The sequence below is a fragment of the Erpetoichthys calabaricus genome, chromosome 5, assembly GCF_900747795.2.
Source record: "Erpetoichthys calabaricus chromosome 5, fErpCal1.3, whole genome shotgun sequence".
Lineage (NCBI taxonomy): Eukaryota > Metazoa > Chordata > Cladistia > Polypteriformes > Polypteridae > Erpetoichthys > Erpetoichthys calabaricus.
The window spans coordinates 216,747,693-216,891,871 of NC_041398.2; the positions used below are offsets into that span (position 1 = coordinate 216,747,693).

General features: G+C 37.6%; 1 protein-coding gene across 2 annotated transcripts; it reads left to right on the forward strand.

Annotated features, from left to right (window-relative positions):
* Positions 1 to 46,334: 46,334 nt before the first annotated feature.
* On the forward strand, positions 46,335 to 91,518 carry onecut2 (one cut homeobox 2). Of its 2 annotated transcripts, XM_028802530.2 has the most exons (3): positions 46,336 to 47,664; positions 57,265 to 57,312; positions 89,996 to 91,518. In XM_028802530.2, exons 1-3 carry the CDS (start codon positions 46,536 to 46,538, stop codon positions 90,280 to 90,282), a joined length of 1,464 nt encoding a protein of 487 aa, XP_028658363.1. In that variant the 5' UTR covers positions 46,336 to 46,535; the 3' UTR covers positions 90,283 to 91,518. The 2 variants fall into 2 exon arrangements, with proteins under 2 accessions (XP_028658364.1, XP_028658363.1); XM_028802531.2 differs by lacking the exon at positions 57,265 to 57,312 and having other exon boundaries at positions 46,335 to 47,664.
* Positions 91,519 to 144,179: the final 52,661 nt, after the last annotated feature.

Sequence of the window (144,179 nt, forward strand, 5' to 3'; positions counted from 1 at the left end):
GTCTGGCATAGAATTACTCTCTTTCAGGCCCTTTAGCTGCCTCCCATGAGCACATGTGTGACAACGGACAATCACTTTCAGGTGAGAATTTCTGTCATTTCTTTGAACTTCCATCGTGGGCCAACATGCATGGGGTATTTTTCTCCATTCATTGCTCCTCCTTGAAAGTAAGCTTTGATTTCAATAGCAACTCCCTCCATTAAGAATCGGTTTTAACCCCCATTTCCCCATTGGATCTAACAGGCCTTCTGCTTTATTAGCCCTTTGACGTAAAATTTCTGATTATCAATAACTGTTCAGTTAGCTATGTACATTTTTCTTCACTCATTTGGATCATAAATCATTCCTTGTGTATGAGACTTTTTCATAAGCATCCTACGGTTTCACTATAATGACAAGTCCTGCTTCAGGGTTCTAGTGACTCTTTTTAATTTTTTAATAAGATAATCAATTAGGAATGCATTTATGAAGTAACTCCTGCATTAGCTGTCGAGGACAGGTAATATAATAGATTTACAAATATTAGTTATCCTGCGGTGGGTTGGCACCCTGCCTGGGATTGTTTCCTGCCTTGTGCCCTGTGTTGGCTGGGATTGGCTCCAGCAGACCCCCGTGACCCTGTGTTCAGATTCAGCGGGTTGGAAAATGGATGGATGGATGGATGGATGGATATTAGTTATCTCTTGCCCTGTGTGTAGCTTGAGTGCCTTTCCTCTGTATTTTGTGCTTGGAACCACTGCAGTGTTGTTTGTTTCTCCAGCTTAATTGGAGTTTTTTTTCTGTCCTTCCAGTCATATGACCTTATCATTGGATTCATGTTTAGAGACTTAGAATACAATATTATATATTAAACTACAATGTGAGTCAAAAATTATGTTAACACTAATGGTACTGCTATGTATATACTTATATACAATTTTTATGGACAATTTCTGTGCCACATAAGGTACATGTGTTGAACATGACAGCAAACAGGTTGAGATTTTCCTGTAAATCATCTTGCACATATGAAGTATGTTTTCTGGATAAATTGTTTCCATCATTCAAATGTTAACATAATTTTGACTCACCCTGTATATACTACTGTGACTGCTGTGCACAACCATGAAAAAGTCATCTTTGAAAACAGCAAACAAATGCTTATCTACAAACTTATTCCACCACCTCGCCCACCTACATTTGACAAAATGACCTACTTAAGTAACAGAACAATCCGGTGGATGTCACTAGGGAAGTTTGGAGAAGCTTTTTTTCAGTCTACATAAAACTTAAAGTTAATTTGAGAGTTTAAGTTAAGAAAGACATTGGTGTATAGAGAGCAGCCTCAGTGTAATTAACCCTATTTAATTTCTAATTAACTACACTTTAAGAGTCATTAAAATAGACAAATTGAAGGAATAAATGTCCTTCCGTCAGACAGAACTACTATATAGTGTCGCAGGTGGCTGGGGGGGGCGACCCGGCCGGGACGCCCTGGAGGACCGGAAGAGGGGTTACGCCTTCCCCAGACCACGTGGGGGCGACCGCTCTGGCGGCTATGGGGACCATGGGTACAGAGCATGGAAGCTCATCCCTGTAGGGGCCCGTGGTCACCGCCAGGGGGCACCTGAATGCCTTGGGATCCCTGGACCTCAGGACTTCCGCCACACCCGGAAGTGCTGGGGGGAAGAGGATCGGGGACACCCGAAGTGCTTCTGGGTACGCAGGCGGCACTTCTGCCACACTGGGGAGTGCTGGTGGAAGATTGCCGGGAAGCACCTGGGGCACATCCGGGTAAAGATAAAAGGGGCCGCCTCCCTTCATAAGGGTCAGGTGGAAGAAGGATGAGGTCTGGGAGGAGGCAAGGAGGCGGTCTGAAGAGAGAGAAGGCATTGTGTGTTGGCCAGGACTTTGGGGACCTGGGGACTTGGCAGCACTTGATTGTAAATATGCACTTTGAAAAGAAACGTGTGTGGGGTGATTTAAACGTGTCTGCCTGTCTGTGTCCGGGTCATGTTCCACAATAGTTTGAAGTAGAGTGACACAATGACAGGTTATGGAAAGAACACTTGCTACATAGCACAATAATGGTCAATACAGACAGATCTGTTAGAAGGGTTAGGGTTACAGACAGATCTGTTAGAAGGGCTTAAGCATTGTTTCCAAAGATAGGCAAGCCAACCTGAATATCGTTTGTGTCCTTTCACATTAGTTAAAAATGCACTAGGATAGGACATATACAGAATAATGTCATTGTCTGCTCTAACTGCTTGTGAGGTCCAAGATTGGAGCACTGAAAAAACCTGTAGAGGAGCAGCAAAGAACTTCAGATTGTTCTGTACCAGAGGTCAAAGTGAAGAAACAGATCCAGGTAAGTCATGCCCCATGAAGTTTCTACAGCAGAACAAATTTTACATCCACTCAGGTGGTACCAGGACTAGTTAGAAAAGAAAATAAGTCTGAGGCATTCACTTTCAGTCCAGAAACCAGGATAAACTTCATCATCCTTGTCCCTGGAAAATACCACAATACAGTTTGGGGCAGGTGACAGAAAAGGGAAAAAAGACTGAGATGTAAGCCATCTGAGAAGAACGTTTGGTGTTTCATAAAGGAAACCCTCTTCATTAAATGGCTTTGTCTTATGAAAACTGTTGTAGAACCCCAAATAAAGGCATCTGCATACTTGGGGAAAGAAAGACATGTGTTTAAGTGATTGTTCTGGCTCTTTGATATGTTCTGCTTGGTCACATTATATTCAGTATATAATCAAGATTTCTTGATATTACAAAAATATGCATAATTCCATTACAACATTTCCGTTCCTAACGCAAAATACATTTTCAGAGTCCCTTATTCCATCGACCATACTGTAAGTGCCCACCTGTTCATTACAAATACAAATATTCATGAATGGTTGCATTACTACTGGAATTGCATTAAAGTATTTCTTAATAGGCATGGTGGTGTAGCCAGTAGAATTATTGTTTTACAGTGCTCCGGCCCCAAGTGTTAATTGTCCAATATTTTCATCATAATTTACTTCCCATAAATACCTAAGAAAGGAGATCAGACAATTCAGTCCATCAACCTTGCTTGTTCAGCTAATAGCTAAACTGTCCTAATATCTCATCCGGTTGCTTCTTAAAAGGTTGTCAAGGATTCTGCTTCAGCTACATGACTCAGTAGTTAGTTCCAGATTCCCACAACTCTTTGCATAAAGAAGTGCTTCCTGGCTTTAGTCCTAAACGCACTTCCCATTAATGCCCTTTACCACTTACTTTATCAATGTCTTTGAGAGTACCTCCTGTATTGGGAGCCCATTACAGGCAGAATAACATGCTTAGAATACAGCAGATCTAGAACTTTGTATCCAAATTAACAAAGAGAGAGAGGTTGGGAGCATCACTGACACAGAGTGTTGCCTCACCCATCACATGACAAATGACCTCAGAATCCCAAATTAGGACTCAGGAGCAGTTAGGCAACGGGTGACACCTTAGCAGCACAATGGAACAGTGTGAGGGTTTTGACAGTGGCTGGAGTGCCAGTCCTGCCACCAACCCCCAAGTTTTCCTTGCAAGTTGGAAGACCTGCTTGCAGGGCTGGAAGCAGGTTAACATCATACCCAGGATGGGTACAAATACAAATTAAACAGCAGATAAATTTAATTTGGTGGATTTTAATGAAAACTGCAAAAAAACCCATAATTTTATGTATGAGAGAATGTTGCAGACAAATATACAGTAATTTATTTCTCTATAATTATTAAGCTAGTACAGATTTATGTTCCCAAGTTAATTAATTACACAACAACATTCAAAAGTCTCTCATCAGTGAAATTACGGTCTCTACATACCTACACCATTTCTCTCTTTCTCACTTGCTCCACTGTAAGGATACAGTAGTATCCATAGAGCTAAAAGATACTCTTGTTAGTGTGAATATGAGGAGTGATAGGGTGATGAGGGTCAAGATGGGCCTTGGTGAGACTGTAGTTAATGATTAGGGTGGTACAAGAGGGAGAAAAGGTGATTGTTGATGGTGATCTAAATGGGCATGTGAGAAAGAGAGATGATAGAGACACGATACATTGAGGGTGGGGATTAGGGGAGAGAAATGGGGAAGAGGTGAGGATAATACTTTTTGCTATAGCATCTGATTTGGTAATAGTTAACACATTTTTTCAAAAGAAGGTATATCAGCTTGTGACTTACAGTAGCGGAGGAAGGAAAAGACTTCTGAAGATCTCATTTGAAAGAAATAAGGAATTGTAATGAGGAAAGTGTGCAGCATACAGTGGTGGCGATGGGAGATCAGAATCAGCAGGAGAATAAAACCAGAGCTAGCAGCACCAAAGATAAAATGGTGGAGTTTGAAAAAGGAACAGCTTAGGAACAGGTTTAGGGAGAAAGTTTTAAGTGAAGTGCAGTCATTTGAGAGTGCGGAGGTGGGAGAAGAATTGCAAAGTTGTATGCTGAGAAGGTGAAAAGGTGTTGGGTAGGATGAGAGGAAGAAGCCCACCTGGGGACAAAGAGACAAGTTGGTGGAACAGAGAGGTACAGGATGTGATAAAGGCTATGATGGTGGCAAAAAAAGACATGGTATCAATCAGGGAGGGAAGAAGACAGAACTGTACAGACAGACAATCAAGAAGGCAAGGAGGGCAGTGACAAGAGCAGGCACAAGTTTTGGAGGAGGTGTAAGAAAAATTAGAGACGAAAGAGGGAGAGAGAAGGATTTTTAGAAGAGCGAAGACTAGGAACAAGCCTGGAAAGGATTTAAGTCAGATAAAGCAGATGAAAGATGAGCAAGGTGTGGTACGTTTATCTTATCACCACTTATAAAAAAGCATAATACACTTAAGTGAGTTGTTCTCCATACATCTTTTAACTTCACTCTGCTCTGTCATTGTACATACAACATTATAACCTTCACAGGTAATGTTCTTCTCTGCCTTACTAAAGTTCCATTGGGCACAAATATAATTATTGCAGAATACAATCTTATTTGTCATGAAGAAATTTGCACTTGCATTTTGTGATGTTCCAGTGTTTTTAGATTGAGAAATATAATTGTTTATATGTACGGTCTTCTTCCTGTTATTTACTAACCTCCCCTAAAAATCGAAGAGAAGAGCACCGCCTGAGGTATCAACAGTTCCTCAGCTGTTTTCCACAGAGCTCAGATATCCGAACAAACTGTGTTATGACATAACACTTAAAAAATTATAAGTTTGAAGTTATTTCTTCACAATCGTGGTCTATATGAATTTGCCTCATGAAGCTGTAATCTAAAATGAAGCAAGCTAAAAAAAATACCTTGTCTGTTCTTGCCATTTACGTGAAAACAAAAGCATTAAACTTAGCAAATACATTAATTTTTCAAACTAAGAGTGTTAAAGTATTGGCTTATTACTTGAGATTGCCCACATTCGTACAAAAAAGTATATCTATGTGATTTTAGGAAGGAAAAAAAGCAACATTTTTGTGAGATTTGGCCATTTTGCACTTAGCCTCACTACTCGTCCTCCTCTGCAGCAACCTTTCAGCCTCAGGAGTGCAGTTTACTCCAACGATTTTTTTTCACCTAAAACGTCGCCTCCAAATGCCGTTACTTAAATTATTGCATTATTAAATGTTGATACCCATGTGTGAATTTCTGTGTTTGTTGTGTAGAAAATGTGACAATAACCATTGAAAAATGTCACACAATCACAGTCTTTGTGCTTCAATGCTTCAATACACAACAAGTGATATAACCAGTAATAAGGAGGTGGATGTAGTTTACTTCACAGAACATGAAGGACTAAAATTTATCGATAATTGACAAGTATCACTAACTCATCTCCAGTATTTAGTGCTAAACCAGGTAATCTCCCACAGTTAAACACACTGACTGATACCAATCAATGTATAAATATAGAGGGAGAACATACAAACTCCATGCAGACCCTGGCACTGAGAGGCAAGAATGACAGCTCTGTGCTACCATTCTGCTTTTGTTAACACATTTGTACTAACATCACCAATCTTCTACCAGATTAAAACTAAATGTATGCCTATAATGCCTGCTCAGTTCTTGTCATTTGATTGAGCACTATCCTCATGGTCGGCCTTTCTCTCACTAGCTGTCACTGGACTCTCAAAGCTAACAGTGGTAACACTGGTATAATGTTACCAGTGAGAGCAGGGTATATTTCATTTTATGAATGGCATGAATAAGCTTCCATATGATTCAGTATGTGTGCCAGCATTAGGTGCGCCCAGAGTAAATGTCAAAAGTCCTGCCATGGCAGCCACCGTGAGCAAAGAAGTGAACAGTGTGGACCCCCTGGGGTGTACCAGCCACCCTACCCGACAGAGACAGACGCGAGACACAAGTCCTGTCCAGCACACACGTTTTTTATATACAGAGGGGAGCCACTTTCTCACTCCCCAGAGCACAGCACAATGCACCACAATACAAGTCTCAGTCCAGTCCTTTTCTTCTTGACTCTTCTTCCTTTCAGTTCTTCCACCTCCACTCCCTCTTTGGCAAGCTTCATCCCCCTAATCCCAACTATGGTTCCCCTAATGGAGTGTGGCAGCCCCTTTTTATGTCCAGATCTTCTTCCAGCAGCACTTCCAGGTATGGCAGAAGTGCTGTAACCCAGGGCTCAGAATCTGTCCAGCCTCCCCCTGGCAGAGGCCATGGGCCCCAGCAGGGTTGAGCTTCTAAATTTCAAACCCGTGTCCCCACTGTGAGCTAGGGGGTTGCCCTCTTGTGTTCTGGGGGAGGTATTGCCCTGAATATGCCCTGTTCCCCCAGTCCTTCCATCACAGGGGCATCCTGGATGGGCGAGGCCCCTGGCCATCCACCACAACAGATAACGTATTCTTATTTCAAGAAGAATAATACCAAGAATCTGTGATTAAATAATAATTTCTAGTTTTCTTTTGTTGTCACAAAGATGCTTCACAAACGTGAAAGTCATGTTTTCCTAAATCCACTTGAAAGTGAATGCATTTTGGTACGTTTTAAGGCTTTTGTTTTCACATTTGGACGATGGGCATCTTTATCCCCATTGTAAACTACAAGAATAGACAAAGCATTTTGTAAAATTTATTAAAAAATACCATCACCTTAAAACAATTTTAAGTGTCCAATTAATAAATATCTTGATTGTGAAGAAGTAACTTCAATTGAAGAATATAAACTCATTTCAAGGTTTCCAGCATCAACCTGTAGATTACAAATGTTTATTTTTTATAGCACCTTTCTCTTTCAAAATTCCTTTCAGGTATGAGAGCACCATTATTTACATGCATATTTTCTTTCATTTGGAGCACAGACACAGTAAGCAAATCATCCAGAGTGAGACAGGGATAGCACCTAATGTTTTTGGTTTACAGACCAATGGCTTTGCAGCTAGGCCACTAAAAATTAAGATAAGTAACCTGCTCAAAGTCAGACAGTAAGCCGCGGGTGAGATTTGATCCTTGTGATTTCATGTTCTGCTCTTCATCAAAAACACAACACTTACTCTTTTTCCCCCTGGAGTCTACAGTCCAGATTTCAAGTCTGTAAATCAATAATTAACCACTGTAACACAAAACGTGTTTCTTTGCCTTTTATCTAGCAGTCATTAAAGAGATTTGGGTCAAGATTCTGGGCTCTGAGATGTTTTTTTGTAACCATTTCCAGACAACTGTTTTTTTGTGTTTTGCACTCATTTAGATTTATTAATTTTGTTAATTTTCACTAAGCACTGGTGCTTCACCCAGGGTTGATTTCTACTTTGCAAATAATACTTTCAGGATAGGCTCTGGCCTCCCTCCGCTCTGACCTGAATTAATTGGGTTGGACATTGGATGGTTGGGTGAAATTTTTCCCTAAGCCACTTGTCTATGATCTAAAATTTTAATGTACAATAAAATCTTCCTAGTTGTAATAACAAGAAACAGCTCAACCTAAACAGACCATGGCACTATCCTGAAAAAAGTCACTAAATTATTATCCAGATGTCCACACGACCATCATCTAAATCTTCCACGTGAAGCCTGAAATCTATGAGGACTGATTGAGATCATTGATGTTAGGTAGAATGCCCAGTGGAGCTGGGTGGTCTTGTGGCTTCAGAACCCCTGCAGATTTTGTTGGGGTTTTTTTCCAGCCCTCTGGAGTTTTTTTTTCTATTATTTTATTTTTTCTGTCCTCCTGGCCATCAGACTTCACTTTATTCTTTGTTACTTAGTATTGCCTAATCTTATTTTTATATTTTTCTTTTTTCTTTCTTCCTTTTGTAAAGCACTTTGAGCTACATCATTTGTATAAAAACGTGCTATGTAAATAAATGTTATCGTGGGGCCCACAAGCATTTGTTTTGCTCGCCACACTCTACACTGTCTACCAGTTGGACTACAAGCACTAGTAGTCTCAGTGAGCAAAAAGAACAATAAACAAAAGAAAATGTAAGGAAAAAGAACAGGAAAACTGAAAGGGAAAACATGGTCCAAAGCATCAATGTGCAAAATGCTCAGACAAAGGCTATTGCTTTGAAATATCAAGAATAAACATGGCAAAGATGGAAACGTGCTGTCAGTCCTAACTGTGTCCTGAGGCCTGCCTGTAGAATAGAACGCCTTTTATTGTCACTGCACAGATGTACAATGACATTTTGGAGTGTCCCCTGAATAGTACATACAATATAATAAAAACAGAATCTACAACACATTCCACATATGCTCTACATTTTAAACTATACACATACATTAATATAAACCAATAAAACATTAAAGGTGGAAACATATAACTAGTAAATAGTGGAGTATTTCCATTTTACAATAGTAAATAGTGGAGTAGTTCCATTTTACCATGATTGCAAAGAGTCTCCGAGATGTTGCACTCTGTCCCATTGATACTATGGCCGACAGTGAAGGACACAAGATCAAAAGCACTTCTCCAACTTCTCAGGTAGAAGCTTTCCAGTAGTCAGGAAAGAACAAATCATGGAACAAATAATGCCTTCCAGAAGGCAGCAGAGTGGCGTGGATGAGATGGGTCCCTATTGATTTTTCTGGCCCTTCGTAAACATTGTGTTCTGTATATGTCCTCTAGTGAAGGGAACTGGGTGTCGGTAACTTTTTGTGCTGATGTGATGCCTCTCTGAGTCTGTTCCTGTTAGCCATAGAATAGCCAGCATACCATACTAGGATGCCACATGTGAGTATGCATTCCACAGAGCAGGACGCCAACAGCTGCTTGCACAGGCTACCCTTCCTCAGCATCCTTAAGTGAGAAGTCAAGCAAAATGACACCATTTATTGGCTAACTGAAAAGATTACAATATGCAACTCAGGCCCCTTCTGCATATTGTAATCTTTTTAATTAGCCAATTAAAGGTGTCATTTTGCTTGACTTATCACTACATCCGTAATGACTAACACGGTACAACACTCTAGTACTTCAGCATCATTAAAAAATGCATTCACATTACATTTACATTTATTTATTTGGCTGATGCTTTTATCCAAAGCGACTTACAACATTTGAGATATAATTGCTTACATTTCTTTTGTTTTTCCAATTGGAGCACTGGCGGGTGAAGTGACTTACTCAGGGTCACACAGTGTCAGTAATGGGAGAAGAAGGCCATTTCTGTGTGTTCTTCACCAGAGATATTGTGTTAAGAGACCATGGTGAGGTCCTTGGAGATATATGTGTGCCAAGGAATTTAAAGCTAGGCACTTGCTCCACTATGTCCCCTCTGATGTAGAGAGGAGCAGCTTCCTTTTCTGCCTCCTTTGTTTTGGAGGTATTGAGTGTCAAGTTGTTAATCAAGCTCCATTCAGACAGTCTGCTGACCTTATCCTTATAGGCAATTGTATTGAGAATGGGCACCGGGACCTCTGTATGGCAAAGCAGATGGGCACCCCGACATTGTGAGGTGTGATGTTATGTTGGACAACCTTCTTGGAGCCCATGTAAGTAAAAGGAGATTTCCAGGCAAACAAAATAACATCAACAAAAGAAAAAATGTTAACTGCAAAATCAGTTGTTTAATCTATATTATTGTTTGTAAGCACATGTTTTATTCTGTAAAATGTCACAAAAAACAGTCCATTTCCCAATAAGGCATTAAATGAGTAAACGTGACCTTCCATGAAAACCTGGTCAAAAACATGGTCACAATAGACATAACAAAAATAATCTGAAAACTAATGGGATTGCTTTATAATGATAGTTAAAAGATTTCCAGACTCTTATAATTAATATTTAAAGATAATCCATCCATCCATCCATCCATTATCCAACCCACTATATCCTAACTACAGGGTCACGGGGGTCTGCTGGAGCCAATCCCAGCCAACACAAGGAGCAAGGCAGGAAACAAACCCTGGGCAGGGTGCCAGCCCACTGCAGTTAAAGATAATCAATATATGACATTTTTGATGATAATTACTATGTCTGTTGGAGGCTATTCGATGTTAGGCACATGGAACAAAATACTTTGACAATACTACAATTATTTCAACAATTTTTCCAAAGATTTTTTCTTTCATACCAAATATACGACATTTCTAAAAGTTTGTTATGACAATGACATAAATGATCACATCCCTTATCATAATTAGGGAGACTGCACAATATGCTCACACCCTGTAAAAGAGTGCAGCAGATCAAAGAAATCCGGCAGAACCGAAGCACAGGTGTCTGGTGAAGAAATTCACGTATTGTGTTTGAAAAGCTACTGTGCCAGATATTGCTACTTGCTTCCATGTTTCCATTTTTAAAAGGAAAAAACATCATAAAACTTTTCTTTTGAAGAAAAATGTTAAAATTACATATACTGTACTACAGTAAATGAATGTATTTTTTTCAGCATTGCAAACACACTGTTTGTGTATTGTCTAATGTATAATTTGGAAATACTGCTAATCCATACAGCATAACTACTGCATTCCACCTTTCATGCTTATGTGCTGTAAAAAGAAAGAAAGAAAGAAAGAAAGAAAGAAAGAAAGAAAGAAAGAAAGAAAGAAAGAAAGAAAAATCAAAGCCACATATGCACTGCTAATGAAATGCGACCTCTGTTGTGAGCTTTCTTCTGTTGACCGTAATGTTTTATTTTATATACTAGGGGGTTATCCCCTGCTTGCTTCGCTCGCCAACCCACATGGCCAGCCACTTTGTGTCTCTGCTGCTCGTGTTGTGAAGAGGGGGGCTGAACGCACCCCAAGGAGACGCTGTCGCTCCTCTGAAACCCCCTCCTAAACGGTGATACAATGGAAAACAAATACAGGTTTTTTTTTACCTCATCTTTGCTCAATCAGCTGCTACCATGCCACAAGATCTGCATCTCATGCGGCGCTTCAAACATTTAAAAGCCTGTACAGCAGCTGTCTTTGTCATCTACTCTTTGTCTTTTATTTCTGGCCCCGGCTAACTGTTACAAAGTCTCGTCTCGCGAGAAGTGAGTTCTTGATATTTTTTAGTTTATAATTAAAAAACGGAATAAGAATCTGAACAATCTAAGAACATCACATCAAAGTTTGATAAATTCTGAAAAGAATGGTACCGAACATATATACAGTATGTAGGTGTTAAAATTAGCCCAATTTAAAGTGTGCCAAAAAACGTGACATAAAAACGTCACATAAAATTGTTGCACAAAATCGTTGCACTGTTAGGCTTAAGATTTTATATACATACTGTATAAAGTAGATTTACTTTTTTGGTTCATACCACAATTACTTTCCTTTATGCCTTTCCTATTCTTTCAGCATTGAATAATTAAGGTTGCTGTGCTTTGCTCTGTTGAATGATCCATCTTGGCTGCGGACAAAATTAGAAAAGATGCCAGCTTTTATGTAAGGTTTATTCTCCACCTTTATATCAACATGGGATTTTATTTCTCACCATAACACATGAGTGCCACCCTTTAACCTGCCCAATATTAATCTGGCTAACCCTTGCAGCATATTATGCTGCAATCAAAAGAATTTCCTAAAAACGATAAGAAAAAAAAAATTGTTGCTGTCAGTCTGTCTACTACTCAGTGAAATCTCTAAGGCCAGCCTTTTGATAGCTCAGACCTAAGCAGGGCCTAAAACAAGCAGTGGGCTGAAGGAAGAAAACATTCCCTAGTGCTCTAAGAGACTAGTCAATAACTACAGAACATGTCTGGTTACAGAAATTGCAGCTCATAATGGGGAACCAATTCCATGCAATTCATTTTTTACATAACGCATTGACTATTATGTATATTTCAGTAACAAATACATTTAAATATTGGATTATTTGTTCATAATTAGTGTGGAAAAATCAGCCCAGCTACAAACAGACAGACCACTTCTTCTTTTTCTTATTTCGGCTGCTCCCGTTAGGGGTCGCCACAGTGGATCATCTTCTTCCATATCTTTCTGTCCTCTGCATCATGTTCTGTTACACCCATCACCTGCATCTCCTCTCTCACCACATCCATAAACCTCTTCTTAGGCCTTCCTCTTTTCCTCTTCCATGGCAGCTCTATCCTTAGCATCCTTCTCCCAATATACTCAGCATCTCTCCTCTGCACATGTCCAAACCAACACAATCTCACCTCTCTGACTTTGTCTCCCAACCGTCCAACTCGAGTTGACCCTCTAATGTACTCATTTCTAATCCTATCCATCACAGAAGAGTAATTATTTTGCTCTTCCTTCTTCCCAGCACACAATGCACAATCTCAAACAAACCAATAAACTCAGTCCTGTCTTTCTTTTGCTTCTCTCCTTACTCTTCTGCTGCCTCCACTCCTCTCCTCACAAGCTCTGTCCTCTGCCTTCCAACTCTGGCTCCTCGAATTGAGTGAGGCGGCCCTTTTAATAATGCACCCGGATGTGCTCCAGGTGCTCCCTGATGACCTTCCTGGTGTGACAGATTGTTGCATGGCCAGCCAGAAGCATTCCGAGTGTACCTCGCTCCTGTTATGGCAGCCGGAAGTGCTGCAGTACATGGCTCTGTAACCATCTGGGCGACCCCTGGCGGTGGCCACAGGCCCCAACAGGGTTGAGCTTCTAAGTTCCAGTCCCGTGGCCCTGATGCAAACCAAGGTGGCTGCCTTCTCGTATCATAGGGGAGGTATTGTCCTTCTCCCAGTCCTTCCATCCATCAGGCATCCTAGCTGGGCAGGAGCCCCAGCCGTCCACCACAACAGTCCCTTTCAATAGGTGTGGGTAAAGATTTGAGAAATCCTCAATAAAAGCGACCCAATAATTAAAAAATGATGCAAATACTTTTTTACAATACTGTATAAACTTTATATATAATATAAATAAATGTTCACAGATGCAACCACCACTAGATAATTGGGAACACCAAATGGAGCAGAGAACCTTCCTGTTGCTCCTCCCCAGAGAAGATTACACTCCTTCCACAGCAGAAAGCTCCAGTTTAGCATTGCAGTGATCCTTCTTCACAGAAACCTTTAAAAACAAAAATTTGAACAGAAAATTAACCAGGTAACCATTGGAGGGACAGATTCTACAGATTATGAGAGAGACAGACGGGGGCAGGAGTGGACCTTTGAATTGTACTGCGTTGTGTAAAATTATTCTCCTCAGGAAGTCTCTTCTCAGGAGTAATGAAAAGGAAAGCCAAACTAACAATAAAAGCGACTCAGAAGGTTACCAACACTTCTTTTTGTGCATCAGTAGTTTCTTTGTTGCCACATTTACAAAAGTGTTTGTCAAAGTCGCCTTCATCCAGAAGAGTCTCATAATAAATTAAGAGTTTTCATTCCATGAACACCATAATCCCAAAAAGTATAAAGAGGAATTAAGCAAATATGCATGTTAATAAATCAATCAAGACATGGTATTCTGGCATTAAGAGATTTTTTTTTTTATTTTCCCATACAAAATAGCTCACTTTATAGAAGTCTGTAAGAGGGTAGAAGTGCCATTCTCCACTTCAAAGCATCAGAGTGTTAATCCTGCGGCATTCGTTGTCAAAGACGCAGTGTTTAGTTTAATTTATTAGTATGAATGGTTTACATCACTCTTTAAATTGCGGATGGCACCTGCACTGTTTAACTTAACCACAGATTGAATGCATTAACAACTATTGATATGTCAGTTGCCAAATTTTTCATACACTGCATATGAAGCACTATGGTATGTGCAGTACAGCCACTTGTTGTTCTCTTCATTTTCTGAATTAATATCTAGCACACCTGTCACATGACATTTTGAGATAAGGAAGGAAATAGGAGTTCTCAAAGATTCTCAACTAGCTAACTGTTCTGTGTTAAAATATAACTTTCCTTATCTTTGGTAGGCCATTCTGTTCCTGATATTGATGGCTGCATTTTCAAACCCATTTAATGCAATTCAGAGAGCTGTGGACACCTTATCTTATATTGGAAGTAAGGAAAGAATGAGACCTGGGCAGGACAGCAGTCCATTGCAGGACCCACTGATACACCCTCACAGGGTTACATTAATACCACCAAATAAAATAACACAAAAAATATGTGTGGATGTCGGGGGAAACAGGAGCACTTGGGTGGGGGGGGGACATACAAGATATGGGAACTGTGCAAACTCTTCAAGGGCAACAGCCAGGCAGAGTATTACAGCATAACAGGTTTTGACAAAAACAGAAAATGCACACAGAATTCAATGCACATTAAGAATAGAAAAGAAAATGTAATATTTAATTAAAATAAATATTTTTATTAAACACAGATGAGAATTAGTATGGCAGATTTCCATAAATAAGTTGACCCATTATAATGAAGTTTAATAAACATTTATAATAGCATACATATGGCCTCAGTTCTAAATTGCCTTACATTAACCCAGAGATCTGATCACCTGTCACTTATTGAATGAGTCCTGCGCCTATATAAATGGGAATCGTAGGCCAGTCAATATCAAATTATTCACTCAAATCCAGCAGCAACCAGAAAAATATGACAGAACAGTAAAAGATCCACTTCATATCAGTGGTGTGCAGACTACAACACTGAGCACAACAGATCAGGTCTAACCTCTCTGCAAAGATCTGTTTTAAGCCTGGCAATGACTGAACCATTCAAATGAAACAAAAAAATGCACAGAACAGGTCGTTGTTACAATCAATTGCCTTCAGATTATGGAAAATCTTTTTAGGTTGAACCTTTTTCACTAATATATAGAAATTCCATATAAATTAATTGAGCAATTCTTAAAACAAAGAGCAACATTACTGAAACATAATTCACAGTTGCTAATTTAATACTATCAAAATTTGATATCTAACTGTCGGGTTATGAACAGAGATTACATTTTGAGTTGGACAAATGTGTTTAATTGAGCAGTTTTGAAACAAACAATTTTCTTAAACCAATGAATGTTGATTTCATATTTTCAAATTACATGACAGAATGACTCATTAAGATTGCATAATTGCAACATACTGTACATTAAGTAAATCAATCAAAAATACAAAACTTTCACTTATAGGACATTTAATTCCAGATACTAAGTTATTTCAACTCAATTCAGTTCACTTTATTTCTGTATAGTGCTCTTCACTGAGTGCAGGTACAGAGGGCTGTGACAAGTTCTCACTGAAACTGCAAGTAAAAATTTTACACATTACTCAATACACAATTAGTATACATAAGTTTAAACAGACAGGAGAACAAAGTAGAAATGAATTAACATTAATAGAACCCACAGTTATGTGTCCATTAATTAATTGCTAAACTATGGCCTAATCAAACATGTATTTAGAACCACTAACACCAACATATCAAGCCAGACATTACATTAGTTGATTAATTTTTTACATAGCATAAAACAACATTAACATATACAGTATATATGCTGTATATATATATATATATATATATATATATACATATACTGTATATACAATAATACATACATACATACACACACACACAATGGCAAGTTCTGTTATATATATATATAACAGAACTTGCCATTTTCAAAACATAGTGCTGTGTACTTTAAATGAACTTAATTCTTAAAAAAGGATTTTACTCTGCTGACCTGGCTCTCTTTCTCATGGATGGGGGTCGATTTGTTTCGAACCTAGTTTTGTTAACTTAACTTGCTTGTATGGAATGTTATTTGATTTTAATAAAATTAATTAAATGTTAAAAAAAGGATTCCCTTATGTTTCAGTTCCATATTTCAAATTACAATTGTAGGAAAAACAAATTTATACATTTAGGAACAATTGCCATTGAAGTTATTAATTTGCTTATTTGATTTCAGCTAAAACAATTTTAAATAACAGGCATCATTGTATTACAGATGTGAAACAGTGAGCAGGAGATCACTACTTGTTAATTATTCATTTTCTCTTAATGAGTAATGTGAAAGCCTCCTAGGATTTACTTCTGCAAGATTTGAGAAGTTGTAGTAGCATTATGAAATATCTCATTTCTTTTAAAGCACCAGTTTTTGAATGTTTTTTCTTGTTAATATCTGTCATATCATTGAAATATTCCCATACGTAATATAAATATTTAATATTTAGTATAAAAATAAATAGTTAATTAATGCTTTACTGTTCTTTTATATACAGATGGGCTAGGAATTTAACTCAGGTCAGTGAGGCTGTGAGGCCACAGATTTACAGAGTGCTGCACCAGGCCGTTTATGTTCAAGATGGGTGTTGGTCCATCGCTGGGCCAATACAGAGGCTCACATCCGCCTATACTGTGTGTCTTTGAGATGTGGGAGGAAACCAAAATATGCAGCAAAAATCCCCTCATAAATTGGGAAATTGGGCAACTGGCAGCACCCAAGCTGGGATTTGAATTTAGGACTCTTGAGTAACACTAAACATTTCATTCTTTGTTGCCCCAAATTTCATATCGTATCATATTAATACCACATATCACATATGTACTCATTTTTTTAATTTCTGGGTTTGTCGGCCAGGTGCCAAAAATGGTATATAGTTTAAAACTCATCTGTCAGACCTTTCTATCATTTTTAATTCATATTCAGCATTGTGAAGACTATATTATATTATATTATATTATATTATATTATATTATATTATATTATATTATATTATATTATATTATATTATCCATCCATCCATCCATTTTCCAACCCGCTGAATCCGAACACAGGGTCACGGGGGTCTGCTGGAGCCAATCCCAGCCAACACAGGGCACAAGGCAGGAACCAATCCTGGGCAGGGTGCCAACCCACCGCATTATATTATATTATATTATATTATATTATATTATATTATATTATATTATATTATATTATATTATATTATATTATATTATATTATATTATAATAGATATGAGATATTGTGTATCTCATTGTGTTCCTATCCCTCAAAGCATTTATGTGTACAGTAGGTTATGTCATCAAAAAAAAATGAATAGCTTGATGATAAACCAAGACTTTTGTACTTCTAATCTATTATTATTTTTTATTTGTGCTCATCCAAATGACAATGGCTCTCCTATATTCTGTAGTACACATTCATTGCATTGAGGTGATGTTTCATAACTTGTAATTAAATAATTTAAGTAATTAAATTAAACAACTTTAGATTCATTTACAAAGAATGAACAGATAGTTTTAAGAATACTGAATTTATTGATTTCTTGATGTCTAATTGTTAAAATATGTAAGCAATAAAAATAAGCAAAAACATTTCCATTTCAAATTGTTTAAGTTTTAGAATAATTTAAATCTGCACCTCAGACATTAATTCCAGACAGAAAAATGAATAAACGTAATGAAAACGTCCAGTGCATTACCAGTACAGAAATTAGACCGTGAAAAATTGGAAAAAAGTCATTTTTTTTATTTAAAAAATAAGCTAACCTGGGTCTGCTTAGGGAAAAAAAACACTGCAGTGTTCCGAGACATTCCAAGACCCTCCCAAACATGTATCTTTAAGTACCTCACAATTAAATCATCAGGATTTAAAATCAGTAAACGTATAAAGTCATATTTTCTAGGCCATTATGTTGAGTTCTTTGTAAAGTATATTCACCTCTTACAATTGTTTAAAGAAAACAAAAGCAGTCTCCGTGTCTTCAAATGACCCCACGACCTCCAGTGCCTTGCATGTCACCATGCCGGCTGCATACAGATTCTCTCAGATGTCTTATGGTAGTGAAGTGTTGCACAAAATTTGTTCAGTGATATGACCCCTGGCTTTGATCTTGGCCAGTGCACTCCACCCCCTCCACCATGAAGGGGCTTTGCCAGCAGGCCATTGACAACTTGAATGACACCAACAAGCTGGATAACGAGCGCTTCTTTGAATCTGAAACTGGCGCTCTGCAAAGTGACATGAAAGAGGCTCCTATTGAAGATGGCAACGGTTATCAAATACAAGAGCAAATCAAATATGTTTAACCTTTTCTTTTTTATATTCCAGGGATGATACATTTTCTCATAGCCGAATAACAGAGTCATTTCAAAGTAGATTTTCTGTTTCAATTTACTGGGAGTCATTAAGAGTCAATAGAATAATACACATTGTCCACTTTAGAATGTAACGTACTTATAAAATTTTAAAAATTCAAGTAATTATAGTTTTCATATTGAAAGCTAAAAGAAAATAATAAATTACATTTGATCTGTGAACATTTTGAGAGAAAATAAAATATTTACTGTACATTATTCTTTCCTTTGAAATTAAAACAGCTTTGGATTAATGAACACTAAACAAAGAAAAAATTTCAAATAATAAGAGCTACTACTCAAATGAATTTTAAATTCTTAACATGTGAGACATCCTCTAAATACTACACAATTCTCTCCCACTTTTCCTTGAGATATATAGATTGCACATTGTATATTTATATGTATAGCATTTTTGCCTTTTGATCACACAAAAGATTACAGCTATTACATTTATTTTTTATAAATCATCAAGCTTTTTTTATTTAATCTTACATAGTATATCTACAGAGAATGAATATATTTAAACAGAGAAAGACTATTATCTAGAATACTTACAGAGTATAGTATATACATAAAATACAGGAGTGGGCAAAGTAGGTTTACAGTTGTGTGTACCCGAAACACCAACATTATTCTTGCATTATTATTTATTGATTTATTAATTATTGTATTTTTTGTCTTCTTATTTGTCTTCTCCTGGTTAAATCTATTGAGTTAATAAAGCTATTGTAATAATCATAAACTGCATGTCTTTTTCCATATGAACATCTGTAAACCTACTTTTGCCCACCCCTGTATGTATAAATATATATATATATATATATATATATATATATATATATATATATATATATATGTGTGTGTGTGTGTATTTTTCTTTAAAGAGTAGCATCTCTTTAAATGTTTCTTCGTTTGATGATGCTTGCTTAGCTATTGATTAATTGATTAATACAACAGCATCCTACAACCACAAAATACTTGCAGCATGTTTTAGCTTCTTTGGGGAAAAAGTGAGAGATAAAAATATACACAAATAATTAGACCAAACAAAAAAAAAATCAAAAATACAAATGTTTTGCCATTATTTTTCCTCTTTCCAAGTCGGTTTTAAGTATGGTACAGCATACATGCAATTTGTTTGCCAAACATGCATACGGAAATATTATTTCTACATGACTGTTAATTAAATTAAATAAAGTAAGAATTAAATGGGTATGGATGGTGATAGATCAATGTTAAGAACATAAAAAATTTCTTTTTCATTTGAGTCATAATCTGCTGTTATTGTCATTAATAATAATAATAATAATAATAATAGACAAAAAGATGACACATTTAAAGTCGTAAAACTTCTTCCCCAGCTGTATTATGTAGCTTTCAGCCTATGTAAATAAAGATTGTATCTTAACTTATTTATAGGGAACCAAAACAAGGTTGTGCTGTCCATTAATTTAAAATGTAATTTTACAATTTTCCAAGATGCCAGAACTCGTATAGAAATCCCACATAGGGATAGCTGTGTGCACGTGGGATCATTCATCTGACTTTTATTCTGTATTTCCTTCCACCGTTGCTTTCTGAAAGGACAAGGCAGTGCTGCTGGTAATGCGGCCACCTCATTTTCTTCTCATTTCAGAGCATTGTGTGCATTTAATTATGAGCACTTCAGTTGCCTTTGTGACAGATCACTGCTGAGAGGAGCATTAGCTTTTGAAGAGTGCACTCAATTAGCAGAAATAATGTCTGACCAATTCATTTACAAATTTCTGTATTGAAAGAACAACAGGCTTTCTGCCAAAGTACCAAAAATATCTGATCAGCACCAGATTTATCAGTTAAGATTTCCTACTGCTATGGAAAAGGCAAATAAAATAAAATCAAGTGAAAAAGCAAAACTTTGCCAAGAGACATTTTTACGTTTTTTTAATTGCCCAGTAGCCCTGTCCATGCCATCTACAGTACCTGCACATGTTGATTGTACTAACTCAACCAAAGGGCAGGAACCCCTACAAGAAGATTGGGGCTGCAAAGGCATGCTGAAGTATACAGAGTAATGAAAGTGCACTTCAGCTTGTTTTATTTGTTGAGGGCATTCTGCGCAATGTCAAGGTCAATAGTCGCTCCTCCCTGCCGTGCACAACAGGGTTTGTAGTTAGAGAAAGCAGGTCATGGCAACACACTATGTAGCAAGACAGGTATCAATCAAGTGGGTGTATTATGAAAATGCCATTATGATAAAAATAAAACAGGTAACTAAGGCTGGGGTGCTGCACAGGGGGTGCTAAATTAGCCTTCTCACTAGGTCACTTCCAGCACTTAACTTTACTGCAACTGAAACACTGGGATGTCTAATTAGTTAAATCTATTAGTATGGCCACAAAGCCCATCTTTCTTGCAGTCATATTATTTGCGTGACCGCTTGCTTTCCTCTAACATTTCAACCTACTCAAGTGCTTGTTTCTCAACTATTCAGATGGAAAAAAAATCCACAAAAATGTAAGTGAAGTGTAAGTGACCTGTTCAGGTCTTAGTTCATTGTGTTTTGGGAGTGTGGCTGATGTGTTCGTAATCGTGCATACAGACGGCCTGGAGGAATTGACTACTGCTTTGTACTTGAAGGACACTCCAGAACCCCAAAACCGATAAAGCAATCACTCATTGTTGAAAATAACTGGATGGATGGAAAATGATTTTTTTTTTTCCTTGTAAGAAATTAAACAATTGTTTAGAAGTTTTTAAAAAATAAGGGTTTTAAAACAGGTCTAAAAAAATAAGAGGAGGGCATCCTGTCCATCAAGCTTGTTCATTTGGCTAATGGCTGAATTGTCCCAATCGCAGTTGCATGCAGATATTTTCTAAAAAGTTTCAAAATTTCTCCTTCAACTATATGACATGGTTTTTTTACCTACTGCTTGTGTAAAGAAATGCTTCCTGACATTCAAATACAGTAAAATACATTTACCCTTCATTTTGACACAACATCTTCACCAATTAAGCAAAGTAAAGAACCAATTAAGAAAGGCAAATAAAATGTTAGGTTATATCAACAGAAATGTTGAATTTAAGTCAAGAGACGTTATGCTCAAGCTACATAATGATAATATAATAAGACTAAGAATGGAGTATTGTGTCACAAGGCTTGAAGAAACATATAACAGCACTTGAGGCTATGCAGAGGAGAGCAACAAAGTGCATCCCAGGACTTAAGGACATGTCATACTGGGACAGACTCAGAGAATTAAACCTGTTTAGTCTCGAGCAGAAGAGACTGTATGAGAACTCAATCCAGGTCTTCAAAATCCTCAAAGGTTTTGATAAAGTATGACCCAGCAAATTTTTTTCATCTTAAAGGTGAATCAAGTACTCAAGAACATCAGTGGAAATTAAGATAGATAGATAGATAGATAGATAGATAGATAGATAGATAGATAGATAGATAGATAGATAGATAGATAGATAGATAGATAGATAGATAGATAGATAGATAGATAGATAGATAGATAGATAGATAGATAGATAGATAGATAGATAGATAGATAGATAGATAGATAGATAGATACTTTATTAATCCCAAGGGGAAATTCACATACTCCAGCAGCAGCATACTGATAAAGACAATATTAAATTAAAGAGTGATAACAATGCAGGTATACAGACAGACAATATCTTTGTATAATGTTAACGTTCTGCGGTGGGTTGGCACCCTGCCCGGGATTGGTTCCTGCCTTGTGCCCTGTGTTGGCTGGGATTGGCTCCAGCAGACTCCCGTGACCCTGTGTTTGGATTCAGCGGGTTGGAAAATGGATGGATGGATGAATGTTAACGTTAAACCCCCGCCCCCCCCCCATCCCCACGGGTGGAATTGAAGAGTAGCATAGTGTGGGGGAGGAACGATCTCCTCAGTCTGTCACTGAAGCTGCCCCTCTGTCTGGAGATGATACTGTTTAGTGGATGCAGTGCATTCTCAGATGTCAAACTGTCCAGCTCCATGCTTACAATAGAGCCTACCTTCCTCACCAGTTTGTTTGAGCACTGAAGCCAGGAAGCCCTTCTTTACATAAAGAGTTGTGGGACTCTAGAACAAACTACAGAGACATGGAGTTGATGCAGAAACCTTGACAACCGTTAAGAAGAATCTGGAGGAGATACCTGGACAACTTAGTCATTAGCTCAACAGACGGGCTTCATGGACAGAATGGTCTCCTCTTGCTTGTCACATTTGTTATGATTCTTTTGTTTCCAACATGAGTATATCATTTAAAATGTAATTGAAAGAATTTTGAAAGGTGGGTTTTATAAATGTATTTTAGAATGTTGAAGGCTTGAATTAGGTTGCCGCCCATTTTTCCCTGTTCTAAACTAAAAAGGTTAATTTCCCTTAAGGCCATGTCAAATTTCACAACTTTTCCAGCAATTTTCAGTCTTTTATCCTTTATTTATATAATCTTAGCAAGTGGAAAGCAGTCGTTGTCCACTTCCATGAAGGACAGTTGCGTAATCTGACATACCCAGTGACTCTCTACAACTAGTCCATGACTCGTTCACAAACAGTTTTGATTTTGTCTTCAGTTGTAGGGGCTGGCTGAGTGTGCATAAGAGCTGAAAACCACCGAATGCTCATCAGGAAGTACAGTAGTGACAAGGAATAAGGGGCGCGGGTGTTTTGAAGCTCACAAACAGAAGTGACGTTCATCTGTCTTACATGTTTCAAGTACCACAACAGAACAGAAAAGAAGAACAAAAAGGGCAGAGAAAATGGCCAAGATTGTGGCTGAATTCAGAATGGCTGTCAGAAAATGGGGTGAGCACAACTGTGCTGGAATGCTGGCATGCAGTCACTAAATATAATATGCCCAGCAATTTTCAGTCATGTAAAATGGCATGGTCCACTGTTGAGATCAGCGACTGCAGTCAGCAAGTCTGATATATCCAATGACTAGAACACGTGACATCGTCTTTAATCTGTCAAAGTAGGTCATGCTGTTCAGCCACATGCTGCACTTGGTTGCTCTTCTCTGCTCAACTACAAGTGCTGCTATGTCTTTTTTGGAGTATGGAAACCCAACCGCCAGATTCAGGCTCAGTACCACCTTAAAGAGACTAACTTTATTTGATTTTTTTAATATAATGTGATGCATAAGTCACTGCCTTGCACCCAAAAGACAAGGCTGAGTCTAAGAACTTCAGGAAAACCAGCTTTATTCAATTTGAAACAGGAAGAGCAAGGTTATTTATAGCAGCGGGAGCTACCACTCTACTACACACAGACACAGCAAACGGACAGGATCGGGGACAGGTCAGTGGCTAAGTTATAACATTCCCTGCATCACTCATTGGGCAACAGACACATTGTGCGCGGAGGCGGTGAGCTTGCAGTTGCCTCTGTCATGCTGTGAACCTGCAGTTGTCTCAGCAACGGACAAGCAGCCCTCCACAGACACGTCAATCGCGTTTCAGTGTGTCGCCCTGTTGGAGAGGGTCTCAATAAGACAGTTTTATTTACAGTATGGTTTTAATTGCTTCTACAGTGAGAGTGTTGTATTAATGTTGACCCCTAAATCTTTTTAATAGCTTACTTCCTTTAGATGAGCAGCACTCACGTTGCATTTTTAATTCATACTAATATTAACATGCATGTTAATATTTTGCCTGTGCTAATCAGTTCTCCACATTCTGAATTAAACTAACTTAATGAACACAAGTGTTCACCCAGACTGGCCATTGTTCCCAACTTTTGAATTGATTTCTGCCTCCTAAGTATCTGCTAACCCCACAATTTTCAGTGTTTTCTGAAAGTTTATCCGAATCAATGCCATTAATAGATACTGAAAAGAGGACATTCTTTTACTGTGGATTTCTTTTATTAATAATTCAGCATTAAGATCCTAATAATGTTGATCTGAGGAGTATATGCTTTCCTACTCCACCTACCAGGTATTTTATGTTATATCTACTTGCACAATTAATCTACTGGGGTAAGCATGTTTTTGTTTAGCTGCTTCTTTTTATTTTCACTAAGTTTTCCTTTGTATAAAGTGTAAAAATAATTATTTCAATTAAAACAGAATTGTTAGATCATGTAAGACATAACTAAGCATCTCTGGAAATGTTATGATGTTTTCAAAGGACAAAACCAGAAATGAATCTAGACAATGAACTGCCAGTACCAATAATGGCCATCCCATCATTCAACCAGCAAAATACGGTATTTACATTATGTTTAATTTAAACAGAAAGTAATGTTCAGTCCAGCATTAATGATTACCATTAAACTCATTCCAATCATCAGATGCAGAACTGTACATGTGGCCTTGAGAAATTACCAAGGATTCACTCACATATGCTTGTAGAGTAATGCCATTTGATGGTATTGTTATGACATTGACCGTAAGAAGAGTATTGTTCTAATTCTCCAACTTGGAAATGGCAGATAGCAATAGAAAATAATTGTTTTCTTTTTTATTTGTGGTAAGACAGTATTGTAGGGATTGTTACGGCACATTGTCAGTGCTTGGCTTTGCTGCTTATCTGCCACTCTGACAACTGGAGCCTGCCTTATGCTATATGCTTGCTGGGACTGGCACGACCCTGGATGGATGGAATAATTAAATAGGTACTACGAAGATATTTCAATATTCCTTAAAACTTTTGAAGAATCGGCGTTCTAAGCTTACAGATGGTTTGACATTTATTACAGCGCTGATTTTGGGGCGATTGGTTACTTGGAGAAAGAAAAGGAAGGGCAGGAATTGGGAGTTGGTACGTTTGAAAGAGACAGTACTGCTGCAATAAATTATTTCATTGAGGGTCGCACACGGCACAGCAAGCATCTTGCGGGAGGCAGGAACAATCTGTGGACGGGGCGCCAGCTCATTGCTACCACTGCATCAATGTGCCCCCATGTTTAATACATGCTTTAATTCATTTCATCATGAAAATGATATCAAGTATACATCTTAGTATTTCAATTGTTCAGAGAGCTGTAATATCATTAATGTAATGTATTCTGTGTCCTTTCAGCATAAGCTAAATCCCGTTTAAAAAGCACGTAGTGATTCACACACAGAGTGTATAGAAGAACATATAGAATACAAAGCATTTAACGTGCTACTTTAGTTATGATGGGATTTAAGAAACTAATAAATTAAATGATTTTAATATGAAGTTTATGACGTTCTACTCAGTCATTCAGTCATTTTCCAACCAGCTATATCCTAACACAGGGTCACAGGGGTCCGCTGGAGCCAATCCCTGCCAGCAAAGGGCACAAGGCAGGAACAAATCCCTGGGCAGGGCACCAGCCCACTGCAGACATTCTACTTTAATGACAAAATAAACTACATGATTAAAGGAGAAATTTCTAGATTGAAGTTGACATTTCTACAATTTTTTTCCACTGTGTCCCTATTTTGTTTTTCTTTTCTCTGTACCCTAATAAGCTTTCATATGACACTCAGACGATGAGCTATAACTTGCCTTTTCACGGCAACTTTTATATCTGACCACTTCTTTTTTATTTCGGGCACTGTGTGACTTTCTGAACTTGAACTTTCAAGTTTCTCCACCACTCTCTGTCACTCAAGTTCCTTTTGTTGTTCATGCCACAGCTTAAACTAACAAATAGTACAATTTTCCTTGCCTCCATTTGGTATTTGCTGAAATTCTTTTTCCCCCGTGCTTTTGCCATTGTCTTTTCACAAAACGCTGAGCATAAGGGGTTATTTATATTGATTTGCATATTCAAAGGGGGTTAATTCTAGGAGGAGGAATTTATGTACTGGAAGAACATGGAACTTGCTGTATGCACAGATTTATGGATCTGGGTATTTTTGTGGGCGCGCACATTTCTGTTTTTGTCCGTATGCCATGTTTTAGTGTGAATTCTATGCAAACCGTTATACATGAGGCCCCTGGAGGTTAATACTTACATTTTTAGTAGAATAATTCAGTTTTCGGCAATCTGTTACTAGATATCTGCTAAGGCGCTACAACAGTCTAACAAAGTACCTCTAAGCCTTATCACTATTTCATATAATAAATTCTTTTGCAACCAGTTTGTCAAGAATTAATGCTGTAGTGAAAGTTATAAATTCATGTACACTGCCTGTTACCCAATACTCAATGACAAGTACTTCACAAGAAAGTATTAGATTACATAACATATCAACTTCAATCCATTTAATTCAATGAAGGGTTGTGAGGGCAGGAGTCTTTTCTGACAACAGTGGTCACCAAGCAGGAGCCAACCTTGGAAGGGTTACTAGATAGATAGATAGATAGATAGATAGATAGATAGATAGATAGATAGATAGATAGATAGATAGATAGATAGATAGATAGATAGATAGATAGATAGATAGATAGATAGATAGATAGATAGATAGATAGATAGATAGATATGGCACACATATTCTCACCCTCACACTCAGATTGGAAAAATTTAGGATGTGATTGATTGATTGATATGCCCCAAATGCTTTTGTATCGGGGGATAAAATACAAAATAACTGAAGAAAAACCCACATGCACAGAGAACACCATTATACCCCAACACAAACAACTAAGCATGAGATTCAAACCCAAGGGCACTGGATTCATGAATCAGAAGCCGTAACCACTACAACACCCAAACTGAAAGTTGAACTTATGAATCCGCAAAAATTCATCCATTTTCAGATCCCTTTTCATTCATTTTAAGGATGTGCAGCAAGAGAACTCCAATGTACAGCATTGCATGCAAGTTCAGAATTAGTCAAAGATAGAATGTCAGCCAGTAAGGCACATCTCCAATAAATACATTATAACAATTCTGATGGCTTCTTGGAACTGTGGTGTAAAAAGGAAGTTACATTTAGTGACAGCACCTCCTCTCGTCCTGGAGTGGTGTCACTCACTTTACTAGAGCTAGGAAGATGATTCCCAAGTGAAGATACGTGACAGTAGCCACCAAATAGATCAATTCATTTTTTCATCTGCTTCATTTGCCAGTTGAAGTATGACACAAAATCCTCCTCAGTCAATTAGTCTAACTCACCATTCACATCTTTATGGGGTTCTTTGATTTTTGAGAACAATCAATGGTTGCAGGCTCTCATGTCTGAAGCGTAGAGAGAAGGTTTCACCAGCTCAACACCAGACTGCTAAACAGTGGCCATGATCAGCTTGAGAGTGTGTGTTGATGCGTTATAGTGATGGAGGAAAGATGTGGCAAGAGTGATCTCTCCTCAGTCCGTGGAAAGCTTTGGGCAAGCAGACTTCCTAGTACCACATAGCTGTCACTGTGGCCCCTTCCTCCAGTGGCAGTAAAGTGATGAGACAAAAATGACTCACAGTGCCTTGACTGGGCCCTTGGAGCCCTTGAGAAGCCATAGTTTCGGTTGAGTTTTGGTTTTAGGATCAAAAAAATTTAAACTAGGCTTCATATCCATTCACCAAAAAAAAAATCAACTTTCAGAGACTAGCCTTCTTGAAAATATACAAGAAAGACTTGTCAGAAACTGACTTGATGCTGTTTCAGTTCTTCTCTCAGCAGATGTGGCACCCAGCAGGCAGAAAGCTTGCAAAAAATTCAGCTCCCTGACTTCCTGTGGGGATGAAATTTTTGTAAAACTCAGGAATAATGGAGCTCTTTAGGAAAATCGATGTGAACACCAGGAATGCTCAAGGAAGACTGATGGCTCAGGACTTTCTCAATGGCCCTGGTATTACAGTTATATTTGTAATAATGTCTGAAGGTTTTTATCCTTCTTGCTGGATTAATTAGTGACTGTAAATTGGCTCTGGGATGGACTGGTAGCACACATTCATGGTTGGTTCCTACCTTCTTCTTGAAGTTGTTCTGCTATGCCGTGACCCATAAATGCTGAAACAGACCAAGCAGGCCTAAGAATGTTGTGTCCTGTTATCATTACATGACAAATTTAAGAGTGATGCCATTACAACTGTTACACTATATGCAGTTAAAAAAATTATGCTCTCCATTTTTTATTTAAAGAGAGTTTATTGAGAATAACATCCAAGCTGTTTATCCATTAATCTGTTGATAAACAATGTCACTGATCTCACAGAAAATCTATAGTGTAAGTTGATGCTTCATATGCAGCATATGATCTGAGGCCAACTAAATAAATAGTTTGAGTCCAGCTAAGCTATCAAGCTCCTAGCTCCTCACAGCAAGTTATCAGCACCAGAAGCAATTCATTTTATATTTATGTCACTCCTTGACCAGTGGGCACACAACAAGAAAGTGGGTTGTTTTTTAAGTTTGGAAGTGTATGTCTTTTTAATTTAGCAGAAGAAACAGCAAAGGGGCAATACGGCTCAATTGTTTCAGAACAAAATTGCTTCCACCCAAAAGACGTTCTGTTGATATCCCAACCCAGCCACAGGCACACATGGTGACATCCTTATAATATAAAATCAAGCAGTGGATTCTGCAGTACATGGTGATACATTCTCCAGGGGATCATTTTGGAACAAACAGCCCTGTTTCAATGCAAGGATATGTTTCATGTACAATGAGGTGTATTAAAAAAAAACTTTGGAATGCAACATGATTCTTCTTCACATAGACAAGATAGCACAACAATTTAAAGGTGTGTCGGTAAAATGAAAATCCAATGATGTGAAATTATTTTAAGAGAGTAAGTCATATAAATAGATAATTGGACTCATGAGGGAATGAAATAACTTGTATCTGTCATTTTATAATTCCTTTAATGATTGGGAGTAGATGGTCTAACTGTTCAAAAAGTCTGCTATTAAGCAGCTATCTAGAATTTACACAAATACTTTAGCTTCAGGTCAGTTCAACAGCACACACGAACAACATATAGTATGTGTACTTCAGATAACAAGATATGTGAACCATTTAAATATCGTCTTGTTTGGAATGATGGCGTGTGGTGCAATGCTGCATGATGGTGAGTGGTCTGCCACCCTAAGAGACTCGGTTAGATTCCCAGTCTGGCCAGCCACTGTGCACTTTGCATATTCTCTCCATGTCTGATTGGGTTTTCTCCTTGTACATCAATTTCTGGTCAGATCTCAAAGACATGTAATTTAACTAAGTGGACAGCTCTAATCTGACCCGGCACAAGCAAGGGTTTCTTCAAATGTGCCATGTAAAGGACTGGTGCCCCGTGTCTTACAGAGGTGCTTGGAGAAACTGCAGCTTAGTAATAAAGAAAAAAGTGTTTAAAAAAGGGTGGACAGACTAATAAAATAACAACATTTGCCTTATATAAGCTAGCAATTTGCATAAAAAATATAATTTTATTTGTGAATTGTGAAAAGATAAAAAACATAACAGTTATAGTTAGAAAATTAGAATAAGAGAGGGAAAGGGGGCATCATCCTCACAATTTGCTCCTCTACATAACCATAAATTCTTACAAAGACCATAAAACAGACTGTGAATATCAAGCCAGCTTTTCCAGTCCTTTGAAAACAAATCCTCAGGGAAGTTAAACTTCTCTAAAAAATGCTCTGAATTTAATGCATGAATTTACTGACTGTTCTTTCTATCTTTCTTTCTTGTTTGCTTGCTTGCAATTAGACCAGGGGCCTGCAAATTCAATACTGTCGTTTTCTCATTTATTGTTGTTGAAGCGCTTATTACTCTAGCAACATCTTTATGCTTCATTTTAGTTGACTTGCTTGGTAAAACGGCACAACCATATTGGCTTATGTTTAGTTTTTAAAGCAACTGCATTCAGTGTTTTAATGGCTACTTATTTGCAATACAATACAAATGACCAACAAGCCAGCAGTAATCCTTCAAACTTGTTTTCATGAGGTATCTGGTTAAATAAAATATCTGGAAGACAAAAAGTGAAGGACTGAGAATTACTCATCCATTTCAGGCTACAAATCATTTGGATGATATCCTTAGTACTAGGGTGTTGTACCACGTTAGCCATTATGGATGCAATGAGAAGTCAAGCAAAATGACACCTTTGATTGGCTAACTGAATTACTGATCACAATATGCAAACTTTCAAGGTAACTGAGGCCTCTACAACCTGCCTGAAGGAGGGGCCCTCAGTTGCCTCAAAAGCTTGCATATTGTGATCGGTAATTCAGTTAGCCATGGAAAGGGATGATATCCTTCAAAAGGAAAAAGTATGTGACGTAAGAACGACCTGACATTGTAGAATGAAAATCCTAACCAGCCATAAAATTAAGTAAAATGTGTTATTGACAAGGGTTATTTTCTAATAATGCAATTGGGTTGAAAGAAAAAAAAGTGCAGCCACTACGTCCCTCTAAGACCATTTATTATGTAATGTCTCTGTACTTGTGTATAGATTGTATGCCACGCTGGACTGGCATTTGAAACAAGGAATAGTTCTACTTTGTGCTCAGTGTTTACTCATTATACCTCATTGCTCAGGGTTCACTTAAAGACGAACAGATGACTGAATGGGTGAACAGAACCTCATATCAGGCTCATCTGTACAATAATGACTACAATTTTTACATTATACAATATATTTAATATTCACCTGTTTTCTGAACATCTTTAAGTCTGACAGGTTTCTGGGGAATTGAGTAATTTATATCAGTTTGTGCATCTCTGTATATGCTCAGTATTCAACACCTTTAGGTCAAAACAACTGATTTTACTGTCTGTACTGTAGCTGGCAATTTTATTACTGAGGATATTTAAAATATATTTATGAAATTCATAGATAGATAGATAGATAGATAGATAGATAGATAGATAGATAGATAGATAGATAGATAGATAGATAGATAGATAGATAGATAGATAGACAGACAGAAAAGACAATATATAATAGATAGATAGTCCCTTACTATGGGTTATTCTCTAAATAATGCACTGCAATCTCAAGATACTGGCCTGCTTAAAAGTTCAAGATGAATAAATCCAGCGTAAAAGATAAAGCCAACCAAAATTTTGGAATAATCTATTTACCAAATAAGTATTGTATTAAAAAAATGCTGAATACTCACTATTTTAGTTTAGTATACACTTGTAGGGAAACTGGGCTGATGCTTTATAAATTGCCCTCTTTGTAATTATTTGTAGTGCTTGGTTTCATTTTTGCTATTACTAAGTCTTTTTCGATTTTGATTGTCTTTTCAGTGTCCATAGTGGCATTCAGTCTGCTTTAGAGTTCACGCATGATCAAAAACAATAGAGCTATTTTTTACTTAGATGAAATTGTTGTTGTTTGCCTACTGAATGAGCCATTTTAACAGATATTTTCAGGGTTCACCCAGGTTGCCCAGTTGTCTCAAATCTTTGGGTTCATTAGAGCAAAAGCCTTTAATGGCTGAATGCCATCCTTCGTGGGCCACCTTTTATGACATGCAAGAGGACTAGTGACCTTATTATAGCCTCAGGTCACAGCGATCAGATATGTCTATGCCTCATCTTGTGGTTCAGCTGGTTCTGCAGCTCAGCATTAGCAAGACCAAAGAACTGGTGGTGGACTTCTGAAGTACTAAGAAGCCTCTGAGACCAGTTGCCATTCAGGGGGGAGGACATGGATGTGGTGCAGAGCTAGAAGTACCTGGGAGTTCACATAAACAACAAAATGGATTGATCTGACAACATAGTGGCTCTGTTCAAGAAGGGCCACAGCAGACTGCACTTGCTAAGGAGACTCAGGTCTTTTGATGTGTGCAGCAAACTGGTGGAAATGTCCTACCAGTCCATAGTCGCCAGTGTGGTCTGCGCTGTGGTCTTCTGGGAAAGCAACCTGAGCACAAAAGAAGCACAGTGCCTGAACAAACATCAAGAAAGCCTGCTCCATCACTGGAAGCTTTTGTGGAAAAGAGAATGATTTCAAAACTGGATACCATCATGACAGATCTCCTTCATCTCCTCCACCAGGCGCTTTCTTGTAGCAATTTTAGCCACAGGCTCATTTAACTACAGCATTTTTAGAAGTGCTTCTGCCCACTGTTATCAAGCAATTCAATGCTTCCACCTGATATATTTGTTAAGTTTATTTTTATTTTTTATTGGTTGATTGATTGGCTGTATTATCTGTCCTGCTGCTGTATGCCTTAGAGTTTCCCTATTGGATTAATAAAGTTTATCTAATCTAATCTATATTAGTTAATGTTTCTGTGTTTTTTCAACATTGCACATCTTTTTTCATACTGTATTTGCTATTAAGGTATAGCGTGCTATGTTCTTAAATGGAAGTGTATGAAATAAGAATAAATTGAAACTAATTAACTGAAATTGGCTAACTGGATTACTGATTACAATATGATAGATAGATAGATAGATAGATAGATAGATAGATAGATAGATAGATAGATAGATAGATAGATAGATAGATAGATAGATAGATAGATAGATAGATAGATTCTTAAATGGAAGTGTATTAAATAAGAATAAATGTAGACTGATATTGAAAATGAATTCAGTTAAAGGACACACTACCACAGAATACACTTCATTAGGAGCAGCAGTCTCTACTGTACTACTCTACTGTTTCTTCTGTATTGTCTGTTTGCCTCTCCCATGTGTCCTGTGTGAGCGCAGCTTAGCACTACTTACTTTACATAGTAACAGAACACACAAAAAGGGCTTTAGTTTTAATAAATGAATAATAATAATAATAATAGTGACCCAAGGTAGTTGAGTTCCATGTTGACTTTGTGTCAGCCACTCGCATGATCTGGCCGTGTCCTTCTGGGTTAAACACGACTTACTCTAAGAACCTTTTGAGCCCGATGATGTGCTTGCTATGTTGTAACAATCTGGCAGTTCATTAAAACAGGACTGCTCTCACACAAACATCACAGATTGAATCAAAATGGGAGGACAAAGGTGAATCATTGGCATAGAAGGCACTTTGAATTATGGAATGAATGCCAGGTGATGTGGGCTGGTGAGGGACAAATTAACTCCTGGACTTAGGTGCCTACAGAGTGTACAGGCATCCAGACCCTCACATAGGGGCTCTGAAATTCAAAAACGTAGGTAAAAGTGCTCAGGCACCCAGAGACAAATCTGAGTAGGTTTCAAAAACCAAATAAAAATAATTCCATATGACAATGTCACACACACCCATTAAATGAATAACTTAGGCAGACAAATATTAGAATTATGGTTCACTAGTATTTCCCAGAAAACCTCCCAATAGTGATAGCCCACAAACATTGTTCAGCAGTACATCAGCCTCCATTTACTGCAGCGCCCAGAACATCATTAAACTCCAGCAAGTTCTACTGTTGGGTTACAATTTCTATCTTCTCTTATAGTTGTAACTTTAAAAACTGCTAAACAAAAAGAAAGTGGCAATGAACCAAATATGAAATAAACCTAAACAAACCTTTAAATTTTCACATAACTAAAATGCAACACTATAATCAATATGATGCATATCTTTTATAAATTAATTTACAGAAATTTGTCAGATTATTAAACAATTATATAGAATTGCCTTATTTTTAACCTACACAATATTAGATTTAAAAATACAGTTTTAACTCAGTTTCGATTAATTTTGCAAGGAGACATTTTTTCACTTTAATGCAATAATAGCATGCTAACTCTGCATGTGTCAGACCTCTGCAGACATCAAACCAGAGCATCCTCTCTGAATCACCTCCGAATGTTTTCATTAATCGTCCTTACAAATCCCCACATCACTAAACACAAGCACAGCTTTGCTGTTAGTGAGGATCAGCCAGAAACTCTCATTTTTCATTTTAGCCAACACTCTTAAAAGTAAAGGTGCCAAAGTGGTCCTCCAGAGCAGTGCCACATGGTAACAATTCTTGGTTCCCATAAAAAGAACCACCCATATAAAGGAGACAGAAAGAATATATATCTGTTTAGAACAGGTTCCATACATAACCATGAATAATTGATAAAGAGATTTATAAAATACCAGTGCATTCGTGATTTTAAGAAGACGGTAACACAGGCTAAGTTCCGATTTTCTTGATCGGTCAGCCTCTTTCTAAGTATAGCTTAGTATGCATTAAAGAGTTCTGTTTTGTCCGAACGTTTTCAAAGCATAAAGAACAGATTTCATATGCAAGAAACCCTTCACTGAATGAAATGGTTCTTTGCCAAGAAAAGATTCTGCGAGGAACCACCCAACCCAGTAAAATGCCATTAAAGAGCCGTAATTAATAAGAGGGTTGATGGATTGGCACCACGGCAGATCATTAATAGCAGCTCGAGTGCTCTGCAAAATCTTTACTATTTTCAAACATATTACATTATATATTAGTAAGTGTGCTGTGCAAACTATACTGAACTATTTAACTTAAACAAAAATGTTCTTTCACAATGGAATGTATACACGATTATGTGACATCTGTAGAGTAGTTCGTTTGTAGTTAGTAAAAATTCTATAACACGTTTTTCCTGGGAGAAAAAAAAAAACCAAAGAAACAGTATACCTGTAACTATTATTAATATGTGATCACGGGAAGTCCATAGTAATAAAAACAGACATTCGGTCCCCCCATCGCGATCTCTTCACAAACACCGAATAAGTCACAAAGTCAGTAACTGCTGAAAAAGCGCGACCTCTTTTAATTATTCAATGATCTGCCTTTCTCACATATCGGGGGTCTTTCTGTATTGTGAAGCACCTGGGCGAAGAGCTCATTCGGTTCTTGAAAATAATAAATATTATTTTAATAATTGTGGAAGAGTGAAACGAAAAATAAATAAAGCAATTGGAACGTTTTAGTCACTGGTCTTAAAATGAGTCATTTAATTGCCAATTTATTTTTAGTTTGCGCTCATCATGGCCAGATTTTAACTGACAAGTTTTATCAAAGTTTTAATTTCGTTTTGGATGTTTAGAAAAAAAAAATCAGCCCAGCGTTATTCTTTTTCGTTAAGCAATAAGGGAGCGGCAGCCAGTCCTTGTAGCCTCGGCTGTAAAGTAGGAAGCAACCCGGGACTGACGGCAGGTTGGCAGGAAGATCATTGCAAGCACTGCATGCTTTTAACACCGACGGGCCATTTGTGAATGAAATGCGATACGTTTCAAAGGGAACTTAAATAAGAAAGAAAGAAAGAAAGAAAGAAAGAAAGAAAGAAAGAAAGAAAGAAAGAAAGAAAGAAAGATGTTGGTAATAATAGCAGTATTTATATTCTTAAACTTTAGCTCATCAAATATTTAAACCCTTTCGTGCACGGCGTCGTGTTATTGGACCATATTCTCGACTTTATCTAAACGTTACGATGATAGTATTAAATCACATAACTGCTTCATATGATATACTTCTAAAACTTACTGCGTGCGAAAATATTTCTTCATTTTTAGATAAACACTGACATTTGCGTGCCGCATTTTTGCCCCCCAAAAGTTATAAGGTTAACCTTCGAAACATTGTCCCATAAAATACATATTATAAAAATGAACATCTACTTATAACGATTTTTAAAATATAAATTATAAGAACTGTCGTTTCATGACAAAGAAAAGTGTTGGATTAGATCAAGTAACAGCGACCAGTTACTGAATATAAATAAAAGCAAACCGTTAGTTGCAAAGCGAAGTTACCATAAAATGGTGCACAGTTGTTAATCGTAATATTACTACTAACTTTAAAGATTGCCATTTTAAACCATGCCCATTTCATCCATAGATGTAACTCTTTAATTCATTTTGCTTAGGTGAAATAGTATTTTACTTATTTTAACACAATATCTCGAATCATGTAAACCTGCAAAACAGGGACTGTACAAAATGTTTTCCTATTATAAAAATTACAACGGTTTTCTATTAACTAACCGTATACAGCCTAACAACGTTTTTATTCGAACAGCACTTTAGAGCTTAGCTTTAAACAATCTACACATACAAAATTAATAAATAAATACAATTGGGTGTACCACCCAGGCTGGATCTTACAGTTAATCTCATACTCACCACAACACAACATTGGAATTAATTAGTCGTGAAAGTTGATGGTTTGGTGAAAAAAAATGTAAAAAGTAAATAAAAAAATATAGATAAAAAAATTAGTAAAGTTGAAATGCATAGAAAAATGTAATTAATGCAGTAATAGCAAAGAAAAATGAACGTTTTCATGACATAGTATGCATTTATTTATGTATTTATTTATTATTATTTGATTGGTTGGTTGATTGATTGATTTTACGCCCTTCGACTACTACTAAAATAAGATAATTAAAATTATGTGCTTATCACTAATGGTGTATTTTTTTCAGCTGTGCGTTAAAAATAAGAATATAATATTAATTTTATATTTTCAAATTGTTCTCTGCTTTAATGTTATTAAGGTAACCGTTGCTATACTTCATAGCAAATTTGATTAACGTTTTCCAATGTATGATATCTAAAATTAGTCAAAATAAAATTCCTCACAGCCATTCAATGTTTAAATACAAGCCATAATATGTGAACACAAAACACTGTTATCGAACGGTACCCGTTTGCATCCTCATTTTTGTGTTCAAAAGTAACTATTTTTTATTTTAAGCAAATTAATCAGCATAATCCCTCCTCCTTTGAACATGAATCATTTATGTTTCTTGTAATTATGCATAGTGTTATCAGCCTTATTGATTGAATCACATGGGGGTTTACTATCCCCACAGTGCCGTTGTGTTCATTTTTGGCCGCCCACCATGAACTACTTTAAAGTATTTGAAGTAAATCTAAGAGTATGCGCGGATTTTTTCTTCCACCATGTTATATTCTCTGTTTAGATTTAAGCTAATTTGTGTATTAATTGTGAAAACCCTAAATGGACATTTGTGCTAGCGTAATAGGTGAAATGACAAAAGCCTTGGGGTTGTGACCTCTGGTCCTTCAAGTGACCCTTTCGACCTGGGACTCCTGACCTTCTCGGTTAATATATCACAGTGACGTAAAGCAGCAAAAGGGCCACCTAGGATCTTTAAAAAAAAAAAAAAACAATAGTTTCAATTCTCTATATTAAGTATACTTTTACACTTTGCATTGTTATCTGTTTATAAATGTATTGAGCAAAATTGTACAAATTCGCAAATAACAGACAAATATAACTAACAATCATTTTTACTCTCTATAAAAGTGCCGCTGTTATTTGTGATGAGGTCATAGACATTGCTAATGAAAGATTCAGTTAATGAACTCAATATGCATTTTTATACAAAATAGTTTCTTGTGCAAGTACAAAAAATAATTAGGAATAAATTCGACAAAACAGTAATACGCCAAGGAATGAAAAAGTGTATTCTGACTGACGCTACGAGAAAATAATAAAATAATAATAACAAACACGCAGCATACACACCAAAATACAGCAATGGAAAACGAAGGGGAATTTAGAGGGAGAAGCTTTTAGAAAATACCGAGGAGACGGCAGAGATAAAACAACTTGAGCGAACTAAAGGCAAAGAGGAACATTGAAAGCTAAACCAATTTGGAATGTCAAACTGTTTGAACATTTACTAGTAAGAATGATAATGATAAAATAATTCACAAACTTATCTGAAAGTTATTGGACAGGAAAAGAATGTGCATTAAGACATTAAAGATGTACGTAAAACTGAAGATCTCAGAAAGAAAGAAAGAAAGAAAGAAAGAAAGAAAGAAAGAAAGAAAGAAAGAAAGAAAGAAAGAAAGATGACAAAAATTGATTGATGATTTTCCCATTATCAAGAGAGAAAATACTACATTTTGAAATACAATGCCTTTCCAATGCACAGGAAGAAAAGAGAGAAAACAGTATTTCAGTTTATAAAATGTTCTGCTTTTGGTAGGTTTTTCTAAGGGCGTTTAGCTCAACATCAAATTCTTCAGAGGTCTTCTAATAGTCAAAATAAAGTAACAAAAATGTTAGACTGGCCAAATAAATAAACCGGCTTGTGTAAAGAGAGAACGGATACATCTCTTAAGTATTCTTTGCAAAGTGATGGTGTCCCGTCCAGCGTTGATTTTCTGCATTGTGCTCGGATGTAGTCGGGATAGGCTCCACCCAGCTACGACTTCGGGAGAATCGGGTTTAAACAATGTTATGGACATGTGAGTGGTATCGGGTTGAAATGTGTGTAGGCTGATTACACAAACGCTAGTTTAGAAAATGAATAAAAGTTATTGAAATGTAGCTCTGCGGTGGTGTTCTCTCTCTCTCTCCTCTCTATCTATCTATCTATCTATCTATCTATCTATCTATCTATATATATATATATAATATATATATATATATATATATATATATATATATATATTATATATATATATATATGTATGTGTGTGTGTGTGTGTGTGTAAAAGTTGTATTTAAAGCTAACTCTTATGTAAAATCACTAAAGTACACAATTACCACAAACATACTCACCCGCCAACACATCATTACTGTAACATCTGTTTATCAGATTGTGTTAAATTTAATTTTATTATGTGAAATATGAGTAATACTGAACGAAATAAAACAGGCATGTCCAAGAGAAACACCATAAAATTCATAATATTGTATATTATCAGGGCATTTTCTTGGTGCATATAGTCACAAACAAATTGAGCACCTTATAACTTCCCCGGGATACACTGCAGATTAGCAATAATAAACTTAATAAACATTTAAACAGTACATACAGAAACTACCAGACACGCAGTTCTAATTTTACAATTCGCTAAGTCGCATTTATTAAATCGCATTCACATGGAGATGCTCATTTACATTTACATTCGGGGTCAGCTTTAAACCTATACATGTCATGGTACCAAGACTAATCCATGTTGATAAAAAACATTTCATGTATATCCCTAAAAACACAATCAGAGATTAGAATTTGGAAAGATTTTCAGTTATATCCGTTAACCTTTCAATACCTCTGCTTATAAAGAAACTCGCATAGTCAGAGACACGAACACCTTTAAACCTTATCCTAACTCCTGTCACTCCCACAAACGGGCTGACTGCAGTAACACACGGAGCTCACGTCCTGTCAAAAAATGCAACACTTGGGACAGACTTAACCACTACCGCCGACATTTAGAGCAAATTACATCTGTCTTACACATCAATCAATACCTAAATCAAATGTTATGATTAAAAGGCTTCATGCCCCGGGCATTAAATAATCATAACATATTGATAAGGGTTTTGTTTTCCATTCGAGTCGTATTTAGGAAATGAATGCACTTACACTAGTTGAGTCAAACTTCTGAAATACGAGAGAACCGTAGCAACACTTAAACAGAATTCCTCTGATGGTAACCTAAACGTGTGTCTTGCCGCTTTTTCTTATTTTTAACGTGTTTTCCGACTTGCTTTTAGAGGCAGATCTTTTCCCAGACCTGAAAATAAAAGCTTGCTGCGCCATGCATTTTTGCATCGCGTTAAAGCTCATAATGTTAAGTCTGGGCAGTACGCCTGTGTCTTTACGTGTGTGCCTTTAGTTCTGTGTGCATCGATTAACTCGTATTACCGCCTAACCAATGTTCACTTCGATGTCGCGGTTTTTTGTAATCACTAGAAATGTGTATTCTTGTCAAATACAGGGAAGGTTCTCTGAAACTTAGAGGCTTCTGTATACATGCTGGATGTTAATAATTCATTCGGCTCTTTAACGGCATAATGCTTACTGATTTTAGTAAATCTAAATTAAAGGCTTACAATCCTAAAATTCTTGATCAAAACTTTCTAGTCACTATATCTTTAAATTTATTTATTTATTTTTTATATATGATAAATATCCAAATACATTAGTTTTAAATTGTATCGACTAGCCACTTTTAAAAATAATATTGCAATTCGGAAATTGTAAATAACAGAGACAACCTGGACTGTTTTACAGTTTTCTGTTATATATTTCACCGGGCCAGATGTTAAAACAAATTTATTTAAATAGTTAGTCTTTACACCGTGTTGCCTACCAAGGAGAAATTAAAGGTATTCTGGTGAAATAGTCTTGGATTGCGACTAAGTAAACAAGTGTATGTTACGTTTTAAAAAGCGATATAAAAGAAACTGACAAATGCGAATGCCTTTATTATCAACATATGTTGAAAGCAACCATATTGTTTAACGGTATCAAAAATTCAAGGCGATAACATTAATTTACGGTGAAGTTAAATTATATGTGAAATATAAACTGATTAGTGGCAAATGTGTCTTCATTAACATTTCTTAAGAAACAATCCCTAAAGTTGTACAAAATCAAGATACCTGCTTATCATTATTATCTTTTGGTTTTTACTCATCAATTGCTTAATGGCAAGCTTACTGTGCACTTCTCGAGAAAGTATACATTCGAGAATACTAAACCGATTTTTAAATTACAAATGCATCCAAATAATGTGATTGCCCAAAATACATTGGAGAACAGTTCTATCAAACCCAAGAGGAAACTCGGGCAGTGAAAGTACATCGCCGCTCATACCAACTTGCCATTCTTTTGTTGAACGAGGCTCTTTATACAATCAACTACAACTTCTGTCTTCTATTGTGAGCTTAATAAAAAAAGATTTCACGCTCAAGTCTCCTCTGACAAAGGATACTGATGGCACCATGTTACTCACTCGGAGTCACACGTGTGCATGCAGTTATGTAATAGATAGATAGATAGATAGATAGATAGATAGATAGATAGATAGATAGATAGATAGATAGATAGATAGATAGATAGATAGATAGATAGATAGATAGACTGTATTTCTTTATTCTTCCAAATAAATCAATTGCCCTCCTTTTGTCATATATAAAACTTGTTAATCTGACGTTTAAGAAGTTTTTGTATAGTTGCACTATAAATAGTCATAAGTTTTTAATTTTGTTTAAGTAAAGTACGCCTAATCAAATGGTAGAAAATCTCAAGAATAATTCTAACGTCAAAAGTTTAAAAAGATCAAAAACTAAGTACAGTACGTCTGCAGATTTAGATTTTTCTTTCTAAAGTCAGCCAAATTGTATTATTATTTTAATTTGCTTCTTTAATGCCAGTAGGTACTTTAATACAAACGTTTTAAGTTAAACATTAATTGTATGGAATATTGAAATGTCATGACAAAGTTTATAATAAGCCACTGGCAGTGACTCTCTTTCTTTCCTTGCTTTGAAAAGAAACTTCCAATTGATGCTAAGAGGCAATAGGGTCGATGAAGAATGTCCTTTCCGTTTTAGAAACAGTTACTCCGCTTGGGTACAATTACTAGTGCTTAAAGGTAATGACCATTTCTTGAAAGAAAGAGTGTAGAGAAAAACGACGTGTTTCGCCAGTTAAAAAGGATCGATCTATACAAAGTTCAAAGTCCTAGAAAAATGTTAATTGTAAACAACGCGTTACTCTTTAAAAACATAAGACCGGTATTAAATTCGGTTTAATATAAACGATTGTACACATAAGAGTTAAATCGTCCGAAGAAATAATCATCAAAGTTTAAGATAATAGAGACACCGCTGACTTTTCAGCCTCACGTGTTCAACGACATCCTTAGACTTGTGGCCTGCTCGTTCCAGCCTCGGCGCCCACTGCTGCCGGGATAGGCAAGGTCTCCTCGCAAAAGCAAGAAAATGGCTCGACAAATGGAAAGTACATTACATTTAATTAAAATGTAACATGTAAAATGGTTAAATAAATAAACGTGGGGGAAAAGCCACTGTTCTAATTTAACAGATTATTACCTCTTCTTTTTTTTATTCGTGTTCTGTTTAATAAGATGCGAGACACATGTATACATTTAATCATTAAAAAATATACGCATGATGCACTGTTATTTATGTATGTAGAGATATATCTAGACAGAGATATATTTTACGTTGCGACATGTATATTTTAAAGCGCAAGGTCTCACTGATGACAATAACACGTTTGCAATAAAGTCGTCAGTGACTGAGCGTCGTGCCAGGCTGCCGGCGAGCAGGAGATGCCGTTCACTCACAGCCTCCAGCGAATAGGGTTAGAAATACACACGCCACTTGCTCCCTGCATGCTCTCCCTCCCTCCCTCTCTCTCTCTCCTTCTCTCTCTCTCTCTCTCTCTCTCACTCACTCACTCACTCACTCACTCCATCATTCCTGTCCTTTCCATCCTTGGATTTGCGCTGCGATTATTTGATAGAATTACGAAACAATTCCAGGCACTTACCATGGGTCGGAGAGGGATATTAAAAGGACTATTTCTGAAGATCGCAGTGTAAAGACAGATGCAATGTAAAGCACAAACTGATTGCCAGTAACGCTATAGATTAGCATGGGGTCTGCAGCACACTGATTCTGATCAATACCCCTGCACTCACATACCAGATGGCTGGGGAAGGGAAAAAAAAAAAAAAAAAAAAAGTTCACGTGTAGTCAATCTTTAGGCCTTGCCTTCTTTATGTATAATGTTCTACTAAGGAACACACATTTAATGGCTCAAGTACTGCAACAAATGGTAACATTTGTGACAAACTGCAACTGTCCAATACAACTAGTCTTTAAATAATAATAAAAAATAATAACAGAGAACCTTAAACCTAATTCACAATCTACAATCTGTTTTACGCAATAAATGCGACCAAATTCAATGCAACAGTCAATCTGAACTTATATTTTGTATTCTTCAGCCTTTCAATCACTGGAAATAGCTTGATATTCTGCAGATTTCTTTTAAGCCATGAACAGTCATACGACAAATTTCTATCTGTAAAAATTAAATTAAGTTAAATAAAGGTCAGATATAATTGATTGATTAAGAGAGTTTTGTATAATTAATAAAAAAAGAAATAACGTGTGTTGCTGGATTAGCTTTGTTCATAACAACGTTCACCGATTGGGAGCAAAACATGTGAATCACACAGATTTTTCATTCTGTCAATTGAATTAAAAAATAAATCAAGTCGAATCAAATTTTGTTTGTCACATACAATTGAAAGGACAGTACAATGTGCACTGAACTGCTACACGTGAGTATCTTATTCATTCTCAGTTACTCTACTAGAACTACAAAATGTTGTTTCATGTTAGTTACATACAAATGTGTGGTTTTTTTTTAAATTATCGCATGATGATTTTTAAGTTCTTACATTCTGACTTATTCAAACAAGAAAAAAGGAGTGAAAATAGGCCACTGGGCAATACATTCAATTGCACGAATACTTTTCTGTTTTTAACACGAAAACAGCAATTTAACTTCCGATTTGCTTCTATTTATTTAAACTACATGGATATGGTTGTTGATATATTTGCACCCAGATAATCATATAAGTTGGCATATTCCGATTTAATATTTGGGAAGGTAACTCGCTAACAGGTACAGAGCAGAGGGCAGCAGGGTTTGGTTTTTTTTTTTTTTTTTTTTTGCCACTGTAACTTTTTCTTCAGCAAGCAGCTGAAAGTGCTCCGAGGAGGCTGACTAGGAGAGACCCCCTGGTCGTCTTTTGACAGCTGATCAAAAAGAAAATAGGTCACGCTTCTCAAACTTCTGTTCACTCTGTCCTTAATTACTGTCTTTTTAAACAATAGCAACATCTGCGCAACCTCAGCCTCCACATGCACCCTGGGCAAAAAGGCACAACCTGTTTCCGACTCATCATTTCTTACTTTAAAATCAAAGTAGAACCGCTGCTATTTTTGTGCAAATGTGCTATTGTTGTCTTAAAGTATAACTTTCTCCTTTAGGTGTATTTAAATGTTAAAAGGTATTAGGGAGACGAGATTGGAGCTTGTGTATATGTTGCAAGTAATAGGTATCCCAAATCCAAAAAGATAATTGCTGGTAATGTAGCAAGTACATTAATGATGCAACTTCTTTCAATATTATTAAACATAGAGAAAGCACTGAAACGCCTAATAGATAAGAAATGAACAAGAAAACAGGCACACAAACAGGAGAATGTAGTATTTAGTTTATGATGTTTTATGCTTTATAACAAATTGTGCAGTGACACTGAGTGGGATAGATAGATAGATAGATAGATAGATAGATAGATAGATAGATAGATAGATAGATAGATAGATAGATAGATAGATAGATAGATAGATAGATAGATAGATAGATAGATAGATAGATAGATAGGAGAATCTTTGCTTGACAAAGATCTATTTCATTTTGTAAGGATTTCTTTGCATGTGAAATCGGTTCTTTGGGCTTTGTAAAGGTTCCTAATATGTGGGCGAAACCGAAATCTTTAATGTAAAGTTGGCTACCTATATATAAGATGGTGATGGATCAAGAAAACCTGAACTTAGCCTGTGTTATTGTAGGCAGCAAGAATCCTTTAAAAATCAGGAACCCGTTGGTATTTTACAAATCTGTTATGATCTGTTCCTGGCCATTTATAGAACCTGTTTCGGATCTAAATAATTAAAGGTTCTATCTGGAGCATTCATGTGGATGACTCGTTTGGGAAACAAACATGGTTCCCCTATGCCATCGTTCTGAGCAACCATTCAGTCACCTTTAATTTTAGGATAGATAGATAGATAGATAGATAGATAGATAGATAGATAGATAGATAGATAGATAGATAGATAGATAGATAGGGTTGATGGCATTTTATTTTCCCTTATTTTTACAAAGTAATCATCTATTTTTGTTTCGGCGTACTTATTCACGTGAAATCCGATATGACACTCAAAGAACATATTAATTGAAGGAACATCATGGTTACTTTTTAAACATTATCTTCACCTTATAGATAGGATTCTGTCCGTTAAATTATATATATTGCAGTTTCATGCACGATGTATTTAGTACGCAGTTGATTAAAATTTGCCGTCTTTTTAAAAAAGGCAGAAAGTACACGCAGTGTACAGGCAGTGACGAGCTAAAAGCAGGAACCAGCGGGGCGTTAGTCCATTGCAGAGAACACTCCTTGCAAAAGCACCGAGCCAAGTTGGACTTACCCGTCACACTAACACGCATATTTTCGGGGTGTGGGTGAACTCTCGGAAGAGTTTATAAAATGAAGGTCTTAAAAACTCGACACAGAAAATTTCCGGCAAGGCCGGAACCTGAAACCATTCACTCTTCTGGAGCTGCAAGTGCAGCACCGGGCTGTATCAATGAAGCGACAATACACAGATCAGCTGTGCCTGCAAACTGCAATAGAGAAAGGTTATCTGACAGTTAATGTTTGGGCTTGTTCGTGTATATGTAGATGCTTAACCCGCCCACCCAGAATGGCTGTCAAACTTGGGGACCCTTCCATCTCTGGACATGGCACATTTTCATTGTAGAATATACTCGTGAGCTGTGGAGTACCCGGGAAAGCCTGAAAACCCTACACCATCACGGGTGTGCCTTTAGATCTGCGAAGCAGCACCGCTAATTACTGCGCCGCCGTACAGTACCGTATATGTTGTCCTATAAAATACGTTTCCGTTGCATGGGTTAACGCATGCACACAGACCGGTACATATGAATGTGAAAGCCTTTAGGTGTTGGGATATATACATATATATGAGAGTGACCGCTAATGAACGCCAAATTAATTTTACAGTAGCACAATGGAAAGTCTATGTGAGGGTTTAGGATATCATCTCAAATGTTAAATAGCCCTTACTATTGTAACATGGCTATGGTTTTAGGTAGCCTTTCAGAACTGAGGTATAGTTGCAGACACATGTATGCTATTATACGTCGACTCGCGTGAACCGATGTAAAGATGGATGGATACCTGCACGGTCACTGCTGCCACATCATCGCACTGATTAATGCCACAACCTTTATCAATCATAAGAACGGGTTGCTAAACGGCAAGGATACCCAGCAGACTTTAGGAGGGCAAATTCCAGATGTAAAAGGCGCTCACGAAGTCTCAACCGAGCCTGCAGAGCCGAGCGCCCCTCCCCCATTTCCTTCTGTCTCTCCCCCTCTCTCTTTCCGTCCCTCCCTGGACGCTGCGGATTGGAAATGCTGCCGGGATGATTATTCAGAAGTGACCAAGCTTAGAAGGGATTGCACGAATTCCAAGCCTGTTAGCGACTGAGACCCACCCACTCCGCCGTGCTAGGCTGACCGAGTAGCAAACCCATCCTGGACAGCTCCAGCTGCCTAAACAGAAGACGTAGGAGGAGGAAAGGGCTCGGACATGGCGAGGAAGAGCACTGGCCCGTCTGATAAGGATCGGTAATTTTTTTTTTTGGGGATTTTTTTTTTCAAAAACCCAAGAGGCCTTAAAATCCAATAAAACCCATCCCTGGCATTAAAAAAATACAATAGATCGATGGACTGAATGAAGACTGCCTACAACGCCTATAGATGCCTGGCCAAGGATCTGGATGCTTACGCCATGAACCCAGAGATGACAATGGACAGTATAGGAAGTCTGCATGGTGGAGTAACCCATGATCAGGATTTGATGAGTAGTCCCAGTCCCCATCACGATCGGAGCACTGGAGCATCTTTAAGGATACATCAGGACTTGGCGTCTGCATCTTCACGAACAGCTATGGTATCTAGCATGGCCACGATTTTGGATGGGGCTGGGGATTACCGTCCGGAATTGTCTCTGCCGCTCCATCACGCAATGAGCATGCCTTGTGATACTTCACCACCTGGGATGGGCATGAGCGGGACCTACACTACATTAACACCCCTTCAGCCGCTGCCACCCATCTCCACAGTATCCGACAAATTCCATCACCCTCATCACCACCACCACCACCACCATACCCACCACCAGCGTCTTTCTGGAAACGTTAGTGGGAGCTTTACCCTGATGAGGGACGAACGGGGTTTACCAGCAATGAACAATCTTTACACCCCCTACCACAAGGACATGACAGGGATGGGTCAAAGCTTATCCCCACTGGGCAGCAGTCCTCTTGGTAACGGTCTGGGTTCAATCCACAATACCCAACAAAGCCTCCATAACTATGGTGCACATGGGCATGACAAGATGCTCAGTTCCAACTTCGATGCGCACACCGCTATGCTGGCCAGGGGGGATCAGCACCTGTCCAGGGGTCTCGGGGGCCCCTCGGCAGGTATAATGCCCCATTTGAATGGCATGCACCATACTGGCCATCCAGGCCATCCTCAATCTCACGGGCCCGTGTTGGCTTCCAGCCGGGAAAGGCCGCCCTCCTCCTCTGGGACTCAAGGTAACAACTCGGGTCAGTTAGAAGAAATTAACACCAAAGAAGTGGCGCAAAGAATCACGGCTGAACTCAAGAGGTACAGCATCCCTCAGGCGATATTCGCCCAGAGGGTGCTGTGCCGCTCGCAGGGGACTCTCTCAGATCTCTTAAGGAACCCAAAACCTTGGAGTAAACTTAAATCGGGGAGGGAGACCTTTAGGCGCATGTGGAAATGGCTGCAAGAACCCGAGTTTCAAAGGATGTCAGCCTTGAGACTTGCAGGTAAGACAAGGTGGTACGACTTCTTATTACTACTGTAGATTTCGAATGTGCGCCGTTATGCTTTTGTATGTTAATCACTAAAATGCCGACCAGGATTCAGTAGGTGTGCTTGTGTGTGTGTGTATTTTTATGATAAAGTATGTTTGGAACATGAGCATGACAATTTTATACGTCTTAACCAGGGGTTGAGGTTAATGCGCCTGTGCATAATATTTAAAATTAAAACTGCAGACTGTTTCTGTTTATATTTTGGCATTGCATTAATATTTTACCGGCATATGAGTTTTTTATTTTTAAATCGGTCTTAGCTATACATGAATTTTGTATACGAATTCTGAGATACATTTGCAATAACCGTTATTTCACAAGAGCGTTGTTTCAGTGACGTCTAATTTGTCTTTTTGCATAACTTTTATCCATCCTGGCCGGTGTTTCATTAATCATTTAAAGGTGCCTTAAACATGCACAACGAGCTGGGTTTTAGTCAAACTATGTATGGCGTTGTTTCTGAAAAAGAGGTTAAAACAGAACTAATAATGCAGTCTTCTAATTACTTAATGTCTTATATTTGTGATTTTAGAAATGTCTGAACCGTTCGGTCTGATCGATACCAAGTGTAAGGCACAAGACAAAAGAACCAGTTATTTGATTCTTGATTTAGTTTTGCATTTCCCGTTATATCATGAAATTGTATATCGGCAATATCTGTTGTGAGGTTGCTTAATTGTGCTTACTATGTGTGATTCCGATTCACGGGCTCAGTTTATTGTAGATAAAGTGACTGCCAATGTAACACTCCAGCGATTAGGCCATATAGTCATCCATACGCAGCGAGGAAGACAGTTACGCTTTACAAAGAATGGCTGGAGGTTTACTTTTTCTTTGTTATAATGTTGACTGTTCCAGCATGAACAGCCCTAAATAACAGATGATGGCTTGAGATTTGTGAGGAAGGTGTTTAGGCTTTTTTCAAGTATAAGTCAATAAGTAAGAGGAGGGTTGCAGACACATAGTTGAATGGTGATTGTTGCTTGGCGAGCAAATGATGGCTCTCGTTGTAATGAAAGCGTGTAATTTTAAAAGAGCACTGAAAGGGGGTCGCAGAAAGAGAGAGAGAGAGAGAGAAAGAAAGAAAAAAAGGACACTGACGAGTCTATCGTAGTTTCTAACGAGTCTTGCGCTCCCTCTAGTGGAACTAAGTGAGATTTTACAAGTTCCCCCATTCCATTGTTCAATTTTCACATATTATTTCTAACGTTGCGTTACTGTTGTTTAAAAACTCCTTATTTTTCATTTTCACTATTATAAGTGATTATTAAATATTTACTCTTCAAGGTAGTTATCTTAAAAGTAAAGCTGATCATAACAGTTCCGTTTAAAAAATTAACAATGCAGAATGGAATCACGGAAAAATCCATTTTTAAAATGCGGCCCTTCTTGTTTTAATTCACGTATGCTTATTTCAATATTAACAAATCGAATTAGACATAACGCTATCTTAGGCACCGAGGTGCGAAGGGTGTCGTTTTTTTTTAATTATTCAGTTTATTTATTTATTCAATTAGTATTCAATCGATCGAGAAATATTTCGTTAACGCATTATTTTGTTCAGTATGTTGATAACAGCACAAACTTATAAAGAACAAGTTAAAGGAAACCTTTCAAGAGTTTAGTGTTCTTCACAATGCAATTTATCTATCCAATTCCGTTACTCTTCTATTCTCATTTAACGTTTTAAAAAATTAACCCAGCACGCGCAGGTGAATAATATTCAGTCCGCTACAAAAATAGACCTAACGTGTTTGTCACTTTGCTTAAATAAACAAGTGAACTGTAAAGTCTGCCATTAAAAATGTGAAAGTAACAGGTCTTAATAGAGCACGTGTCCCCTGTCACTTAATTAATCAACAGAGCAAAACGTGACTGCGCTCTCGGTGTTGGTGCATTTGCCTCCCATTAATCCCCACACTCGGTCGGCCTGAGCTCTGTTTTCGTAGCCGTTTGTCTGGCTTTAAATGCAGCAAAATAAAACACGTTTTCTTTTGAATTTCCTTAAGCACCAATTCTGAAATTTGTTTTTAATATATCTTATGGCAATGTTTTGGCATAAGATCGTGTAATACTGGTACACCAATATTTGATTTAATCTAGGGGTTTAATACTGACAGTATATCGAACGTTTCTTAGTGCTTCTTTCTAGCTCATATCAAAATCTGGAAATCGACTTTTAATTATTGTCATGTTTGAAATTGTGAGAAGAATGAATTAGATTCCGTTAAAACCCAAAAGATTCATCGTATCCTGCCACTGACTGCGGTTTTGGAGGGAGCATATTGTACTCGTTTATCTGTGGGGATTGGGAAAAGATGAGCAGAAGCTGCAGCAGGCAGCTTCAATGAATTATTGATAGAAATCTCTGCATGACCCAGAGCTGGAGCTCAAAACGTCACCTTGCCTTGGGTTAACCAGGCACAATGTAGAGATGGGAGGAATGGGCTTTTGTTCCTTCTGCATCATAAATCATTTATATTCCTCATTGAGAAAAAAAAAATGCAATAATAAACCGCGACATTTATTGCCTGTGTTACTCCCAGCGTTTAATAAATGGTTAATTGTAGAACCAGGCTAAATATTTGCCTTTGAAACGTCTTATTCCGAAAAGAGTAATAATTTTCTTTTTCTTTCACTGTTTGGAAAAGGAAACAGCAACGCATCCACGCAGAATGTGAGTTTATATTCAGCTCCTTCTCACCTGGATAAACTAATCAATTTACCGATTTATCATGATTAAGAAGGGTTAATTTGCACATTGCCCTGCTACATTAAACAAACCAGAACATCGCTTCTTTTTTATGGCGCCGTTACCGTGCCGTACTGTAGACATAATATACCGTTTATCTATAAGGTGATTCAATTACGACGTGATGTCTACATTCAATAAATCCCCGTGTATTGGACGCGATTTTTCATACATAGATTAATTGTATCAACTGATAGACGTCGTTTATTTTTAATTTCACCTTAGAAATAAGCTCGTTGACACTTGTCGTTAAAGGGTGTTTCTCTCCAGCACTTTACGAGAACAAGAAACCAAACAAAAAAGTATATGACAATCTACGCCATAATTTTATTTATTTTTATTTTACATATTTAAGAGTTGCCAGCTTGTTGAAATCGATCGTGGAGCCTTAAACGTGTCTACAGCCACGCATTAAAACTATTTACTTGTTAATCGCTACAAACCTTAAACAAATGCGGCGAATTAAGTACATTCAATTGTAAAAATGTCCGAATAATTAAATTCGCATGCTGTTGACTAATCCTTTCATTTTAAGCCCACCAAATAACATCGGGTGACCCGAGTTGCTGGACATTCCTGTATGAATGGTGCTAAACAGGCAAACTCAGTGCCTCAGCGTTATACCCGTCGTCAGCCACTTACTGCTGGCTGTTAGAATAAGTTAAATTAATAATTAAAGAGCCCTACCTTGTTAGCCCCTGCCTGTAGTATTCCCAAGTGAAAGAATAACACCTTCCAAATATGCATTAATGTGAGATCCCTAAGAGCATTGAGGCCAGGAAGGAAAAAAAAAATGAAAACACTGGAATAGAACCCAATAAGCATAAAAAAAAAGAAAAAAAAGGCTCTCTCGTTTATTTTTATTCCAATCTTTCAATCGGTGGTTATGTCACTTTCTAAAACAAATGTGTGTATATGGATGTGGATCGATGCGGATAATCTCTTGAAGATTAAAAGGGCATTAATGCTGGCAACAATAACATAAACGTGTGGACCCAGTTCTCATTGATCTGGAACCTGATCCTGGCTGCTTCCAGTAAGGAGTGCGATGGCACTCCTTTCCCAGCACCCGGCTCAACAACCGTCGTGCCCTCCGTCTCATAGTAAGATAATAAAGCAGAAAGAACGCATCAGCCTGACCCCAGACAGGCTAAAGAGTTGACGTTTAGAGAGCGGATTTGAGTAAGAAGCAGCAGATAATAAATAGTAAGTAAAAATACCAACATGGAGGAATCATCAGAAAATAACCTGCACTGCACTAAAGAGGAGAACAAACAGCGGCATCCAGCAACGGACTACAGTGTAGTGAATCTTATCTCAAATAGCAAAGCAGCAAAGCAGAAGCAAAATGCTCGTAGTGTGCCTGAACAAAGGGCCAACACCTCTGGCCTGCCGGTGCTCAGAGTAAGGAGCAGAGACGGCCAAGCGAGAGGAATGGAGAGCCCCGGCGTGCTTGTACTGTAATCGTCTTCCACAGTGGCACTGCCACCCCACAGAGCAACACCGTAAGGAGTGCCAGCTCTCATTAATGTTTAGTTTTTTTCCATTAAAACGTGGGTTCATAAAAACACTGTGGCAGTTACATACATAAATATGGATTAGATTGTCTGTTCCATTTGAATAAAAAATTTGACAGACATCTGCTAAATTAAGATGATTGCACCCATTTACTGAAAAATGAAATGCATCTAATTTCAATTATTTCTTTTTCTGCTGTCTGGTCTTTACAAAAATAATAATCAATTTTGAAAAAATCCCTTTTTTGTCTGTATGTGGTTTCAATTAGAATACAAATACTAACAGAGTAATGATTTGCATAAATTAACTGGTGTTTTTACTATTGCCATAACTACTACCAAACCTCTAATGATAGTGACAATTATTACTTTATATGTATGACTGTAATAAGACACTATTAAAAATGAAAGATCATGATGTATATTATGGCTAACATTATAGAGCTTCCTATTTCTGTTAATATCAATAAGCAATACTAATTATATCAATGACTTGTCATTTTAGTTTAGAGTGGCACAGAGGCTAAAACCGCTGCCTCATAGCTCCAGGGGCCGTGGGCTCACTGCTCGTCCCAGTAACTGTGCAGACCTAGCAGGTTCCACCCTGTCTGTGTGGGTTTGGTCTGTGGAGTTTGGTTTCCTCATACCTTTCAAAAACGCGTCCGTGAAATCAATTGGTGGCACTAAACTGGCCTGCTGTTTGTCGGTGTCAGTGTGTGACGTGACGGATATGAGACATTCACCTCCTCCAGGTTGGTTCCTGCCTTGTACCATTTCTACCAGATAGGCTTCACATCCCTTGCGACTCCCTGTCTCATTTAAAAAGGTGGTTCACGTCTGTGAACATTGGATTAATGCCTCACTTTATAAAATGTATAAATTAAACACAACAATAATAATTTGATTTCACCTACATTTTTATTAGTTTAGTATTATCGATTATATAACAAATGCACCACTGTTAAGTTCCTAAGTTATATGTTAAAGATATATATTTAATACCATGTTTTTTATTTATATAAGGAGATTTATCAAAAGTATATGCTGAATATACTAGACTATTATATAAATCTTCCCAATTCATTGCAATACTACAATGTCTTTACATCTGCTACTGCTCTTATGGTTAGGAAAGATACGAACGACAAGGACATGTTTAATAGTCTGAATAAGTATTATAATTAATAGCGCTAAATGACTACTGAGCATTCCCCAGCTGGAAGTTTCACCTAAATGGTGTGTAAAATAGATTCCCTTACATACTCTCAGGTTTAGGACAATTAGAGATCCCTTAATGAATATATGCTATATAAAACCATTAATTATAATTGTTTTTACCGTAATGCTTCTACGACTTTTCTCCTCCATTGGGAAACATAATCTTTGTAATCTCATATGCTCATGTGAAGGCTTAAATGTTCTCGTGTTATGTATCTCATAATGGTAAAGGTGAAAATTATATTTGAAATATCTCAGCCTGCCATCTCATTCATTTCTACAGAACATTTAGAAGAATAATAACTCAATTACTGGTATTGTGCTTTTTCAAAATACATTAATAAACTGCACAATAAGACATAACTGTTCTGGGAAGAAAGGAACATTTTTAACAATAAAGATGAAAGTCATTTCAGAGCTACATGTTTAGAGTTGTCATTTGAGCTTTTTGGCTATCCGATACCAATATTTGCACAATTACAAAATTCTTTCTATTGCATATTTAAGGATAAAATTAAAATGACCTGAATTAAAATAAGAGTAAGGCAGAGGAGGGGATAAGCAAAGCAAGTAAAACCTTTAAAAATGGAATATATAGAACTGCTCAGCATTTTTAGCTCATAACTCTAGATTGCAATACACTGTTACTTATATATATGTTTGTAAATCAGGCTTATGCTTCAGAACAAGAGGTAAAGGTAAAAGAAAAAGATACCAAGCCCTCTATAAATACGTACACAAAACATGGACTCGATTCTGCAGCAGCTTTTAGAAGAATTGCTGATAGAAACTTTCATTTTCTTGCTCTTATTTTTATAATAAAAAATATATTAACGTATATCAAACTTTCTAATGCGAGGAGTCAATATACACCAGGTACTACAGAATTGACTATTTATAAATAAAACTCGAAACCTAAATTTAATAATACGTAACTCTGCTGGAATATATATTTAACTCCAGCTTCTATTTTTCCCTCAAAAGTGCTATCTCTCGATTGGTATCATTGTACAGTGCCTGAAAAAAAAAGATTTCATTACACTTTTATTTTTTCACAAAGCCTTTAGTACAAAAATGATAATCTGCTGCATTAAGAAAACAAAGATACAAACAAAAAGGTAAAAGATGGCATTGTCAACAAAAAAACTACATTTTAACCCCCCCCCCCCCTTAAGATGTGTGATTTTATATATTTGTAAATGACAAAGTTTCTAAGACTGTCTCTTTCAAAGTGGTATAATTATCAAAAGGAAATTCAATCTGTAACCAGTTCATCTTGTTTGGTGGAGTAAAAAAACTGACCAAGAGAAAGTAATGGAGTCCAGTTAGTGCAGCATGACTCTGTGTGCGTGTGTGATAGGTGTAGGCCGTGGTCAAAACCTTTTTAATGTAGGGGGATGAAATGCAAACTTCATTGTTTAATTGAAGGCAAAACATAAAATGGTGGTGTTTGCAAAAGGAATCGTGCTACATCACACATATACACATAGGAATATGAGCCCTTTCTGGTTCCCAAAAGAACCATCCACATAACAAAAAACAATCTACAAAGAGTATTTTATTTTGATCAATAACAGGCTGCATAAATAGCCATGAATATTTGACAGATTTGTGAAATACCAACAGGCTCCTGTTTTTAAAAGGACTCTTGACTGCATATTATGACACAAGCTAAGTTCACATTTTCTAGATCCGTCAGTACCCGGCTGTATAGCCTAATATATGTTAAAGATTTCTGTTTTGTCCATATATTAGCCTAAAGAGCAAATTTCATATGAAGAGAACCTTTCCCAGAATGACAAGGTTCTTTGTCAAACAATGGCTCTATGAGCAACCGCACAACCCAGCAATGTGCCACTTTAGAACCATTGCTTTGAAAATTATAGATAGACAGACAGACAGACAGACAGACAGACAGACAGACAGACAGACAGACAGACAGACAGACAGATAGATAGATAGATAGATAGATAGATAGATAGATAGATAGATAGATAGATATGTTTAAGTATTCTTATTCTTATATAAGGATGTGTATATGTGCATGTACTGTATTTGTCTATTTTACCTGCAACTCTACCTATAGCCTGTGGTGACTTGTCAATTTGCAATAATCTATATTGCTAGGCAGAGAACATGCTCATAATATCCATGAAAATAACTGTATATCATATTAGTAGTAGTTGTTGTAGAAGAAGTTGTTGTGTTGTGACATGCACAGAGTACAGTGAAGTTGTTACTTGTAAGTCAGACTATCATACAACATGCCACTTTCAGTATCGGTTGTTATAAAATAAAAATTGCCCATCATGGGCTCAATTAATCCAGAGCTCAACATGCAGAAAAAAAATTTGCTTCATTAACTTATATTTTCTGTATTGTTATTGTGTTATTTAAACTGTATTTGAAGACAGTCACATGTATGTCACTACATGTTTTGAGTTTATGCAGTACATTGATTATCGACATTTTTAAGTACAACGTTTGTTCTTAGTAGACAAAATTTGCATTGGTTGCAGTGTATTAACTTTTGAACTTCTTGTTAGCTGAAATGTAACTGTGTTTTGTGAAACATTTTAGTGAAAAGAGTCAACCTTATCTCTTCTTTTCCCACAGTTGTTGCTTGGAACTTTTAATTAGTCAAGTGATCAGTTAGTAAAAATGGTTTTCTTAGGTGCATGTTTTTAGCTATTTGCTTTGCATTAAGTGAAATGAAGAGTAGCAGGATTATGTGTGTAAAGTGTTCTCTTGAAGTTTCCCCACCTATCGAGAGTACATGAATCTATAAATCAAGCTTGAATATTGTAAGCAGTGTTACTAAAATGATTTTATTCTGGATAGCAGGTAATACATATTAAAATTTGTGTAAAAGCAAGCATTTTAAAAATAATTTTCTGTCTCCATAACAGAAAGCAATTTAAATATTACTTGAAGAGCTTCATTAACCGTGCCACATAGCCCACAGTATTGTATGACACAGCAGAAGATGCTGAATGTTAATAAATATTCTTGTAAATCGTTTAATATATTACATTATTTTATGAACGATAATGTTTCCTCAATCAAAATTAATAATGTCTCAAAGCCTGACACAAAGAAAAGAAAACACAACATGTCCATCTCAGTATCCAGCACAGTTAGAAAATCTCTGTAAAAGCTCATTTTTACTGACCTAATTAGCAGATATTATCATCGCAGCCAGTCTTGTAAACATGAAGAGGACTATGAATTAAGCACACAGGGCACTTGTTGTACAGTATTAACTGAACATGACTGTAATAAAACCGTTGCACTGGTGTCGATTATTAAGGCCATGGGAATTTCAGATTAAATCAAAGGATCACAGCTTCAAAAAGAGCAATGAATTAAGACTTTTTGCTGGGATTTGTAAAATAATGTTGCCAGCTTTAAAGCAAGCATTTCATTTAGCTGCTAAAGAAGAACATATTTTTCTTTGTTCCCTTGAGTTTAAAAAAATTAAAATTCAACTCCCTCTACGTTTGATCTGTTAAAAAAGTGTTCAAATGTATTTCTTCAAGGCTTTACTGAGATCATTGGTCATCCACAATGTCAACAGAAACGTACAGCTTTCTGGCTGTCAAGCTCGGCCTCGATGAGAAGCATGCCTTTTGTGCCATATTGAACAGGCGGGGGAAAAAAATGTTAAATTAGTACATAAAGCAGCTACTAATTTATCCTAAAACTTCCTTCTACAGTTTAGAAAGAGCTGATCTGGTAAGTAGAGCTTACAGTAGCTGACATCTGAGCAGATGAACATTTTAGAAAAGACTCAGGTTAGGAAACGGTAGAAATGAACTCCTGAAATGGTTGCTTTTAAAAGTAAATACACTGCTTTAGCTGGTTTGTTCCTATCTTTCTTTGAAACATTTATCCTTTTTGTTAATATTATTCTAAATGTTTTTATGCAATTCTTTGGAATGATTATTCCTATCACCTTCAAAGTGAGCTTGTAATGTTTCCTGTGTAGAAACTTATTCTTGTAGTCATCAGCATTTATGTTTCCTTGTTTTTAATTATGTATTTTGCCTCTGCTGTCTCCACCAGGAGGTTTCTGTAAACAAGACGAGGCATCTCAACGACTTATGTTTCCTGGTAAACCATTTTATTTTTACATTTCTTTCACATTTTCACCGCCAAACCTGCACTACTGCATTTTTATTTAAATGTGCACTGTCATTTTCAAGAAAGTTACATACCAGTAGTGTTTATACAGTAGATATTAGACAGAAATGGTGATACTGCATACTATATGAAATTAATGATGAAGATAGTAAATAACATGTTTACCAAAAATAAAAGGAAAAGTTAACTGTACTGTATGTGATCACTATGAATTATTTCAAATTTTCTCACTGAAAATGAACTTACTATGTCTGTCAGTTAGTGCTTATTAAATGAAGCCATATATGACATCTATATACTTGTACTGTATATACATTTCAAATGCCTTACTTTAAAATATAGATTTTTTAAAATATTTTTTTTATTCATGCTATTCCTTAAGCAAGCCAACTATAACAGTCTATTATTAATAAATAACAGGGAGCATATTAAACAGCAGCAGCAAGCTGCAGATTATTATAATAATGGTGCAGTTTTGGAAAATGTGTCTAATGCACTTACAACTTATATTTTAAAAAATTCCTTTAGGACCCGATACACTAGTAATACTACAGTATATTCGACAATCAAACATTGTGTACCTCTTAGTAATGATTACATTTGATTTAAATCAGGGTTTTTAGTAAAATGTAAGGGCAATACTTTAAAGCAATTAAATCTAAGTCTTATTCAAATCTTGTTAATCTCCATTGCATTATTAATGCAGGGATTACTAACATTAAACTATATAATACATGTTTTCAACTTGAAAAAAATTGTATTCATTTAAATTTCAATGCACACAGAATAATTCTTTAAACTGTATTGTTATAGACAGTGTATGGTATTTTTTGTTCAGAGTATTCCTTAATTCAGAAATGATCTCTTGTGTTCTGTCATAGCTTTTAAATGTGGTATTATTTCCATGAGATTGCACTAGCAGGTTAAAGATAATGAGGTGATGTTTGCTGGAGTACAGCCCAGTTCTCTCTAGAACATGGGCACCATTGTTACTGAAAGACAATTTAAGGTCAAACACGTCTTTATCACAATAGGCTGCTTATCTACCTGCGTGGACACCCAATCTTTCAAGTTTATGACATTAATTTACAAAACTGAATAGACATTTTATATTGCATTTCTTTTTTTTTATTATATCTATATTTGCATGCATGAAAAATGTTATTAATGTAGTTTGGAATGCAGTGTTGTTGTTTTTTTTTTTTCTCCTGAATCCATTTGTAACTGATAAATGTATTTTCTGTTGTCACAACAAATCGAGTGGGGGGTTGCCTGAATCAACCATGAAGAAAATGGGGGATGGTGAAGTATTATGTGAATGTAAATTGTAAAGGTTAGAAAGGTCAGAGGATAAGCATAATGCTGCTCCTGCAAGATTTCAATGAATATGTCTACATTTAAGAGGTATAAGGAAGGTCTAGTGCAGCATGATCAGCTCACAATCAGTGTAAGTAAATATAGTAGGATGAGTACAAAAATAATATTTAGGTACTCTAGTCATTTTAGGAAAAAAAGAAAGAAAGAAAGAAAGAAAGAAAGAAAGAAAGAAAGAAAGAAAGAAAGAAAGAAAGAAAGAAAGAAAGATGAGCATGCCAATATCTTCTCAAAACCTCACATTTTTATTTACTAATAAGCCAGTTTACTGTGTAGCAGTACAGTATTTGCTTTCAGGATGGGGGGGGGGGGGGGGGGGGGGGTGCAGAAAACTAAAAAGACAGACAGACAGACAGACAGACAGACAGATAGATAGATAGATAGATAGATAGATAGATAGATAGATAGATAGATAGATAGATAGATAGATAGATAGTGAGTTGCAGAGTACTTTATTATTGATGTGTGCTGTGCTTAACTGTACTGTGCATTGGTGGTGGGAAATGCTTGCCTGAGGAAGAATTTCCCACAATAAACACTCATTTTGTTTTTAAACTTGTGTCCAAGCCTGTGTGTTGGGTGTTTGGGGAGCTGGAGTGCCACCTGTCGTACATGATAGATAGATAGATAGATAGATAGATAGATAGATAGATAGATAGATAGATAGATAGATAGATAGATAGATAGATAGATTTAATTATGTTCAAGTATTATTAGCAATTATATATGTACAGATTTGTCATATTCTTATGCTAATATATTCTTATGTACATATTCACAATAAATTATACTTCAGGAAATAAGTTAAAAGCAAACTCAGCTACCTGAAAGTATTATTTTAGTTCAGTGAATTGTGCTTCATTTTGCAGTCCTTCTTAAAAGACAACTTGTGCTTACCCATACAGTTCTAATGATCTTTTAAACATTTAAATTTTGTCTTTGTAAAATATCACTATTTATTTTTATAGTTATTTTGTGCACTTTTTTGCCATCTAAATCAATGTTATTTGCATCCATAGTAAACACTGGTCTTGAAGGGTGTTTTTTTACTCCTTGCTTTGCATTTCCACTTTTTAACCACTTTTTGATATTTATTTAAAGCAATTTACTGCCCTACTGTAGAATACGTTTTAGCAATTGCAATAATCATGAGAGTTGTAAAGTAGGCTAACATCCATCCATCCATTATCCAACCCGCTATATCCTAACTACAGGGTCACATGGGTCAGCTGGAGCCAATCCCAGCCAACACAGGGCGCAAGGCAGGAAACAAACCCCAGGCAGGGTGCCAGTAGGCTAACATTTTATGGTTAAATCCACATTTCATTAATGTTTTTTAAATAATTAATTACTGTTGGTGATTTTTTTAATGGTTCCTCTGAAGGTTGTTGCATGGCTTGGTTAATCTTATTTTAGCTCCTTTCCAGTGTATTTATTTAACTCTGTATTGATAACCATGGTATTGATAGGTTTTAAGGAGTTGCCCATTGCAGAAGTGTTTTTTGAATACAGGGAGTTGCACAGATGTTGTACAGCTGTGTTTAGGGGACCATTTCAGTGTAGGGCAGAAAATGTAGTTCAAAAATGTTGTGGGGTGCATGACACTATGTATGTGGTGTGCAACAAGGATGCAATATGGTTTATCACCCTCATCCAAGGACATGCAACCTCAGGCTCATGACAGATAAAGATGGCTTTTAAATGTGAGGAATGTACACCAGACAATGAAAGTGAAATTTCAGGAGAGAATATGGATGGATGGATACCAGCTGAGAAGACTTAAGTGGCACTCAGAGATGAATGCAGAGTAGTGTCAATATCCTATGTTATGCCAGCAGAGAAGCACTAGGTGCATATTGCTTTTATATTGTGTTTTTACAATTCCCTTTCTATCCTACATTGCATTTGTTTAGTATGCAGGCAGTGTTTTATTTATTTGTCAGTGTGAATAAGTAATGCTTCTTTTCCCTAGTTGCAGAGATCATGGAAAAAAGGCTTCATAAATACTGTAAGACCATAAGAGCATCACTCACATTATACAGTATATGAAGTACAGTATACTGTAGCTGTTTAGCTGTTGTGCATATTATACAGTGTATTAATAAGCACCTTGGCACTAGAACCTCAGCTTTTCCCACAAAGATTTCTATGCTGTTTGCACATTGTTAGTTTCATACTACTAATCAAATGTCATTAATTTACACTTTTCAGAAAAGAAAGATAAACCTTGGAATAGATTCTCTCTTATGTGTTTGATGTGAAGCCAGGGAAACCTATGGTATTGATTATATTGATTCCACCTTTCTATTTAAAGAGACCACAGAATTAAAGACCCGCATTTATGAGAGCTTCACTTCATTTTTTCTATGAATATGCTCCTTAAATATGGTTATTTGATTTAGTACTGTGTGGTAATTTAATAGTACAAAAATGAAATATAAACCCTGCTCAGTTTAACATAAATACACAATTCTTACTGAACCAAGCATTAGCTATTGTAATACAGTATATTATTCTTACATATACCTTCTATATACACCAATTGGCCAATTTAGGCCAATGGTATATTATATTATATTATATTATATTATATTATATTATATTATATTATATATTTGTACATCCTCTTTTCCAGTTTAGGATCACAGGGAGTTGGAACCAAGTTGGTCAGCTTTGGGCACAAAGAAGGAGCCAGCAATAGATGGAATGCCAGTTTATTGCAGGGTGCACTCACATAAAAACCCACACTTACTGTTTCTGTAACAATTTAAAATCACCAACTAACCTATAATATATTACATTATCTATCTGACTATCCAGCCATTTCCTAAACCCGAATATCCTGAGCAGGGTCACACGGGAAGCTGGAGCCTATCGCAGCAAATATCAGGTGCAAGGCAGGAACGACCCCTTGACAGCGTGACATTCCATCACAGGGTGATATTATATTATATTATATTATATTATATTATATTATATTATATTATATCATTTTCTAACCCACTTATTCCACACCAGGGTCTCAGGCGGTCCTGGAGCCTATCCCAGCAAACACAGGGTGCAAGGCAGAAATAAACCATGGACAAGGGGCCAGTACATCACAGGGCAAACACACTCACACCTGCAAACCAAATACACACTATGGCTAATTTACCTAACTTGCATATCTTTTTACTGTGGTAGAAACAGACATATTTTCATATTCACTCCCCAATAAAGGGCCAGTTTAGTGCTACCAGTCAAACTGACCAGCTTTTTTGGATGTTTAAAGAAAACAGAGGACCCAGAGGAATACCCACAGTGAACAGGCCAGCAAGTGAACCCAGGACTCTGGGGTTTTGTTTCACCAAGCTACTCATATTATATTATACACGTCCTCTGTGATGGCCTGGCACCCCTTCCAGAGATAGACCCTGTTTCGTACCCAGTGCTGCTATAATAGATTCCAGTTCTAACAACCCAGTAATGTAAGGAATAGGTTCAGAAAATATTCACTTCTCAATTCTGATATTTTGAATGGAAAATCTTGTCTTTTTATTTATTGCAAACTTTAGTCACCTATTTCACCGGTTTATGACAACAGATTCTTTCTGATTGTAGCCTGCATTGTGTCTGTTTTTAGCAATGAATCATAGATGAGACTCTTCTCCTAGGGGATTTTCAAAAAGAAATTACACATAGTGTAGCTTTATTAATTTTTGGTATTAATACCAACAGCAAAACCACTCTCAGGATTCAAGACTCTGAAAAGCAGCCAAGCAAGCTGGATGGATTCTGCATTGCCAGAAAAATCTATACCTACTAGAGCTCATGTAAATGAGATTTGCAGGCTTCGAGCTGGTGGCCAGACTGTTGATTTTTGACAAGATTCAGCTCATGAAAGCTGAGGCATCCTTTTGTATGTAGTGACAAAGCATTAGAGCAGATTCTGCTCCATTTAGAATAACAAAGCTCAGTAATAAGTAATAAATAATTAAAGAAACTCACTTTGCACCACAACTCTCTCAACATCTCCTACCCCCTTTCCTTAAGCAAATGCACTTTTACTATAAAATGCAGCCATCCACAGACAGGCTAGGCTGGTGTATGTGTTACATATTTTAAAAGATTACTAAGTGTAACGAATTAATAATCAAAGTAAATTTAAGTATGTGGATACTTAATTAGCGGCTTATACATTTTTTGAAGGTCCCAAACATAATATGGGTGTAAGTCTGTGCACTTATGTTGCAACAACAGCCAGTGGTTTTCATTGCTGCCAGTCTTCAGGAGTGTGCCATTATAAATATATTAAACCATACAAATTATACTGTCCATTCACTGAATTTCATACCTACTTGTGGTCTATCTGAAGTTTGCAAGGGTTTTCTAGGATTTTTAGCAGTTTTCCGTCCACATTTCAAAGAGATGGATGTTGAGTTAACTGGAAAATTTAAATTAGTCCTGTGTGGTGTGTGTGTATGTGTGTGTGTAGAAGGGACCCTTCAATGGGCATGTTTATTGTCTAAGGGCAGTTCTTTCCAAGCAACCAATTGTGCAGGGGGTATTTACTGACCATCTGTAATCTTGAATTAGATTAAGAGAGTTACAGTTTTAGAAGGTTATGCAAGCTTTCTTCAAATTATTTCCCCCAGGTCAGGTCAGGTTTGGGGAGAATGCACTGGTACAACGCATTGCCACACCCACTACACGACGAAACAGCTCGGGATCCTGGTTGGCAACCTCCCAGGCAGAGACGCGGTCCAGTCCCACCCTTCAGAAATTACCATCTATCTGCCGCAGCCAGGTGTTAAGTGGGCATCCCCTTGGAGGACCCTGCGAGCTGGATCACCCTTGGGGAATCGCGCCACATGGCCGTAGTGCCGTAACTGACGTTCCCTCACAATACAGGTAATGTGCCTCATTCATGACTCTGTGAGCAACCACTCATTCAACACAAAGTCAAACCAGCAGTACCCAAGGATTCTCCAAAAAGATACAATAGTGAAGGGATACTTTCCCCCAGGGATAAAACCAAAATAAATAAATAATAATTACCATTGAGAAGCCAGTTTGTTGAATGCATCCTGATGCTAATGGTTTCTTGTGGTCATCACAGCATGAGTGCACATCTCTAATCAGAACAGTATGGAGGTGTAGTGGTTAGCACTAGTGTCTCGCTGCTCTAAGAACCACAGCTTCCTTCCTAGACATTGCACTGTTTATGTGGTGTTTGAACATTCTCCTCATATTCACATGGATTTCTCTTGTTACTCTAGCAGTTGTGCATGCTAGGTTGACTGGCCACTGTGAGTTTTTTTCACTATTGTAACATTTTGCTGATAATTTTTATGAGCAAAGCTATCTTCTTTATGGTAATCAGTGTTGGATTTCTTTTGCATACTTTTTTATGATCCTTATGAAATTTAAAAGGATGGAGTACAGCATTCAGTGTTCAAGTTATGGACAAAAAAAAAACCACTTTCGATTACATTACAAAAGTTTTAGCTAGTATTTCAGACCTTTCTGATTGTGTTTCTTGAGTGTAATGTTTGCTTTGTGTTTTTATTTGTTTGTCCAGTCTAGCTGCCTTCTGGTTATGACTGCTGGGCCATTTTCCATGACTTCCCAATCACTCACTTTCTCTGTTCTCCTGGTCCACTTCTCTATAGCCATTCTGCTTCAGCCACGTTAATGAGAATGCTTATCAATACATTAGTTCAGTGTTTTAGTGTTATACTTTCTAAAAGCACTTTTTCAGGTAGACATCTACAGTCAGGCATTTCAATGCTGTGATGTATACTGTCTCAGACATCTGATTGTGACGCCATCATCTCTTAATTGTGAAAATGTTGCTCAGGGATAAGCTTTGAACTGAGCCTACATTTGGTGTTCATTTTTGTTTTATGGAATGCATTTCGTGTTTTGTATTAGGTTTATTAGATGTTAGATTTTGCTTGACTTTTCACTTTGTTTCTGAATTGTGTTTTTGGTTATCACTTTGCCTTTTTGGTCTTTCCCAAGCTTGAATTAAACTGCAATGTATTCTGCAGCTCTATTATTGTTATCCTGTCCTTCAGCATAATTCCAGGAAGCCATTTACTAAGAAGGACCTGGCTCAAAAGCAAAATTTGATGTATCACTTAATAGGAAATATTTGGGTGTAAACAAGTTATGAGCTCTCTTCTACAATATTTCTAACATACTGTAATAGCAAGCAAGGTTTAGCACTCAGTACAAATTATTTTAAAGAGTTTGTTTTTCACTTATGAGAGTACAAGAACAACAAAGTGAAAAATAAGAACATTGTTCAGGAATCTGATTAGATTGTATTTATATTTACGTCAATATCTTGTCCAATTGTTCCTTGAAGAATGGTAGGGAATTCACTACAAAAGACAGGATTATCCCCACTGCCTGTTTTGAACTATGTGCCTCAAATGTGCATATCATTATTGGCCTTCTGCATTTACGTTGGTAATGCCTTTAAGAATTCTAAATACTCCGATCAAGTTTCCACAAAATCTTTATTACCAAAGGTTGAGGAAAATTAGTTCCCTTAAACTCATTAGTCTGAAGAGCATTCAGTTATCATGGCAGACATTCAGTTTGAAGACATGGCTGTTGTTTTGCAAGTGAAGCTTGGTAGCATCAAAAATGTCTTTGCTGGAGAGTATAATAAAACAGATTTATTAATTGAGAATATTGTAATTTCAGTAAATGTGTATAAAATTAAATAACAATTATTGGAATAGTGATACTTTAGCTGTTTCTACATTTAACATTTTTCAAAGTTAGAATTAAGAAGTTAGAAGTAGTTAGTAGTAGTAGTATTAGCACAACTCTCCATCCATTTACAAGCCACAAAAAACCCTAACCACCCCTTTCAATCCTCATTAATCTCAAATGTTTGTATTTCCAGAAGGTTGGTCCAATCCAAAGAGTTGAACCAAAGATACTGAACTTTCCAACTGTAAAAAAATGAAATGCTATCTAGTCTGCCAAACTTCAAATTAGGACAACACCAGCTCTCAGGTCTACAGAAGGCAAAGTTTGATTACTAAGTTACGGAATAAGCCACTATGGGTGTTATGAGCAAAACCAATTTCAGTTACAATGTAAACATTAATATTTATAATCATCATGCCAATTCTGGTGCTCCAGAAATCACCTTTAAGTTTGAGATCATTGCTGCTCCAATGCAACCAAGAAAACAGATCTCAAAAGAATTAAAAAGTTAAAATACAGAGGAATCACAAAGAGTATTTGCAGTTTTTTCCACCAGGTTATAGTGCAAAAGTAAGTTCAATAATTTAAAACTACACAATTAAAATTGGCATAATGTATTGGCCTACTATATATATAGATATATAGATATATCAGGGCTGGGCAAGTTAACGTGTTATTATCGCGTTAACACATTAATTAATTAATACAAACAATTATTTTATCACGCATTAACACAGTTTTTGTTATTATTGTTATTATTTTGAAAGCCTCATTCGCGCTAGCGATCGATAGAGATCAGTGATCTTCTTGTTACAATGCTTTTTGATACGCTTTTGCTAGAAGGAAAGTTAGCTTTGTTGATTTGACCTCGATTCCTTACATGAGAAGCAAAGAGCAAACAGCTTCTATAATGGCATGTGGAGAGATACCTAAGTGAATGCTCAAAGCAAAATAATCCGTGGATGACTTTTTTTCATATTATCGCTGAATCGGACTCTGATTTGTCGAACTCCAATTTTGATGCAAGTGATCTGGAGATGGAGATCGAAAATGAAAGTAAGGTACCGGCATCAGCTGATCGGTCCCCAGTTGATCATGGTGCTGAACACGTTCGTGTAGCTGATGCACCTATGGCAACGTTTGTGTGGGAGGACAGACACTTACGATGACAGGAGGTACAAACCATATTGTGTGTGACTGCAACTGGCAACCCCGCGCACCTGTCTCACAAAGACAGCCAGGCACCAAGCCCACTGTGCATTCCTGCTGACCGTCGAGCCGTCCCCCACACAGCCACTGCTGCTACAAACTGCAAACAGGTGCCAACAGCAGGCACAACAGGCAGCACAGACTTTTTTATGTTGATTTATGTGTGAAACCATTGCTTTGTGTGCTTTTCAGAAAAAAGCATTTTTTTGGAAAAAGTATTAGCCATCAAAGAGTTTCTACTGAACATAGACTGTTTATGCTGCTCCCTGATAAAAGAAAATGTTTCTGCTGGTATCTGTCAGTTAAAAAAGAAAACAGATTTAGAAATGTTAACTTGCTGTTGCTCGGAAGGTGCCTGTTATAATGTTGTGATCGTGGCTCTGGACTGTGAGGGTAACTTGTTTTTCTATAAGAAACTAGATAAAATGTTAATGCCCTGGCAGTGGCAAATAGATTTGGTTTTATATTTGATTTGATTACATTAATGTTTAAGTTGAGGTTTACAAAAAATATTTTAACTGCTGCTATGTAAAGAGAGTACTGCTGTTAAAAAACACCTTATTTGTTTAAAGTGTTTGCAAACCAAATACACACAATATACTACTTTTGAGTTTATTATTGAATTTTGCACATAACAATGTGATTGTTTGGGATTAATCACGATTAATCGCAGACAATCGTGTGATTAATCACGATTAAAAATTTTAATCATTGTCCAGCACTAATATATATATACATATATATGTTTTAGAATTCTACCTATCTTATAACTGATAAAGTAGATTAGACTTACTGGCAACTAAATACGTACATGTACATGTGAAATAGGCACCTAATAAAATATCAAAAGAGGAAACTTTTGTGCCATGGAGATAAGATGGAAGAGCCAACAGAATTAAAAGCATAATATTTACAAAATTAACACAAATTGTGCTTAATGTGCCTGTCAGGTCAGGAGTTGAAAGAGGAGTAAAGCAAATTTAATGGTGACTAAAATATAGATAGATAGATAGATAGATAGATAGATAGATAGATAGATAGATAGATAGATAGATAGATAGATAGATAGATAGATAGATAGATAGATAGATAGATAGATAGATAGATAGATAGATAGATAGATAGATAGATAGATAGATATGCTTTCCATCGAGAGTGTGCTCACGTATGGACTGTGTGTGTGGTACGGCAGGAGAGAGCTCCACAGGGTCGTCAGGACAGCGGAGAGAACAATTGGCTGTACCCCCCCCACTCCGAAACAAATCTACACCGCCCAATACCGCAAAAAAGCAATAGACATTACACAGGATTCATCACATCCCGGTCTTTGCCTCTTCCAGCTTTGCCATCGGGTAAGAGATACAGGGCAATGAAAACCAGGAGACAAACCACCTTAAAAACAGCTTTTATCCAAAAGCAATCATGGCCCTGAACTCAGAATAAAACTGATCTATATCATTCTCCCAAAGTGCAATATAGACTTTAAGTGCAATTTGTATATTTTGTAAAGTACTTTTATTACTATTCAGTTTGTTATTATTTTCTCTCTTCTTGTCTTTTTAACTCTTATGCCTCACACTGAGTCGAATGCACCTTCAATTTCGTTGTTCCTTTGTAAAAGTGACAATGACAATAAAAATCTATCTATCTATCTATCTATCTATCTATCTATCTATCTATCTATCTATCTATCTATCTATCTATCTATCTATCTATCTATCTATCTATCTATCTATCTATCTATCTATCTATTGGCTTAGAGAATATATCCAAAACTTCCATTATCAGTGTTATTTAGGTGGCATGTCAAACAGTAACTAAATAAGCGTAACATTAATCAAGGACAGTTTATCTTTATGAGATAAAAGGGAAGAGAATAGAGACAGAATTAATTATGGGCAAGATATTCATACTTTTAAACAATCAAACAAATGCATGTGTTCTGCTTAACATAACTGCCTAAACTATATAATTGCAAGTGAGGAAATATCAATAATGCAAATCTGGTAAAGAAAATGTTAGAAATTTGGTAGAAACATTATTATTTTACTTCCTGAATGCTATTAACTATCATTTCTTTGATGCTGTAATTGCATCACCATTTTGTGTCTTTGTTTTTCTAAGAGCATCACTATTTTGTGTAGCTGTTGTCATGGCTGCAACCATTTTTAGTGTCTGGTGTCCATAATCCTGTGCTGTTTTCTAGATGAACATGTCATGTGACCCATGACATCATAGTAGCCATGGTGTATGAGATGGTGTATGAGCAAGCACCCGAAATTTGTAAAAACACAGTGAAGGCTTTGTGAGAGACTAGTGTTCACACAAATTAAAAACTATTTAGGGGGAAAAAAGTTCGATTAAGAGTTAATCATAAATGACTTAATAATAATAATTTGTGTAAGAAATTTAGACAACCCTTTTGGTAGACCACTAAAAGAAAACATTTGCTCACCTCTACCACTTGTAAAATTAATATTTAGTTCAACTGGACATATATTTTGTCCATTTCAAAGAATATAGGGAATAGCCTACTTGGATGTTAAACATACATATAAACTCAGTTTTTGTTATTTGTGGTTTTTACATTCCTGAAAAACCCTACAGATATGGAAACCACAGATACTAAAACATTGATCCTATAGGACAAATGGGGTTAGGTTCCGGTAGGGGGGTAGACAGGGTTGGGCAGACGCACTGACCCTCCACTCTCTCCCCTCAAAAGCTCAGTAATTGTCCTTCTGCAAGTTCATCTACGGAAACTTTGCCACAACTTTCACTTCCTCTATAGTCAAGTTCAATATCTTCTAGGTGCTCCACAAGAAGCTGTGATCAACTGCAGCAGTTGATCCAAGGACCTCACTAAACCATCCAGTTGGTAGTAGCAACAAGCAGCAACTACAAAGGGGAGAGACTTAATCAGTGAGAGTTTATGACCTGCACTTACTGGGAATTTCTCATTCCAGGAGAACAATTATAAGCCTTGTTCTCATCATGATGGGATCTAACAGCTTACCGACGCCTTTCAGCACCAGACAGACACACATTAATCCATGCAGTGTAACATGCGTGAAGCCCCAGATATCTAAGGGCATGAGACCTGTTATTGCTCAATCTCATGTTTCGCTGCTATGTGATAGGCCTTTTACAATTTTTTCTGCTGTAAACGGCAGGAGTAGACCACGGGTGTCATGAAATGAGTTACACTTTTGTAATAGTGTATAAGCAAATGCACAAGATGGGAATATACGAATAGCCAAGACTTACTGTGAAAGAAATTCAAAAAAGCTTTTAGTTTTGTAAGAAATGGTCATCTTTAAGGACATTTTAGTTTTAACTCTATGCCTGTTACTGGACAGGCGTCCCAAAAGATAGGCAATGGCAAAAGAAGTTGGGTAGATTAAAATAAAAAGTGTATTGCTTAAGGGGCAGCACGGTGGCGCAGTGGGTAGCACTGCTGCCTCACAGTTGGGTGATCTGGGGACCTGGGTTCGCTTCCCGGGTCCTCCCTGCGTGGTGTTTGCATGTTCTCCCCATGTCTGCGTGGGTTTCCTCCGGGCGCTCCGGTTTCCTCCCACAGTCCAAAGACATGCAGGTTAGGTGGATTGGCGATTCTAAATTGGCCCTAGTGTGTGTTTGGTGTGTGAGTGTGTTTGTGTGTGTCCTGTGGTGGGTTGGCACCCTGCCTGGGATTGGTTCCTGCCTTGTGCCCTGTGTTGGCTGGGATTGGCTCCAGCAGACCCCTGTGACCCTGTGTTCGGATTCAGCGGGTTGGAATGGATGGATGGATGTATTGCTTAAGATTACATTTTAGAATTACAGAAATATATACCATTACTAACTGATAAACTTGAAGGGATTAAATAAACCCTACTGATATAAGGACCCTTGAGCCAGTCTGGGTCTTAAAAGTACAATGTGTGCACATTATATAACGTCTAAACAGAACCTATAATTGAGTAGATTCCATTTCACATTTCTTGAAACAATTCTTATTCTCAGATGATCAAGCAGTTGGTTTTTATTCCAGCCCCACGTAATTAGAGATAAATCTTCTCAGTAGGATACATCTTGGATTTTCATGTATATCATGACAGCAACAAAAACAACTGCATTCTCAACACCAAACCCTCAGGGAAAATTCTGATTGAACTAACAGCATATCTGTTGTGAGCAAGTGTACGCAGGCAGTAAATTTATAGGGAAAGTGGTATGACCTTGTAGCCTAGCCATTGGGCTCAAAAGACTTCAGGTTAAACTCCCGGCAATGTCTTGTTTTTCATTCTGAGTAAATCATCCTGTAAGCGTTCAAACTTTAGAAAAAAAAGAGTCTAAAAATCATAGGACCAGCTTCCCTAAGACATTTATTCGTGTTACATCTCCTGCAGATGGAGATCCAGCTACACTATGAGAGCTCAGGCACTTTTGGGAGATTACTATGTGCATGGCCTGCACAATGAAATCTTCAACAATCAAAAAGAATACAAAATGAACATCAAACAATAAATACAAAATAACAATAATGTATCACATTTAAGCCTGCTGGTAGTAGAATAGATATGGCATGCTCAATAAACTAGCATCTGAAAAGGTCTTGGTAATAATTGAGTGTTTAACTGCAAACAAACAAAAAAAAAAAGACTGTGAGCTCATTAACTAATCCTTGAATTCTGCATGTCTTTGTAACCAATCTGTTACCTCTCACATCAAGTTCAAAGTCCCTTGATGAACTGTCTGAGTGCAGCAGCATTACTCTCTTATGCATCCCCCCATTTACACAAATCATGCAGATGAAACAGCAAGCCTGTTATTTTGAAATATGTCTGTTTGAGGGCTGTCAGCAGTGTACCTAGGTGCTAATGGCTTGCCATCAGCGCTGTAAGACACAGTAGTTTTTCACCTTCATTGGACTCTGGCTCACTGTAACCTGACGTATACGTCAAAACTGTTTGGCTAATGGTCGGGTATCACGTAAATCGTCACAGTAATTGTTTGTATGTTGGCCGACGTATAATATTATGAATGTAGTTATACAATCTAAAAAAAACATTGTGCATTTCTTTAACCGAATAACACTGATAACTTTAACATGTTGCATTATTATTATTTTTTCAATGTGTAAAGTATAAAGACAAGTGTAGCATTTATTTCACTACTTAGAAGTTCATCTCATGAGGTGGAGTAATAATGTGAACTTCCCTGTTTTCTGGTTTTCTTGAGTCACCATGTTTGCTGAGGTTCTTTCTTATGACTCATTAATCCACTCAAAATAAAGAAGAGAAACAGCAATACGATGAACAATATAAAAGATTTTAAAATGTCATTATGTTGCTGTTAGTGAAAAATAAAAGGCATGTGGAAAACAGAATTAGTGATTCATATAAAATACTTCAAGTATGTTGTAGTACCGCTATGGAATCTTGGGTAGTGGAAAAGTAAACATAAAAGATTTTGACTATGGCCATGGCGTCAGTGGGCAGCTTTCATTTTATTTTTTAATTTAGAAGTTGAGGTCAAAAGCACAATTTGGTGCAAAGCCAATTTGCAAATGTAACACAATATCATCCCATTTTGATTTGATGATTATTTCAGGCAGACAATTGCAATCAATGACTGTCATCAACTGATCTTTCATTTTTTCGGGTTTGGTATTCTCGATGAACATCATGTTGGCACCACTGTTGTCATTTCTCTCTTTTTGTGCAGCTTATTTTATTTTTGAAGATTGTGGCAGAGGTTTGTCCAGCAGCATTGAACAACTGTTGAGTTGAAGTATTGTAAATAGATGCCACCATCGTATATTGAGGTTATGTCAGTCTTGAATTAGATGCCAATTCTTGCTGGTAATGAAACACAGTATGTAAGGCCCTATACTAAGTTTTCGATTAAAAATGCAGACATTAGTCTCCATTTTCTTTTTTTCATCTACAGTTCCTTGGCTTTTTCAACTACTGAAAGAGGAGACTTTTGGAAACTCTCTCCAGAGCTGTATACTTTTGAAAGTACAGCCTCAGGATTGTGGTTGGGTGAAAACACAGTCTATAATCACACTCTGATTTGTTTGTACTTATTACGTGGCCCTTTCCTGATTGGATTCTGCTCATTGCAACATCTCATTCCTCGATTGGTCCCCCTTCATGGTAGAAAAACATAGGCAACATAAAAGACATAGATGAGTTGCTTTCTGTGGCGCTTGTTGCGTTGCTTACTTATATGTAACTAAATTGGATTTTGTACAGTGTGAATGCTGCATACATGTGGAAAAGGCAAATAATTTACTTATTGTTACTTACTGTATTTGCAATGAATCCTGTGCCCAGTAGCATTATCATCTCTTCAAAGATTGCTGGGTTCAGGTTAATATGTGTATGGGTTGCTACTAGAAGAGGTGTTGGTGAGGTCAGAGGGGGGCGCTTACCCTGTGGTCTGAATGTGGATCCCAATTCCCTAGTGCAGACACTGTGCTGTATAAATGGTGTCATCCTTGAGACATAAAACCGAGGTCCTGACTTGCTGTGGTCATAAAAGATCCCTGGGCATCCTTCATAAATAGTAGGATATATCCCAATGTCCAGGCTTAACTGCCCACCATGGCCTAATCATTCTGGCCCCTAATCACCCCCTGTCTCTGATTAGCTACATCTCTCTCACACCACTTCAACACCTAACTGATAATGTGTGGTGAGCGTACAGGCACAAAAATGGCTGCCGTTGCATCATCCAGGTGGATACTACACATTGGTGGTGGTTGAAGTGGCTGCCCACTCTCTGAAGCACCACTTTGAGTAGTGAGAAAAGCGCTACATGAATGTATTATTATTATTAATATTATTATTATGCTGTGCACATGTGTTGGCAGATGACCACTGCATATGTTTATTTGGTTGTTTTAGTGTGGACAGAGATATTTTCATAGCTGATGTGAAAATGCCTGTGTGAATGGAGATCGTTTTCATTTAAGAACTGTTTTAAATGAAAATGTAGTTTTTCATTTCCAACATTTTATTCCTTTGAAGGTAGCTGGTCATCTGTTGGGTCACTTTGCATCTCATTACCGTTTATATGCTGGGTATGGAAAAATATAAGGGTTCATAATCTTTAAAAGCAGGTTATTAAAATGAAAGTAAAAGAAGTGTGCTCCATTACTAGCAGTAGCTGGCTAATTAAGGAGAAATTCGATTGAAAATGTGGAGCAGCTTCTGCTGTCCAGCATCTGAGTTTGACACCCTAGTCCTAACCCTTTTGCTATTTCATAGGCCAAAAGCTATTTAAATATATTCTTAAACATAACAATTTCACACTAGTGATGAATTGAAGCTTGAGAACTGTCATTCAATCCAGTGATCACTGCATAAAAACTGAAGGAAAGGCAGCATTTTAAGTGCATTACCTTTGGGTGCACTAGAGATTAACAACTGGAATAGAGGACATTGTTTCCATCAAAACAGGGATTTAATGTTTGGTATGATAAGCAAAATCTGCATATCTACACATTTAATTAAAGCAATAAAATATTATTATTCACTGGCACCTATCTAAACAAAAATGTATTAACATAGTAATAGCAACGGTTAAAATTTTAAGAAAATTTAGCAATGACCTCCATGACCCTGTGTTTGGATTCAGCGGGTTGGAAAATGGATGGATGGATGGACTTGCATCTGACAATACAAGGTTATAGTTGATTGTTATAAGTTTGGCAATTGTTTAGCCACATCCACTTTGATAAAATCCCTGTGTGCATCCAGGTGTCTGTGTGTGTGTGTCTTCTGGTGAAGTGCGCATGCGCGGGACACGGTGCGATACGCGATATTACTGTCAGGGAAAATTACGGAAATACAAACCAGTATTACTGCGAGAGGAAATTAAAGGTACACAATACAGTGACGCATATTACAGCCACATACAAGCCAGTATTACTGTCAGAGAAAATTAAAGGCATATTACCGACGCGCACGTCTGTATTACCGTCGGAGAAAATTAAAGGTATATAACGGACGTACAAGCCAGTGGACGTACAAGACAGTACCTGTATTACTGTCACAGAAAATTAAAGACACACAATACACGGCGGCAGCCCACGAAGAACGGTCAGCTCAGCAAGTAAACATCAACAAAAGAAAGGCAGAAAGACAAAGAAAAATATGACCAACAAACAGATTGAGGTCAAGGTCCCTTGCCATTTAATATAGACTGTTCCTACTAATGTTTATGCACTACTGTTCTAGCGCCCGTTATTGTAACGGGCTTAATGACTAGTTGGTTTATAAAAATTTTGTGACTATAGTCTCAACCACAAAGATGTGCAGGTTAGACTGAATGGCAATCCTAAATTAATCCTGTGTGACGAGATACATAAGTGGGCCCCGCGATGGACCAGCATTCCAGCCAGATGCAGAAGAACATTAGGCCAAGAGAAACCTTTATACATTTCCTATGCCTTGTACATGTGACAATACTACTACTTTATGTGGCAGTATGCTAGATATTTCAAATTTATCATTGACTATAGATATGTGTATTTTATCATTTGAAAAGTATAGAACGTAACAGCACAGTCTGGGGTTTTTATTATTACTTTATATTTGACTGTTGTCTTTGTTTAAATGCAACCTACAAGATCAGGACTAATCACAATCATTAACAATGACAGATTACATGATTTCCTTAAGGTCACAAGGTACGTCAGAAGCTGTATCAGAAACCAACAATTTTCTGATCTGAAGCAACATGCCATAAGCACTAGGCTACAATGCCTGCCCCTTTAAATACTTTTTGTGCAGCGGCGCATTTCAATTACGACCCTAAAATTAAAAGGGGAAGAACTGATTTGTTCAAACTAAACTTTTAATCAGTTGATCGAATATTCAAATAACAATTCAATGACAATATCATCTGCTCACAATATCACCCTGACTCTTAAATAGTGTAGGGGAGTTCCGTCATTCAGAGATGACACTGCTTACAGATATAAGATCCATCCACAGTTCATTTAAAAATGCAGATATCGGTCTCCATTTTAGCCTTTCATCCATAGTACCCCAGTGTTCTTAAACCCCTGTATATTTCTCAAAACACTGATTCAGTGTTGCAATGTGGACGGGCTAGGACAAAGACTTTTAAAAATGATTTGCTTATGCTTATTATGTAGCTCTTTCCTGACTGGATCCTGCACATTACAATGTCTCATTCCCTGATTGGTCACCTTTTACGTAAGAAAACCATAATCCACCATAACGGACGCAGAGGAGTTGTTTTCTGTGGCGCCTGTTGTGTTGCTTACCTGTGTTTTCTATAGTTAGAATGCTGCATACGAGATGGGGGGGAGCTAAAATTCTCTGATACAATTAATACTATGCGAGTAGGGTGAAGTTATCAACTACACCAGGGGTCCCCAACCCCCGGTCCGCGGCCCATTGCCGGTCCGCAGCCGTCTGACAGCCGGGCCGCGAGAGAACTGCCGGCAACGGCGACTCACTCAGATTTTTCAGAACGCTTGGCGGGCGGGGCTTTGCAGCGGTGCAGAGAGAGGAGAGAGACCGAGGTGAGAGACTATTACAACAAAGTATTTTTATGGTCCCAACAGTTTCCCCATATGACATGAGTCTATAGAAATCACGTTACTACGAAGTACATTCAACAGATGCTTTCATTACAACGAAGTGACCTTGAAATGCTTGAACGAATCATCCACAGAGCAGTTAGATCTGTGGTCGCAGCTCAGTTGTGCAAGTTTGCACAACGATCCCCAAACAGAAACATTGTAAAAAAATCTCTTTCTTCGAACTTTCCTCATACTGTTTTTTTTTTTTTTTTTTGCTGTTTTTGTTGTCTGTGGTTTTCAGTGATTCCTTTTGCTTATTGCTTGTAAACATTTGAAAAACATCCATTTAGAGAAAAGCCAAGCAAAATGACACCTTTTATTGTCATTTTGCTTGGCTTTTCTCTACATTCATAATGGTTAACACGGTACAACACCCTAGTACTAAAAACATCCATTGGAATTTAACTCATTGTCACCCTCCTATAGAAACGGCAGACACGAAAAAAAGATTGCAGTGTTAATGTTTGCGATGTGCAATCTGTTGGATTGGCAAATGTAAAGCATATGTCTTTGTTATATGCAAAAAAAGAAGAAAAATCTCAGATTGCAAACGTATGCGAACTGCTTAATAACTTTAATAATAATAGAAATGTTATGTACATTGTGTATAAAACTGTCCCCCCAAACCAACCCCCCCGACCGGTCTGTGGAAAAATTTGCATCTAATAAAGTGGTCCTTGCTGTCAAAAAGGTTGGGGACCACTGAACTACACCATTAGGTATCATAGTTTGTTTGGCCAAAACTAATGTGGTTGGTGCAGTGTTGGTGCTAGGTTATTTTGCGCTGTAGGCCAAGCTTATTAGTACACTTACTGACTGTTCGGTAGCTAACCTGTGCGGCTGGGTTTTTCCCCAACTTATGATATGTGTCCTAGGCGAATGCCTAATTCACCTTAATGGTGGCACCAGCCCTGGGTTGGTGCTTTTGCTGATTATAAGCGCCAACAACCCTATTATTATTGCTATCTTTTATCTTCATTTTCCTCCATGTTTTATCACTCTTCTAAAATCTTTTTTATTCCTTCTTCCACTTTACTGGCTAAAACTAATTCTGTTTGTCTTTAAAATTCACTGTCCATATGTATTTCTGTTCTGTTTATTTTATTCACTGTCTATCATATTCATGTAAGTAGTGTTCAGTATCATAACCCAGTATATGAGCAACAGCCAGTGAATATTTGCTATGTAAAGTTTTTAACATATTGAAGAAAGATATTGTTAATTAGAGTCAAAATTGTTTATAAGTGTAAAGAACACATTATTTTTCTTAGGATTATAACATAATATTGTCAAATTTACATAATCCGAATGAATCCCAGCAGAATGTGGTGCAAGGCGGGAAACAATGCGGAATGTGGCATCTGTCTATCTGTGCGTATTGTCGCACCCACCACACCACGAACCACCTGGACTGGGACCCGAGTGCAGCACAGAGTGCAACTGCAGTGCAGTTTAGGATACTGATATTAACTAGTATCCTAAACTCTTTGTAATTTCAACAGCAGCAACCCTGTAGGAGAAAAACTAAGCTGTTCTAAAGTATTTCATAAAGAGATGTGTTTCCAAAAGACTCCTAAACACAAGTAAATTTGGTGCTGTTCGAATAGATAAAGAGAGATCATTCCACAATATTCATGAGATAAGTATACTGAAAAAGTATAAACATGGCAAAAAATTAAGGTGATGCTACATTTATGTACAATTTAATAAAACGTAATACTTTAAAAATATTCATAGCTTAGTATTATGACTGACATTCATTTTGTAACAAAAAACAGTAGTCAAGTCAAGTCAAGTGGCTGCGTTGTCATTCCATCCATACAGTACTGCTACATATAGTGGTACAAAATAACATGCCCCATGGCCACAGCATAATATATGTATATATAAACACAAGGGTCAGAGCAGTAGAGAAGTGTTCCATACCATACAATAGTAGCTAAATAAATAATGGGTAATGAATAGATAGTAATAAATTAATATATAATAGCAACAATTAAGCATAAAAACAACAGTAATAATAATGTACTGCATATAAATTCACTATTAGGGGCAGCTCTGAGGGCAGGGGGACAGCAGAGTCCAGACTGCCAAGGAGTAGAAGCTGTTGTAGAATCTGGTAGAACTTGTTTGGATGCTACAGTACCTTCTGCCAGATAGAAGTGCTGCAAAGTGACTAAGGGAGTGTTGGAGCGGTCCTAGACAACGCTATAGGCTTTGCCGATGCAACACTTTATAAAGATGTCTTTAATGAAGGGCAGAGCAATCCCAATGATCTTCTCTGTTGCGTGTACTATTCCTTTGTTGGACTTTTCAGTCAGAGACACTGCAGTTCCCAAATCAGATGGTGATGTAGCTGGTCAGAATGCTCTCAATGGTGTCCCGGCAGAACAGGGGTCCCCAACTCTGGTCCTGGAGGGCTGCACTGTCTGCAGGTTTTCATGCTATCCCTTTTCTTAATTAGTGACCTGTTTGTGCTGCTAACGAAATTCTTTTGAATTAATTTAATTGAGTCAGACCCCTTAATTGTTTCTCTGTTCTTAATTAGCAGCCAAACAATAGTGTGATACAAAATGAGCCAAAATGTGACCAGCACTATGCAATGTCTGAAAATAAAGAAAGATAAAGGTTTCAGGAATGCTGATCTGCTCAGGACCCTAGAATATTTTAAAGGTGCTCTTAGAAAAGAGAAAATCAACAATTTGGGAAGTGTATGCTATTAAACAATGAGAGCAGCAACAAGCCATGGAATTAAAGAACGGGTCGAAGACTTGGTGCATAATTAAGCAACTGTCTGGAATGAAATTGGTTGGAGTTTGAGGCCCTGAGTTAGTTGGTCTTCTGTTTGCTCACTCACTTCACATTTCATTTCTGTATGGGTGCCATTTAACAAAAGACATGAAACAATTCAGAGGAACAATGAAGACATTCAAAGAAACAAATCTTAAAAAAACAAGTCAGTTAAAAAGAAAGGAAAAGGAGTTAATGAGCAGCTAAAACAGGTCACTAAATAAGAAAAGGGTTAGAATGAAAACCTGCAGCCACTGTGGCCCTCCAGGACTGGAGTTGGGGACCCCCACTGTAGAATGTGTTGAGAATGGGGGGAAGTGGGCTTACCTTCCTCATTCACCAAAGGAAGCATCTGTGTTGGCTATGGAGGTGGTGTTAACTGGCCAAGTAAGATCAGCTGCCAGGTGCAAACCAAGGGCATTGGCGCTCATGAACAACTTCTACTGTAGAGCCCTTGATATGCAGTGGGGTGAGGACAACATGAACCTTCCTGAAGTAGGAATTATTTGTTAGGTTTCAATACATTTGCAAAAAGGTAAAAACAAAGTGAACAAGTTAAATCTCAAAACAAGTGAAAGCAAAAAAAGGCTAACAGTAATGAGCACTGAACCAAACACTTACTTATCAAAAACCAAGGACTACTCGTTACGAGAGGACATGAAACAGACACACACAATCTCAGAGTGAGTTCACCCTTCCACTAAACATTTCTAGCTCGGTACACTGGCTAGAGTGAGCCTCTTTTATACATATGTGGACCAGGGCACCTAGATGGCTGAACAAGTGTAGATTATTCATTTATTTTCTGGTATATTTAATCTTTTGATCTCAAATAACCCCAATTTTAAAGTTTGCTCTTGATTTTATATTTAAGCAGCACTTTTGTTATTAGTCTGATGGTGTCTTACTTTTCACTGCATTCTTTCTTTGAGAAAATTTGATTTAAATTGTAGACAAATGCTAAAAAAAAAGCGTCAGATTCTTCCACCTAAATTGTTTTTAATTGCACAATGTTATGAACAACACATACTCCCTTATTCCCAAAGCAAATACCTGAATTAAGACAAATTCTGCTCACACAGATCAGCATTTAATGATATATATATATATATATGGTTGTTGTGTATCTTCTTGCTTAATAAATTCGACTTTTGAACAATATTGAAAATGCTCTATATAGACAGTAAGATTGTAGTCACTCTTCACACTTTTGAAATAAGGCATTTATTTTTTTAGCTTGATAGGTTTTTGAAACTGCTTCAAAACACATTTTTTATTTTTGAGAGCCCTTTCTTCATGCCTCATGGCACTGAATTGAAATAACCAGATTATTCATTATTGTTTGTTTAAATATTTGCATAAATCCATCATTGTTAATTATAGTTTGCAATTAAGGAAGTACCACAATATTAACTTTGAAAAAAGGGGAACATAAAGAATACAGAACAGGAGTCAACAGGGGAGTCCAACTCCAGTCCTGGAGGGCCACAGTAGCTGCAAGTTTTCTTTTCTGTGACTTTCTTCATCGGTGACCAGTTTCTGCTCTTCATTGACGTCTTTTTCCTTCATTTTGATTGCTTTGTTTTTTTAAGACTCAGTCCTTTAAATTTCATCTTTATTCCTTTCATGGCAGCCAAACAAAAAGGAGATATGGAGTGAGCCACAGGTGAGTCAGGGCCTCAAATGTCAACCAATTTTACTCCAAGCCATTTCTTAATTAGAAGCAGATTCTTGGTGTTAATTAAACGCGTCATTTCATTCCATGGCTTGTTTGTGCTCACATTCTGCCACAGCAGACATTTGTTTTTATCTAAGAGCACTGGTAAAATGTTTTGGTTACCTGAGCAGATCAGCATTACTGAGACCTCCACCTTTCTTTATTTCCAGATGTTGTATTATGGACACAGGTTACCTGGTCATGAATTGGTTCATTTCGTATCTCATGATTGTTTGGCTGCTAGTTAAGGAAAAAAAAGAAACAATTAAGGAGTCTGAGTTTTAAATAGCAAGTCAATTAAAATCAAGAGAAAAGAAGTTATTAGCAAAAACTGGTTACTAATTAAGAACATGATTAGAATGAAAACCTGCAGCCACTGTGGCCTTCCAGAGCTGGACAACCCTGATATAGAACCTACATAGATGACCAATTATTTTACTAAAATAACAAAGCATGGATAACAAAGTATTTGGAGCCAGTGGCTTTTGTTCTAACAGGAGGAGATAAACAATATGGCTCTGTTTGCAGGGACAGAACTTTAACAGCTAAATAAATGGCTTTCATTGTGGGTAGCATGTTGGCGCACTGGTTAAAGTTGTTGCCTGGCACCGTCGGAAAAACCAGGATTTGATTCCAAGTCAGGTGACTGCATTTGTGTAGTTTGCACATTCTAATAATGTTTACATTAGATTTCTCTTTGTATTCTAGTTTCCTCCTACATCCCATGTTATTTAATTAGTGATTTAGTTCAAATTAATGTATTCTTATTATGAGCAAATCCACTTATGAGCCCAATGCACTTTACCATAATTACCATAATTATTGTATAAAAAATAAAATGAAACATAAACACAAAGCGTAATGTTGTAACATATTCAGGAAAGCAACAGCCAATATACACAAAAATATTCAGCAATTTTCTTGGGCATAATAAAGTTTAATCTATCAGTCTATTAAAAAGTGCTCCTCATATCTATCTATCTATCTATCTATCTATCTATCTATCTATCTATCTATCTATCTATCTATCTATCTATCTATCTATCTATCTATCTATCTGTCAAAACAAACATATGTAGGATGTTTGTATTTCCAAATTCTAACATTATGAAGGGTCATTCCATCTACAAACATCATAGCTGGTGAGTGAGTGTGGTTTTATGCATTAGCTTACTGAGGTCCAATCCAAGGCGTGTTCCTGCTTCCTAGAACAAGGTAGATAGGTGGACCTTCACTGTCAACATCATTCACATGAGCAATTCAATGTACTGTACAAGCTATGATAGAATGTAGGGGTTTTGTTTCCATAAGTGCCTAAGTAGCTGTATTCCTCATATTCTGAGGTCACTGTCTTGGCATTAGGCTATGCAGACTACACATACAGTAGTATTTTATGAAGACACATTTGGAAAAAGTGGTACTTTTCATTAATAATTGAATATTCCAAAGGTTACACTTCCTAAGTGCTAGCACACATCTCTCAGACCACAATGCACTTAAAACCTCACATATCTGGGGCTGATTAGGTGTGGCATGGACAAATGGCTAATGTTTCACCTTAACCCAAAGTTTATGATGAAAATCTGGAGCTCCTCTTCATGCATTGTATATTAGGGCAGCAAAGACCATTACTACTACAACTACTACTAACTCTTACTTAGCATTGTTTCTTTCATAGCTTTTAACTGAAAATAACATTTTATAAACAAATTAATGTTGTCCTAACGCAGTCTTTATTTATGGTACCTACAAACAGACATTCTGTAGTTTTCTGTGTTTTTCCTAAAGTTAATTTGACTTGAACATATATTTGGAAATACATTCAACAGATCTTGCAGTGTTCAATTAATGCAAGAAAGCATTACGTTTTTTACGCTAAGATTAAAAATGACATAAACCCAAACCCTGGGATCAAATCCCATTCCAATTCTTGTTGGTTAGACTCACTGCCAATTCAAACAATTTGCTTTCCTCTATTTTAACTTCAAATTCTATTCCACTAAATATTTACAGAGTCCAAGTAGTATACCAAGTAAGATCATATTTTATTTACTGAATGTCACCACATTTTTCGCAATGACATTTTGGCTAAAGTTTTAACAAGTTGAAAACAAATTTTGATTATCAGTTTGCTCCAAAACAAAGTGCATATAATTAGTAAACTAAAAGAAAGATTTTATCTTACAAAGACGGCAGGAATAAATGTAATTATTCTCACTGTAGTAGTCAACATTTTAAACCATCTTTGGGTCCTTTTCAATTACCACTAGCTAAACTTCCCTGAATTACTGGTATAAATAAAAGGGGAAAAATTTTCTTTTTGGAAGTTTGATATGACTAAAAACAACAAACATTAAGACAAAGAAAATTAAACCCTTAGAGAGAAGCTGTAATCCAATGAGATAATGAAACTGTTGTTCAGATTTTTTTGAAAAAACAACACTGTACATACCTGTGGTCTTTGGTCAGCAGAAGACATTGTGCTTGCTGACAACAATGTGCTCCATCAGCGGTAGCCTACTCCTGTTGCCTGATGGGAATTATAATCCTGCATTGGCTCTGGTTTATGAGTTGACCACCAACTTATAGCCCTTCTACCCATTATGACATATCTTTATATATAATATGCTACCGTGGCTGTTCGTTTGTCTGTCCAGGATTTTAAATCACTTGTAGCTTACAAACCGTTTGACCTATTGACCTGAAATTTGGTGCACATGTACTATGTGGCCTCTACTGTCCACTTTCTGGGTGATGATTGACCGCCAAGGTTATTCCTTTATTCATTTTTATCTTATTGTAGATTCCACTCTCGGCAGCAGCTAGCAGGACGGCACATGCATACAGGTGCCGTTCTCATCCCTGCTGCCTTCGCTGTTACTTTTCCTACCTCTACATATCTTAAAATTCTTGAGGCAGATTGAAGACTTAAGTGCCAGCTTAAGTGAAAAATTAAAGAAAACGTAGTAAGTAATTGCAACACAAACACCGACTTAATCAGTTTTAACAAGAACAGATGCAGACGAAAGAAGACAAGAAGCGGGCCGCTAGGGTGGAGAAAAGAAGGGCTGCTCAGGAAGCAGCAAGCGCATCAACCTCTGAGCAAACGAATGCTAAACATACAGGGAAAGAGGATGAAAACTATGAATGCTCAAGTCAAGTGTATTCACTGCATGTTATCATGTAGTACGCCGTTACTGGTACTCTATATTTTAAGATGGACCAGTGGCAGGGCATGAGCAAAATTTTGTGATAATTGGTTCAGCCATTTTTAATTAGCAAACAAACTAACAGACATCCACACGGCTTATGATTTTATTTATATACTGCCACCCATCTAAGAAGGGTTGAAATCTAAGCAATCAATGTAGACCTCAGCAGCGCACTATCTATTGAAATGTATTTTGTAATGCATATAAAATGCATTCCAACAGATGGTGTATCACAACCATTTTTAGAAGTAAAATGCATTACTGCAAATGTTTGTGATGCTCTACGTGCCATTTAGTACGTGATCTGTGAAAGCAGTGTTAATGTTTATGATGTGCCATCTGTTGGAATGATGGATGCACTGAATTTTAATACTACAAATTCCTAAGTACTCCTTATCCATATCTATGAAAATGAGTTCAAACACTCTAAAATGCTAGAGCAGTTTACAGCACTCAAGTATGGTAAAGTGCAAGACTGGGATGTGAGAATTCCTGGTGGAAACCCTGAGCAACATTAGGAATCATAAAGACTGAGGAGTATAATTTGCACAGCTCGATTGGAGAAGTGCAGCACACACTTTACGTCATTCAGATTCAGTCATTCTTAAAAATGAATGCACGTTTAATGATGAGTATTGACTGGGTAGAGTTAATAGGCTTAAACTGAATGCAGTTTTAATCACACCCCAGAAGCGAAATATTTTAATTGTTATTATTTTATATTCTTGCTCTACTTCTGTTCTTTAAAAGACTTGTAGTATTGCACACTAAATTTTGTATAAATTAACTGAATGTTTGTCACATCATTAAAATAGTGGCATAGCTAGGGGCAGGCGGAGGGGACGGTCTGCCCTGGGCACATTTTTGGGGACGGCATTATTAGCCAGAAGGCTCAGTACAATTCGTGTGTAAGCAGCAGGGTTTGGAAAAATATCACTCATGAATGAAAAAAGTCAAATTTCTATCCACAAATGCTTCAAAAATAATTTTCAGACTGTCCTTCTGTGACACACAGCAGGTGAAATTTATGAGGCAATAACAAAAATAAACATAAACATTACACTGATAATAATTTCTAGGAAAATAAACAACTAATTTACAATTTATAATTTTGTTTCATTATCAGTCCGAATGCGTTCTTGCACACTTGTACACTACACTGGTTCTGGTTTTCGCAGTGTAATTATAGTCAGTCATTTCCCAACCTGCAATATCCTAATACAGGGTCACGGGGGTCTGCTGGAGCCAATCCCAGCCAGCACAGGGCACAATGCAGGAAACAAAACCCGGGCAGGGTGCCAGCCCACTGCAGGGGACACACACACCCAGCACACACTAGGGACAATTTAGTATCACCAATGCACCTAACCAGCATGTCTTTGGACTGTGGGAGGAAACCGGAGCACCCGGAGGACACACGGGGAGAACATGCAAACTCCACGTAGGGAGGACCCGGGAAGTGAACCTGGGTCTCCTTACTGCGAGGCAGCAGCGCTACCACTGCGCCGCCATGCTGCCCAGCATAATTATATTAAACTAATAGTTATGACACGGCTTATCAGTGCATCTATAGTATATTCTTGTCTAGTTTATGCTTATAAATAATTATATGTGAAAAAGTATTGCTGTTTCTCTATATAAGAATAAATCTATGCAAAATTAATCTTAATTTTTCTCTCTACGTCATTTTAATTTTCTATTTAAATAGGTTAAAATATTCAGATATGTTGGAGGGCGGCAAATTGAAGCACCACCCTGCCCCGAGCGGCACAAACTCTAGCTACGCCACTGTAAAATGTTATTCCTGATTTATGTAAATATTAGGTATCACAATGATGCTGTGATTACAATTTATTGGTTCAGGGAATGTAGATTTCAGCCCTGACATGGTCGCTCCATTTTAGTGGAGTTAAATACTTTGTCTTCATGTTTTTATGGAATTTTCTCTAACTGTCCTTTCCCACCGTAAATATTTGTAGGAGGTTTCTTGTGGTAGGGTCTTAGGGTGACCCTATTGTACTTTATGCTCTTTATTATGTAGACCTTAACAGAAGGCCTCAGATCCCATACTCTTACAAGACTATCAGGTACTGTAGCTCAGCACCCCCCACTTCCTTTTACATCTGTGACCCCCAGGAAATTAGATAAGAGTACCAGAATGGGCAGGAAAGAATGTTACACATGTATCAATGTATTCTATGCCTAAAATAATAAAAAGTACAAATGTAAGTGTTGGCAAGATAGTATTAATACAACCAGAGTATTAATTGGTTCATCTTACTTAGACTACCTGGTGGCTCCATCTTGGTATTTGTTCCTGCATAAATTTTTTTGAGGCCTTCTTTTAAGGTTTTCATAATAAAGAGCATAAACAGGAACAGGGTCACCCTAACACCATACCATGGTTAAACAGAAGAGTAGGTTGATTTAAACTTTTGTGTAAGTGTAAGTGAGGCTTACAGGGTGTCCCCATCTTGTATGGGCCCTGTTTTGTGCTCTGTTCTGCCAGGATAGACCCAAACAACTTGAGACACTTGACTTGAATCAAGCAGGTGCAAAGTTTCAATGGTCCTATGGGTGTGCATCCTGTAATGGTCAGCCATCTCCTTCAGAGTTAGCTCAAGTCTTGTGTCAAATGCTATCAGTGTGATCAAGGTTAGTATTCTGGCCTTTAGGGCAGAAGGTGGCCAGTTCAGTTTCTATCTCTAAGTCACTTTGAGACCCTGATCAACTCATTTAACTCGCTTTTAACCAATGATGTATAAACCATAATATATCATGATCTTGTAAATCATATTTATTAAATAAGCTTGTTAAAACATAAATGAATAAAAGTAATAAAGACTCCACCTTCTCACAATATGAGAATAAGAAGGTGCAGCAGCGGATGAATATATGACTATACATTATTTATACTGAATGCTTACTCATGTGGCAGTTTTATTTTATTAGGATGAAACTTGCACCTCTGGCCTTCAGCAAAAGGTACCTCATGCACTTCTTATGAAACACAGCAACCTAAGGCACTCTGCCAAACATGCCAACTCCTTTTCCATGCCTTAACAGTTTGTATGGCTGTCTTTTGTGTTCAATGCACCACTCGCCGTTCTTTTCACGTTGCTGCTTGCCAGAGAAGGACCCGAGGCCCAATTATGTGGCTAAGGTACCCTGCACCTCAACTTCTTTAGTCATCTATGACTTTCTTTTGCTTGGAGTGCATGACTTGCATTGCTGATGATGAAATCGATAAGTCAGCCAATGCAATTTGTTTCATTGTCAGTAGATGTCACGAGGCTCTTTTCCTGCTCTTTTCATGCCTCTCATTGCTGTTCTTTTCCCACCAGCCACAGCATATGGCCTTGCCACTGTTGGCCAAGAGAAGGACCAGAGCCCAATTATATGGGTGAGGTAGCCTGTACTTCCAATTCTTGGGTCACGTTACATGTATCACATCATGAGCTCTTGAGTTAGACTGAGATCAAGGTTCAAGGCCTAGTGGTTCCTGAGTTGTTGCAAAAAACCCTTAGCATTATATATATATATATATATATGGAAGAGAAGGTCTGTGATACGGTTTGCATATTTGCAGCTGGAGATACACAAAGGAAGAAAAAATGAATCACGTATCATAAAGTAGTTTTTATTCCTGAGCTTTCAACCCCTGCCAGGGGTCTTCATCAGAGGATAATGCTTAGACTTACAAGAATCAAAGGCAATATATAGCAAAACATTACGTGGAATATTACACTTCACCAGCAACCACCCGGTATCTCATAAACGGAGCTGTGTTAAAACTCTATTCAGAAGAGTCCACACCCATTGTAATACGAAGGAAACAAAAATGAATGAGAGACGCTATCTCTTCCATCTTTTCACTTCAAACGGATACTCAAAAACATTCATTAATTGGAGTTTACACAGAAGACGCCAATTCTGAATTGAATCAGAACCCCCACCCCATCTGGCACTCACTCCCTTATCACCACAAGGTGTCTGAAGGTACAGCGCGCATCTTGGCCAAGTCAGGTGTCAGAATAGCACACAAACCCATGAACAACCTGCGCACGGTCCTGTTTAATGCTAAAAACAAGAAATCAATAGCAGAAACACGAAACGCAGTTTATAGCATTCCATGCAGTTCTTGCTCAGTGGTATACATAGGACAAACTTCAAAAAGAATCGCAACACGTATACAGGAACAGCGCAACGCCGTCAGAAGAAAGGACTCACTTTCATTGATCTACACGCATACTAAATCAACAGGACATACATTTAACTGGGACAATGTACAAGTAAAATTTAAGGCCAATACTAAAAGTGCCAGAGAGCTGGCCGAATCTTGGCTATCAAATGAGAATGCCATCAACAGACACTTGGACATAAATCCAGCATATGCAAACTTAAGAAGAACATGTTCATAATAAATAAACTGTACACCCAATACCCACCCCCCATCACACTGACTTAGCCACCCCCCCCCCCACCCCCTCCACATAATGTTTTGCTATATATTGCCTTTGATATTTGTAAGTCTAAGCATTATCCTCTGATGAAGAGCCCAGGCAGGGGTTGAAAGCTCAGGAATAAAAACTACTTTATGATACGTGATTTATTTTTTCTTCCTTTGTGGATCTCCAGCTGCAAATATTATATATATATATATATTGCATAGTTTTACTGTGAAATAATGCAAAGAGTATGCGACAAGTGTTTGTTTGCCAAATGGCAGAACAACCACAAGCGTTACCTGGTAGGTAACCACCCACACAATTCAGGTCATCAAGACTCAGACTACGAATGCAATGAATATATATATATATATATATATATATATATATATATATATATATATATATATATATATATATATATATATATACACAGAAGACTGCACCCCACATTTTCAACATGACCTTTCTGGGGTTATGTACATAATTTCTGTTTTCAGTACATTGGACAGCTCAACAATTAAACAGTCTTTTCCTTTAATACCCTACTGTCTGTAAAATGGAGGCACCACTGAAACTGCGTCATGAAGTGTAATTCAATCACATTCTGAGACTTGTAGAATAACTCAAAAATACAGTAATACTAGGGTGTTGTACCGTGTTAGCCATTATGAATGTAGTGAAAAGTCAAGCAAAATGACACCTTTTATTGGCTAACTAAAAAGATTACAATATGCAAGCTGTAGAGGCAACTCAGGCCCCTTCTTCAATAATCAATTATTACATCTTGCCTGAAGAAGGGGCCCGAGTTGCCTCGAAAGCTCAAAAATACAGGAAATATTAAACAGAGCCTTTAAGAAATTATTTTGATTATTATTTCTATTCATAAAAACATTAGGGTAGAAACAACTTAGAAACTACTGTCAGAAAAAGATGCTATTATAAGGTATTAAAAAACATAAAACTAAATACTGTGAATAAAACCGAGCTCGGAAAACTCCTTGACAATGTGTTTATTTACATCCTCATTCAGAGTTTCTTCTTACATAATGGTTTTGTACACAATGGAGTACTTAACCTGATTTATATTGATCTCAATTGGTCTCAGTTGTGCATACTTAATTCAGAGAGGTAATCGAATTGATTTTTGAGGCTTTTCCTTTATGGGGCTGTACCAGGGTAGACATACATCGTTCATTGCATATACAAGACAATTTATAAGCAAGTTGCCTTTCAATCATTTATATTTCCTTGTTTTCAGCATTTTTTTTCCAATCACCATAATAATGAATGTGTGTATCTGGAGTTATGTACTGCTATTGATAATAAGCAAACTTAGATTTACAATGAAAAGAGACAAAACAAAGCAAAGAGTGAATATTCAGTGAATGTTATTCATTTAGTACATTTGGCTTTCAGAGTATCTTCTCTGTATTGCAGAAACTGATGAATAATTTTAGAAAAATATTTCAAGCTAATTAATTTATTCATTAACTTCAGTGTCCTTTCAAAGAGATATTCATGCATACAAATGGCATATGTAGGAAAAATATCGTTCCTTCATCTTTTCCCTTTCTTCTTCCCATTTTAGCATGCAAACGCAAAGAACAAGATTCAAGCAAAGAAAGGAGCAATACACCAAAGAAATCCCGTCTGGTTTTCACTGATCTCCAGCGCCGAACACTTCTTGCCATCTTTAAAGAAAACAAGCGTCCCTCTAAGGAGATGCAGATCACAATCTCTCAACAGCTGGGGCTGGAACTGACGACAGTCAGCAACTTCTTCATGAATGCCCGAAGGAGGAGCTTGGATAAATGGATGGACGATGGAAGCCCAGGAGCTTCTTCCTCAACCTCCAGTACTTGTACCAAAGCATGATGGATGGGAGCGCACCAAGCCAAGGCACGCTGCTCGTCTACAATATTTTTAAATTTGCTTTCAAGAAGGACTGCTCACTGGTGAACTTGCAACAGGTTAATGAAACTTGAACACCCCGATTTTATCAGCACCTGATTAAAGCCACTTGCATTCCTTCATACCAATTAGATTTAGTGAGAATTTTCTTTCTTATTATACTGACAGGAAATATTAAGCAACCCAGCAGCAAACAGCATACAGTTCATTAGTACGAAGTCTGCTTCCTTTTTTAGCTCTGCATTTTTGTAATATCCAGTCCACTTTCCAAAGACGTAAAGAAAAGAATTTACCAAAAATACGTGTAAGGTAGCAGTTGCACAACTGGCAGCAAGTGGCTTAATCCCACCCACCCAACCAGTTTTCAAGAGGCTAAATACAAGTTCCCTTGCCAGTTAGTTTCCATAGATTCCAGTGTCAGGTACTGGCAAGAATGCAAGCACAAATCTTACAAATCTACATAATGCCGGTATTCAGGAACAAATAGGTCTATGTATACTGTCTCAAGTAACATGCATCGACTAGCGGCAGATCTCACTCTGTGAGCTCTCCATAGCTGGTCGAGTATGTGAGCACAATCTTTAAGCACATTTCTTTTGCAATAGAAATAGGGCTGTTTAGTGCATACTGTTCTTCACACATTAGAAAACTCAGGATGCCATTTTTCAAGCAGTTGAAGAACATATTATCTTGATTGTCTTACTCTTAAAGATTTAGGAGATTTACTTAATTAATCATGAATCTGAAGGTTGCTGCGGCTTCTGGTTTGCATTGTTTCAGTTCATGTTTTCTTAACTCGCAGGTTTAAGTGGAAACTTGCACTTGATACCAAAGTAACTACATATATGTCCACTCATATACTACATTTATTCAATTTAGATAAAAAGGGTATATTTTTGTCAATTAAAAAGTATCCATATTTTATTTATTTATTTATGTATTTATTTATTTATTTATTACTGTAATTTTCTTACATAACCAAAGACTAAAACAGCCTGAGGCTGTTGAACAAAGAAAAAAAAGAACAAAAAAATGAATTTAAAAATCGAAAAGGAAACATTAAAGTCATAAAATTTAGAACTGGTGCAGTAAATCTCCCTAAAAACTTTTTTCCCCTTATCTTTAATTGATAAAATGACAGTACAAAATTAATTCTGCCTTTTTGACTTTCACCCACTCACCTTAAAATGTAATTTATATATATATATATATATATATATATATATATATATATATATATATATATATATATACATATACATACATACATATATATACACACACACACACACATTATATATATATATATATATATGAAAAATGTACTGAAATTATTAAGAAGGTTCTTGCAGGAGTTTTTAATGTAGTTTAATGGTTTTCTGCCAGGTCTTTTTAGTTGGGCTGGGCTCTGTGACATGCACCTTCATGTATGACTGACAGGATTCTGAGGACTTCAATCTCGTTTTTAGTTACAAGGTCAGGGCTTATCTATATTTTACATTAGAACTGGTATGGACGTTTCTCACACAGATTACATAAAATCTTGTGCACTTCATCTGATTACATTTTTTAAATGGGTGAGCAGCCATTTTCTTGTGTTTTAGTCGCTAAACAAATAAATGAATGTAGGACGTTGGATCAACTTTTAAACTTCTCAGTCTCCCCCTGGATCCTGAACGTTGGACTTTGATTGTTAAAGTGATGTTTCAAAGAGGAGATAAACTGCACCAGTCTAAAAGATGACTAACCCAGAATGAGATGTGAAGCTTCAAAAAAAAAACCACATTCTTACTGTAAATCGATAGCAAGATATTTTGCCAGTGACCAGTCCTTCCAGGAACATGTGTATCATGTTCAAAAGCAAGCTAAAGGCTTTAAAGACTCTTTAAGGACACTTAAGACTTTTTCTATTTATTGCCGAATCGAAACCAAAGAAATGTTTTTTTCTGCACCTAATTGTTCTGCAACAAACTGTTACTAAAAACTTAAGAAGAAAAAAAGATAGCAAAGAATGAAAAAAAGGAGGAAAATAATGAAAATAATCAGAAGAAACACGTCAGGAAAAAAACAAACACACTGTGTTTCCTCAGACGTCTTGGACAATTTCGCGGAAGCAGATTAAAAGAAAGGGTACAACAAGTTTGGAAGCAAAGTCACAGCGGCTTTTGCTTCGCTAGACAGTGCTTTTTGTATCTCTTAAAGTTGAAGATTGTCTTTAACGTGTGCCTATGCAGTTTTTCAAGAACATGGAATTGAACAACCAAAACCTCATCAGCTACAAAACCAAAGATTCATGGATACTCCGAACACTTTTCATTTTTTAAGGTTTTTTTTTTTCTTTTTCTTTTTTTTTTGCATGACTTTAATGCTCACTCTTCTCACAGGTAACTGGAATCTATCATTTTCTAAACTACATCAGGAGCTCATGTTAATGGGCATTTCTTTTGGGTTTGTTTTCATATAATATTTTGTATGGGATTTTGAAAAGAGTTTCTCTTCTTCTCCAAGCATGAAGCACCGAGATGAGGGAGACCTGGTATGTTTTCTTAGACATGGCTTCTTTTGGTTTGTTTTCCCTCTTTGGAGATTTAGGTGCACATAATGACAGAGGACTAAGATCGTTTAGAGCATTGAAGAGACTTACAGGTATCTTGAAACTTCACATTCACTTTACACTGTCTGCCATATCTGAAACATTTTTAGGTTTTCCTTGGTGTCTTCAATTGTGAGACTGATGGCATTGAAGCAAACTGAATCAGCAACTTGAGTCCATAATGCTAGAGAATATATAACATAGCATAGTTTGGAGATGACATATTCACACATCTGGGGTCCCCTGTCCTGGATCTGGAGGGCTACAGTGGCTACCAGCTGTTGTCCAAACCAGTTTCTCAGTTCTACTCCTGTCCTTGTTGTTACTGAGCGTGCCATTCAATTTGATCTCTAATCTGCATGCCAGTAATAACCACCAGTATGTGTTTTGCTTTGCAGTAGAATTCAACAAATTGTTTTGTAGGTGGGAGACTTTCCAAATATTGTATTAAAATGTTAATATACAATGAACAAACATAAAGCTAAAATAACTTCTCTGCTCTTGGCTATTCATTGAGACACGCAAGTGAATTGAAAAAAATATAAACACCGACTAAAGAAGGTGCCGCCAATACAAATACAGTATTTATGAATTTGACAGAGGTGTGGAACCCATATTTTTAGTAATAATAAAATGATATGCCTCAACAGGAATTAGAAACTATTATATAAAGAGTTTGGAAAAATCGTAAAAGCACTGCATACCTGAGAGATAGTGACTGGGCAGCATGGCCGCACAATAATCCAAATCCCAGCCTGGCTAATGGCTATGCGGCTTTCCTGATGGATTTTCTATCACAGTCCATAGAGTCACTCCATATCTCTTTTAGTGGCTATCAGAAGTCTTTGGTTTGTCCTAGGCACATTTATATTTTTACTAACCAAAGTACCTTCCATTACCTGGGTATGAATACACGGGGAAAAAAAATGTCTTTTGGAAATTCAACATGGCTAAACACAACCCACAACGAGACAATAAGACATACTGTCAGTTAAGGGATGTAATCCAGCAAGTCAATACCAAATTAATTGTGTATAAAATGCTGTACGCACCTTCTACAAAATGTTGTGCTTGCTGATGAGAACATCCTCGTCCCAACATACTTGTGCAGCCTGATGGGAAATGTAGTCGTCAGGTCGGCGCTCTTTTTGAGTTGTGCCCTTCCCATTATAACCCCCTTCCCTACACATTATACAGACTTTATTTTAAGTTGGACCAATGACAAGGCACAAGCAATATTTCATGAAACCAATTCGGCTGTTTTTAGTATCCACACGGAAATGGCTTACGATTTTATTTATATAATTTAAATCAGCTGCTTATTTTTGTTTGACTGTCAAGCTTCATAGGAATGTGTCACGTCTAAACTGCTCAGTTTGTCATTTCATTTCCTGACACATTCAAGAACAAGAATATTGTACCTAATTATCCAAAATAATTATTTGTCCCCCAGGCCCTAGTATTGCTGTTAATACTAGATGTATTGGCTTTATATGAAACACTTTTCTACTTTTTTTGTTTTTCCAGAGATGGTGGTTGTAGGCACAGCAGTGCTTTGATGATTTTTTGAACCTCTGAACACTTCATATGCCCTTCCCACAGTGCCTAAAGTACCCTAAAAAAGCCTTTTTGGTTTGTTTGTTTGTTTGTTTGCTTGCTTCTCAAGTTGCTGCTTTTCATTTGCAGAATCACAGCCCTCTCAGTCTAAAAAGAGTTTTACTACACAGTCAATGTCACAATTGAAGTCAGTAAAGACTAACTGAACAGTTAATAGTAATGCATTCTCACCTGCTGCATTGATAAAATAATCAACCTACACTCCTTAAAGAAAAATTAGCGGAGAGAGGTCAATAAATAGAGTCATGAATAGTGGGCAACTGTGACAACTAGTCAACAAACAGAAAAGCTGATGGTATTTTCACCTGTAAATGTGTTGTCTAAACTGACAGACAAAAGATATGTTAATGTTCAAGCAAAGGTCTCAAAAATGATGGCTAATCAATTCATAGAAATAATTAAACAAATAAGAATCCCTTATTAGTAAAGTTATGGGATAACCAAAGGTCATTTACTGTTAAGAATGTCAAGGTTTAAAAATCTTTACCTAGCCACGATTAAGATTTGTTTAGTCCAATTTCCACTTTTTCTAAAGCACACTAAATCCTCACATTTTCGCTTTATGAAGACACATGTATCTAGAAGAGTGTTGCTCTGTTGGCTAAGCAAAACGCACGTCTCGATATTTAATGCTTGGAAAGGAAGTGGAAATCTTTGGGCACGTCCAAGATGAGTTCAACTTTTAAGAAACACAATCTATTCATCATCTGTTAAATAGAAACTGTTGAAATACGTCGGTTGAATAGCTTTATCTTTCGCTCCCTTCCCCTCTAACATGGTCTCTGTTTGTGCACATCTTTCTTACTGCCTTTACCTGCTCTTCTTTGTACTTCTCTCTTACACTCTTATTCTCTTTCTCCTTCTATTTTCTTACTTTTTTTTTGTATTAGAGCTTAACCCAAAGATTCAATACAGATGGAACCAGCAGGTCATTCTTTATGGCCTTCTTTATAAATGAAGGGAGCTCTCTTTCTATGGATTACTTTGTAAAGGTCTGGCTCTACAAGAAATGTGCCAACCAAGGGAGTAAATGCAATGATCCTTCCATTGCTTGTCACAGTACTTATTTTTTTTCAGAGCTAAACTATTGTTTGATTTGTTATGGTATTCTGTTTTTTGCAATACTTAAAAAGTTTACTTTAGTTGAATTAAAATGCTCTTGAAGACCTGTAAACCCCCCACCCCACCCTGATTAGCCAAGGTTTACATTGACCTTATTTTTCATCTCATTTTTTTATAACACTGTTGGAGTTTATTTATTTATGATGACTGAACGTTAGAAGCTGTGAATTATAGTTTTTATACTTAATTATTTAATTTGAATCTTATTTAATTAGATTTAATTGTTTGGGTAAATATTTATGATTATTTAAGAAAATTAGGGGGATAGTGCATCGAAGATGCGGCTGTCATTGTTGTCTTAATTTATGATTAGTTTAGCTAATGCTTCAAAAAGCAAAGGATGGTGTGTTTGATAAAAAAAAATGTACGTTACATTATGATACCCAATGAGCCAAATTTACTGCTTGATTTGTTATTTATTAATTTTTACTTTGTAGCATTTGAAAAACATTATAAGTTGCCAAAAATCTCAGTTTGGAGTAATGTATATCCTTTAGTTTTAATTGCTTCCCTTTTCCTGTCAAAAAATCAATCTGTTAAGAAGCAAAGAAAACAAAAACAACAAAAAGAAAAAAACACACAAGCATCGAACATCTGAGCAGTACATTTTCTGTAATTATTTTATGTTGTACTGAGATCCCTTCACAACAATTAACGCTGTAAATGGACAAAACGATGAAAGATGGACTTCATTTCACTACCCATGAGGATGGGGACACACGTTTAATGAAACTGTTGTCGATTCACCAAAGATTACCCAGAGTACAAAGTGGCTTTCCACGGCTTCACATGGCAAAGGACAAGAAGACAAGTGAAAGAGAATCCCCTTAACTAGCTGCTTCCAAGACTGAATTGTGTGTGTAAAAAAAATCTTTCTATTTCTAGTGAGAACCAAAGAGGCTACCTCACTGATTTTTTTTCCATTTGTAATTTTAATCGTGTTGATGATACCAAAGATACCAAAGATTTTTTTCTCTGTGCGGTCTGCGCTTGGCCTAAGCCTTTGTTTTTTATTGTCTCTTCTCTTCTCTCTCTATCTCTATCTCTCTATCTCTCTCTCTTTCATAAAAAAAAAAAAAAATCAAGTGCACCCTTCCCAATAATAATTGTAGGGAATGGGTGGCCTGTTACAAGTACATGCAACACTATGAAGCCTATGTATGAAGAAAATGGATTCACCAATTACATTTTTTTTTAGTTTTACCTTAAGATGGACATTGGGCACAAATAGAACACCCTCATTTTTCCAATCCAAAGGTATGCCTATCATGTAATAGAAGAAGTCAAAAATTGTAACATTTTTTAATCTATAGGTGATCACATTTATTTAATTCAGTGTCTAGGACCAACACCGCATTGTACTGTTCCAGCCATAAGGTAATTGATTCTATCTTGAAAATTGTGGATACACTTTTTTGTGTGTATTAAGTATGATAATAACCCTCGAGTCTTTCCCATTTGTACCTCTAGTTTTCCACACACCAACCATCAGAGAAATCAATTCCTAATATCATCCTCTCATTGTCATATTCCTTAAGATGCCCTAATGTTGGGTTATAGAAGTTACCTCTTCTTATAAGACACAACTTCATAATTCAGTAGTTATGTTACTGAACTGTACATGTGATTACCTCCAACTATTTTTTTTTAAAGTAACAGCACTTACTTATTGAATTTTCCAGTGAACCAATTTATAATTAAAAAGGAAACAATTGTGAAATAAACAGCCCACACACACAGATTACTGCACTTAAGAGAGGCCTTTTTTCATTCAGTAAGTTTAAACACAATATTATACTTTAATAAGTTAAGAACTAATGCAATATTTCGCATTATTTTAAAGAGTTTATTTTTTTGTACAACGTGATCAATTTATATTGGAAAGACTATGTAAGTTATAAAAAAAAACTCTAGAAGTCAGAATGAATGGCACATTTAAATCATTCAATTTTGTACACAAAAAGTCCAAACTTAATTGCATATATTGTTAAAATGTTATTGCTTGCATATTTTTATAAATGTTACAGAGATATATCACTTGAAAAAGTATGCTAAATAAAATCTTCACAAATTAGTGGATTTTTAAAAATTCACTACACTCATTTAAATATAGGTGCACTTAGTTCCGCATTTGATCTCATAAAAGTACACGCGGCGTATCAAAATGTCCAATTGTGACACGTGAGAAGATCAAACAAGAAAAGGGTTGGACTCCCTCTTTACTGCCAGTCGGCAAAGTATGATGATGACATAAAAACATGGGCTTTGGCTACGCCTGTGTACCTCTGTCACTCGGTGGTCTTAACTAGTGATGGGTCGTTCTTGAACGATTCGTTCATTTTGAACGAATCTTTAATGTGACTCGGGAAGAACGAGTCGTCTCGTGGGAGTGATTCGTTCAGTCGCGCATGCGCATTTGCGCAACTTTCTATAGTTTTTTCGAGTCTTCGGGTTTTTCGAGTCGTTCGTTCATCACGTGACAGCCCCATAAGCTTAACCAACTCAGTCTCAGCCGGAAAGAGAATTGATTAGTTCATCTCTCGGGTCTTCGGGTTTGAGTCGTTCGTTCATCATGTGACAGCCCCATAAGCTTAACCAACTCAGTCTGAGCCAGAAAGAGAATTGATTAGTTCATCTCTCGAGTCTTCGGGTTTGAGTTGTTCGTTCATCACGTGACAGCCCCATAAACTTAACCTAAGCAGTCTGAGCCGGAAAGAGAATTGATTAGTTCATCTCTCGAGTCTTCGGGTTTGAGTCATTCGTTCATCACGTGACAGCCCCTTAAGCTTAACCTATGCAGTCTGAGCCGGAAAGAGAATTGATTAGTTCATTCCTCAAGTCTTTCGAGTCGTTCGTTCTTTTGTCACGTGACCACTTACTGGCTAAAGACCCAGGTAAACAATGAATTAATATTTTCTGTTACTTATAGCATTATAGTTTTGTCTTGTTTGTAGTGTGATCAACATTTGTGTAAGCAGTAGGTGTGTTAGGGAGGTAACAGGTAACATTTTAACTATATTTTGCTAAAATGAACAAAATGAACGAAATGACTCGAAAAAAGATTTGTTCATTTTGCTGAACGAGACTCAAAGGTCCGAGTCGGTAAAATGATCCGAACTTCCCATCACTAGTCTTAACTGATCCCACCTTGTTAGGTACACACCCTGGAGACTGGAAGGGAGGGAGTCAGCAGAAGGTCGGAGGCGGACTCGGAGGAAATGAAGCCCTCTCCACTGTAGAAAAACAATAGAAACGGTTCAAGCTCAATATCCTTCCCCACTAATTTGCTCCCCAAGAGTCATGTGACATGCACATGCATGTGACAATATGGCAAGGGGGAATTTTCTGTTGTTTGAATAATACTGTAAAACAGTACCGTGTCATCTGTTCAAACAGACTAGTAAATGTAAAATTTAAATTTTGATGTGTACTGATCTCTTCTAGAGTAATTTCATTAAACAATCACATTAACTCCCTTCTAAGTACTGTACTTAAATATCCCATCGCAGTAATTTAATATTGGACAGTGAAAAATCTCATTTTAATCACACCACAGGGTATGACATGAATGTTTGTTAGAGTTTTATTTTCTAATTTTTTGCCAAAGGAACTTCTAAGCCATTTAACTTTTTTATGTATAACTTTTGCATAGTCTTCAGGTTCACAACATGCTTACAGGTATCCCATGGTCAGCATTTTCAGACTTTGACTGGGCAGAGGGTTATAGATACAGTCATGCTGTGCCCTGAAATTGAAATTTTTAAAAATGCTTCTCCAGTTTACAACATATGACGGACTGTAATGTGCAGTTAAGCTTCATGCATATTTTGCTAAAGGTTAAGTAAACAGAACATGATAATTGGTGAATAGCATTCTCTAGTACATAGGTTTCACTGAAATAGTGTAATAACGGCTGCTTTTCATCAACCAAAAAAACCAGAAAAACGCTTTAGTTGCAAAGTATGAGATAACCACGGGACGAGTGCCTTGCTTGAACCAAAGCGATGTTTTTTCAAGTCTAGACCTCTCTGTGCTTTCTATTCCTGTGAATACCTCAGCGTCCAATGGACCACTGTCTTTCTTTCTTTCTTATTTTTTGTTTTTATTTTTTTGTTTGGGTGGTCCCTGTACTGTGGTGCTTTGCAATGCAATCACACAAAGAACAAAGACAAACTATGATACCAAAGCTTTTGAAACGTTTGCTTTCCTCTGTTCCTTTCTCCTAATGGTTGCAAAGCTTTAAATAAAGAAATGAATTGTGGCATGGCAATGGCGCAGACCGTGCAATTCCTTACCGAATTTTCTCAGATATACCTCATAGATGATAGTGTTTAGGGTAATGTTATTATAGCGTATGTAATAAATTATTCACTTGTTTTTTTGGTAACTGTGACTTTATGAGAAAAGCTTTATACATTTTAAGTTGTGATTTTTGTAATAGTTGAAGAGATGCGCATACAGAAATGTAATATTTTGATTTCTTTTTTTACTTTTTTTTTTATTTTTGGATTGGGGACAGTTGCAGAACGAGCCCAAAAAGTTTACAGTTTCCATTGTTTGATGAAGAAACAATCTTTTCTTTTGTTGTGTTTTAGAATTTGTTACTTTCCACATTTGTCCAACTTGGTCTTACTTGTTCTGTGTTAAGGTGTAGCATTATAATTAGCAACTGCCAAACAGTGCTATTGGCCTAATTTTATGCATGAGGCTATTAACAGTTAGCAGTGTGATGCATTGTGATTATTAATATTTTAATTTGAAAACAGATTTTCTTTTTCCTTTGTTAATGGAATTAATTTATGCATGTGAGCCTGTTATTTGTTAAAGATTGTGGCTCGGTTGTGTATATATTGGACTGTGAAGGCTTACACAGTTGAATTGAACGCACTGGTAAATTTGTTGCACAGGGATAGATGTTTTAACCTAATTACAGGAGACTGGTAAGAAAAACCTTACCAAATATTTTCAGACATAAGTAGGCAATTATTTTGGAGAAGTTTGAATTTGCAATACATGACGTGATCACTTTTTACTAAATTAATATTCAAAATTTTTCAAATTAAGTCTAGAACTGATTGAGTTCTGGTTTCTTAGGCTCACCCAAGACTTGAATCCTTAGCTGCTGTTTTCTGGGAGATGTTCAGTCGCACGTTATTAGCGGAGAGGTAAACCGCAATCTTAAAATAAATCTGCCAAAACATTGAGAACTAGCCAAACCAACCGACTGGATTTATCTTTCAGATGTGATTCATCCTTGGCAGGCTAAGATTTGAAGCAATGCTTTATATCTGGCTCTATTTAATTAAACTAAAAAATAGTAATAATTTAGAATACTAAAAGTTATTTTTATGCTACTGAATTTTAATTACTATATTCATATACCCAACAGAGATTCTCTTGTATATAATGCAAATGTCTTCTGGCTAAGGCCAAACTGTCCTTACATGTCATGCAAAATAATCAAATATAGGCTATTCCTAAGAAAGTAAAGGAATGGATATCCACAGATGGATCTTTTACCAAAAATCACGTCATCCTAGTCAGAACAACTCCATGGCAGAACGTAATTGAATTCATCCTCTGAAAGGCCAATCAGAGTCCGATGCTCTTTTCTGGATGGCTTGTATATCAAGCGCCAGTGCTGGGCTGCGTTCTCTTCCTGCCACTAAGAATGTAGCATTATCTGCTTTCAGAGGTATAAGCAACTATAATACAGCTAATTGAGAAACGACAATGAAAAAGCCTGCTATACATGGCCTTGATAAGTAATGATTTATAAGCCAGAAGAAACTTAAAGGATTCGGCAGAAGTGTAGTGTAGAAATATTCAATACATCTGCAATTTAGAAATGTGTAACCTTAGGCTTTTTATGTTTCCTATAAATATATATCAGCCTCACATATGGGTGTCTGATTACTGACAATCATCAATTTTCTGGGTTATAAAAGATGAAAGAAGTCAGAAGGAGCTTATTTTAAAGGGAAGGCATTCACTTATTAGTTGTATTTCCCTTGGCGACTCTCAACACACAAGAACATAAATAAGCACAGGTGAAATCACATCCATGCATGAGCAGCCACTTCTTCTTTTGGTTGTTGTTGTTTGCATTTTCTGAAATAAACCAATCAACTGGCATGGTGGGCTCTCAATGGAGGTCACATAAAATGAATATACCACCGTGGATTTGTTAATCAGTACCTGGCTCTCCTTCATTATAAACTACAGTTTTTCACTTTAGATTCAAATGGATCTGTTGTGTCTTACAGCTGGAACAAAATACAAAATCCCCACCGCCTAAACACTGCTAATGTAGTTAATAAATGCAACTGAGCAATAGAACAATATATTTGCTTTACAGCAATTTTTTTCACCACAACAATAGAATACAAATGTCACTTTTCCTTGTTTCATTTTAATGCTAGCATTTCTGCTCCTGCAGTTCTTACTGATATTAACATCCTCGTGTTATTGCCAACTGCTCTGAAGTGACTGTTGCTCTGAGCAAACCTTAACTAAACAAAAGAAGCAGTCGGGGGTACGTGGCATTGATTTCAGTTCAGTAGATGATGCAGTGAAGTAACACGATGTGAGAATATCATCAGTAACACGAGGAGACACAGCAGGCTGCATTGGAAGAGCCAATCTGGTCAAGTTGTACTGCAGATCGGGAAACGGACTGAACCTTTCTGGAGAAAACACGAGCCTAAGAAAACAGGAGCAATCTAAAGCATTTATTAAATATACCAAAAAAAAAAGCAACTCTTGGCCAAGATTTATTTATTTATTTATTTATTGTTAATTGTCGTAGCAGGGAGCTTATTTTTTTATTACGATTTTACTTTTTGTTCTAATTATGTGCCAAAGATAGGATATTGGAAAGTAGGAGAAACAAAACAATACAATCATTTAGTACGAACCTTGCTTATGGTAAAAGAAACAGAACAAATCTTCCATAATGCTGTTCTTCCAGCATCAGCAGAAACAGAGAATACTGAAAAATGGACATCATGAAGTCACTCGATTTTCTCTGATTTGGCATTCTTGTATTAAGTAAACTGGGATATGAAATACTGCAAACCTTGTGTGCATCAAAAATACCGATTAAAGTCCTGTCCTCTGAAATATGTGGAAGGGAATTGGGTTTAGAGTTTTATTGCATTTTTGTTTTTTTAATACCGATTTCGTAATGCAATTCTTTACACAAAATATACATTTTTAATAAACATTGTGAATCTCTTAGCTCTTCTATATTCTCTCTGCTTTAATAGTTTTTGAGAATGAATGCATTTGACCCTAAACAATAATTCCAATCAATTATTTATAAATTTCACAAAATTGCTGAAGTCCAAAACATTTAAGAGAATAAAACCAGCAAATAACATCAAAAGCTTAATGCAACCAAAATGAACATTTATTAAAATTATTCAGAAAATTAATTTTAAACAAACAGCAACTTTTTCCTGCTGTTTTGTTTATCTGTGTTCTAGAATGATTTACAAATATCAACTTTTTTCAAGTTGCTGGAAAGTTTCTGAGCAAAGTAAATATTTGGATAAATAAAGTTGATCATACTGATATTTTACAGTACCAAATTTAGAATGGGTCAGTAATTATTCTCGTTATGACCATATACAGTATATTTATATTTTACATACACAAATCGTGTATGTATGTTTATATATATTAATATAAATACATAACAAAAAAATACTGTCTGTTTATATATATATAAATATATGTGTAAATGTATACATATCTACACACATATATACGCAACGAGCGAGAGACGGAGAACTGAATACGTAGATTTTCTGTGCACGTGGTTAGGTGTTTTCTTTAAAAGAGAGCAAATGCAATGCATAATAGGTTTGCATTATTTCAAAGTCTCTTGGTGTACAAACCCTACATCCAGGTAGGACTTTTAATTAGCAATTGCGCCTCTCTTACCTGTGCAATATTATTAGCTGTGTAAAAAAAAAAATGGAGTTACAACTTGCTGTATCAATGTTACATGTTTCAACTACTGCATACATTGGAGCTTTTAATATTGTTGAAGTTGTTGATGTATTGGGCACTTTAAAACCTTTGCAGAACATCCCAGTCCTTTTTCAGAATATTCAGTTGTGTGTTTGTATACTGTTTTCTATTTGCTGTTTGAACATAATTGCTCATGCATTAGTGTTTTGTCTGCATCATGCTGAAGTTTCTTCCATTCTTTTCTTAGTTCATTTTTATTCCCACTATCATCAAATGGTAGTGCTGTATATTCTGCAATTAATATCAAATAAACGGCTTTGATTCATTCACATTACCTTGGAGAGTGATGACTCTTTTCCTTGCTTCACTCTGTTTCTTCACTCGCTTTTCCTAACAGAGTTCAACTCGACTGATTATACTGCAGTAAGTACACTGTGCTGTATCAAATGAGTAATTCATCTTGTATAATTTTAAGGTATTTTATAGGTAGATTATCCCTACTCTGAATTCATCCCAATAGAATTTCAGAACGAAGGTAATATGGTGGAGTGAGTAGTACTGCTAGTTCATGATCAGTCTTCTTGGAGCTGAATCCTGCATCTGGTTGTTGTCCATGTGGAGTTTATATGTTCTGCCCATATCTGAGTGGCTTTCCATTCCAAAATTTAAAATCCATGCCTGTTAGCTTAATGAATGAATCCCTAATAGGCCTAATGTGTGTGTGTGTGTGTGTATGTGCGTGTGTGCGTGTGTGTGTGTGGGTGTTCGTGGACCCTACAGAGGACTGGTTTTCTTTCTTGCACACACAATTGTCCGCCTGTTGTAGGATAAAATCCCAAACCAATAATATCCAAAGCCCGGAAATACAATATAATTTATTTTTGCATGGCCCAAAATCACACAAGAAGTGCTGCAATGGGCTTTAACAGGTCCTGCCTTTTGACAGCCCCCCAGCCTTGAATCTCTAAGAAGACAAGAAAAAACCCTTGTAGGGAAAAAATGGAAGAAACCTTGGGAAAGGCAGTTCAAAGAGAGACCCCTTTCCAGGTAGGTTGGGGTGCAGTGGGTGTCAAAAAGAAGTGGGTCAATACAATACAATACATAGAACAAACACAAGTAATCCTCAATACGATGTAATAGTAAAATAAAAATATTACAAGTACAGAGCTGAATTCAACAGTAGATAATATTACATAATATGATTTGGATTTGTTTAGAGTCCTGGAGACCTTAGTCATCAAGCTGTTTCCTCCTATTGGCCATTCCACAGCTGAGACAGCGTTGGGCCAGCCAATGCGATGAAAGGACCCCTCTACCCAATGATTCCTGCGATCCTCCATCAGAGATGACTTTACCTTAGGCAGGCAAAACAACTTGGCAGGTGGGCCGTGGCACCAAGCACCACATTTGAGTACCGAGAAGAGAAACAGAATAGGAGAGGGTTAGTATCCAATTCTAACTATCTTGTTACTTATGTTTTAGTGCTGATTACTAACAACAGAGATGCAGTCTGTACAGCTAATCAGCAGCTCTAGTCAGGATATTCTAAACTGAAGTAGTGAGTCTTCAGCTGGGATTTGAAAGCTGAGACTGAAGGGGCATCTCTTATAGTAGCAGGCAGACCATTCCACAGCTTAGGGTCCCTGTAACTAAAAGCTTGACCTCCCACCGTTATTTTATTAATCCTTGGAATCATAAGCAGACCGGCATCTTGAGATCTTAATGTGTGCTCTGATTTGTAAGTCATGATAAGTTCAGACAAGTAAGCCGGACCTTGGCCTTATATGGCTTTTTATGTTAAAAGTAGGATTTTGAAATCTGCCCTAAACTTAACCGGGAGCCAGTGTAAGGTGTAAGTTATGTGTTCTTATTTTCTTGTTCTTGTAATAATTCTTGCAGCAGCATTTTGGATTAACTGGAGGCTGTATAAAGAACAATTTGAACATCCAGTGAACACCGAACTGCAGTAGTCAATCCTACTAGAAATAAATGCATGAATTAATTTCTCAGAATCCTGTTTATTTAGAAAGTGCCTTAATTTCCTAACATTTTTAAGATGGAAGAAACATGATTTGGACAACTTTGTAATATGCGCTTTAAATTCAGTGACTTTATTAACACATAATAAAGCCATGCTCTGTCAGCGGAGAGAGACGATACTCCTGTGCTTGAAGACATTTTTATACATAGCTTACAACAGATCAGAAACTTTGACACCCCTACTTGTGCTAATGGACAACATCTAATGGCACTTTGCCACCTTTGTCTGCTCACCCTTCAGTTAAGCCCACTTTCTCTTAGGTTACGCCCATCCGTGCCCATTATTCATTACAGTAATCCCTCCTCCATCGCGGGGGTTCGGTTCCAGAGCCACCCGCGAAATAAGAAAATCCGCAAAGTAGAAACCATATGTTTATATGGTTATTTTTATATTGTCCTGCTTGGGTCACAGATTTGCGCAGAAACACAGGAGGTTGTAGAGAGACGGGAACGTTATTCAAACACTGCAAACAAACATTTGTCTCTTTTTCAAAAGTTTAAACTGTGCTCCATGACAAGACAGAGATGACAGTTCCGTCTCACAATTAAAAGAATGCAAACATATCTTCCTCTTCAAAGGAGTGCGCGTCAGGAGCAGAGTCTGTCAGAAAGACAGAGGAAAGCAAACAAATCAATAGAGCTGTTTGCTTTTAAGTATTTGAAGCACCGAGGCACAAAGCTGTTGAAGGAGGCAGCTCACACCCCCTCCGTCAGGAGCAGGGAGAGAGAGAGAGTTTGTTTTTCAATCAAAAATGAATACGTGCCCTTCGAGCTTTTAAGTACACAAAAGATAGCAACGTGAAGATAATCTTTCAGCATTTTTAGACGAGGGTCCTTATCGTCTAGGTCAGGGGTAGGCAAATTCATTCCTGGAGGGCCGCAGTGGCTGCGGGTTTTTGTTCCAACCCAGTTGCTTAATTAGAAAACTATCCTTGCCATTAATTACATTTCATGGCTTGTTAGTGCTTTAACTCTGCTATGTCAAGTCATTCTCATATCCTAGATTTTTTTTTTCCATTCTAAGGATATCATCCAAATACTTTGAAGTGTAAAACGGATGGGTAATTCTCAATCCTTCACTTTTTTCTATTCTCTTTCCTTCCAAGTATTTAATTAAACCAAATAGTGCACGATAAATACACACAGGTGTAAAGGGTAACAAGCAAAATGGATAACTGCTGGTTTCTTTTGTCATTTGCATCTTATTGCTAATAAGGAGCAATTAAAAACCAAGAATGCAGCTGTTTAAGACTTAAATAAGCAATAAGGGTTCATAATCTTAACGAGGGAGATAACTAAAATGAAGCAGAAGTGTTTCTAGAGCAATAAGTGCTTCTTATTAAGCAATTGGGTTGGAACAAAAACCTGCAGCCACTGCGGCCCTCCAGGAATGAATTTGCCCACCCCTGGTCTAGGTGTGCGAACAGCCCCCCTGCTCAATCCCCCTACGTCAGGATCAGAGAAAGTCAGCGCAAGAGAGACAGAAAAGTAAGCCGGGTAGCTTCTCAGCCATCTGCCAATAGCGTCCCTTGTATGAAATCAACTGGGCAAACCAACTGAGGAAGCATGTACCAGAAATTAAAAGACCCATTGTCCGCAGAAATCCGCGAACCAGCAAAAAATCCGCGATATATATTTAAATATGCTTACATATAAAATCCGCGATGGAGTGAAGCCGCGAAAGGCGAAGCGCGATATAGCGAGGGATTACTGTATACTAATAGCCAACATCTTGTTGTCTCCTACCCGGTTCAACTAACTCCCAATCCTCCCGCCAGTTTTTGACATCGGCTTGTCATCTTACATTGGTGGAGTAGTTGCATGTAGGACTCGGTGCATATCAGTGCATTCCAGTGTTTTAACTACCTAAGGCTCAGTGCTTAAACCATACTGCTATTGCAATTATAACATCTCTCTATTATAAAAAAAAAATCCTGGAAAGAAAAAGAAAGGCTACGATACGTGATCTTCTCGGAAGACATTTAAAAGACCCGCGAGACAAAAGAGACTTGCCACGGAGTTCTCGCGGGGACCGTAAACATGAGACTTGCTGCCCAGAGATTGTCCCAGGGCCGTCTTTCGGGGACATGGAACATGAGATTCTTGCAAGACATGCCCTACTTACAAAAGATATCATATAAGAGACCCATCAAAAAACACTCAGTCATGTAGTACACACAGATCATGTGCTCTCAGCACATATAAAGCGTATAAGGACAATACGAAGAATAGAGACCCAAAGGCGTTGGAGAGAAAAAAAGGCAGATAAGAGATTATGAAAGCAGTGGAATTTGAAAGGCTCAAACAAACGATGGCGCGATACACATGCAGAGAAAGGCACAGAATATGAAAGCAGTAAAAGTATTGTAGCGTCCCAGCCAAGTTGAGGGCTTTTTGGTTTTAAGTGACTGTTAGGTCCGATTGAGGGAGGGTGGAGTACAGCACAGAAGACTGATAGCGGGGTATTGATTGATGTGGTAAGGGGGGGCATTGGAGAGGGTGGTAGAAAGTTGTGTTTGGGGTTAGGAAGTCAGCGATTGTTCAAGTAAAACTTTTGTGACACTTTATCATGTCAGTCGCTACAGTATCAAAGAAAAGATCGCATTACCGCAAACAAAAGGTGATTAATCATCAGAACCAGGTGTAATTGAAAAAATAGCAGGCCAAATCGTGGTCAGAAATAAAAGGCAAAAAGTAAACAACAAAGTCTTTTCGCATTTGTATCATTCAATGCACAAAACGTGGATTTACACACATGGACCATACGCTATGAGAATCCGTGGTCCAGGAACAGTTTAAGCAACGACAAGTTAAATTTCAAAGAATACACAGTTTTATCAGGTGTATATTGATGATCACGGAGAAGTGATGCAAATTTTAACAGGCAAAAAGAAAGGTAATGTATATATTCCGCGAATAACATTACACACCAAAGGAGATCGTGATATGCCATTCGTATTAAAATGTTTACAGTTTACCGTGAGAATAGCTTTTGCTATGACAATCAATAAATCACTGGGACAAACATTAGAAAAACCAGGATTATTTATTAGAGAAACAGAAACAATATTCACTCACGGGCAGTTATATGTTGCGTTGTCACAATGTGTCTCCAAAAAATATTGTTTTTAATGAAGCTTTAAAGTAAAAGTGCAAATAATGAAATTGAAACAATTCCAATGAAAAAAAAATTCAAAATTGAATATCTGATTAACCAAACACAGGGGTTGGCGAGCGAAGCGAGCAGGGAAAGCCCCCTAGTACTTTCAAAATAACAATATAAGTTGCAGAATCGCAAAGTAAAACAAGTGCTTAATTAAAATAAGTGCTTAATCATATTATACATTCTAATTGTTGTGCTTTCTACATTCTAATTATCCAGTGTGATTGTATATAGAAAAAATATTCAACAAATATTCATGTAGATATATTTCCATACTCCGTGACCCAAGTTGGACTACGTGTGCTTAAGAATGTCATACATTTCAGAAGGTCATAATTATTTTCTACAGACAAACGTCATCAGGTCAGTCACCCAAACAACAACATATTATTATTATTTCTGCCAAGTGACTTCTTTTTGTAAGTAATAATGATATTTAAAACTTTGTAAATTTTTCAAGCCTAAATAATTCATTTAAAAATATTTTTTCATCTAAAATAGTTTTTTTTCGTTTGAAACCTTCATCTCTCAAATTCTGGATGTGACTGAGCAATTCTATAGCCAGGTATAGGTTCAGCACCCTCTTATCTATAAAGAACACCAGGTTGCCTGCAGTTGGCATACTTCTTTGAACCTGGGACATTGCTAATAATATACTGAGGACAGACTGGGCAGTGAGGACGCAACACAGCACAAGTAGGTATAAAAGCTCTCAGTGCTTGTATAGGGTGGAGCAGGGAAACAGGAAATTTTGGAACTAGAACCTAGGTGTTGGCGATCCTGGGGCATCTGCAATTTTTTGGGTCCAATGTGACCTCGTTTATAACCCCTTGCCATTAGTTATAATGGAGAAGTGGTATGGTGCACAATGAACATTTGCTGTGAAAGCCTTTTATAAGAATGGTGATAGTGTGACTGTTGCGCAAAGGGAATTTTGACGTCATTGCCAGTTAGGACATCATGATCATGTCCCGTCTGCTCATGTGATTACAACATGAGTGCGTAATTTTGAAGAAACTGGTCCAGCCTTAAAAAAGAAGTTGCCAGATGGAGCCTCTTCACATACTGCCTGACAATCAATGGCAGCTATTCAATGGTTGTTTGGAAAGTGCGTCATTTCACGCAATGGTGACATTCCATGGCCTCCGAGATCCTGAGATCTCACTGTTTGTGATTTTTTTTCTGTGGGGACATCTTAAATGCCAAGTGTACCGCACACTGAATTAAAAAGGAGGATTGAAGAGGAAATCGCTGGCATTCTTCTTGACATGTTACACTGAGCAATGCAGAATTTCCACAACAGGCTCTCAGAATGTGTACAGAGAAATGGACCACACCTTCATGATGTTTTCTTCAAAACATAAAAGGAATACTGAATGAATATTAATTGCATATCCTGTACAATGCATTTCATCATTAAATGTATTTTTTAATGTGTTTATTCATATATTGAACGGCAAGTGAAAATTTCCAGTTTCCCTGCGCCACCCAGTGCAAAAGTCATCCAATAAGTAAGTCAATAAATACTTCTCAATGAAACAGTGAGTCTGTGGAGTTTAAAATATTCATAAATAAATGATCCAAATGGGTCAAAATCCTCAGGTTAAAACACAGTCAGGATTCACACGTAAAATAAAAAAAACAAAACCATAAGCAGTAGTGCATCTCCCCTGTTCACCCTCTATGGTCTGCATAGGAAGGCGAGATGTCCTCCAGCAAGCACAGTTAACCTTCATGATTGGCTTGTGTTCCGTAACAATCCCATGGCCTTTAGGGCCGGTTTATACTTGACACTCAGAACATATATTTGCATGCATCATGGCTTCCACACGTTCCAAGTGTTCTTTTGATGCATTCTCGGAGTATGTTGTCAGAAATTAAGGCGACGCATGCGTGAGTTGCAGTACTGGCAAAAATGTGGTATTTTGGTGTGCGAAGTTAACATCATTGTTTACTATCAACAAGTGACAGCAGGCTTGCCTCTCCAATAAGATCAAAGTGCATGCTTCGATATTTGATGAATGGTTTAATGCAGTGAAGCACATCAAATGCTGACATGTGAATGTCTTTATGGTGCTTTTCTTCTTACATTTCTCGCATAGATGATACAAGCGTCACATATTCCCTATCGTAATGACACGATACATTTAAAGGTCTCACATACTATCTTCGGTGTGGCTGTTACCATTTTGTTTTGCAACAGTATCAGAATGCAAAGTATTTTTAGTTTTTACATCTTTCTTCCCTCAACTTATAACAATGAAATCAAACCAGATGTTTTCTCACTGTGATGATTTCTCGCACTGCCACCTGGTGGAATCCTCCAGATTTACTTAAAGTATGCGTGCAAATATAATCAGCAGTGTCCACAACCTCACACATTGCTTAGTGATAAGTATATCTACGGCCTAAGCTGGGAAGCCTGTGAGCTGTGGTCCTTTCTCTGGCTGCCATTCCTAGGCCTTCAGCAGGAGCCCATTCTGAGTGTCTGGTTGCTCCTGCTCCCAGTTAGCACTATCCAGATATTTCCTGACCGCCTGCCTCCACGCTAACACACCAGTTCTGCCACAAGCCTGACTTTTCTGCTTTTCATTTATTCATCTTAACTCCCTTCATCCCTGTCACCTTCTCTGTCTATTTGTTTCTCGTTTTTTTATTTCTTGCTCCCATTCTTTCTTTTTCTGTCCTGCTCAGACTCCTAATTACGCACCCAGAGCACTAAGGAGGAAACCAGCAGAACCACACACATCTGCATGTGAACGCAGGCTCTCCTATCAACACCCCAGGGCCGCTCGTCCACACTAAAACCCACCTGGAGCCCAAGCACACTGTTTTTAATAAAAATTGCATGGTGCCACAGACCACAATTACATACCAAATGTGCCAATGCATTTGATTATTTCTGTCCCACTAATAATGGGACTAAGAAGAAAAGGCTGGTTGCTTAGTCACTTTAAATTCACAGAAATGATAACAATTTTGAGGTAATGTAGTTATTCAATGTAATGTTTTTGGAAGGAATTTAATAAACTGGGTCTATCCTTTAAAATAAATTAATTTCAATGTGCAAAACATTTTTAAAACCTGGCAGGATCTAATTAATTACATTTTAGATTAAGCATTTAAATCGAGGAAGCGGATTCTCTTCCCTTTTTTTATTCTATTTATTTATTTATGTATTTACTCTATTATGAAAGTTTTACTCTGCTGGCCTAGCTCTCTTTCTCATGGGTGGAGGTTGATTAGATTCAAACCTAGTTTTGTAAAATTTGGCTAGTTTGTATGGAATGTTATTTGATTTTAATAAATTCAATAAAATGTTTAAAAAAATTTTTTTTAAATAAAATAAATTCATTTCAAGATCCCACCCCCCTTTAACACATGGCTTGAGCATAGATAACAGTCATGACACCAATGTCTAAAAGCGCCAACATAGTACAAAATGTTATATTCCCATTGTTTCTTCTCTGACAAGAGCACATTGTTTTCATTTTAATTTTTTGAGCTATTGCTGTTGTCATTTTTGTTGCTGTTACTTTTTATTATTTCATCACGCCATGATATTGTTTAATATTTTTCTATAGGTACTGCCATTCTATGTATGTATTTCCCTACAGACACCACCACTTTATGCATTGAGTTCATGGGCACCACTATATTGTGTACAGTAACAACTGCCATTGACAATGCTAGTCATTATAAAAAATGATGGAGTACATTAAGTCTGACACAAACTTTGGATCCATTAAGGAAGGACCTGAGATGGTCTTGTGCTACACAAAGAAATATTCAGATGCACTTTGTGATTTGGCCTATGCTTTGTTTCTTGACGAAAACTTTAGTTTCTGCTTTGACTTTAGCCTATTATTTGACTATTATTGTATCTCATCCCTAAACTCTGTCTCATTTTTCTGTCACTAAATTAATTCTTAAGTCCATTTGGGACCTGTCATTTATTTCAACTCTCTATGAGTGTATAAATAAACAAAAATATATAAAGTGTATTGCCACTTTCAAGAAACTCAGTATTTTTTTTTAAAGCTAAAAGACCATAAGATAAATAATTTATATATAAAAAAATACTTTTTAAAAACCACGCTTATATTAAGTTAAAAAGTTTAGTAAAAAGTAAAAAAATAAGTCTCTCATACATCACTAAAATAAAAGCGTGGGTGCTTTTGCTAAGATTTTATTGATTGATGAAAAGCGCCCACTCTTTTATTTTATGAGTGACGTGTGAGAGACTTATTTTTTTACTTTTTAATACACTTTTTAACTTAATATAAGTGTGGTTTTTAAAAAGTATTTTTATATATATATATTATTTTCAACTTTTTAGTCTTGGGTTTGTTTTAGTATAATTTTGTAATAAATATTTTAACACTTCCTTTAATATTTCTATCCTTTACTAGCGCCATCTATCGGTGAAATCTTGAACTATTCTTCATATGAAAATTTCATTTCTTAATTAACATGGATTAATTGATCAATTAGTGAAACTGATTATTGATTCATGTATTGTCATCGGAAGTGAGTAAGTGTGCAAAATTTCAAGTCATTTGGACAACAGAAAGTGGGTTAAATGTCGATTATAAGATTTGTACCAGACAACAAACAGGTGAAGTTAAAAGAAGCGTGGTAAAAAGGGACCACAAATATCATCCTAACAAGCGGAGATCAAAACCAGGATCACAAAAAACACTAAAAATAGCCAAAGCTCATAATGTTAAACAAAAATCAAAGTCTAAGAAAACAAGCAAAGTTCTAAGTCCTGACAAATTTTATGTTTAGTGAGTTTGTGCACCAACTTGATTTGCTTTTAATCCAAAATATTGGACATTAGGATTAGCAGGACGCCAATTTAATTAGGATCATGGTGCTGATTCACAAGTGGAGGTCACATGTCACATGATCACCAGCAAGAACACAGCCATGAAAAGTACCAAGACGGCAATTTGCCCTCCTGAAAATGACCCATAAAAAAGTCAGTTCAGCATGGTTACAAAAATAAAGTTTAAATCAAGAGTGACAATAAAAACAATATCAATTCACAAAATAACAGTTAAAGGAAACACAGGGATGCAAAATATTAAGAATCATTAACACACAACACAAATACTACAATTAGTTCTTGAATAGTGGCAGGCTAATACTTTTTTCTTTTTTATGCCATGTCTCTCCTTCTGTTGGCTCGGCCCAATCTGAACACAAACAAAAGTTTGCACATCCTGCAGCAGGCTTGGAACTCAACATTTTCTGCAGTAGAAGCTGGCAATGGAAGACTGAGCTGCACACGCCTGACACAAACGAGGCCCTGCTTGGTCCATGTGGTAAAGGCTTCTCAGTCGGTGTGGAAGGCGTTTCCCACAGCGGGATAAGAGCAGTCCCGGCTTTCTCCTTAGAAGGCAAGGTCAGTGCTGATCATTAGTGGATAATTCTGTGTTTTAAATTTGCATTAAAGAGAAATGAGTTGATTTTATGCTGCTCTACATTACACTTGCTTAGCACATATTTTTACAAGCATGCATTGCAAGTGTTGACTAAAGAAAACGAAAAAGAAAAATAACAGCGTCCAGGGCCTGTAACATTGCTTATAGGTTGTCGCAGGAGGCTGGGGGACAGACTCAGCCGGGACGCCTGGGAGGACCGGGAGGTGGCATGTTCGTCCTCCGGGCCACGAGGGGGCAACCGCCCTGGATCAGGAGAGGGCCATGGAAGGGGAGCAGGGAGGCTCAAGCCCATTGGAGCCTGTGCCCACCACCAGAGGGCGCCACAAGCCTCATGGAGCCCAGGACACATTTACTTCCGCCACACCCATGGACGACGATCCTTCCAGGGACACCCGGAGTGCCTCTGAGTGCTCTCCTGACAATTCTGCCACACCGGGAAATGTCGTCAGGCAGAGCACCTGGAGCTTATCCGAGTAAGAATAAAAGGGGCCGCCTCCCTCCAATCAGTGAGCTGGAGTCGGGAGTGGGAGCAGGACGAAGCACGCGTGGAGAGAGGAAAAGGCGGCCCACGGACAGTGAGAGAAAGGCCCGGTGTAAAGGTGATTGGGTCAAGAAGCACAGTGTGTTGTACGGGACTGTGTGTTGGTGTTGGAAAAATAAACAGGAGTTTTATAAAGACGCGGTGTTTGTCTGATGGTGTCGGGCAAGTCTCACAAGGTGCTGGCAAACCTTCTGTAACATACAAGGTTTATCCATCTGTCACATTAGTCATGGAATCTGGCAGTGCCACTCCTAGCCAAACTGGGACCCTAGGAAGAAACTTCTTCTTGGCCTCCCCAAACTGCCCAACTTGTCCCTCCCTAAATCCACTACATTAGAATTTCTTATAGCAGCTTTAATATGAACAATAACTAAATAAATAAATAATAAGCAAACAAAGAAGCACACATCACAAAACTTAACTATACATTTTTGATTAGTTTGCTTTTTAAATTAAGGTCTAATTGGTAGTAATAATAATAATAGTCCAGGGTATCAATGTGCTGCTACTCTGTTACTTGATCTAGCCAACAGAATTGCTTGTGACATGTGATACAACAACAACAAAAACAACAATCTTAAAACTGTTATTATTACTACTATGACAATAATAATCTCTATATATAAAAGCCAAATACCACTGAGTCACTCATGACGAAATCTTCCAAACCAGGAGGACTTGGGACTTGAAATTTGGAATGTAGGTTACCCTTAGCCCATAGGTGCTCACTAAGAAATGGTTTTAAAAATTTCGTGGTCCAAGGGCGAAATATCTTATAGTTTTTTAGACTCGTTTGTATGTCTGTCCTCTTTTCACGAGAGAACTACTTAACGGATTTAGATCGGGTTTTTTTCTGTAATTTGCTTGAACATTCCGTTGATTTTGCGACTTTCTCATCTCGCTAAGTATCATAGTTCGCTTGCGGTACCGATTTATTAGCGTGAATCTGAGAGAGACTCATCAGACTGCGAGGAGGGGGCCCTCCTCACTCACGCGTCTGCCTCAGGCGTAACCTTAACTCCGCTTAGTTAGAGAACGAGAGAACTACTTAACGGATTAAATCTTTTTTTTTCTTCTATAATTTGTTTGAACATTCTGGTTGATTTTGCGACTTCTCTCATTGTGCTAAGAATCATGGTTCGCTTGCAGGAGCGATATATTCGTGCTAATCCGAGACAGAGGGTGCAGGTCAAGGGGACAGGGAAGAGTGAGGTCAGGAGTAGAGAGCTGGGCAGGGCCCTCTTCACTGTCCTGTTTCACTAATACATGGGCAAAGCCATGGGGGATGGCTAGTATAAAATAAAAGAACTACTACTAATAATAATATAAAATACATCAACTACTAATAATAATATATAAAATATCACTACTACTAATGATAATAAAATAAAAACTACTAATATTACCAGATTATTAGATTAAAAAATACAATAGGTTATTATTTACCTGTTACCAAAGTAACTGGCCTTAGTTTAATTACATTAAAACTTACAGTCATAACATTAGCCAGGGTATTAAAAGAAAGGCAATTTTTGGTCAAATTCCTATTTATTCTTGTAGCTCCGGACAAAATTAAGAACAAGGCGGAAGCAGACAACAAATGCGATCCATTAATGGTCTAATAACCCAGCAATAAAAGTTCATGTGGGAGTATTTCTTCCAGTATGCGTGTATACATTGCTACAAATGTATAGTGGTGTACTGAAAGGCATTTCAGCTTAAGTGCCCATTTAGGACTTCCTCCCAAATGTGATGTATTCTCCTAGGAGAAGAACTGATGCATCGTAGGAGGGTGGTGTCAACGCCGTCTAAGTCAGCAGCACTTACAGATGTATGTCTGCATTAGTAGTTCTCTACAGAATGCTTACACTCTAAGCAGCCAAACTCACTAAATCAAGTGCAGAACCCTGGGTATTTGTATAGCTGAAAAAAGATTAACACTGAATTCATAGAGTAATTAAGAGCACACGAACAGGCAAGCCCCTTTGTGTTATTAAAGGATTGTTCTTTTAAGCCAAACTGGCCAAAAAATACCCTAAGCACTAAGCAGGGAGTTCATTATTTTGGTTTACAGAGAAAACCTTTACATCTTCCTGATAAAGCTTCAACCTGCTGTTTACTTAAAAACCCAAACAATGAATTAGAATTCATTCAAATATTTCAGATTTCCTGCATAAATGTAAACACTCTAATATTTAATTTCTTATATTTCACTAGCAATAAATAATACCTTTAAGAAATCAGAATTATCTATAGTATAGTACACAATGTTCAGCATTATTGGCTCCAGCAGACCCCTGTGACCCTGTGTTCAGATTCAGCGGGTTGGAAAGTGGATGGATGGATGGATGTTCAGCATTAGTTTCACTACATCAATAATCTGTTTATCATACTTATTGTAAAGAATATGGATAATTAGAGTTCATTGGGTTTGAAAAATTGTGTAAATTAAGTAGATTTTTTAGGCTGTTAAATAGTTGATGGAGACACAGCTGTATTCAAATCCCAGTCTGGGCACTTGTGTGTGTAATTTACATTTCCTTCTCATGTTGATTATTAAGCATACGATATTATCCAAAGTTGTACCGTCTGCCGAGGCAGGAGGTGACAAGTAGTCTGATGTGCAAGACTGGGAAAAATGGCCAAAAAATTAGAATGAGGTTAGAGAATAGACAATGGGCAGGACATGGGAGATAAAAAGTACCAAAGCCAAAATATAAACCATAAAATTCATAAATTTGCAAAGAGTTTGTTGTCTAGAATTTAATAACACACGCTCTTTTTCCAAATAGTTTAATTACCTTCACACTTACTGACGTCATACTGACACAACTTCCTGTATGCTCCTTTGGCAACCTGTTCACACACCCTCACAATTAAAACTCGGCATGGCAGCACACATCTCAACAACAAAGATGGCATCACCAAAAAATAATAAACAATCAAATACTACATATGTAATACATAAAAAATTAGCACAAAGCTAGAGAGGCGAGATTGAGCTGGTTTGGACATGTACAGAGGAGAGATGCTGAGTATATTGGGAGAAGGGTGCTAAGGATAGAGCTGCCAGGGATGAGGAAGAGAGGAAGGCCTAAGAGGAGGTTTATGGATGTGGTGAGAGAGGACATGCAGGTGATGGGTGTAACAGAACATGATGCAGAGGACAGAAAGATATGGAAGAAGATGATCCGCTGTGGCAACCCCTAACGGGAGCAGCCGAAAGAAGTAGAAGAAGAAAGTAATATAATAAACTTCAAAACATAAAGATTACTGATAAAATGTGACCATCCATTACAAATATTTATTGAATTAGGGAAAAAAAAACTGAAAACAAATTGTAGTCAAACTTCAGATTCATGACACTGGTGACTTTTAAAAGCCAATTATAATATAAGCTAAAGTTAACAACTCATAGAGAACAAAAATTCAAAGTAACTCAACATTTCAACAGACATTCCAGTTTCTCCAAGGATTCTGTATTTGTAATGGGCCCAGAATTCTATGGGTGTAAAGCAATTAATTGTCAGAATGTTTAAAAAAATGTTTTCTTCTTGAACTGTTTATGCTAATAATCTTCACTTTGGCTTACAAGTAAAGCTTTGGATTCATCACGTAGATCCTCTAAAATAAGATCAAGTCAAATTTTGAAGCCCCCTAAAGTCCTACACTCCACCACACTACCTGATCATTTATTTCATGTGTCTGATGTTCTATAGTTACTGGTTATGGTGTCTCTGTGTTCTTGTTGAAAAATTCATTTTAAAGCAACAGCAGGAATCCATTGTATTAATTCCCTTAATAATTTTTAACGCTTGGAAAAAACTTCCTCTTAATCTCCACTTGCTTTTCCTCAAGGTTTATACCCTGCAGTCCTGGAACCAGCCTAGTCACTCTTTTTTGGGTTTCCCGCATCGATACTGCATCTTTTTCGTAGCCCATAGACCAAAACTGCACACAATACACCAGGTAAAGCTTCAGCAGTGCATTGTAAAACATAAGCATAACGTCCTTTGACTTGTACCCTACATATCATTCTATATAACACCCTATGTGATAGATGGCCGGGGACCGTGCCCTACTGGGAGGCCTGGAGAAGCAGGGGACCGGGAGAGGGGAAAATTCTACCCCGGAACACAAGAGGGTAGCCCCCCCAGGGTTGCATCGGGGCCACGGGCTTGGAGCTTAGAAGCTCAACCCTGCTGGGGCCCGTGGCTGCCAACAGGGGGGCACCTGGACAGCTCCGGAGCCTTGGCATGCAGCACTTCCGCCACACCTAAAAGTGCTGCCAGAAGGTGATTTAAAGCATCTGGAGCACTTCCGGGTGCAGCATAAAAGAGGCCGTCTCACCCCAATCAAGGAGCCGGAGTCGGGAGGCAGAGGACAGAGCTTGCAGGAGAGGAATGGAGGCGGAAGAAGAAACGAAACAGACAGAAAAGTATAGTATAAGGACTGAGTTGTTGAGACTGTGGATTTGGGCACTGTGTTGTTTGCAAAAAGATCCGTAAAATAAATGTGTGTGCTTTTGGATATTGTGTGCCCTTGGTGTCTGTCTATAGCCGGACTGGTCTTTCACACCTACTAAACAGTCTCCATGGAAGAGTAGCAATGCAGAAAACACAAAAGATGTTAAAATCCAAACCATTTGGTAAAAGATTTATAGAAAGTATTGAAAAAAGTGTAAATGTTTACATAGGAATCATCTGAAATCATTAAGTACTGAAAGATCACACTGTGCCTGTAGAATGTCTGTTAGGAAAATGGAAAGGCTCCACAATGTATTCCATGCATTATGTTTATGAATGTGGTTGGGGATTAAAAGAGGAGAGGTGAAGTTTCAGATGTGCCGCACACATTCACCCATTTGTTAAAAGAATGCCTTTGCCTTTTTCCAGTTCTTACCCTTCCGCCTCGTATGCCCTCCCGCTCTCACTCCATACTACAGCAGAAGCGTAGTGGGTATTAAGTAGCTTGTCACATGCAGATGATTCTGCCTGTTTTTGAATGTTTTTATCCATTTCAAATCAATGTAAGATTTGACAGACGTCTGGGGACGTTGCCCCACCGGGATGCCGGGAAATGGGGCAGTACTTCCCCCGGACAGCAAGAGGGCAGCCTCCCTGGACTGCATGGGGGTCACGGAGCTGGGAAGCTGAACCCTGTGGGAGGACGTGGCCACCACCAGGGAGCACCCGGACGTTCATAGAGCCCTGGATGGCAGCACTTCCACCACACCAGTAAGTGCTGCCGGAAGAAATCCCAGGGGCACCCAGAGTGCTTCCGGGTGCTCATCTGACACTTCCGCCACACCAGGAAGAGTTGCTGGACAGAGCACCTGGAGCCCTTCCGGGTTATTATAAAAGGGGCCGCCTCCCTCCAGTAGACGAGCCAGAGTTGGGAGGAAGGAGACGGAGCTTGGGAGGAGGGGAGTAGAGGCGACAGAGACAGTGGCGTAGCTTGGGGGGCAAGGGGGGACATCTGTCCCTGGGCACAGCATCCAGGGGGCACCAAATTTCCCTTCCCCATTGCATTTTGGCAAACAGGAGGGGGCGCGAAATCTTCAGTTGTCCCCGGGTGCTGAAAACCCCAGGTACGCCTCTGGACAGAGACAGAGTAAGAGAGAGAGAGAGAGAAAGGAGAAGAAAAGAGACAAGATGGACAATGAATAAGGCATTGTGGTGCTGTTTATCAATAAACGTGTGTGTTTTGGACGTTCTGTTGTCTGTCTGTCTGTGTTCAGGGGGCTGGCTTTCCACAAAGAAAATGGGGATAAAGTAAAAAGAAATTTGAAAGGTGGACGGCTTGAACCTCTTTCAGTGGGATGACTTATTTACACAACACTGAAATGATAGCTCTTAGTTTACGCAACTCCCACATAGCAAACTCCAAGAACTATGAGATCCGTGTAAGAGACGGCTACACTTAGAGTCACCAAATATAGACAGTGACTGAGCTAAGATTTGAACCCAGTCTACCGGATATGAAAGACTGTGGCAATAACCACTGTACTCCCCAAGACTCAATACCATGTCAACTTCAAAATAATAGAACCGTGGTATTTGCAACTAATAAAATAGGAATGTTTTTATTGCATTGTTTGCCTTTTTACGCCAATAGTGAGAAGAAGAAACCTGATTTGAATTTAGAAGCGGTTATAAAGTATATTCGAGTGGAAGTACAGGTATTGTTCAACAACAAAAGTGGAAACAGATCTAGAGAAATAAGATTCTGTCTGTATCACTTTATTTAAGTTCAGATGATACATAACTATAGTATATATGTTTCAGTTGAATCCAAGAGAATAAAATAGGAGTGGAAGCTCAAAGAAAAGCATAATTGTTATGGTGTGTCTGTTGAAATGCAGGTATCAGCTCTTGGATATTATTTTCTTTAGCTCTGAATAGAAAAAGTATCTTCGGCTACATAAAAGCTCTTCAAGGTGTAAGCATGTGAATCTCACAAGAAAAGAACAATAACAAATTCAGTACATTTAATCTCGATTTGAACACATTTTACATTTAAAATGCACAACAAGCTCATATTTGCATCTTTGAATACCAATGCAATACTAGAAAGGGCCAATAGATGGCAATTAAACCAGACAGAGTTAAAATAATTGTAGTGATGAGATTGCATATTTACTACATATAATTTAAACAGTTTTCTAGGATGGTTTATCTATTATATAATAGCCCTATATGACAACAATTCACTAAACATAAAACTCTCCTGTGTCTTCTGTATCTTCAGCTCCCATGCTGAGCACACTTAGACTTTGAAGAGCAGCTTCAGTCATGTGACAAAACCTTAACAGCCTCAAGAAGAATCCGTGGCCAATTTCACATTTGAAGTCTCCTCAAATACTCAAAACTAACACATTTTAAGAAGGAATTCATTGCTAGAATTGAATTGTGTGGAGTTTTTTCCCCCAAGAAAATTTCTAAAATTAGGTGGTGCTAGTTGATGAATGGGGTGGTAGGGTTGCCTTCTTTGAGAGGTGGCACTGATAAATAAATAAATCACAGAAAGAGCATCATTTACAACAAAAAAGAAAATGATTAGGGCAATGGCATGTTATCTCTAGTGTGCATCTATGGATACAACTTCCTTGTTTTTATGCAGCATTATGTTACTAAAATTTCAAACATGACCATAAAACTCAACCATATTAACAGGATAAATAGCTACTTGTTCCCAGTGCCGGATTAACCAATAGGCACATGTAGCATATGCTACGGGCCCCGCAATTTCGGGGGCCCCCAAATGGTGGACCCAAAATTTAATGAAAAAGTGTAGCATTGAAAAACTGGTCTTTAAAAATATTATCTTTACGTTTTTAAACTGTAAATTTCTTACACAACAAAACTTTAGGGGCCCAACACATAAAATTCACATAAATATTATAAGATTCTTATTATAATCGAGAGTAAAATAATTATTTAGTCCGGTTTGAACTGATGATGCAGACCAAAAGGGCCCCCAAATTTGAAATGTGCTACGGGCCCCCAAAGCTCTTAATCCGGCCCTGCTTGTTCCACATGGACTCTAGGGACAAATCACCTCATCAACAACAATGTCATAAAATGTATAGAAAAAAGTTTTTGGATAACCCAATAAAACAGTTACAAAGCCATTCCTAATACTTAGTGGCTATTACAAGTCATAATTAAAACCATATTGTCTAAATGAGAAGATTTGGGGGGTCATTCAGCCAAAAATCTTACCAAGCACAGGCCAAGAGTGACTCAATGGAGGCCATTTGCCTACTGTTACTCCCAACAGCACATGCAAGATGGATCTGTTCCACGGTGTTGCCAAATTCACTGGTCTACAAGTTAATGGCACCAATAACAAGAGCCTCACAGTACTGTTAACAAGTCAGTAGTTACAAATGAAGGTGTTAATGGTATGATTATTAAGGCATGATATGCTATCACAATGCTGAAATAGGTATGGATAGATAAGAACAATAACTAACAGTAAAATAAACAGCAATACCAACGTTAAGTCTGTACAACCATAAGGATTGGAAATTTGGCATCATACCAGGCACAGATGAAAATATCTGTTCAGCTCCAATGCCCTGCTCAAAGTGTTAATGAATAAAAATAATGTGTAAAATTCCCACATTAAGTCACAAGGTCACAAAGAACATTAGAGCTGCATCTAGGGATCTGCTGGTTCCCTCTGTCTCTCTCCTCAACTACTGGCATTGTTCCTGTATTCTCAGACAACAAGACTCTGGGCAAAATAGTCTCCTTGTAATAGTAGCAGTATAGAGAACATGAGGAATTTTAAAATCCAAGAAATTTAGTAAAAGTTTAATATAAAGTATTACAAATGTGTAAATGTTTATACAGAAATATTAAATTTATTAATGTCAAATGTGGTTGGTGCTTAAAAGAGTGGAGGTGGGGTTTCAGATGTGCAGCGTGCATTCACCTGCTTGTCTTTTTCCAGTTCTTACCCTCCTGCTATGCGCACCCACCCGCTCTCACTCCACCCTACAGCAGAAGCAAAGTGGCTATTAAGTAGCTTGGATGATTCTGTCAGTTTCTGTTTGGTTTTCAACCATTTCAATTCAAGGTATGTACAGTAGTACTAGGGTGTTAGCCATTATGGACGTAATGAGGAGTCAAAAATGACTCCTTTTATTGGCTAACTAAAACATCTGGCCTGGAGAAGAGGCCTGAGTTGCCTTGAAAGCTTGCATATTGTAATCTTTTTAGTTAGCCAATGAAAGGTGTCATTTTGCTTTGAATTCAAGGTATGAAAAGGGGAATAAAGTAAAAAGGAATTTGAATTGTGGACAGGATGAACCTTATTCACACAACACAGAGTAAAACAACAGTTCTTAGTTTACACACATGGACTCAAATCCCACATAGTTAACACCAAGGAGTAAGAGACCTGTGTAGGAGAGCGTTACACTTACAAATATCGATTACTCCTTTGCTGAGGAATTTTATATACTCTGAAATGGAGGAACTCTCCTGCATGCCACTAATACGTATTTAAAATAGTGATGAATTTGATCATGTTCATTTACTAGAATATGAAAGCATGGATTCAAATTACTCTATAAAAGAAAAGTAAAATACTAAAACAACATGAATAAGCACTCATAAGATCCTGGATGGTTATAGTTAGAAAGTTGTGAATGTGTCTCCACTCCAGTAGGAACAAAGAGGAAAAAACGGAAAGAATAATAATAATAATAATACATTTTATTTATACAGCGCCTTTCCCATGCTCAAGGCACTTAAATACAAATACAAACCGTTCGGTTTTAAATGGCATCATTTTAAAACCTCACATAATTTTCTTTTACAAAAACTAAAATATTGAACAACATGGCACTCCGCACACCATCACCCTACCAATTGGCTGTAAGTTGGACAAGCAGCCCACCTGCAAGTAACACCATCAAAGGTTTTAAGGAGAGAACATCTGTGAGGTACTACCTCCCCTGGGACACTAGAGGGCAGCCCTCCTGGGTGGCTGTGGCACCACAGATTCCCACAGGGCATGCTGGGAGCTGGAGTTTGGTACAACCCTGTTGGATTCTGTGGAGGTCACCAGGAGGAGCTGCAGAGCCCTATGATGGATTTCCACCACACCTGGGAGTGAATTCAGGTAATCCTGATGAATAAAAGGAACCGCCTCACTGCAGTATGAGAGCCAGAGTCGGGAGGAGGAAGACGAAGCAAGTTGGGAGAGGAGTGGAGATGGCAGAGAAAGAGAGAATGAGGAGGAGGAGGAAGAAGAAGACACACAACGACGAAGAAGAATGAAGGGACTGAGCATTGTGTGTTTGTCTGTATTGAGGTGCTGAGGGAGGGAAAAGCACTGCTCCACGAGAAATAAATATGTGTGACTTTCTGACTGGTGCCTCAGTGCCTGTCTGTGTCCAGGTTTGGGGAGCTGTATGCCCCGGTATTCCACAATCCAAAAAGGTTGAGACAATTCTTTTCTCAGTGTGACTACCCATACTGCAAACTCAGTCTCATTATCTCAGTCCCACTAAAGTACACTTTGTTTGCTCACTGCTTCAATATAACCTCACTGTTGCTTCCATGTCTGTGTTAATAAAGGTGCGAGTGTGGGAGCCCTTACTGTATTTATAAGTTCTGATCATGCATGTCATCGGAGCACACAAAATGAGAAGGATTAGAGAGAAAGGGTCTGTCGGAGTATTTGTTGTTATTACACATGATTTGAATTCAGCTGTGTAAATTTGACCAATAGAATCGACCTGCAAATTGACAAGGAGGCAATGTTGCAGTGTCGCTTTCTATGTAGAGGGCATTGTGATAGAGTGTAAAGGTAGGAGGCATAGAACTTAGGTGCTAACTGTTTTTTTTATTATTATTTCCTAAATGATTTTCAGCCTTAACTTGTCTAAATATTTTAACGTTTATTATTAATATCCCCAGAGAATGCTGCTCACTCAGAATAACGTAAGTGATCTTGTCAAGTTTCCCAAAAGCTTTGTGAAGCTGAAAGGTTTTTATAAAGGGTTCTATGGACGGAATAAAAAATGTAACAACTGGTGAAAATAAGAGCAGGAACATGGGATCGATCAAATAGCATACAGTGCTTTCAGAACAAATTTAGACTCCTTCACTTTTTCACATTTTATTATGTTGCAGCCTTATGCTAAAATAGTTTATGTTAATTTTCCTTCATTAAAAAGCTATCAGTTTCCCAGAATGATGAAGTGAAAGATAGGATGTTTTCTAATTTATTAAAAGGTAAAAAATTGAATTATCATGTTGATGCGGATATTCAGAACCTGTGCTATGACACTTGAAATTTTGCTCAGTTGCATTTCAATCTATTGATCCTCTTTGTGATGTTTCTGCATCTTGTTTCGAGTCCACCTGTGATAAATGCAATTGATTTCACATGGTTAGGAAAGGCACCCACCGGTCTATAGATGGTTGTACAGTTGACAATGAGTATCAGAGTAGAAACCAAGCCATGAGGTCAAAAGAATTACCTGCAGAGCTTAGAAACAGGATTGCGTCGAGGCACACATCTGGGGAAGGCTACAAAAATGTCCAATGCACTGAAAGTTCCCAAGATTACAGTGGCCTCCATAGTTCTTATATGGACAAAGTCTGGAACAGCCATGACTTTACATAGAGTAGACCACCCAGCCAAACCAACCAATCGGAGGAGAAGAATTTTGGAAAGAGAGGTGAACAAGAACCCAATGATCACTCTGGTTGAGCTCCAGAGAGAACCAGGGTAGAGATGGGAGAAACTTCCAGAAAGACAACAACCACTGCAACACTCCACTGATCTGGGCTTTATGGTAAAGTGGGCAAAAGACACATTAAAGCCCACTTGGAGTTTGCAAAAACGCACCTAAAGAATTCTCGGTCTTCTCTAAAACAAGATACTGTAAAGTGATGAAACCGTGCATGATTACTCATCACATGCGCAATACCATTCCAACTGTAAAGATTGATGATGGCAGCATCAGGCTGTGGGATTTTTAAAGTGACAATCATATGAAGGAGACAGTAGCTCCACTTGACTTCACACAAGCCACCACTGCCACTCCAATCTGTTTGTAAAGTCACACAGGTGTCAAGGCTGGCCACCTTCTGTAATTTTACTTGGTGATTTTAATATTCATGTTGATATCAACTTCTCCCTTACAGCTGAGTTCATCTCAACTTTGGATTGCTTTGACTTGACACAGCATGTGGATTTCCCCACTCATACTCAGGGTCATATTCTTGACTTGCTTTGTTCAAATGGCTTGAATAGTGTCTCTGTCTCAGGTTCACTCTCTGGTATTTCTGATCATAAGATTATTGAATGTAACTTTAGCATTATTACCACTACATCTGTCAAGAAAAAGTCTGTCTCCTATCGCAACATTAGGTCTGTTAATTCTGATTTGTTTGCTGCTTCCCTTCTGTCTTCGTCTCTTTCTGAATTGCATAGTCTTCCCTCTCCTGAAAACATGGTTTCCCTTCATAACAGCTGTGTTTCCCAACTGTTAGATAACTTGGCTCCCTTAAGGACTAGGCAGGTTCCAACCTCCCGCTCTTGTCCCTGGTACACCGATGAGCTCAGAGCTACGAAAGCCACTAGCCGGCGTCTTGAACTGCTTTATAAGAAAACGGGCCTCATAGTTCATTCACAGCTTTATACTGAGTACATACTTAAATATAGCGATGACCTTAACACTGCTCACTCCAACTATTATTCCTCTCTCATAAATGGTGCTAAGACTAGGCCTAGAACTCTTTTTAGAACTGTTAATAAACTCCTCCAACCCCCTCCTCTAGCATGCCCCAATACAGCTGAACAGTGTCAGGCTTTCTTACGTTCCTTAATACCAAAATTGATCAAATCTATCACAGTTTCCCCTCCACACCACAGTCACTCACTCATTCTGATCTGCCATCTGCATCATCAAGACTCGCTTGTTTCTTGCCCGTTGACTCTCTTGCCATCTCTGAACTTATTAATAAGTCTGATGCCTCCTTCTGTCTGCTTGATCCTGCCCCCTCTTCTCTGCTTAAGACATGCTCATCCATAATTAGTATTCCTATTGCCTCATTGGTAAATGCATGTTTCATTTCAGGTTCTGTCCCTAATGCCCTCAAAACTGCTGCAGTTACCCCAATCCTTAAAAAAACCTGACCTGGATCCTTCCTTTCTCTCCAGTTACAGGCCTATCTCTAATCTCCCTTTTTTGGCTAAGGTGATGGAACGCATGGTTGCTACACAACTCCATGCTTTTCTTCTAGATAATACACTCTGTGAGCCTTTTCAGTCTGGCTTTTGTACACAGCACAGCACTGAGACAGCTCTTCTCCATGTAGTCAATGATCTTTTCCGGTCTGCAGATTGCGGTTCCCTTAATATTCTCCTGCTTCTTGACTTAAGTGCAGCATTTCACACTGTTAACCATGAAATCCTCCTGTCACGTCTCTCTGCTGTAGGCATCTCTGGCTTAGCCCTTCAATGGCTCACATCTTATCTTTCTAATAGGCAACAGTTTGTCACACTCGGCCAATATAAATCCTCCACCTCACCTGTGTTGCATGGTGTCCCTCAGGGTTCAGTCCCTGGGCCATTACTTTTTCTACTTTATATCCTTCCTTTGGGTCAGATTATTCGCAGACATGTCCTTAACTACTACTGTTATACAGACGATATACAGTTATATCTTACTACAGACTCCCCTACAGATTCACCTCCCAGCACATTCACTGAATGCATCACTGATCTTAAGCTATGGATAGAAAATAACTTTCTCAAACTTAATGCCAATAAAACTGAAGTGTTACTGGTAGGTCCAAAATCCCAACTTTCTAAGTCATCCAATTTCTTTATTTCTGTTGATGGTACACTTGTCAAACCTGCTCCTGTTGTCAGAAATCTTGGTGTTTTGTTTGATTCATCACTTAACTTTAAGCTACACATTAGGTCTCTTTCCAAAATATCATTCTATCATCTCCGTAACATTGCCTGCCTCCATCGATTTCCGTTCTTTAATGATGCTTAAACTCTGGTTCATTTATTCACAATGTTTCATATTGATTACTGTAATTCCCTCTTCATTGGCCTCCCTACAAAATTTATACAGAAGCTACAGTATATTCAGAACTCCACAGCCTGAGTCCTCACCCACACAAAGCTTTTTGCTGACATCTCCCCTGTTCTCTCCCAACTTCACTGGTTACCGATTCCCACAAGGATTAAATTCAAGATTCTGCTTCTCACCTTCAAAGCCCTACATAATCTTGCCCCCCTCTACCTCATTCAGCTACTAGCTCCTTACACTCCTTGTCGCTCTCTCAGGTCCTCGAGCAGTAATCTCCTTACTGTCCCACGCACCAGACTCTCCACCTTGGGAGGCAGGTCCTTCAGTGTTAAAGCATCTCAACTCTGGAACTGTCTTCCTCAGTCTCTCCGAGATTGCTCCTGTTTCTGCTTAAAGCATCTCAACTCTGGAACTGTCTTCCTCAGTCTCTCCGAGATTGCTCCTGTTTCTGCACTTTTAAATTTCAACTGAAAACTTTCCTCTTCTACGAACCTTTGTCATCTGTGTAATTTTTTTTATACTTTGTATGTAAAGCAACCTTTTGTTTGTGAAAGGCGCTCAATAAATGCAACTTATTATTATTATTTATTTGACTGCTCTCATCACCCTACTAAGTTTTGTTTGTCTCTTCAGTTCCCATTTCTGAACAGCTCTGAAGGTGGTCTGTGTGATTCATGACTGGCATAATTGTGTCCATTTTTTTTTATGTGATTAAGTGCAGGTTAATGGAGATGTAAACTGATGTACTGTTTTTTGCTTTAGATACAATTTACTATCTGTGTCCAAATTTATGAGATGCCATAATTTTTTAAACCAATGCTCATTTTGGTCTCATGCCCGCTAGACCCTTTTCTGAAGATGCCAAGAAAAGAAAAATCTGAGAAAGTGGGAAGACAGTTTCAAGAGAGATGTAAGGCAGAACACATGACTGTTACAAGCAGAGAGGTGTCTGCGAACCTTGTTTGTACAGAAAATTGGGCTAGTTGACTTGCTGCAAATCTTGCTTTGTCCCCTACTTAACTCTGGGTAGTCTCAAGTGAGATGCACACACATATATGTCAATGGTCTTTTTTAACCAGTGCTGTGCACAGACATTTTAGTGGGTCGTGGCTCAAAAGGGTGTGGCACCCGGCTGGGGTTCATGCCCGGATGGGATGCCCAGGAGGACCGGAGGAGGGCTTGTGCCTCCTCCACAACACGAGGGGGCATCCTCCCTGGTTGCTGTGGGGGCCACGGGTACAGAGCTTGGAAGCTCTACCCTGTGGGGGCCCGTGGTCACCGCCAGGGGGAGCCCCGATGCCTTGGGAGCCCTGGACCTCAGCACTTCCGCCACACCCGGAAGCGCTGGGGGGAAGAGGATTGGGGACACCCGGAGGACTTCCCGATGCACCACCAGAGCTTCCACCACACAGGGGTGTGGCTACAGAAACTCCTCAGGATGCACCTAGAGTCCATTTGGGATGTATAAGAGGGGCCACCTCCCTCCAGTCAGTAGCAAGAGTCGGGAGGAGAAAGACGTAGCTAAGAGGAGAGGAGTGGAGGCGGACCAGAGACAGTACGAGGCATTGTGTTGTGGCCAAGGACTCAAGGGGTGATTGGTGCTGCGGCACTGGGTTTGTGCTCACGAACTGTAAATATTATGTATAATAAACGTGTGTGTGGTGAAACCAACATGTCTACCTGTCTGTGTCCGGGCTGTACCCCACAAGGGGAAAAGAGACACTTTTTAGACAAGATTTGTTGCATTTTAATTCTGGACACAAATTAGTGCCCACTTTCTGTGTTTCTATTTCTAATCACTTGAAATTTGGATGTTAATTTTAAAGCCACTATAATATTCACAAACCTAACAAAAAATGTATGTCTAAGATTGCTGATTATGTCAGACTAGCCATCGCCTGTGGCTTCGCCCGCGTATTAGTGAAACAGGACACTGAGGAGGGCCCTGCCCAGCTCTCTACTCCTGACGTCACTCTTCACCCTCCCCTCGGCCCGCAGCCGCTCTCTTGGATTAGCGTGAATATATCGCTCCTGCAAGCGAACCATGATTCTTACCACAATGAGAGAAGTTGCAAAATCAACCGGAATGTCCAAACAAATTACAGTAAAAAAAGATCTAAATCCATTAAGTAGTTCTCTCGTTCGCTAACTAAGTGGAGTTAAGGTTACACCCCGAGGCAGATGCGTGAGTGAGGAGGGCCCCGCAGCCCGATGAGTCTCTCTCAGATTCGCGCTAATAAATCGGTACCGCAAGCGAACTATGATACTTAGCACGATGAGAAAGTCACAAAATCAACAGAATGTTCAAGCAAATTATAGAAAAAACCCGATCTAAATCCGTTAAGTAGTCCTCTCGTGAAAAGCGGACAGACATACAAACGGGTCTAAAAAACTATAAGAAATTTTGTGCTTGGACCATGAAATTTTTAAAACCATTTCTTAGCAAGCACCTATGGGCCAAGGGTAACCTACTTTCCAAATTTCAAGTCCCAAGTCCTCATAGTTCAGGAGATTTTGTGATGAGTGAGTCAGTGGTATTTGTCTTTTATATATATAGATTATCAGAAAAGATGCTACACCCCCTGTGCTGCACATATACCTCATATTCCTAGTATAACACTTGTTAACAGTATGGAACGTTTGAAAGTTCTGCAGTTTTAATGTTTGCTAAACAAACAGAAGACTGAATAAAAATCATTGTTATGTCTGTACAGTTCATAGAATGAAAGCCATAAAAAAGGCAATACAAAAATATTTTAATTACTCTGTCTGATATGGTTGTTAAATTTTGCTCAATATTACCAGCAAGGCCAATCCCAGAGATTAAACATTAAGAATAAAACACCTTTTTCTAGCACATATTAATCTTGAGAGTAGATTACACAGCCCCCTCAAGACACTGAAATCAATTTGAGGAGTTTCATAGTGTGGTCTTGCCATCTTATAAAAGTGCCTCTCTTGCTTTTCAGTTATTAGGGAACTGGAGAGCAATTTTTCAGCAATGAGCCAGTGGTTGGTGTAATATGCAGGTCAGCATCTTTCACTTCCGAATTTTCTTGTCAGAGATGGATGACCCCTCCCAACCAGCGATGCACTGAGACCTGGGGGCTCTCAAAGAGCATGGGAACAGACTGCAAAGAAAAGGCTTTGTAGCAGACAGTAAGGTGAATTTCACCAATGTGGTAGTGATCTAGAGAAAGACATTTTCTCATTTAAACTGAGGAGTAAATGACTAAAATCTTACAGTTTATAATAAGACACACAACAGTGTTATTTGACTCATTTTGCTAACAATGAATTTAAATAAAAAAAAGAAAGCACGGGTGGTACAGTGGGTAACACTGGAAAGTCTGCCTGTATGCCCATGTTCCTTTCAAGACCACTATTCTCTTCAATATGGCCAGTAAGATGGCACAAGAGTTTGAATCCAACCTTATCGCCATATTTGCTCAGTTTGCCCATTCTCCCTGTGTCTTTGTGGGCATCTCTCAGGGCAATCCAATTTACCACCCATGTTTCAAAGACTTGCCCGTTGTGCATTTTCTGGCTTTAAACTGACCCAGCATAAGTTTGCTCTAAGGTGGATAGAGCCTCGTGCCCAATGCTGTCAGGATGGTTTCCAATTAGGACTCAGAGAAGTGTTGCCAGTTTAACAGGTGGATTTGCAAATCTAATTTTGACCATCACAAACAAGTGTGAGTGTGCATGTGAACAGAACATTAGAGAGATGAGAACAGGCCATTCTGCCCAACAAAGCTCACCAGTCCTATCCACGTAATTCTTTTAAAATAACATCAAGTCGAGTTTTGAAACTCCCTAAAGTTCTACCGTCTACCACACTACTTGGCAACTTATTCTAAGTGTCTATGGTTCTCTCTGTGAAGACAACTTCCTAATGTTTGTGCAAAATTTGCCCTTGACAAGTTTCCAACTGTTATTTTTACGTACTTATTAATTATGCATTTATGGTTATTGTTTCAATTGTCTTTTTCACCAGCCTTTTAAGTTGTAATAGCACAAAACCATTGAAGGAAAAAAGATGTGGATCTCTTAATCGGACTCCAATTTATTGTTAATATCCAAAGGCTATTTTTACTAAAGATTATGAATTGATTATAAGTTACTGTAATGTTCGAGTAATCGTGAGTTGTCATTGACTTACTATAATTTGCAAAGCTTTGAGAGATAAACCAATAGAAGGAAATAAGACAGTGGCTAATTTATATGTAACCTCGGAGATTAAGAGCCATTTAACTAGTGTGTGCTTTATTATGAAACCTCTGGGGCTAAGCAGCTATCTCAGCGTTCGTTACATGAATAATAGTTCACATGCAACCTCAGAGGCTAAGCGCTATTCCTTAGCGTGTGTTTCCGAATAACACCTCAGAGACAAGGCAGCTTAGCTTAATGTGTGTTACATTTAATTCAAAATCTATCTATTAAAAGAATACTCACCAATTATGAATATTCAGGCTGGTGAATCTCAAAGGCTGAGTTTCCAGTGTGTGTCAACAGGAGAAAAGAGTTACATACCTTTACAGCAGCAGTGTCCAACTCCAGTCCTGGTGGACCGCAGTGGCTGCTCATTTTCATTCTAACCCTTTTCCTAATCAGTGACCAGTTTTCACTGCTAATTTAATCCTTTTCCGTTCACTTTAATAGCCCTGTTTTTACGGATTCAGCCCTCTGAATCGATTACTTTCTTCATTAAATGGCAGCCAAACAGAAATGAGATGTGAAACGAGCCAACAGATGACCAACTAAATTGGAACGTCAAACTCCAGACAATTTCACTCCAACCAGTTTCCTAATGAGAAGCCAATTCTTGCTGTTAATTAAAGCCGTTATTGAATATCATGACTTGTTGCTGCTCTCATTCTGCCAAAGCAGACTGCTGATTTTCTGTTTTTTCTAAGCCCGCCGTGCAGTTGTTTTGGTGACCTGAACAGACCAACATTTCTTTATTTTCAGGTTAGCTGGTCATTTGTCAGCTTGTTTTGTCTCTCATTATTGTTTGGCTGCTCATTAAGGAAAAATAAACAAGTAAGGGGTCTGAGTCACGTCAGTTAAAACTAAGGCATAACAAGTTAATCAGCAGCAAAAACGGCTCAATAATTAAGAAGATGGTTAGAATGAAAACCTGCAGCCACTGCAGCCCACCAGGAGAAGAGTTGGACACCCCTGATTTACAGCATTTATATTCTGAATAGCAGCGTTAAAGGTCAGACATATTTTACAGTAATTGACACTATATTAATGAGCAAACTCAAAATTATATACAGTAACATAAATACTATGATTATAAATGTACAATATATGGTGGATAACGGCTAAGAAAACAGACGTGTTTTTTGGAGGTTGCCCCAGAATCTTCCAAATTCTGATGGTGCTCCAGTCTCCTTATATCCTGTTGTATAACCTAAGGGCAAGCTATTTGCCCAGTTTGGAGCACCAACTGATAATTAAACCCTTATAGATCAATAGTTATCAGAAGGAATTCGGCAAAACTCATCGATCCCCAGAAACCTGAAACTGAAGTAATAGACTCAAAAAAAAGTCAAAATAGGTCTGTTGTGTAACCAAACATTTCTTGTCCATGAGAAACAGCCAAAGGCTAAACTGATCTTTGGCTTGTCTTTGAAGAAAGACGTGGCTGTCTGAAGTCTTTTAGGGGATGATGGCTGAAATTTTGTTTAATTGAAGTTTATCTGAAGCTGGTACAGTTGTTTTTCCCATCGAATGGAAACCAGTTCTCTCATTTTTTTATACTCAGACAAGTTTACTACTGATGCAGTGACTAGAACAGCATCCACCCTCAGGTAATTTATGGATGGTCAATTAATAAAATACTCCCCTGCAGACAGTTGCTCCAATATCCTACACTACGTAAAATGAAACCAACATCTTACCTGCAATCCGAACTGTTGCACAATGGTTCATATTGGCATTCTTTTGATCAGATCCCAAGACAGGCCACTGTATGGAGTTTGCACATTATCCTTGTGTCAGCACGGTGTTCTCCATATCCCACAGAAGTGTACGTCAGCTTAATTCCAGTTGCAATACATAGCTCTGCATGAATGTGCACATCTTTCAGTGGATCAGTGATTAATCCAGGGCTGTTTTGTACTTTGTGGCCAGTGTTGTTGGGACAGGCTTCAGGATCCTGTGACAACATTCAAAACTAAGCAGGTTTGCAAATGATGGGGATTCATATTATTTTGTGTGTGATTAGGTTTCTTATTAAACGTTCAGTGCAAATGTTGAAAGTTGTTTTAGTTTTTACTACAGCCTTATGATGCCCTCAAGCCACCACCATTTTTGTTTGGTATACTGGCAACAAAACAGATGCAAATTTCTTTATCTTTCCTATAAATATAGCAAACTGTGGACCAGTTCACACCATATCCACTATTCACAGATGTGTAAGAATGCCCTGCTTTTATCACATTAAGAAGAGTCACCTGCACCAAAGCTGTTGTCTTCCAGGCTATTTTAACTGCACGTTCACTCACACTTGAACTGGGAATACTGTATGCTTAGGTGCCATACTTAATAAAAGTCACAGGTAACTGATTTGCAAAAACAAGTGCAAAATACAGAGCACTACCAAATACAAGAAGAATGAACACATGCACACAGAGTGCGGAGAGGATACTAAGAATGATGGGCCTGGGGCAAATATCACAGTTAGTGAGTGCGTTTACATGAAATGTCCATGGTGGCCATAATAAGGCCTTCGTCATACACAGTATCCTGTAGACGGCGTATTTAGTGTGCAGAATCTCTGACACAGGAACATGACAATAACACAAACTGTGAAATATAAAAGTCAATGAATTGAGTTAACGGTTGTAAAATGAAGTTCACGGCAGCCACTATAGGATGGCCTGGCAGATTCTCAAGATTTTGTGCATTTTGGGCAAAAAATAAAAATCAGGGATACATGAATGTAGATTGCATAGTAATTTAACATTATTTTCTGTAATTGTATTAGAAATCATAGCTGATGAAATATAAGGCGTAAGATCTCTCTTAAGTAGCTCATAACACAAAATGTCACTTAGCTGTCTGAGACCTTCTTGTACATAGTGCAATAATTTCATAGCCACAATCGCGCCACTCTTGTCAGCTGGCAATATTATGATATTGTAATAATTTTTTAAATCATTTAGTGCATTCCATTCATCCTTGGAGATGCTAGTAAAAGGTTTATGTTTGAATTTTTCTATATATACTCGACATCTTTAATAACCGAACGGTTAAACGTGACAATTTCTGAACTTACAGGACCAGGAGGCATAAACATAGATTTGGAAGAGAGTTCCATGTGTTGCAAAGCACAATGATCTTTAAAAAAAAGCACGAGGATGAATTTTCCTACAGAACCTAAACAATTCAACACATGCATTAAACAGTTGATATTTAAAGGTAGGTACAAATGGGAGGCCTTTAGACAAAACAGACATTTTGTGCATAGTCAAAATCTTTGAAGAGATAGCAATTATCAGAATCTGACCTGTTTATTCTATATACTGTATGAATTTCAGGGTGGTAAGTGGGTACTCTTTTTGCATTTAATAATAACTTTTGCCGTCAACATAAAGGAGTCGCGATGGGAGTATCTTTTACCCCTAGCATAGCTAATTCATATGTGTCAGATTTATCTGATTTGGAAGGGCACTTTAGAAGAATTACAGTGTTTTTAAGATATATTGTTAATTGTGATGCGAATCTATCCTTTATACTTAATTACAGTGTTAATTCTATTTTGATTTTAGATATAAATATATATGCGTGGAATAGCACTTTCCAATTTTGTTTATATTGTAAACCTTCTGACCATAATATTTTACTACAAGGTTCTATTTTTCAACCTAGATCCCTGGTTAATAATTTTCCCGTGAAGGGAACGATTTCATTAGTCAATCTAGGGATATGTATTCCTATTATGCTAATCAGATTAGACATATTATTTGGAAATATTGGCATATATTATGTTTACACCCTAGTTTTTCTGATCCACCTCTCTTTTCTCGTGGGCAGAATCTTCTAGTTAATTATTAATGTGCGTCAACTTCTATTCCCTCCTTTACGATTTCTAGATATATTACCTCTGGACATTTTCCCTGTTTAAATTGTAGTTGTTGTAGGAATGTTCTAAAAGGCAGCCTAATAGATCTAACTGCAGTTCAAAAGGTGTTGTTTTATCTATTGTTAAGTTCCTGTCCTTTGCTATATGTACATAAAACCCTACACTCCATCCATTATCACATTGCAGAACATACCAGCAATATCAGGACCAAATCCATGAAACATCTTGTATCTAGACACTTTATTACTGAAAACCACAAAGTTTCATATCTTAGGTTTACTGTTCTTGAAAGCATAAAACCATAACCCTTGCCTACGGTAACTTTAATAACTTACTGTTACATAGAGAAGCATACTGGATTTTTAAATTAAAGGCTTTAAATCCTATTGGTCTGAATGAGTCATTTGACTGGGCGTGTTTTCTGTGATATACCCCCAAGTTTCTACATCCTCTTGCTTTCATTTCCGTTCAAACAGTCACAGAATTCTGTGCTGTGAATGGATTGTGTGAGATGAATAAGATTTCTATTATTTTTATTCTGTATCGAATGTTGACTTTCTAGTTCTACAGTTAGGCCCATAAATAGTTGGACAGAGACAACTTTTTTCTAATTTTGGTTCTGTACATTACCACAATGAATTTTAAATGAAACAACTCAGATGCAGTTGAAGTGCAGACTTTCAGCTTTAATGCAGTGGGGTGAACAAAACGATAAAAATGTGAGGCAACTAAAGCATTTTTTTAACACAATCCCTTCATTTCAGGGGCTCAAAAGTAATTGGACAATTGACTCAAAGGCTATTTCATGGGCAGGTGTGGGCAAGTCTGTCGTTATGTCATTATCAATTAAGCAGATAAAAGGCCTGGAGTTGATTTGAGGTGTGGTGCTTGCATGTGGAAGATTTTGCTGTGAACAGACAACATGCGGTCAAAGGAGCTCTCCATGCAGGTGAAAGAAGCCATCCTTAAGCTGCGAAAACAGAAAAAACCCATCCGAGAAATTGCTACAATATTACAAGTGGCAAAATCTACAGTTTGGTACATCCTGAGAAAGAAAGCAAGCACTGGTGAACTCAGCAACGCAAAAAGACCTGGACGTCCACGGAAGACAACAGTGGTGGATGATCGCAGAATCATTTCCATGGTGAAGAGAACCCCCTTCACAACAGCCAACCAAGTGAACAACACTCTCCAGGGGGTAGGCGTATCGATATCCAAGTCTACCATAAAGAGAAGACTGCATGAAAGTAAATACAGAGGGTGCACTGCAAGGTGCAAGCCACTCATAAGCCTCAAGAATAGAAAGGCTAGGTTGGACTTTGCTAAAGAACATCTAAAAAAGCCAGCACAGTTCTGGAAAAACATTCTTTGGACAGATGAAACCAAGATCAACCTCTACCAGAATGATGGCAAGAAAAAAGTATTGAGAAGGCGTGGAACAGCTCATTATCCAAAGCATACCACATCATCTGTAAAACACGGTGGAGGCAGTGTGATGGCTTGGGCGTGTATGGCTGCCAGTGGCACTGGGACACTAGTGTTTATTGATGATGTGACACAGGACAGAAGCAGCCGAATGAATTCTGAGGTGTTCAGAGACATACTGTCTGCTCAAATCCAGCTAAATGCAGTCAAATTGATTGGGCGGCGTTTCATGATACAGATGGACAATGACCCAAAACATACAGCCAAAGCAACCCAGGAGTTTATTAAAGCAAAGAAGTGGAAAATTCTTGAATGGCCAAGTCAGTCACCTGATCTTAACCCAATTGAGCATGCATTTCACTTGTTGAAGACTAAACTTCAGACAGAAAGGCCCACAAACAAACAGCAACTGAAAGCCACTGCAGTAATGGCCTGGCAGAGCAATAAAACAGAGGAAACCCAGCATCTGGCGATGACCATGAGTTCAAGACTTCAGGCTGTCATTGCCAGCAAAGGGTTTTCAACCAAGTATTAGAAATGAACATTTTATTTCCAGTTATTTAATTTGTCCAATTACTTTTGAGCCCCTGAAATGAAGGGATTGTGTTAAAAAAATGCTTTAGTTGCCTCACATGTTTATGCAATCGTTTTGTTCACCCCACTGAATTAAAGCTGAAAGTCTGCACTTCAACTGCATCTGAGTTGTTTCATTTAAAATTCATTGTGGTAATGTACAGAACCAAAATTAGAAAAAAGTTGTCTCTGTCCAAATATTTATGGACCTAACTGTATTTTATTGATTTCGTATTCTTTGTGGTCTTCCTTTTAGCTAGTTACAAGCTCTTCAGTCAAGCTTTTTCATTTTGTTAGTTTTTTTTTTTCTCTCAAATGTATATACATTTGGTTATAATCAATTTATGGCAACGGTTTCTACTGTTTACACAGCTTTAGTTTTTGATCATTTGATAGAAGGTGGATCTACTATTAATTAGCACCTGACCTTATACAATGGGTAGTTAAATGATTTCTGGTTTTTGATGTATATATTGTATTTGTTTTTAGCTGTTTAGTTTGTTTTATTATTCTTTTAAAGTTCAATATCGGTATGCTGTGCACTGAAGAAGAGGTTTTTCTTCGAAACGCGTCAGCCAGGCCTACATTTTGCATCATATGAATGGGTCAAGAATCCAGGAATGTTTCTCTCTGTTTGTCTTTATGCTATTGCTTGTCTAGGCCTCATGATATATGTCTTTTTCTGACAGTTTTTATACTAACATAGGACTGATCAGTTCATTCAGTGGGCTCACACTATTTCTTATTGTTATACTTATTTTGTATCTATTTTTTATATACTTTGTTTCATTTATCTTATTGTTTTCATTTTTGTTATACAGGCTTCGAAGGTAATTTGTCTGTATCCTTTGATATGTTTTATAGATATCTTCAATTGTTTCTTTGTTGTTGAGTTTGTAAGGTTTTATTGTAAAGACCTGGGATAATTAACAGTGAGTATTATTATTTTAGTAATTTATGGGAACTTTCTGTATATACAAGTATATGTTGAGGGTGGACTAATTTCATCATTACATGTTTTTCATTGTAACTTTATTTCAATTGTTAATTTGGGTTTTGAGATATGTTTCTTTATTCTATGTATAATGTTCTCTGTCGTGTAAAAAATTGTTCAACCTTTATTATAATTAAAATGCATACAGTATATTGGAATTATATACTTTAGTAAATTGATTCTTCTGATTTCATTGATTTATTGATATGTTACAATTTTAATTGTTCACTATATACTGTATTGTTTAGGTTTCCGCTTACTCTATTTTATGGCAAGTCCCTTATATAAAATGTTGTATTATTTGCAAATAACCTACACATATTCTCCCAAATACTTTAAATCAAATCAAGCAACATGCCATTTTTCAAAAGATCTAAGATTTTTATTTTCTTGCTAAGAGATGGCACTTTAAGCTCCCTCTTTCCCAGGGGTGGCCAACTCTGATCCTGGAGAGCCACAGTGGCTGCAGGTTTTTGTTCCAACCCAGTTGCTTAATTAGAATCCTTGCCAATCCTCACCGATAGCAGATCTTATTTAATTTCATGGCTTATTAATGTTTTAACTCTACTCTGTCAGTTCATTTTTAAATCACAGATTTGTTTTCCTTTTTAATGATACATGTATCATCCAAGTAATTTGAAGCCTAAAATGGATGAAGTACGTAATCCAAATAGTGAATGATGAAAACATACAGGTGGAAATGGAAACAGGTGAGATGGAGAACTGCTGGTCCTGGTGCTGGTTGTCATTTCTATCTTATTGCTAATAAGGAGCAGTTAAAACAATGAATACAACTGTTGAAGACTAAGATAAGCAATTAAGGGTCCAAAATCTTAACAAGCGAGACAACTAAAATGAAGCAGAAAAATGTCACTTGAGTAATAAGTGCTCATCAGCAATGAATTATCTCTCATGAAACAATTGGGTTGGAACAAAAACCTGAATCCACCACAGCCCTCCAATCCCCTTGGGATTAATAAAGTATCTATCTATCTATCTTAAATAGCAAATAAATTAAATGAAGTTAAGTAGTAGCAAAAACTAGTCACTAATTAAGAAAATGGTTACAATGGAAACCTGTAGCCACTGTGGCTCTCTAGGATCGGAGCTGGCCACCCCTGCTCCTACCCTTTGAAGGACTTTGAGGGACTGATGTGACAACTTAATTAATAAAAGGTGAACGCATGTGCGTGAAAACTCAGGGTGGCATGCTCTGTGTTGTGTAACTGTGATGCCTTATCTGGTAAAATAAAGTCAATCACTGTTCACTGAGTCAGCAGAAGCTTGCAAACTGTTTTGAGTCCACAGCACTGATGCTTAAAACATTAAATAAGTACTTACCTGATACTCACAAACAAATAGAACACAACAACAAACACTTCTAGAACACGGGCTAAAGTAAACAAGATTTATGATAGAGTTCAGCTCACCTAAAAAGCAAACAGAAACAGCTGCAGGTCGCAAACCGTTTTGCCTCCATAGCGTGGCTGCTTCCAGCACGACAGAGAATGAGCAGCCGCAAGGCTTCCAGACAGAAAGTGTCTATTTAGCACCTCATCCCCTAATGCTTCAACATTAAATTAACCAGCTACACACACAACCAACAAAACACGAGACGAACAAATCTTGAACAACAAGTGTTGGAGAGAGTGAGAGTGAGGATCTGAGAAATGGTGGGAGGCAACAGCTGGATATGCCGACACTTCATTTCATTCACGTGGATTCAGCTAGTGCTCGGCCTGTGGCTAAATCGAGTATTGCTTTTTTCGGAATTTTTTTTTTTTTAATATTTTCTGGATCCATAGTAGGTTGAACCCATGGATGAAACCAGCCGATGTGGAGGGATGACTCTATAGGTCAACTGGTAACTTTAAATTTTTTCAGTATAATAAACAATAGCCAGTAATTGAAAAATGCTCGAATAGTATACTAGAGGAATTTCAGTATGTATGTTTGAATAATAAATAAATAAATAAATAAATAAATAAATAAATAAATAAGCAAAATTAACAGAGAAATCATCAACTGGCTGGATTCAGTTTAAAATCACATGCAAGACACAGTGGAAAGTATTCAGATCCCTTCGCTTTCTACACACATTATGTTGTAGGTTTAATTTTTTAAATTAATAAATTTGACATTTTTTGACCATCCTTTTAACTTCAATATCCATCCATCCATCCATCCATTTTCCAACCCGCTGAATCCGAACACAGGGTCACGGGGGTCTGCTGGAGCCAATCCCAGCCAACACAGGGCACAAGGCAGGAACCAATCCTGGGCAGGGTGCCAACCCACCACAGACTTCAATATCCCATAATGTCAAAGTCAAAACATATTTTCAGAAAGGTTTGAATATTTAGCATCATTGTCCAACCCGCTATATCCTAACTACACAGTCACGGGGGTCTGCTGGAGCCAAACCCAGCCAGCACAGGTGCAAGGCAGGAACAAACCCCAGGCAGTGCGCCAGCCCATCGCAGAGCACACACACACAAACACATACCAAGTACACACTAGGGACAATTTAGGATCACCAATGCACCTAACCTGCATGTCTTTGGACTGTGGGAGGAAACCCGCGCAAACACAAGGAGAACATGCAAACTTCACACAGGAAGTGAACCCAGGTCTTATTATAACCCAAAACTGAAATCTCTCATTCATATTAGTATTTAGAGACTTAACTTAGTACTTTCTAAAAGCAGTAACTACAATGTTGAGTCTTCTTGTGCAAGTCTCTATAAGCTTTGCACATCTGGCTTTGGGTAGTTTATCCCATTCCTCCTGGCAGTCCCTCTCTAATACCTTTAGATTGAAGATGGCAGGTTACAGACATTTCCCATACAATGTCCCAAAGCCACTCTAGTGTTATCTTTGCTATATTCTTTGGGTTATTGTCGTGCTCAAAGGTGAATGGTCACCCCAATCTGAGGTTGTATCTACTTTGAAGCAGGTTTTCTTGAAAGATGTATTTGGCTGCATTCATCCTTCCCTCAATTCTGACCAGTCTCCCTGTACCCCACAGCATGATGCTGCCACCATCATGCTTTACCATTGGGATGGTATTAGGCAGGTGATGAGCAGTACCTGGTCTTCACCAGACATAGTGCTTAGAGTTCTGCCTGAAGAGTTCAATTTTTGTCTTGTCAGTATCTTTCCCTCTCAGAGCCCTTTAAACTGTTATTGGCCTTTCACTCAAGTGTAATATCTGTCTAGCTACTCTATCATAAACATGTGATTGATGGAGTGTTGCTGAGATAGCCATCCTTCCGACAGGTTTTACATTCACAGAAGAGGACTTCTGAAGCTCTGTTAGAGTGACCATTGGATCTTTGGTAACCTCTCTGACCAAGGCCATTCTAGCATGCTTAATCAGTTTGGCCAGACAGCCAACTCGGTCTGCCTGATGGTTTCAAACCTCTTCCATTTCACAATTATTGAGGCCACTATGATCCGAGAAAGCACTCAAAGCTTTAGAAATGGTTTTAGCAGCATCATAGGCTTCCGGACAAAATAGGGCGCTGGGGTCCCTGTTTTGATAGCAAAACAGAAATATACATAGGTATTAGAAACATTGTGGGCTCCTATGCTTCTGGGGATCCCGGCCAGTGCCCATTGTGCCCATATGTTAAGATGGTCCTGGTTTTATAACCTTGTCATGATCTATGCTTCACTACAATTTATTCGCAGAGGTCTGCAGTGAGTTTGTTGAACTTCAGGGCTTAAATTTTTGTCCTAACACGCAGTGTGAATTATGGGTTCTTACATCTATAGGTGTGAGTCTTTCTAAACAATGTCCAAACAATTCAGTTTGCCACAGGTACACTCCAGTGAAATTCTAGACAAATCTCAAGGATCATTAAAGCAAACAGGATACCCCTTTGCTACAGCAAAGAATCTGAATACTTATAACAATGAGGGCCTTCAGTTTTTGATTTTTAATAAATTTGAAAACCTTTCTGAACATACAGCATATTCACTTTGTCATTATGGATTACTGAAGTTGGGCAAAATGGCAGATTTATCCATTTAAAATGAAATCTACAACATAAGCAAGTGTGCAGAAAGTGAAGGGGTCTGAATACTTTCACAGTCCACTCTAAGCCCGAAGACTCAATGAGTGATTTTTAAGAATTTAATCTTCCAGAGTTGTGAGGAGTGTGTCATCATGAAATAAGAAGAAATCTTATTTTGAGCAGAACAGCACAATGATCTTGGAGAGCAAAATTTCAGTTATAATCTGAACTCTTCAATGCTGTTAACATATGGTTATGGAAGTCAAACTGTCTATAAAGGAAAAAAATAAATAAATAAAATTGCCAATATGGTGTTATGAATGATTGTTATGGACTGCAAGACCACAGACTGGAATAATCTTTAATCAGACACAAGCACAAATACATGAGGATATCAACTTATTACAGGAGAAATTGGTGGCTGGATAGACCAAGAATGAAAGATGAAGAGTGGGCCATGGAAGAAGACAATGAGATACCAGGGGAAGAAATCAAAACCTGGAAAGTTATTGTTATTGGGAATGGAAGATATGGAGACAAATAAAATACCAACGGGGATGGAGAGCCTATTGTGACAGACTAGTGTCCCATCTCTATAGAATCCAACATCTGTCTGTCTGTCTGTCTGTCCACTTTTCACAAAAGAACTACTTAACAGATTTAGATTGGGTTTTTTTCT

Coding starts and splice junctions, on each gene's coding strand:
- onecut2 (XM_028802530.2), top strand. CDS start 46,536: ATGAAGACTGCCTACAACGCCTATAGATGCCTGGCCAAGGATCTGGAT. Junction 47,665..57,264: donor GTCAGCCTTGAGACTTGCAG/GTAAGACAAGGT, acceptor TGTCTCCACCAG/GAGGTTTCTGTAAACAAGAC. Junction 57,313..89,995: donor TCAACGACTTATGTTTCCTG/GTAAACCATTTT, acceptor TTCCCATTTTAG/CATGCAAACGCAAAGAACAA.